The sequence below is a fragment of the Dromiciops gliroides genome, chromosome 3 (genome assembly GCF_019393635.1).
Source record: "Dromiciops gliroides isolate mDroGli1 chromosome 3, mDroGli1.pri, whole genome shotgun sequence".
NCBI lineage: Eukaryota > Metazoa > Chordata > Mammalia > Microbiotheria > Microbiotheriidae > Dromiciops > Dromiciops gliroides.
Window position 1 is genome coordinate 606,027,462 of NC_057863.1, and position 144,179 is coordinate 606,171,640.

A 144,179-nucleotide genomic window follows, 5' to 3' on the forward strand; every position below is an offset into this window, starting at 1 on the left:
TTCCACATCTAGCCTCACTTTCAATCCCTACAACAACAGGCATATTAATCTCCTTTGACAGATGGGGAAACGGAGGCCCAGAGAGGGAAAGTGACTTTTTTTTCTTCACAGGCACATAACTTTCTGAATCTGGGCTTCAGTGACTTAGAAAGTGCCCGTGGGGTGGTGGGGGTGGGGGGAGGGCAGCTAGGTGGCACAATGAATAAAGCACCGGCCCTGGATTCAGGAGTACCTGAGTTCAAATCCAGACTTGACACTTACTAGCTGTGTGACCCTGGGCAAGTCACTTAACCCTCATTACCCTGCCAAAAAAAAAAAAAGTTCCCATGCTAGAAGGAGAGCCCAAAGCTCTCCACGTCCTTCAGTCTCTGTCTCTACCTCGGGTTATCTGTGTGGCTAGTTTAGCAAATGATTTCATTTCAACACTCTGGGTCTCAGAAGCATGCCTGCAAACATCTGTTCCTTCCTACATTGGCATGACGCTTTCTCCATCCCAAGGCACTTCAGGAGCTCAAAAATAGGGGTGGTTATTTGGGGCCCTCCATCAACTCTCTGTAGACCCTTCACTGGGTGCTTTTCCCCCAGAAATAACAACAGAAACAGAATTTTATTGTATGGAGGACAAAGAGGGGAGTAGGAGGGAGAAGTACAGCTAGGAGCCACAGATGAAGCGCTGGACCTGGAGTTCAAATCCAGCCTCAGACACTTTTCAGCTGTGTGACCGTGGGTAAGTCGCCTGACCCTGTTTGCCTCAGTTTCCTGAGCTGGAGAAGGAAATGGCAAACTCTAGTATCTTTGCCAAGAAAACCCCAAATGGGGTCATGAAGAGTCGGACATGACTGGAATGACTGAACAACAAAAGGAGGGAGAAGGAAGAGGAGGAAAAGGAAAGGGGAATATTGGTGGGGAGAGGAGTCCTGCATCTCCATATACCTTCTTGCTTATGAACTCTCCCCACCCCCAGAACAATGAGAGTCATCGACCTGGGCTCTGGTCTTGAGTCTTCCACTAATTCCCAGTCTGTGACCTTGGGCCAGTCACTTATCCACTCAGGGCAGGGATCCCTGATGCCCCACAGCTCTGGTGCTCCCTGGTCCGAGGCCCCTCCCAGCTCTGCTTCCAACTCTGACATTCTCCGTCCTAAGGGCCTAGTCAGCTTTGACATTTTGTGGTTATCCCATTGTGAAGTAGAGGACTAGGGCCAAGGCTCCGGGGCCACATAGCTCTCACACAGGGATAGAACCCAGGACCTCCAGTCTCTAGGCTGAGCATCTTGGACTGCGGCTCTCCCTTGCTCCTTAGCTCTTGCTGGCTCTCCACTGCCAGCTTTTGCCACAAGGAGGTGCCCCCTTTTTGCCTGGGGCGTCCATCACTTCACCTTGAGACCTTTGTCTCAGACATACCAGGGGGTGGGCACTGGCTGCCTCCAAAGTCCTCCATTATGACGTGAGTGCCTTCAGGGCAGGAACTGCTTTTACTTTCCTTTGAAAACAGCGCTTAGCACATGGTAAGCCTCTAATTGGGGGCCGCTAGGTGGCGCCATAGTGCACAGAGCGCTGGGCTTGGAGTCAGGAGACTCATCAGTCAGTGTCTTCAGACATTTACTAGCTGGGTGCACGTGGCCAAGTCACTTCACCCTGTTTGCCTCAGTTTCCTCATCTGTAAAAGGAGCTGGAGAAGGAAATGGCCAACCACACCAGCATCTCTGCCAAGAAAACCCCAAATAGGGTCACGAAGAGTCAGACATGACTGGAGAATGACCGAACAACACATCTAATAAATGCTTGTTGACTGACTGACTCACTTCCAGCTTTAAACCTTGAGACTCATTGGCCATGTGACCATGGACAAGTCATTTCTTAAGGTGCAGGTCTGCCCATCTCATCTCCCTACTCAATATACTTCAGTGGCTCCTTGGTACTCCCCTCTGCCTCCTGGCTTCTGTGGTCTCCTGTAGGTCTCAGCCAGAATCTCACCTCCTACACCTGGAAGCCTTTCCCAGGCTCTCGTAATTCTAGCCTTCTTTCTGCAGTTTATTTCCAATCCATCCAGGCTATAGCTTGTTTGTGCCTAATTATTTGCCTGTCTCCCCAATTAGTTTGTGAGCCCCTTGGGAGCACAGACTGTCTTTTACCTTTCTTTGTCTCCCCAGCTCTCAGCATAGCTTCAGATCCACAGTAGGCATTTAATAAATGTTTATTGACTGACCAACTGACTACTCAGTAAACTCCAGAGGCTCCTTATGGCCCCTAGGATCAAATACAAGCTTGTCTGTTTGGCTTTTAAAGCTCTTCCCCATCTGTCCCCAGCCTGTCTTTCCATCACGATTATACATGTTTTTAAACCATTAAAAATGAAACTGGGGGCAGCTAGGTGGCGCAGTGGATAGAGCACCAGCCCTGGATTCAGGAGGACCTGAGTTCAAATTCGACCTCAGACACTTAACACTCACTAGCTGTGTGACCCTGGGCAAGTCACTTAACCCCAATTGCCTCCCCCCCCTCAAATGAAACTGATTAACATTGGGGATACACTGTACAGGAGCACCTCTGCCTGCACCCTAGTTACAGTCACACTGGTCTCCCAGCAGTTATTTCTCATACACAACCCTCCTCCTTCTCTCATCTCTGGGCTCTTCAGTTGGCTGTGACCTGTACCAGGAACCCTTTCCCTCCTAAACTCTGCTTCTTAAGAGGAGCTCTGGGGGGCAGCTAGGTGGCACAGTGGATAGAGCACCGGCCCTGGAGTCAGGAGGACCTGAGTTCAAATTTGGCCTCAGACACTTGACACTAGTTGTGTGACCCTGGGCAAGTCACTTAACCCTCATTGTCCAACCAAAAAAAAAAGAGGAACTCTGCTCAAATAGTCCCTTCTATGTGAAGTCATTTTTAGAGTCCTCCCTTCTCTCTAAACTTCCCAAGTCTTTATTTTGTATATAACTTGTTTGTTTACACGAGGTCTCCTCTGATGGAATGGAAGCTTCTTCAAGCCACTTGGACTGTCTTATTTTTGTCTTTTCATCTTCAATGTTGGCATACAGGAGGCATTTGATAAATGCTTGTTGATTGATTGATTTAACATCTGTCACTGCCCTGGCAGTTTCCTCATCTGTAAAAAAGGGAATAATAATAATAATACTTATCCTACCCACCTCACAAGTTTGTCGTGAAGAGCTCTAGAAGTGATTATTGTGAGCAGAGCCATAACCAGGGTGGGACATCTGGGATTACATCCTAGAACAGGAACATTTACTGCCCTTTATCAGTATACCTGCTTACCAAAAATAATGAGTTAAGTAGGAAGCTACTTTATCTTTCTTCCTCCCTTCTACAAGTGAGTTCCTCCCTACCCATAGGTTCAAATCCCTACCTTTCCACTGCCATGAGGGATTGTTTTACACTAGAGGCTGTTAGCATAGCTATTTAAAAATTTATGATTGACTATATATGTTTGTTTCTTTGGTTTTTTTTGTGGGGTAATGGGGGTTAAGTGACTTGCCCAGGGTCACACAGCTAATGTCAAGTATCTGAGGCCAGATTTGAACTCAGTCCTCCTGAATCCAGGGCCAGTGCTTTATCCACTGCGCTACCTAGCTGCCTCCTGACTATATATGTTTGTAATGGGTAAAAAAGAAATAATTAAATTTTATTTTGATTTTCAGGTCTGTATTCTCTTCCTTCTACTTCCCTCCTACCCACTGAGAAAGCAAAGGAAAAAAAAAAATAAACTCCCATTATAAACATGTATAGTCAAGCAAAACAAATTCCCACATTGACCATGTCCAAAAAACCCCATATACACACACACACACACACACACACACACACACACACATCAATCTGTACTCTGAGTCTTTTACTTCTCTGTCTGAAGGTAAGCAGCAGGTTTTATCATGTTTAGTTGTTGTTCAGTCGTGTCCAACTCGTCACGACTCCATTTGGGGTGTTCTTGGCAGAGATACTGGAGTCGTTTGCCATTTCCTTTGACAACTCATTTTACAGTTGAGGAAACTGAAGCAAACAGGGTGAAGTGATTTGCTCAGGATCACACAACTATTAAGTGTCTGAGTCAGGATTTGAACTTAGGCAGTTCCTGACTCCAGGCCTAGCACTCTATGCACTATGGCGCCACCTAGCGGCACCATACATCATAGGTCCTCTGGAACTCTGGTTGATCATTGTGTTGATTAGAGTGCCTTTCAAAACACTGTTGCTGTTTTATAAATCACTCTCCTTGTTCTGCTCACTTCACTTTGTATCAGCACCTATACGTCTCTCCAGGTTCCTCTAAAACCATCCCCTTTATTACTTCTTCCAGCACAAGTGTTCCGCCACATTCGTGTTTTAACTTTTCAAACCATTATTCGGTGATGTGCACTCCTTCAATTTCCAGTTCTTTGCCACCATGAAAACTAATGCGATAAATATTTTTGTACACATGTGTGATTTCTCTCTTCCTTTGATCTCTTGGGGGTATAGATATAGTAGCAGTAGCAGTGGGTCAAAGGGTATGCATGATTTAATTGTTTTTTGGGGGTGTAATTCCAAATTGCTTTCCAGAATGGTTGGACCAGTTCACAACCCTACCAACAATGTATTAGTGTACCTGCTTTTCCCATAGCTCCTCCAGCATTTGTCATTGACCTTTTTTGTCAACTTTGCCAATTTCGTGGGGAAGAGGTGGTACCTTAACCTTAGAGTGCTTTTAATTTGCATTTCTCTAATTACTAATGATTTAGAGCATTTAAAAAATATGACTTTTGGTTACTTGGATTTCTTCCTCTGAAAACTACTGATTCATAGTTTGACACCCCTCCCCCCCAAAAGCACAGACATCCTATTTTAAGAAATTTTAAAAGAAAATTAGGGGGCAGCTAGATGGTGCAGTGGATAAAGCATGGGCTCTGGATTCAGGAGGACCTGAGTTCAAATCTTGGCTCACACACATGACACTTACTAGCAGTGTGACCCTGGGCAAGTCACTTAACCCTCATTGCCCTGCAAAACACACACACACACACCAAAAACTAACAGATAGGTAGAGGATAGATAGATAGATAGATAGATAGATAGATAGATAGATAGATAGATAGATAGATAGATAGATAGATAGATAGATAGATAGATGAATGATAAAAAAACTACCGGGGCAGCTAGGTGACGCAGTGGATAGAGCACCGGCCCTGGAATCAGGAGTACCTGAGTTCAAATCCGGCCTCAGACACTTAACACTTACTAGCTGTGTGACCCTGGGCAAGTCACTTAACCCCAATTGCCTCACTAAAAACAAAAAAAACAAAAAAACTACCTAGATATCTTAAAACCGGAGGGCACTGGAAATAGAATTCTCTGGTCTCCTCTTGAAATAACCCCTAAAATGAAAACTCCCAGGAACATTATAGCCAAACTCTAGGGCTTCCAGGTCAAAGAAAAAAAATACTGCAAACAGCCAGAAAGTGTTAAGGGCTAAAATTCTAGCTAAACTGTCTAAAATATCTAATGAATGGTCACCAATAAATTATAAGCTTTAGCAAGAGTTAGACTTTTAAGCATTTATTAAGGAGAATAAGAATTTGATAAAGAGAGAGAGAAAGGCCTAGATTCCTATCTATTAAAGAGAGAGCGCATTTCTAGCTCCCTTCTCCGCTGGAATCCTCAGGAAAGAGCCAGACAGAGCCCCAGTCCCTTCCCTCTTCCTCCCACAAGCAAACATCACTTCCTGACGCCAAAGAAAAGACTCCTGGTCTTGCCCTCAAAGACCTTCACTTCATGGGCGGAACTCTTCTACAGTAAGTCTCCAGCAGGGGGCGTCATTCCGATCGTTACAAAAGAAAGAATTCAAGTGCTGAGGAACCAGTCAAGCTCACACAAGATTTGCCTCCCTTTGCATTCTCAAGATCAAGACATAACTACTGTCAGACCTTGTCTCATTAGGCTCCCTCTATGATTTCCTAATGATAATAGAAACAATAGGGGGTACATACCATCTCCCCATATTTGAATGTAAGCAGTTTATTCCTATTTAGTCCCTAATGATTATTTGGTCATGTTTATCTTATTATGTTTCTCTTAATTCCTGCGTTTGAATTCTAAAGTTTCTATTTAGCTCTGACCTTTTCATCAGGGATGCTTGGAAGTCCTCTATTTCATTAAAAACCCATCTTTTCCCCCTGAAGGATGATCCTCAGTTTTGCTGGGTAAGTTATTTGCTGGGTAAGTACACCTAGATCCCTCAGCTTCTAGAATACTGTATTCCAGGCTCTCTACATCAAACTTTAAAGTTTGAAAAGCACCCTGGAGAGTGTGTACTATTGTTATCCCCATTTTACAGTTAAGATAACTGAGATAGAGAGAGGTTAAGGGATTTGTCCAGGGTCATACAACCAGTGTCTGTGGCAGAATTTTAACTCAAGTCTTCCTGACTTCGAGTCCAATACTCTTTATCGATTGTGCCTTCTTTTTCTCTTCCCCTTTTCACCCAATGGGGAGAGGGAAGGAGAGAGGGAGGAAAAACAAATACTTGCCAAATGAAAGATCATTTTTACAAAAAACACCAACATAGAGCCCCTGCTCCTTTGGGTTCCACACCTCAGGCTTATTTCTAAAGGCATTACTGGTGCAGAGAATTCAAAACCTAAGGACATTCGTCAGGGGAATGAAGCTGTTTGGCCAGCATAGAAAAGGAACTTATTTGTGGAGTCATAGGAGGATGAGCCAGAGAGAGATTCTCTCAACTCAGAAATAAGTTTATTAGAAAGTTTACAGACAGATGAACCCTGAGTAACAAGCCAAGGAACAAATTAAAAAAAAAAAAAAACGAAGACCAAAACAAAGCCCTAACTCTTGCTCTCTCCTTCTGTGAGCCCAACATAGACTCAAAATTCTGTTTGGCTCTAGGGAGTTCTGTCCAGTGGTGAATCTCAAGTCATTCAAAAAGTGCTTTCAGATCCCTGGTACTCCTACTCTGGCAGGTGGCAGGGTGGGGCAGGTGGAGGGAGGGCTTAAGCCTGCATTTTAATTGTTCAGTTGGGATAAAACCAGCCATAAGCCACCTGCCCAGGCTGCTTCTGGCTCCACTGGCCACAGAAAGCAGCTCCATAACCTTTCTTGAAGCTAGGCCCAAGAGGATCCTGGGGAAAGAATCCCTTTATTGCAAGGCCGAGGGACTGAAGTGAAGACAGGCGGCTGGAAGCCCTTAGCCTCTGGAGAGGGAATCCGGAGAAGGTGTCCATGGAGCAGACCCTCAAATCTCAGAAGCACCAAAGACAGACATCCTCCACTCCATCTCCCTCCCCTCCCATCCAGTCTGACAAGTCCAAGGCCCGGAAATGGAGCCTGCCCGAGCCCTTCCCCAGGGACGGAGGGTCCCTTCGTCTTGCTCTGTGGCCCTCCTTTGTCTGTGGTTAATGTTGCTCCTTCCCAACAAACAGATCTTGGAAAACAAAATAACTGATCACCACCCGCACCCCGGCTTTTTGACTTTTTTTAAAAAAAGGAGTTTGTACAGTGATTGATTCCAGTCAGGAAAGTCCCTGCCAAAAATGGTCCGTGCTGTGGGAGCAGGAAGGCACTTGGCAATGCTTCCTCCCCCATCCTCCAGGGGAGCCCATCCAAGCCGGCAGCTTGCCCGGAGCTCCCACCTGGCTGGGTCCCAGTTCCCTGCCCAGGCAGGTTACGTGCGGATTTCCTCAGGGAAATGTGCAGAGTCTACGGTGACGGTGCAGCCCCAAAACCTTCACAGCGTGGTGGAGGGCAGCTTCTTCACCCGCCGCTGGGCCAGGACAGAAGTCTCGATAGGCTTCAGCTGGGGGGTGGGCTTGGAACTGCTCAGTGCCGAGTAGGTGGCTGCCATGGCACCCTGAAAGGGAGAAGACACACCAAGCAATTAATAAGCAACTATCAAGCACCTACTGTATGCCAGGCACTGGGGATGCAGTGATAGAAATGAAACAGTGCCTGCCCTCGAGGGAGTCAGGAAGACCCGAGTTCAAATCTGTGCTCACACACTTACTAACTGTGTGACCCTGGGTCACTTAACCCTGTTTGCCTCAGTATTCTCAATTGTAAAATGGGAATAATAACAGCACCTGGCTCCCAGGGTCGTGGGGACCAAATAAAATACTATTTGTAAAGCACTTGGCATGGAGTGGGTGCTTAATAAATCCTTCCTTCCTTCCTTTTTCATCTAATATTTGCATTCCCATTTCTACCCTTAGATGAGGCACTCCCCAAGGGCAGGGAGCACCGGTCCCCTTCAATGGGGAGCCCCTCAAAGATGGAGGTGGTAACTAATCTTCCACTTCTCCTGTATCCTGCCCACTGTCTGGTGTAGGAGATAGTGTCAGCCTATCCTGCCTCTGACTCAGACTGGGCATGTGACCCTGGGGAAGTCACTTATACTTTCAGTGCCCGAGGCAGTTCTTTCAGACTTCACTCACCTGTATAATTGATATCATATTGCTTGCCTTCTCAAGGGGTGGGGAAGAGAATTTGGAATTCCAAATTTTAAAAAATGAATATTAAAAATTTTAAAATTATAATTGGGAAATAGTTAACAAAATTTAAAAAAATGCACATTCCTAAAAGACTTCAGTTACAGAGAAAATGCCAAATTGTTTTCACTGGGGGATTTCCCCCGGAAGGCTGGAGAGCTGGCCTGCTTGGTGGAAGGTATTTCCATGCTAGGAGCTCCCCATGTTGACAATCACGTGTGAGAACACAGCACTGTTTGCTGCCATGTAGTCCAGGGACACCGTGGGGAAGCATGGGAAAATGGGTGGCAGCAGAAGCTAATTTTCCTGCACTGGTGACATCACAGGTCCAGCTGTGATCCTCACCCACAACACCTGTGCCTGTGTACAGAGCAGGGAGCAGGGGTGATGTGGGTCCTGTTCCTGCCCCTTGACCTCCCAGGTGTCCAGGGTCGGGGGAGGAGGAGATGGGCACAGGAGCACCTGGGAGGGCAGCCTCACCTTCACTAGCTGCACGTCCTGGTGGGTCAGCTGACTCTGGGGAAGCTTGTCCTTCTGCGTGACCCACGGGTGCTGGAGAACCTGCTTGGCAGTCAGGCGCCGGTGGGGGTCCACGTGGAGCATCTTGGACACCAGGTCCTGGAGGGGACAGAGGGAGAAAGAGCTAGTGTGAGCAGGGAACACGCAGGGCCCTCACCCAGGGGTATACCTAGGAATAGCCCCAAGGGAGTCGGGGACAGGGACTAAGGGCTCCTGGGGGCATGACTGGGAATGACTTGGAAACTACCCCCCCTCCATGGGGCAGCTGCTGCCCCACAGCCACAATCTCAGTAAGGTGGCACTAGAAGGAAGAGAGGGGACAGAGATGGGAGTCTGAATTGTCACTGTGATGGCAGAAATACGGTGGCAGGGGCATGCTTTTCTATTCCTGAAAAGACTGCTGCTTGTGGAGACCACCCTCCATCTACTCAGAATGAATCAAGGGCCCTGTTTTGCCTTTCTTTACATCTCCAGGGCCTGGCACCATACCTCGCACCTAGGAGTGCCCAACACTCCCTGTGCCCTCTCTACTCCATGGTGAATTTGGCTTTGGGCCCCACAGCCTTACTTTGGCAGTTTCTGAAATTGTGTCCCAGTTTCCACCGCTGAGAGAGAATTTTCCTCCACCGATTCGGGTCAGGATCTCTTCTGGGGTATCACTGGGCCCATTTGCAAAGGGAGTGCATCTATGGGGAAGAGGGGGGAGTCAATGCAATTCTCATCATATTGTCTCTTGTTTCTGTCCTGAGACCTCTGAGGTCCGGGTAGAAAAGGCCCTTGTACACTGAGAACCGGGCCTGCTGGCAAGATCTGGCTGATGGACTTGGTGCCAAGAGGCCCAAGTGGACCTGAGCTATAGCTCAAGGGGAGGGGGGAAGAAAGGGTGGGGCAGAGCACAAGAATGTCCTGAGAAGGGCGAGGGGAGAGCTTTGGACACCAGCTAGGGGAAGAGTCTTTCCCTAGGTACTGGGGTGGGGAGGGGAAATGGGGGCAGCAGATATGTTCCCCTTGAGAAGGCAAATAGTAAGATATTGATTATACTTGTAAAGTCATGGGCAGATTAGCCTGAAAGAACTGCCTCAGGAATTGAGAGCGTAAGTGACTTACCCAGGGTCACAAGGCCAGTCTGTGTCAGAGGCAGGGGCACAGGGGCAGCTGTCTTAAGAATAATCTCATGAGGGGCAGCTAGGTGGCACAGTGTATAAAGCACTGGCCCTGGATTCAGGAGGACCTGAGTTCAAAGCTGGCCTCAGACACTTGACACTTACTAGCTGTGTGACCCTGGGCAAGTCATTTAACCCTCATTGCGCTGGAAGAAGAAGAAGAAGAAGAAGAAGAAGAAGAAGAAGAAGAAGAAGAAGAAGAAGAAGAAGAAGAAGAAGAAGAAGAAGAAGAAGAAGAAGAAGAAGAAGAAGAAGAAGAAGAAGAAGAAGAAGAAGAAGAAGAAGAAGAAGAATCTCATGAGAGGGAGTGAAGGGACAGGTTTTCGAGGATAGAAGGACCTGTCTTCCCTTCCTTGCAACCATTTTGTATATATTGTGTCCCAGTGTGCATGCGCATGCACGCGTGAGCACACACACACACTGTCCCAAAAGCCTTAGTGTAGTTTTAAGACATTAAAACTTAATATGTATATGTAATATTAATATATATGGTCTTAAACTATTAAAGATTAATATCTAAGCTTTTAAAACTTAAAACCGCACTAAGATGACTTTTGGGGCATCATGTGTGTGTGTGTGTGTGTGTGTGTGTGTGTGTGTGTGTGTGTGTGTGGTGTATACATACAAACATACACGTACACACACAGACACCAATATGTGCCTCCTGTAAGAACATAAGCTCCTTGGGGGCAGGTTTTGTTTTTCCTTTGCCTTTGTATCCTAAGCACTTAGCACAGTGCCTGGCACAGAGCAGGGGCTTCATAAATGATTGATTGATGAAGACTTAGGCTCCCAAAGTACAGGTATAAATGGATTTTTCCTTAGATTGATAAGAAGCATTTTCCTAAAACCATCAGCAAGCATTATTCGTAATGGGAATAAACTAGAAGCCTTCCCGGGAAGATGAGGTGTGAAACAAGGATGCCCACTGTCACCAATATTATTCAATATTGCATTGGAAATCCGAGCAATAGTAATAAGAGAAGAAAAAGAAACAGAAGGAATCAGAATGGGCTGTGAGGTTAATAAAATGATCTCTTTTTGCAGACGATATGATATGCTTGGAAAATCCTAAAGATGCAACTAAAACATTAGATGAAACAATGAATAATTTTAGCAAAGTAGCAGGATTTAAAGTAAACCACATAAATGATCAGCATTCCTACATATCACCAACAAAACCCTTCAAAAAGAGATAGTAAGAGAGACCCCATTTAAAATAGCTGTACACAGTATAAAATAACCTGGAAGCACAAACCCAGGAACTATAGGAACAAAATTATTAAAACAACAATAACAACAACAACAACCTTTTCATACAAATAAAATCAGATCTGAATAATTGGAGAAATAGTAATTTCATGTAATCATGGATAGGCATGACCTACCCTATATATAATAAACATAATAGATATAATAAAAATGACAATATTATTTAAATTAATGTATGTATTCAATGCCATCCCAATGAAATTACCAAAAATTATTGCACTGAGTTAGAAAAAATAATAAAATTAATTTGGAAGAACAAAAGATCAAGAATATCAAAAGAACTAATGAAAAAATATAAAGGAAGGAATTTTAGCACTACCAGATCTTAAACTTTATTATAAGGCAGTAATTATCAAAACAATCTAGTATTGGCTAAGAAATAGAAAGGTAGATCAGTGGAACTGAGTAGATATGTAATATATAGCAGTAAATGACTACAGTAACCTTGTGTTTGACAAGTGTAAAGATTTAAGTTTTGGGAATAAGAAATCATTTCTTGGTAAAACCTGTTGGGAAAAGTGGGCATAGGCCAATATTTTACACAATTTACCTAGATAAGGTCAAAATGGATACATGATCTAGAATTAAAAGGAGATATTACAGGAAAATTACAAGAACAGGGAACATATCTATCAGACTTATGGACAGGTGAACAAAGTGTGAATAAACAACAGATGGAGAGCATTGTTATGTGTAAAATGGATAATTTCAATTACATTAAATTTAAAAGGTTTCATACAAATAAAACCAATGTAGCCCCCATCATAAGGAAAGCAGAAAATTGGGGAAAATTTTTTATAGACAGGTTTTCAGATAAAGGTCTCCTATCTCAAATATATAAAGAACTTTGTCAAATCTATAAGAATACGAGTTATTGGGGCAGCTAGATGGCGCAGTGGATAGAGCACTGGCCTTGGAGTCAGGAGTACCTGAGTTCAAATCTGGCCTCAGACACTTAACACTTAATTAGCTGTGTGACCCTCGGCAAGTCATTTAACTCCAATTGCCTCACTAAAAAAAAAAATACAAGTTATTTCCTAATTGATAAATGATCAAAGGATATGAACAGGCAATTTTCTGATGAAGAAATCAAAACAATTTATGGTCACAAGAAAAAATGCTCTAAACCATTATTGAATAGAGGAATGCAAATTAAAACAACCTTGAGATATCACTTTATACCTATCAGATTGGCTAAAATGGGAGTGACAAATGTTGGAGCTGATATGAAAAAATTGGGACACCAATTCACTGTTGGCAGAACTATGAACTGATCTATTGTGGAGAGCAATCTGGAATTATGCCCAAAGAAGTATTAAACTGTCTATGTACCTTTTGACCCATAAATACCTCTATTAGGCCTGTTTCCCAAGATGATTAGGGAAAAGGAAAATGCTACATTCCCCGCCCCTGCTCTTTCTCTCTCCTCTAAAATATTTATAGCAGCTCTCTTTGTGGTGGCAAAGAACTGGAAAGCAAGAGGATGCTCATCAATTGGGGAATGACTAAACAAGTTGTGATAGATGATTGTAATGGAATATTACCGTGCTGTAAGAAATGATGAGCTGGTTCATTTTAGAAAAACACGGAAAGACTTACATGAAATAATGAAGAGTGAAATGAGCAGAACCAAGAGAACACTGTATATAGTAACAGCAATTTTTTTTTTAGCAATTTTGTTTTAAGAACAATTTTGAAAAACTAAGTCATTTTGATTGTTGTAAATACCCAAATTAGTTACAAAGGACTTATGAATATGTTCTCATCCTCCTGAGAGAGAACTGAAAAATAGAAATATATGTAGAATAATTTTTCATGTATATGCATATTTGTGTTTAATTGTAGCCATCTCTAGGGTTGGGGGCGGGGGAGGGAGGGAGGGAAAATATATAAAAAGGCCACAGCAGAGAATAAAAGAAAATATAGAAGGAAGCATAGAAAGTAGACTAGCTTTGAAAATAACAAGCACTACTTAAATAGTTTTCTCAACAAATGTAAACAGTGTGAAATGTAAATTCATGCTTTTATAGTAAATCCTCTTTTTAGGTTATGCTGTGTTCTTTTTTTGTTTTTATGTATTTAAGTTCAAAATGAATTTTTTTTTGGGGGGGTGAGGCAATTGGGGTTAAGTGACTTGCCCAGGGTCACACAGCTAGCAAGTGTCAAGTGTCTGAGGCTGGATTTGAACTCGTCCTCCTGAATCCAGAGCCGGTGCCTTATCCACTGTGCCACCTAGCTGCCCCCAAAATGAATTTTTTAAAAAAGGCAGGCTATCTATAACTTGGAGGACTGGGCTGAAGCAGCAAATTTTCCCCCGAGGGCTAAGATAAGAGCAGGTCCAGAGTAAGAGGAGTGGATATGAAGGGCAGGCCAAGGTCAGCAATTAGGAAAGAGGAAGCCCAGAATGACAGGCTGAATGCCCAGCAGATCATGCCAGGATTAAGTTAAAAAAAACTTTGCAACTTGTGATGGTCAGAGACTTTTTTTTTTTTTGCATTTTTTTTATTTTATATTTTTTCTTTTTTTTTCACTCTTAGAATAGAATTTTATTTTCCAAAATATATGTAAAAACAAATTTTAACATCAATTTTTAAAAAACAATTGTTCCAACTTATCTTCCTCCTCTATTCCCACCCCCACCCTCTAGAACTCAAGCATTTCAAAATAAATTATACATGAGTAGTCATGGAAAACATTCCCACATTAGCTAGGTTGTGAGAAAAAAAACAGTCAAAAAACTCCCAAAACTTCAGACTGTGGAATTGTCAAAGAGAAAAAACATTTTTTTTTAAAAATGTGTTTCCAGGGGCAGCTAGGTGGTGCAGCGGACAGCACCGGCCCTGGAACCAGGAGCACCTGAGCCCAAATCCGGCCCCACACACCCAACACCCACCAGCCACATGACCCCGGGCAAGCCACCCAACCCCAATTGCCTCACCAAAAAAGAAAAAAAAAAAAGAAAAGAAAAAAAAATGTGTTTCCATCTATTTCAGATACTATCACTTCTTTCTCTGTAGATGGGTTACCATTTTCATAGTCTTTCAGGGTTATATTGGACCATTGCCTTGCTGAAAATAACCACATGCTTCCCAGCAGATCATTTTACACTATTGCTGTTATTTCGTATACAGTGCATTTCACTCTGCTTCAGTTCATGTAGGTCTTTCCAGGTTTTTCTAATAGTATCCTGTTCATCATACCCTAAATAATGTACCTTAAACTTGACAAAGAATTTTCTTCGTATTAGCCCAGCAATGTCATCATAACTATTTCCCTCCATCCTATTCCCTTCCCATGATATTTACTCTATTTTCCATCTTCTTTTAAACTATTCCTACTCAAAAGTATTTTACTTCTGACTGTCCCCTCCCCTACTCTGCACTCCCTTTTTTTTCACCCTTCCTTCCTTATCCTCTTCCCCTCATACTTTCCTGTAAGGTTAAATAGATTACTCCTCCCAACTGGGTGTGAATGTTATTCCCTCCATGAGCCAACTCTGATGAGTTTAAGGTCTTTGAGCTAATTCTATGTTCCAAATTTTCTTCCTCCCTCTCTCCTCAACCCTCCCTATGAAATCAAGCAATTCAATATTTCATACTTGTGCCGTTATGCAGAACGTCTTCACCTTCCTTGAAAGTATTTTGCTTTTTACTACTCTCTCCCAGAATCTGCCCTTCCCTCCTTCCCCTCCGCCCCCTCAGGGCAAAATATATTACTATACCCACTTGAGTATGTATGTTAGTCCTTCTTTGAGTCAATTCTGATGATATTAAGGTTCAATCACTCCCCAATTCCTTCCCCCTCTTCCCCTCCCCTCCATAAGCTTTTTTCTTGTTTCCTTCATATGAACAACCTCTCCCCAGACCATCTCTCCCCTTCCCCCTCCCCCAGTCTATTTCTTCTACACCTCAACCCTATTTTAAGGATGTCATTATGGGTTAGTTAGGTGGCACAGTGGACAATGCACCAGCCCTGGACCCAGGAGGCCCCAAGCCCAAATCCGGCCCCATACATATGACACCCCACAAATAACAAAACATAACTTCCCTTCGTATTCAGTTCAGACCTGTGTCCTCTGTATTATCTTCCCATATAGGAATGTTAACAGTTTGATCTTTTAATATCCCTCATGAAGTCTTTTTCCTGTTTATCTTTTTATGCTTCTCCGGGGTGTTGTATTTGAAGGTCAAATTTTCTATTCAGTTCAGGTCTTTTCATAACAAATGCCTGAAAGTCTTCTTTCTCCTTGAAGTTCCATGTTTGCCTCTGAAAGATGATGCTTAGTTTTGCTGGGTACGTGATTTTTGGCTGTAGTCCCAGTTCCTTTGCCCTCTGGAATATCATATTCCATGCCCTCCGGTCCTTTAATGTAGAAGCTGCTAGATCTTGCTTTATTCTTATTGGAGCTCCACAGTATTTAAATTCCTTTTTTCTAGCTGCTTGCAATATTTTCTCCTTGACCTGGGAGTTCTGGAATTTGGCTATAATATTCCTGGAGGTTTTCCTTTTGGGATCTCTTTCAGGAGGTGATCGGTGGATTCTTTCAATTTCTATTTTAGCTTCTGCTTCTAGAATATCAGGGCAATTTTCCCTCACAATCTCTTGGAGGATGGTGTCTAAACTCTTGTTTTGGTCATGGTTTTCAGGTAGTCCAATGATTTTCAAATTATCTCTCCTAGATTTATTTTCTAGGTCAGCTGTTTTTCCAAGGAGATATTTCACATTGCCCTCTATTTTTTCATTCAATTGGATTTGCTTTACTGTGTCTTGGTTTCTCATAAGCTCACTAGTTTCCATTTGTTCAATCCTAATTCTTAGGCAATTATTTTCATCAGACAGTTTTTTAATCTCCTTTTCCATTTGGCTTTTCAAACTGTTGACTTTTTTCTCATGACTCTCCTGCATTGCTCCCATTTCTCTTTCCATTCCTTCCTCTCTTTCTCTACATCTTCGTTCTATCTCTCCTACTTTCTCTTCAAAGTCCCTTTTGAGAGCTTCCATGGCCTGAGACCAGTTCATATTTTTCTTGGAAGCTTTGGATGTTGGAGCTTTGACCCTATTATTTTCTTCTTCTTCTGAGGATGTATTGTGGTCTACCTTTTCCCCAAAGAAGTTTTCGATGGTCTTCTGCTTTCTCTGCCTACTCATCCTGGCTTACTGTTTTCTTGGCTTTTTACTCCTTAAAGTGTAGTGCTGCTTCCCGGACACACCGTTTGTGCTACAGCGTGGCCCAGGGGGTGATTGGGCTTCTTCTCAGCCTGCCTGGCTTGTGAGTAATCACAGCTGCTTTCTCTTTGACCCGGAAACAGAAGTCTGATTGAACTCTGATTCTCTATGGTCGGAAGCTTGGCGTGCTTTTACCCCTCCCCCACTGGGCCACTACCACTCGATTCAGCCCACTGGTTCAGACCCAGGGCGCTTTGCCCCAACTCCAGTAGATACTGCCTCCACTTCACCCCGGCCTACCTCTGAACCCCCTCACCAGTCCGTGATCGGAGCCTCAGAAGCTGTTGGTGCTGAAGACTCTGACATGTGCTGGAAGCAGTGTCCCTGGCTGGGTCCGGACCGCGCGCTGAGCTGTTCAGCCTGATCAGTAGGTGATCAGAATTGCCCTTTTTTGTGGAGAAACAGTCTCACTCTGTTCTTATGTGCATTAGGCTGTTCTGGGTTTTGATTTTTACCGCATTATTTGGGCGTGAATGGACGGGTTTATCTGGAGCTTGTGGGAGTCACAGCCTCTCCTCCGCCATCTTGGCTCCGCCCCCAGTCAGAGACTTTTAGAGCCAAAAGGGAACTTTGGAGGTATCTGGTCATTTTACAGATGAAGGAAATGAAGCTGGGAGATGGGAGGCGGCTTGCCCAAGTGCTAAGTGCCAGAGCTGAGAGCTGAACCCAGTTCCCCTGATGCCAAATCCAGGGGTCCTCCCTCCTCTCTTGGACCATTTCAATAGTCTAATAGATTATCCCATCTCCATCCTCTGGCCCCTCTAATCCCCCCTACCTGTTGCTGGCCACATAAGGTTTCTTATTTGTGGCCTAGCTATTCTCACAACTTTGTAAAGATAACAGCTAACATTTTAACAAATATATTTTTACATATAAGCGTGTATATGTGTGTGTGTGTCTGTATGTATGACAGCTAGATGGCTCAGTGAACAGAGCACTGAGTCTCAGGAAGACCCGTGTTCAAATCTGGCCTCAGACACTTACTGGCTGTGTGACCCTGGGCAAGTCACCTATTTGCCTTAATCCACTGGAGAAGGCAATGGCAAACCACACCAGTATCTTTGCCAAGAAAACCCCATAGACAGAATGGTCCACAGGGTTACAAAGAGTCAGACACTACTGAACACACAGACATAGACACACATACATACAATGCATTATATATACATACATACTATATCTATACACATACACACACTATATATAGATATGCACACAACAGATATATTCACCTATATATACATACTCTATATACACAGCACATATATACATATTCACACACTATATACATGTGTACACACACATATACTGACAGACAATATGTGCTCTAAGGTTTCTAGAGTATGTTAAGCCAACTATCTGTTTTGTTTTGTTTTGTTTTGTTTGCAAGGCAATGAGGGTTAAGTGACTTGCCCAGGGTCACACAGCTAGTAAGTGTCAAGTGGCTGAGGTCAGATTTGAACTCAGGTCCTCCTGAATCCAGGGCTGTACCACCTAGCCAACTATCTCTTTTGGAAGCTTTCAGATGGGGCTTTTGAGTTCACAAAGAGCTTCCTATCAAACTCACTGGGTTGTTGCAAGGATTTCTATGCCCATTTTAGTGATGAGGAAACTGAAGCCCAGAAAGATGAAGTGACTCGCCCCAGGGTCCCATCAGTTGTAAAAGGCCGAGAGGGAACTTAACCCCTGCCCTTCTGGCTTCTAATATGGGGCGCTGTCCACTGCACCACCTCTCCAGTGATCAAAGAACCTGCCCCTATTCATCATGCACATTTCCCCGGCAGTACATAAACACTCAAAAGGTTTGCGCACCATCTGTGGGGAGCAGGAGGGGAGGAGATTCTAAGACCTCAGCCCCATGGGGGCTCAGTTGGAGGGAATCCAGGAGAGAACCCCTCCCCTGGGTGGGACAGGCCACTTACCCAGCCAGCATGGTATAGAGAAGGACACCCAGACTCCAGATGTCGCAGCCTTCATCATAACCCTGGCGCCTCAGGACCTGGGCGAGAAGGGCGATATTCACAAATGATTACGGTGTGTGAAGCAGTTTATGTGCATTTCATTTGCTTCTCACTCCAGCCCTGGGAGGCAGTGAGAGGAGGCCTGGGACTGGGGAGAAGGATGCCATACCCCATGGCACCATGCTTGCCTCCAGCTGATGTGGGGCTCCAGCCTCCGGGCGTTCAGTGACAACTGCTCCAGGGCATGGTGAGGGAGGAAGGATTCCCTCCTCAGGAGATGCCAGGTAAAAGCAGGTACACCAGCCTGCCTTTTCCTGGGTTCAATTCACAGCATCATAGATTTAGAGCCAGAAAGGACCTGAGTAGCCACAAAGCCCAACCCCATCATTCCACAGATGAGGAACTTGAGCCAAGAGTCAAAATGACTTGCCCAAGGCCACACAGTTAGTCAGTGTCTGAGACAGAACTTGAACCCAGGTCACAGGATCACAGACTTAGAGCTGGAAGGAAACCTTAGAAGCCTTCTAGCCTAGCCCCCTCATTTTACAGATGGGAAAACCGAGTTCAATTCCATGCAGTTGAACAAGCATTCATTAAGTGCTCTGTAAGGTGCCGCTCTATCAGGGCAAACACTGACATAGAAGACTGAGTCCAGCTGACTCACCAGGTTCCCTGAGCTGGCTTAATAAAAATATCTGTATTGGGCAGCTAGGTGGCGCAGTGGATAAAGCACCAGCCCTGGATTCAGGAGGACCTGAGTTCAAATCCGACCTTAGACACTTGACATTTACTAGCTGTGTGACCCTGGGTAAGTCACTAAACCCTCATTGCCCTGCCTCCCCGCCAAATCCATGTGAAAGAAGTAAAGAGAAGGTGCAAAGTCTATATCAAGTCATAGCCATTTGCTAGCCAGAGAACAAGACTTCCAGAGGACACCATGGAAGGGACACGGGAGGGAGTGCTCAAGGGAAGCTCCTTGTGCCTTTAAATTAAACAGATGCTGCTGCTTCTCCCTTGCCACCCACCCTCAAAGTAGATGGGGAGAGGCCAGGCTGGGTCTCAGCCCCAGGCCCCAGGCCCTACCCTCCTTGGGGGTAATGCCAGGGCAGGAGGGCAAGGGGACACGGCTTACCTCTGGGGCTACGAAGTTGGCGGTGTAGCAGGGGGTCATGAGGAGTCCGTTCTCTGCTCGAAGTTGCTTGGCAAAGCCGAAGTCACAGATTCGGATGCTCTCAGGGTTCCCAGACTCGTCCACGTAAAGGATGTTGCTAGGTTTCAGGTCCCTGTGCACTACCTGGGAGACAAACAAGGACCTCAAGGTCAGCCCCTGAGTAAGTGGGGTAGGCAAAAGGGACAAAGGATCCTGGGACCAGCAGGAACCCCCAGGGGTCTGGGAATGGGAAAGTCCAGATGTTGGGATGGCAGCAATCAAGCAATCAACAAGCATTTACTAAGCACCTACTTTGTGCTGGATAGGGAGAATACAATGTAGGTGAGCTAATGAAGAGGTACAGGGAAATCCGTCCTGGGGTCAGAGGCTAAAGGGAACCCCTCAGCACCAGTGGTGTTAAGAGTAGAGTGGGAGTGGAGAGGAGAATGAATCCTGGGCTTTGGAGGGGAGAAGGGGAGAAGACAGACCCAACCTGGCAGAGGGAGAACAGTACCTGGCACTTAGCGGGGTCAGCTGCAGGAGGAGGGGAGGAGGGAAGTGGGAGATGACCCTAGGAGGGTGGTCAGCCACTGGAAGGCAGACCAAGGGGGCAGGGGAAGAGTGCCAGAAGGGCAGCTGCTGGTAGCAAGATAAGGACAAAGGCGCCTCCTTGGTCTTTTTATTTTATTTATTTATTTTAAAAAATTTTTTTATTTTTGCAGGGCAATGAGGGTTAAGTGACTTGCTATAAATATTTTTGTTTACGTGAACCCTTTTCCTCTTTCTTTGATCACTTTGGGGGATAGACCCAATAGCCGTATCACTGAGTCAAAAGGTTTCTTTGATCATCAATAGCTGTATCACTGAGTCAAAAGGTGCATATTTACACAGTTTAATAGCTTTGGGGGCCCATCTTTTTGGTTTTCCCTCCTGTGCCCTTCAGCTTCTCCTTCTACTCTATTACTTAACAGATATTTACTTGACACCTGGTTGGTGTGCTAGGTTCCACAAAGGGGAGACACAGGTGTAAGAAACAGTCTTTGCCCTCAGTGAACTCACAGGTGCATGAATGGGGAAATTGTGTGGTGCAGACAGTGTGTGGGATGGGAGGCCTCAGACACACCCTTTCTTTTCCCTCTCCCTGGCCCTGCCCATGGCTCCCTGGGGCCCTCCAGACCAAAGGGATTTTTGAGGCCTGAGCTAGCTTTAAATTCTTTCAGGTTGTATTCATTTCTATGGCCCTTGTAAAGGAAACTTCCCATTGATTGCCTCCCCTCCCTCCACGCCCCTGCAGGGCCTCCTCTATAATAAACTACAATCCAAGAGCCAGCAGGAGGCATGGCCAGGGCTCAACACTGTTCTTGGCACCTAGGAGGCCCTTAATAAATGTTTATTGACCAACTAACCAGTCGAGCAATGAGCATTTATTAAGCATCTACTGCATGCCAGTCACTATTATAGTCACAAGGGATAATAACAACAATAATAGCTAGCATTTATATGGTGCATTAAGCTTTACAAAGTGCTTTACAAATACCGTATCATTTTTTTCCTAGGAGATAGGTTCTATTCTTCTCATTTTGTGGATGGGGAAACCAAGGTAGACAGAAGTTAAATGACTTATTTAGGGTCACATAGCTTGGATTTGAACCTAGGCCCTCTAATGTATCCACCTAGCTGCCCCCTAAGAGAAAAGTGGAGAAGCAGCCAGGTAGCCCAGTGGATAGAGCACTGGCCCTGGAGTCAGGAAGGCCTGAATTCAAATCCAGCCTCAGACACTTGACACTAGCTGTGCGACCCTGGGCAAGTCACTTAACCCTAATTGCCTCAAAAAAAAAAGAGAGAGAGAGAAAAGTGGAAACAGTCCTTTTCCTCTAGCAGCATACATTCTATCCCATTAAAAGACCAAGGAGGAGACAGCTAGGTGGCCCAGTGGATAAAGCACTGGCCCTGGATTCAGGAGGACCTGAGTTCAAATCCAGTCTCAGACACTTGACACTTAATAGCTGTGTGACCCTGGGCAAGTCACTTAACCCCAATTGCCTCACTAAAAAAAAAAAAAATTATAGCAGCTGTTTTTATGGTAGCAGAGAACTGGAAACTGAGGGGATGCCCATTGATTGGGGGATGGTTCGAATACTGTTGTGCTGGAATGATAATGGGGATGGTTTCAGAAAAACCTGGGAAGACTTGTAGGAACTGATGCAAAGTGAAATGAGCAGAACTATTTATACAGTAACAGCAATGTTGCAAAGATACTCAACTGCAGGGGGCAGCTAGGTGGAGCAGTGGATAAAGCACTGGCCCTGGATTCAGGAGGACCTGAGTTCAAATCTGGCCTCAGACGTTTGACACTTGCTAGCTGTGTGACCCTGGGCAAGTCACTTAATCCCCATTGCCCCACAAAAAAAAAAAAAAAGATACTCAACTGCAGAAGACTTAGTAACTGTGATTAACACAATGACCAACTACAATTCCAAAGAACTCATGATGAAACAGAGCTGATAGTATTAGAGTACAGACTGAAGCATGTTTTCTTCTATTTTTTCTTTTTCTTATTTTCCTTTTTTTTTTTTTTGAGAAAGTGATGTGGCTAAGGCAGAAATTTGTTTTACATGGTTATATGTATTTGTAATGGGTTTTATTTTTCTTACCTTCTCAATGGATGGAGGAGAGAGCGGGGGAGAGAATTTTAAAACTAAAAAATAAAATAGAATTTAAAAAAGTAATCTCAGCAGATCCTTTTCCCTGGCCACTCTCTGGCCAATTGGTTTTCCTAAAACAGATCTGATTATATCATTCTGCTACTCAAATATCTTCAATTGCTTCCTATTGCCTCTAAAATAAAGTACAGAGGAAAGACTTAAGTGGACTGATGCTGAGTGAAGTGAGCAGAACCAGGAGAACTTTGTACATGGTAACAGCAACATAGGGGCAGCTAGGTGGCACAGTTGATAAAGCACCGGCCCTGGATTCAGAAGTACCTGAGTTCAAATCCAGCCTCAGACACTTGACACTTACTAGCTGTGTGACCCTGGGCAAGTCACTTCACCCTCATTGGCCCCCCCCCCCAAAAAAATAGTAGAGAACAGTAACATTGTGTGATGATCAACTGTGATAGACTTAGCTCTTCTCAGCAGTGCAGTGATCCAAGACATTCAGAAAAAGGAATTGTGGTTTCTGAATGCAGATTGAACCATACTATTTCTACTTTTGTTTTTGTTTTTTCTTTTTTCATTCTTTTTTTTTTTTAAGTGAGGCAATTGGGGTCAAGTGACTTGCCCAGAGTCACACAGCTAGTAAGTGTTAAGTGTCTAAGGCCGGATTTGAACTCAGGTACTCCTGACTCCAGGGTGGGTGCTCTATCCACTGTGTCACCTAGCTGCCCCTGTTTTTTCTTTTTTGAGGTTTTTCCCTTTTATTCTGATTCTTCTTTCACAACATGACTAATGCAGAAATATGTTTAATGTGATTGTACATATATAACCTATATCAGATTGCTTTCTGTCTTGGGGAGGGGGGAGGGAAGGAAGGGAGGGAGAAAAATTTGGAACTAAAAATTTTATGAAAACAAATGTTGAAAACTATGTTTACACATAACTGGAAAATAATAAAATACTTTTATAATTAATAAAATAAAATAAAGTACAGAGTTCTTAGCCTGACGTTTAAAGTCCTCCACATTCTGGGTCCCACCCCCTTTTCAGTCTTAGTTTCTGCTACACACTGACTGTCTGACCTTGAGCAGACTCTGGGTCACGGTTTTCCCTTTATAGGGGTCTGAGGTAATGTTGTTTGGTGACTCTTTGATCCAACCCATAGGTCCTTCAAATCTACCCCTGCCCACTCATGCATTTAAGGCAGAAGATCCTACTTCCCCCAGCATCTGGCAGTCTCCAACTGCCCCCTGCATAGAAAGATCAGTCCAGGGGCCTAACACACCACTGGGATCACTTCACACCCCTGCTCACCACCGCCTGCAGAAGTTCATGTTCAAGAAGCAGCTAGGTGGCGCAGTGGATAAAGCACCGGCCCTGGATTCAGGAAGACCTGAGTTCAAATCCAGCCTCAGACACTTCCCAGCTCGGTGACCCTGGGCAAATCACTTTATCCTGTTTGCCTCAGTTTCCTCATCTGTCAAATGAGTTGGAGAAGGAAATGGCAAACCACTTCATTATCTTTGCTAAGAAAACCCCAAATGGGGTCATGAAGAGTCGGACACAAATGAAACGAAACAACAACAAAATGAAGCTACTGACATTTAGGGGCTATGAGCAGGGCCAAGTGGCAGTTACTGGGAATATAAAGAGATGCAAATTATTGCTCCAGACTTCAAGAAACTCAAAGGGGTTAGGAAAACAGGACAGCAGAGCTAACAATGGTATGCCCTCTGGGATCAATGAGAAGTCCAGACTAGAAGCATCCTAAGTACTCAGAGGAAAGAGAGATGATGTGGGTTGGTGTGGTCAAGGAAGGCCTCCTAAAGCAGGGCTTCTTAAACTTTTTCCACTCATGACCCCTTTTTGCCCAAGGAGTTCTAACATGACCCAGGCATACAGAGGCACATAAATAGGTCTATATAACCTTTGTTGCCAAATTTGGGGGGACCCCCACATTTAGTTGCATGATCCTGTTTGGGGTTGCAACCCAAAGTTTGAGAAGCCAGGTCCTAAAGGAGGATGGGAGGGAGCTGGGCCTTGAAGGAGGAAGAGGGTTTTGCTAGGGTAGGGAAGAGGGCATTTCAAGTGGAGGGAATGATGTATATAACAGGCTCCTAAGACGCAGAGCTAGAAAGTACCCCCAGAAAACGTCTAATACAACCTCCTCATTTTACTGAGGAGGAAACGGAGGCCTGGAAAGATTGAGTCACACAGGTGGTGAGTGCCACAGGCAGGAGCTGAGCTCAGGTCTACAGGACTCCACGTACCATATGTACCTCACAGCCTCCCTCCCTGGCCCCTTGGGGAAGACTCACCCCCTGGGAGTGCAGGTACTCCATGGTCCGGCAGATGGTGTGCAGGACAGAGCTTGCCTCACGCTCGGAGAAGAACTTCTGCCGAAGGATCTTGTCCAGGAGCTCTCCGCCCCGCATCAGCTCCGTCACCAGGTATACGTGCTTGCCGTCATCATATACCTGGGGTGGCATAAGAAAATGACATATGTGCGGGTGCCCTCCAGCTGGAGGGCCTAGAAACCCACCCCTGAACCTTCCCAGTGTCACCGGATCACACCAAAGGTCACTGAGGAAACTGAGACCCAGGGATGCTGAGTAACCAAAGGTCACACGGATAAGAAGGGGCAGAGCTGAGATTTGAATGACACAAGCCCATAGAGACGCCAGAGCACAGGGTTAGAGCTGGAAGGGACCTTAGGAACCATCTAGTCCAACCCCCTCTTTTTTTTTTTTTCTTTGCAAAGGAGGAAGCTGAGGCCCAGGGAAGAAGTTAACATGCAGGTTGGGTGACCCTCGCTCTTCTCCTCCTCTTAGTTGGAAGGTAATGTGGTACAAGCACCTGGCCTAGAGTCAGCAGATGCAGGTCCCAATGCCGGTCTCCAAGGCTTTTATTACCTATGTGACTTTGGGCAAATCGTTTAACTCCCCCCAGGCCTCAATTTCCCCTATAAAATGAGTGGATTGGACTACTTGGTCTCTGAGGCTACTTCTGGATCCGAGTTCACATCTGTCATTGTAAAGCCCCGTGCTTTGCAGTGGGGATATGAAGGTGAAAGACAGTATGATTCCTGGACACAAGGACAAATATAAGTGATGTAGCCAACACCCAATTAAGTCTGATTACAAGGTAGAACACGGGAGGAGCCAAGGAGAGACCCAGACAAAGGAAGGGCTTTAGAGGAGCCAAGGAGAGACCCTGACAAAGGGCTTTAGAGGAGCCAAGGAGAGACCCAGACAAAGGGCTTTAGAGGGGCCAAGGAGAGACCCAGACAAAGGGCTTTAGAGGGGCCAAGGAGAGACCCAGACAAAGGGCTTTAGAGGGGCCAAGGAGAGACCCAGACAAAAGGCTTTAGAGGGGCCAAGGAGAGACCCAGACAAAGGGCTTTAGGAAAACTCAAAGGGGGAGTGACTGCTTTCATGGGGGGAGGGAGGAGAGATCAGGGGAAGCTTCATGGAGTAGGAGCCACCAAATGGAGCCTTGAAGGAGGAGCAGGATTTCAGCAGCAACAGATGAGAAAGGAATGTGCTCCTGGCAAGTACCAAAGTGCAGGGGGTAGGGGGGAAAGGGCAGGACAGGATCAGGAAACCAAGAGGTGGCCAGGTGGGCTGGGCTGTAGCAAGTGTGTAGAGGGGTCCTAGGAAACCTGGCTGTAAAGAGAAGGAGTCACACCATGATGGGCCTTAATGTCAGGCTGAACTTTCTTGGGTAGAAAATTGGAAGCAATGAAAATATGATAGAATATTACCGTGCTATAAGAAACAAGGAATGAGGAATTCTGAGAAACTTAGGAAGAGTTCTATGAAATGAGGCAGAACCAAGAAAACAATTTATACAACAATGCAAATAGGGAGAACAAAGAACTGTGTATGATGATGGTGATTGAACCTGGCTCCCAGGAAGAATAGGGGAAATGCACCTCCCTCCCTTTGGTGGGGGACTATACCCGTGGAATACTGCAGATACCATCAGCACAGCCAGTGGGGTTGGCTGGTTTTGCCAATTTTTTTTCCCTTTTATAATCTTGGGGTTGGCCTCATGAGTGGGTTGGAGAGGGGGCAGATTTAGAAACAAATTGATACAAAAATAATAAGGTGCCAATAAAAATGAGAGGGAGTATGGTGTAATGGATAGAGAGCTGGTCACAAAAACAGGAAGATCTGGGTTCAAGATCTGCCTCTGAGGTTTTTCCTTATTACTCTGATTCTTCTCTTATAGCATGACTGATGCAGAAATATGTTTAATGTTGTTATGTATGTGTATGTGTGTATATATATATATATATGTATGTGTATATGTATATATGTGTATGTATACATATGTGTGTGTGTGTGTGTATATATATATATATGACCTATATTAGATTGCCTGCTGTCTGGGGGAGGGGGGGAAGGAGGGGAGGGAGGGAGAAAAATTTGAAATTGGAAATCTTATGTAAACAAATGCTGAAAGCTATCTCTACATGTAATTGGAAAATGATAAAAATACTTTTATTAAAAGCTAAAAAAAAAAAAAAAAAGATCTGCCTCTGAGACCAGCTGGCTTTCTCAGTACTCTATCCCAGGGCTTCTTTAACTTTTTCCACTCACGACCTCTTTTTGCATGAGAAATTTTTCATGCCCTTGGGTATAAAGGTATATAAAATAGATATACATAATCTTTTACTGCTGTCCAATTTTTCACAAGCCCCACATTCAACTACATGATCTCATATAGGGTCATGACCTACAGTTTAAGAAACTTTGCTCTAGGACACTCTCTCCTGATTCTGAGTTAGAGAGAAAGTTATTGACTTGCATTGGGAAAAGGAGGCTCCTTCTCCAGGAATTCCCTTTATGCATGAGATAGCAGTCCAATCCCCATCTCTATCCTATCAATAAAAATCAGATTATGGCATAGCAGAAATTTTAAGGTTAGAAATCCTTAAAAAAAGAAAAAGAAAGAAACGTTAATATGGGCTAAAGTTGCTTTCATAGGCAAGGAATTTTTTCTTATTGTTTAAATTGTTAGAATCCTTTGCAAGCAGTTATCTACAAACATGAGACTCCACTGTATGCAGCCACATTCTAGGTCTTGCAGATCCTGTGCTTGCACGTGGCATAGGAGAGGACTCCAGTGGCTTCCACCTTCACAGTACAATCCCAGTAGTAGGCTTTTCTTTTCTTTCTTTTTTTCTTTTCTTTTCTTTTCTTTTTTTGTGAGGCAATTGGGGTTAAGTGACTTGTCCAGGGTCACACAGCTAGTTAGTGTCAAGTGTCTGAGGTTGGATTTGAACTCAGGTCCTCCTGAATCCAGGGCCGGTTGCTCTATCCACTGCACCACCTAGCTGCCCCCTGGTAGTAGGCTTTTAACAAAGGTTTGTTTCAATCCTGAATCTCTAAATCAGGAGGATTGTTTAAGCATCTGGGTGTTAGAATAGAGAGAGGCTGAGGGCAGAGAAGCCAGGTAGGAGATGATTTTAATAATGCAGGTAAGAGGTGTAGAGGGCCCGAATGAAGATTGTGATGACGGCATGAGGGTGGGAAGGGGCCAATTCAGTCAATAAACACTTATTCAATAAACATTAAGCATCTACCATGGGCCAGGCACTGTGCTAACTACTGAAGATATAAAAAGAGGCAAAAGACAGTCCCTGCCCACAAGGAGCTTACAGTCTAATGGGGGAGACAACAGGCAAATAAATATATATGTAGCACCTGTCTGGATATTAAGAGCAAGGCTGGGCGGGTGAAAGAAAGGAAAGAAGCAAAGCTGACTGAGGCTTTGGGTGGGCCTAGGAAGGGAATTGGGGGGGGGTGTAAGAAGGGGGTTGGGTAGATTTAGATAATAGATGGGTATTGGACATAAGTAAGGAATCACTCCTGATCTGCCCCTGTTCAAAAACAGGCAGTGTGACCCTAGGGGATCAGGGTTCAGGGCTGGTGACCTGGGCTCTTATCTCAGCTCCACCTCCCATCACTGTGACTGTGTCACCTTGAATATATCACAGCCTTTTAGATCTTAGAGCCTCAGTTTCCTCATCTGTATGATGGAGGCCATGACTTAAGAGGAACCCTTAAACCAATCCAGTGTTAGAAGTGGGGTGCTGCTCTGGCTCTGCCCCTGCCCACAGGTACCCCCTCTCCTTTGCTCTGAGGCCTCTTCTCCCAGACTGTCCCTGCTTCCTTTCCCTCCTACTCACATCTTTCAGGGTGATAATATTGGGATGTTGGCCATAGCGCAGAAGGATCTCTATCTCCTCCGAGGGGTCCCTCTTGCTCTTGTCAATGACCTGGAGAAGAAAAAGAGGAGATGCCTCAGACACTTAACACTTACTAGCTGTGTGACCCTGGGCAAGTCACTTAACCCCAATTGCCTCACTAAAAAAAAAAAAGAGGAAATTGGGAGGAGATGAGGATAGAAGCTAGGCCATTAGGAGAGGGATAATGGGGAGGGCCAAGGATACAAGATTCATGTATCCCCTGGGGTGCTTAGCCTACACCCCAGGGCTGGTGCTTTTAATGGAGGAGCTAATCCCAGGGCTAACTACCTACCTCCCCTCTCCTGGCCCCCAGCACTTTGTCCAAGGTTGTAGCCCTACTGGCTATATCCACCCTCAGCTTGGTAGCCTGGCCCAGGGATATCAGGAGCAGGGGGTGGTACAGGATGATCCCCACCTTGACTGCATACTCCATGTTGGTGGCCTTGTGGATACAGCGTTTACACAGGGAATAGGAGCCAACTCCAATGGTGTCCTTCACGATGTAGCCATCACTGAAAACCAAGCTCTTCCCATGAAGTTGCTAAGGGATGGGTGGGGAGGAGATAAGGAGAGAAGTTTCAGAGTGACCCCCTCATTTTTTCCCCCTTTGGTCCCATCCTTCAAGTGGTTCTCTCTCAAAGCCTTGGCAGGAAGGAGGACAGTCTAGAACTGTCAGTAGTGCCACTAAGGAATCACATTCAAGAACATGGAACCATCCCCAGAGAAGAAAGTGCTAAGTCAGGTGTTGGGTGGGAGCATCAGGGTTCTGAGTGTTTAGGGCACGTGCCACGGGGTAGGAGCTGTTGTCAGCATGGCACCTGCTCATCTTGGAGTGAGACTCTGCTCTCAAGGTGAAGGGCCCAGCAGAAAGACCAAGGAACCAGGAATCATGAGACTTGGGCTTCTGCCCTGGTTCTGCTACTCACTACCTGTGTGAGCTCGGGTCCCTCATCTATCAACTAGGGATGATCATCCTTGCCCTGTCTACCTCAGAGAGTATTTGTGAACTTCTGAGATGCCAGATAGGTATGAAACAACTCTGAATAATACAACGCCCTATCCAGATACAATAACAAGTATTATTACTAGATCGATAAAGGAAGAGCACACACCCAGGATGATCTAAAAGTGAAATGGGCTGCCTCTGTAGAGGTAGTGAGTTCTCCACCAGTGGACGTATTTAAGCAAAGACTGGATGATTGCTTGTGGGGTCTCCTGCTCAGAGTTCATTCACTCTGATGTGGTTAGTATAAGGAGTTCCCAGAGAGGAAGCTCCTTCGACCTATACAGATTGGCATCTTCTCTGTGACTTGTCCAAAGGCACACAACCAGCAGAGGCCAGCGGCCAAGGCTGGCTCTCCAGCCATTGTACCTCTCCTGCTTACATACGGGATGACCTTGGCTGCCTCTCGGCTCTCCTCCAGCTCTGAGGTGATCATCAGGCCGGGTCAGATTGCTGCCCTACCACTCCCAGGGCTCACCCAGGGTGGCCCTGATGCCTCTTATGTTCTAGGAATGTCCCTAGCAAAGAGGTGTGGCCTTGTTCTGGCCAACCCCCCCATCCCAACCTCCCCCTACCAAGCCCAGGCAAGCGTCCTGATTCCACCCGGGTCTTCAGAGACTGGATGGAAAGTGTCCACCCAAGGCATCTACCCCCCTAGGCCTACCCTCAGGCCTCATACCTGGACCACTGAGTGCAGTGGGGCTTGGGGGGTCCGGACCTTGCCATCATCTTCCATCAAGCCTGTAGCCACAAAGCTGAAGCCCCGGAAGAGCTGGTGGGCCCCGGCGCTGGGCGGGATCCCCGGAGAGTCTGGAAGAGAAATAAGGGAATATTGAACACCCTGAGCTACAGACTAGGTAGGGGCTGGCTGCTTCTTTCCCTCCCCACCTCAGGACTGAACTCTATAGTTCCCTGGACCCATAGAGAGAATGTAGAACAACAGAAGAGCCAGGGATTAAGCCCTAGCTTTACCATTCATGAGCTGTGTCACCTTAGGCAAATTACTTGAGGTCTCTGAGCCTGTTTCCTTAACCAGAAAATCGAGGTAATTTTGTCACAAGATAATCATGAGGATTAAATGAGAGAATGTGAGGAACATGTTTTGTGCCTTCAAAGTCTCAAGGAATATGAGTAGCAGAGTTTCCTATAGCATGGAACAACCCCAAAGAAATAGCCACAGTGCAGAAATGAGGCTGGGGAATTCTGACTTCAAACACTGATGGTGAAGCATGCCTCCCACCTCTCATTGGAAAGGTGGCAGAATACAGGCGTGGAATGGGGCATACGTGGTCTGACATGGACAAAGTGTTGGCTTATCTTGCTTAACTAGACTGTTACCGGGAAGGGTTCTATGTGGGGAGAGGAGTCACTGGGAAATGACCTTCATGTTTTGTTTTGTTTTTTTATGGGCAAAAAAATGTTTTTAATGTTTTTTTGATTTTTATGTTTTAAAAAATGTTTTAAGATTTTTTGAAAAAGAAAAGAGATGACTAATATGGAAATAAAATTACACACATATAACCTATACCCAATTGCTTACTGTCTCAGGGAGGAAGGAAATTTAGAACTCAAAATTTTTAAAAAATGAATGTTAAAAATGGTCTTGCATTTAGTTGGAAAAAATAAAATACTATTAAAAAGAAAAAGAAATGAGAATATTAATGAAACATTTTTTTTAAACACACAAAAGAAACAAGTCCAGGAGGGGGCACAAATAGAACAATTTAATTACTACCCTGTAAAATTTACTATTTCTTTAAAAAAAACTCTATATAACAGTTCATAATTTCTCATCCATCTTCTTCTTCTTCTTCTTCTTCTTTTTTTTGGTTTGTTTGTTTGTTTTGCCGGGCAATGAGGGTTAAGTGACTTGCCCAGGGACACACAGCTAGTAAGTGACAAGTGTCTGGGGTCGGATTTGAACTCAGGTCTTCCTGAATCCAGGGCTGGTGCTTTAACCATTCTCTTCTTTTTAAAAATGCAATGTTTCTCTAGCTGTGTAACCCTGGACAAGTCACTTAACCATCATTGCCCTGCCCCCCCCCAAAATGCAATGCTTCAATTTGTTGATGGTTAAGTTCACAAAAAAAGGGGAAATTTTCTTTTAAAAGAGAAATGAGTCTGGGCTTTGGAGAAAGTAGGCCGTGAGCTCCTCAGCAAAGGAAGCTACCTTCCCTGTCCCCAGGTCCCTGCCCCGCTGTGACCTGGGAGCTGGGATAGGGTAGACATGCCCAAGCCCATTCACATCCCTCCTCTCCTCCGAAGTATACCCTGCCCAGAAAGTCTCTCCTGAGCAGCCCCTTGCTACAGTAATCACTCCTTCCTTGGGCAGCTCCAAGTAGCCTGTAAGTCATCATCTGCCCAATTCTGGTTTGGATTCATAGAATCAAAGGTGGGGGTGGGGGGGTGGGGGGTGATGAGTTCAGTGAGGTCATGGAATATGAGACAGACGTGTCAGCTGCGTGATTCTGGGTAGGTCACATCTCCCTGGGCCTCAGTTTCTTCATCTGTAAAATGAGTGGAGGGCTGGCCTAGATGAGGGCTTCTTCACCTGGGGTCCATGAACTTGGTATTAAAAAGATATGTTGCGGGGCAGCTAGGTGGCGCAGTGGATAGAGCACCGACCCTGGAGTCAGGAGTACCTGAGTTCAAATCCGACCTCAGACACTTAATACTTACTAGCTATGTGACCCTGGGCAAGTCACTTAACCCCAATTGCCTCACTTAAAAAAAAAAAAAGATATGTTGCTAATTATTTCAACAGAATTGGTTTTCTTTGTAATATTGTGTATTTTACTTTCTGAATTTTAAAGCATGCTTCTGGGGGTGGCTAAGTGGCGCAGTGAATAAAGCACTGGCCCTGGATTCAGGAGTACCTGAGTTTAAATCCGGCCTCAGTCACTTGACACTTACTAGCTGTGTGACCCTGGGCAAGTCACTTAACCCCAATTGCCTCACTTAAAAAAAAAAAAAAAAGATATGTTGCTAATTATTTCAACAGAATTGGTTTTCTTTGTAATATTGTATATTTTACTTTCTGAATTTTAAAGCATGTTTCTGGGGGCAGCTAAGTGGCGCAGTGAATAAAGCACCGGCCCTGGATTCAGGAGTACCTGAGTTCAAATCCGGCTCAGACACTTGACACTTATTAGCTGTGTGACCCTGGGCAAGTCACTTAACCCCCACTGCTCTGCAAAAAACAAAAACCAAACAAATAAAGCATGCTTCTGGGAAGGAGCTTCCTCAGACTGCCCATGGAATCCAGGACTGACAAGAAAGGTTAAGAATTCCAGATCTCTACTTGATCTTGGAGGCCCCTCCCAGATTTAAATCTATAGTCCTGTGACCTTAGAGTCTAGCTAGGAGGGGCCCTCGACCCTTCATTTTACAGATGAGGAAACTGAGTCACAGCTAAATAAGTGTCAGAGAGTTGTAGATTTAGAGCTGAGGAAACTTTAGAGAATATCTGGTCCAACCTCTTCATTTTACAGATGAGGAAACCGAGCCCCTCAGTGACTTGACCAAGGTCACACAGCTAACAAATGGCAGAGGTAGGATTCAAATTCAGGCTATTTGATTCCAGGGACATGTGCCCTCTCCCCTTTCTAGGCCCCACTTTCTTCATCTCTTACAAAAACAGAGTGTCACATCCTACATGGCCTCCTCAAGAGTTCCTCTTGTCCCAGAGGGTCTGGCCTGGCCTGGGGCCCAGAACCTGTGGAGGAGAAGGGACTGGGCACAAGGGCCACCTTCCACATGATGCCTTTCTGACCCCCACAGCTAGTACCCGTCCCTCTCAAATCACCCTGCTCGAGTCTCTCTCAAACATAGTTTGTATCCAGCTCACATCAGTACAGGCTCCATTGTCCTTCAAGAGAGTGTAATCTCCCTGAGGGCAAGGGCTGTCACATGGCTGTCTTTGGGTCACCACATGCTGGGCACATAGTAGGTGCCCAGGAACTACTTACTGACATCACGTTAATTTACCCACCCTTGGGTGTTCGGGAAGTGAACTCTGTGTCAAAGTAGAAGGTGTCATCAGGTTGGGCAACTGCAGGCTTGAAGGGGGGTTTGATCTCACGACGAAACAGTTTCTGCAAACACAGTCCCAGTCTCACAGGTGGCCTGGTCACCCCAGCGCCCCAAACCATGGAAAGGGACAACTGCCCCATCCCCCTGGGAGAAAGGGAAATGACTTGGCCAAGGCAGCTGCTTCAAAGCCTTAGGGAGGTCTGGGGACTTGGGCAATGCCTGCCGCTCCCAATGCCCAATGGGCAGAGGGTTGTGGCTCTTCAGGGCAGCAGAAAGAGGAGCTGGGGTCAAATCCTGCCTCTTGCCTCTGCTAACCTGTGGGACCATGGGCAAGTTACCTTTCCAGGTCTCAGTTTCCTCCTCTATAAAAGGGGGGAGTTAGACTGGATGGCATCTTAGGTCCCTTCCAATTTAAAATCTGTGATCATGCTGTTCAAAGCCCAATGGATACTTCCTGCCACCCCATAACAGGACTGTGACGCTGTGGCTCAGAGGAAGACGGGGATCATCCAGAGGGGTCATAAAGGCTAGCCTCCTGCGGGATCTTGATCCCTAGCCTCTGGGTTGCCAAGGGTCAGAGCTCTCCGGGGCCATCTTCCACCCTGCTTGCCCAGTCCATCTTCACGCTGCCCCAGAGCAGGGCCGGATCTCAGGGGCTACTGAGACCACTCCCCTATCTCCTGATCTAGCTCTTCCCCCAAGCTCCAGAGCCACTATCAGGAGAGGGAGGAAGTCCTAGGCCTAGCTGGGGGTGATGAAGCTAAGTTTTTCCCCAGAGCCTTCCCACCAGGGGCCCCCATACTCTTGGATAAAGAGGGCAGGAAGCAGCCCAAGAGGAAATGGCTTTAAATCCATTGACTGTGGGAGGGCAAGGAGTGGGGGAAGACATCAGGGGAATCCCTCAGAGCTCCCTGGGGACCTTACTGGGAAAACATTTTTCTTCTTCCTTGCCCCCTACTTCCCCCCACTCAAATATTCCTGGGACAGTCCAGGGAAAGTGAAGTCTGGGGTGGAGGGGTGCACCATGGAGGAGAGGGAAAAGAAGTGGGGGCTGGTGGTGAGGGGGCAGGACAACTTACATTCCAGTCAATGGTAGAGTAGAAGATATGCCTCTTAATCTCTTCGGCCCCATCACTGCCAGAGCCTGAAATATTAACAGCGTTACTCTGCATTTTATCTTCTCAATCCAGGGCTGATGTCCTTGCCTGGCCCCCCAGAGGCTACATAAATTCTGGCCAGTCCCCAGGTGTGCTCTCTGAGCACCAGTCTAGCTGAGTGCAGATCGGGTTGGGGCCAGAAGGTTGGCATTCAAGGCCCTGGGCAGTCTGGCTCTGGCCTCTCCTTCCAGGAAGAATTCACAAGACTTCCTATACTCAGCCAAACCGGCCTTCTGAATGTTCTCTGAACACAGCCCTTGATCTCCTGCCTCTGCAACTTTAACTGGCAGTGCCCATGCCTGGAGTGTACTGTCTCCCCATCTCCACCTCTTAGTAGCTGATAAGGCTCAGCTCCTAGGCCACTTCCTCCGGGAAGCCTTTCAAGGTCCCCTTGGTTGTTGGCCCTATCTCCTGCCTCCTTAAATTATCCCATCTATACCTATCTGTTTATTCGTTTTTTGTTTTTTTGTTTTGTTTTGTTTTGGTTTTTTTAGGTGAGGCAATTGGGGTTAAGTGACTTGCCCAGGGTCACACAGCTAGTAAGTGTTAAGTGTCTGAGGCCGGATTTGAACTCAGGTACTCTTGATTCCAGGGCTGGTGCTCTATCCACTGCGCCACCTAGCTGCCCCTGTTTATTTGTTACATACACTTCCCTTTATCCCCTTTATGTGCTCAGAGCTTGTTATACAGCCAGCACTTATGAAATACTTATTGGTGATACCATACGTAAATTAGGAGAGGAAGGAATAGTTTACCTCTCAGATCTTTGAAAAGGAGAACAGTTTATGACCAAACAAGAAAAAGAGAATATTATGAAATGCAACATGGATGATTTTGATGACATTAAATTAAAAAGGTTTTGTACAAATAGAAGCAATGCAGCCAAAATTAGAAGGAAGGCAGAAAGCTGGGAAACAATTTTTATAGCCAGTACTTCTGATAAAGGCTTCATTTCTAAAATATATCAGGAACTAAATTAAATTTATAAGAATCCAAGTCATTCTCCAATTGAGAAATGGTCAAAGGTTATGAACAGGCAGTTTTCTGATGAAGATGTCAAAGCTATCTATTGCCATATGAAAAAATGCTCTCAATCACTATTGATTAGAGATATGCAAATTAAAACAACTTTGAGGTACCACCTGACACCTACCAGATTGGCTAATAAGACAAAAAAGGAAAATAATAAATGTTGGAGAAGCGGTAGAAAAATTGGAACACTAATGCATTGTTGGTGGAGTTGTGAACTGATCCAACCATTCTGGAGAGCAATTTGGAATTATGCCCAAAGTACTATAAAGCTGCACATACCCTTTTACCCAGAAATACCACTATCAGTTCTTTTTCCCAAAGAGATCATAAAAAAGGGAAAAGGACCCACATTTACAAAAAATACTTATTGGATTAAATAAGCTATACAGACAGACAGAACAGCAGATGAAAAGAAATCCTGGAGTTTGAGCCTCTTAATGGGCTTTCCCCCACACACTTTGGCTATCTAGGACCTGTGGAGAGCAGGTAGTATTTATCATCCTGGATTTTATTAAACAGGGAAACAGGACCAGAGAGGTTAAGCAACTAACTTTCAATTGCACAGCCAAGGTAAGTGGCTGAGCTGACCTCTGGCTCACTGCCCAGCGGGTCTTTGCTCTCTGCTCCCATCACCCTGGTAGGGCTATTCTCTGGCCTTGCTGACACAGCTACCCCTGGCCCTAGACAAGGCATGAATTTGGTAGAGTAAAAAATGCACTGGAATTTAGCAACCAAAAGACCTGGGTTTGAGTTCCATCCTAACAAGGTGATCTTGAGTAAGCCATTTCCCTTTTCTGTGGCTTCTACTCACTCAGTCAGCAAACGAGAGGGCCAGACTAGGGAGTGTGACCTCATGGATGGAATGCTGGACTTGGAATCTGGAAAACCTGGGTTCCGATCTTGCCTAAGACACTGGTCAGTTGTATGACTCTGTGCAAGTCAATTAACATGTCTGAGCCTCATTTTTCTAATCTACAAAATGGGACAAAGATAGTACCACTTCCCATCCTAGGGTGGTATCCGCAAACCCTAAAGAACCATATAAAGTGTTATATTCATCTTGTTCTCATCTTTTTGGATGGAGTTCAGATGGAAACAGGCCTGGGACTGATCTTATTGTGATTGTTATTATTTCAAAGGTTCCTGCCAGCTCTGACATGGTCCTAGAACTGGCTGAGCTGCTGCAGGAGCCAGAGGCCTCAGTTTTGTGGGCCATCGAGAGAGTGAGGATGATGTTGTACCACAATCTCCACTGCATGTTGATGGGCATCCAAGAATGGTGACTGCCTTCACGTGACAGCCACTGTCTTCCCCTAACACAAAGGACAATGCCTGCTTTTCAGGCTCAGCTGGGAGCCTGACCTGGCCTGGTCTGCTCAGGACCTATATTCCCACAGCTGCACACCCCGCCTCCCTTCCACTGCCCCCCCCCCCCCCCCGGGATAGGACATTACCCAGCCTGTTGGCAGGATTCCGCTTGAACAGGGCTCGGAGGAGGCTTTGTGCTTCAGTGCTCAGAAACTGGGGCATGCCCAGCTTTGCCCTGAAAAAAAAACCAACACCAGGGCATCGTCAGGGATGGGGCAGGAGGAGCCCCCGGGGCCGGCAGGCATGGGCTTCCTATGCCTTTGTCCCTGCACTGATGAGTCATCTGGGCTGGTACCACCTCACCCTCTGAGTGGCTATCTGCAGATCACCAGGAGGTGTGTGGGGAAGGCCCTGGCACACATGAGGAGGGAGGGAAGGGCTCAGAGGACAGGGAGTCAGGACACAGACATTTTACTCCCAGCCTGCCGTTAACTCATCATGTGACCTGGCTGAAGCTACTTAACCTCTCTTATTTCCTTATCTGTAAAGAAAAGGAGTTGGACTAAGTAACTTGTAAAATTCCCTTCCAGGTCTAACATTCTGTGTTCTAGCATTTCATGTTCTAAGAATCCTCCCACCATTGACAGTCTGTGTTCTAAGGGTCCTCCCAGCTCTGACATCCTGTGTTCTAAGATCCCTCCCAGCTCTGACATCCCATGTTCTAAAGCTGCTCCTAGCCTGGACAATCTCTATCCCTTGGGGGATGCTCACTTGAGAATCAGTGTCATGGTCTCCTTCCGATCTTTCCCCTGGAAGGGCAGGGAGCCCGTTAGCATCTCAAACTGCAGAGAACAAGGGACACATTCAGACTGGGGCCAGACCCTGGGTTTCCACCTTCATATCCACCTACCCTTCCTGGTGAACCCCCCCCCCCCCCCCCGCCCCAGGCCTCTGGACTCAACGTCCAAGGAGGATTCAGGTTTCTGCTTCTCATCACCTCCTGTCCTTCCCTTCTGGGGGGCCACGGAAATAGGTCCGAAGCAGTCCAGGGACCTCCTGTCTGGGCCTGCCAACCCTTGTGCTTACCCCCACACACACTTCTCCCTCCCCTCTGATCTCGGAGGCCAGCTCCCAGTGACCACTAGGTGGCAGCACCAGAGCTGCCCAGTGGGGGCTGACCCAGGACAGAGTTGGTCACAATACAAGGCTTTCTTTGCCTCTAACTTGTTATTTGACCTTGGGAAAGTCATCCCTGCTCCTTGCCCCTCCTTGAGAAAATACATCTTCCTTTCATTTATGATGGGGAGTAGGGGTGAGAGGACTGTGGCTCTGAGTGCAAAACATGGCATAAACTGCTACACTCGGTTGATTTGTTGGTTAGTTTTGCTGAATTGCGTTATTGTTTGCCCTTTCTCTTTCTGCTTAATTTTTGTTAGAAGGGATGGCTCACTGGGCAGGGGAGAAAAGAGGGAGAGATTTAGAAATGGAGGTGGTGTAAAAACCCCCTAAAGAATTCTAAACAAACTAAGGCTAGGCTGCCCAGTGGGCAGGAAGAAAGTTCTGCCTCAGGCACTTACTAATTATGTGACTCTGGGCTAGTCACAACCTCTTTGGGCTTCAGCTTTCTCATCTGTAAAATGGGAATTACTACTACTACTACTACTACTACTACTACTACTACTACTACTACTTCTTACAGCTTACTGTGTGCTGGGTACTATGCTAAGCATTTAATAATGATCCCCTCATTTGGTCCTCACAACAACCCCGGGAGGTAGGTGCTGAGGCAAACAGAGGTAGAGTGACTTGCCCAAGGTCCCACAGCTAGTAAGTGCCTGAAACTACATTGGAACTCAAGTCTTCTCGACTCCATCCAAATAGCACCTGCCTCCCAAGGGTTGTTGTGAGGATCAAATAAGTTAAGGTTTGTTGCAAACCTTAATGTGCTATATAAATATGCTATTATCATTATCATTGAAAAAGTAAAATGAGTTTAGAACTTCCTGACCTTTTTTTCTGTCCCTATACCTCTTGGCTTTCAGTAATCCTTCCTATACCCCCTAGTCAATAGGGAAATGGGGGAAATCAATTCTTGAGTTTATTCTGCACATAAGAAATAAAATGAAGAGATTAACTGGATTCTTGTTTAAACATGCCTAGCAGAACTAGGTTGTTTTATAATTCAAGAAAATCAGATTGAAACATTCCCTCTCCCCTTGGGGCTGGGCACCCCTGGGCCAGGTGATATTTAGGGTGCTGTTAGCAGATGCTCTGTGACCTCTTCCAGCCCCACCGTTCTATTAAAGCCTCCTTGCCAGTAGATGCTCTGTCAGCCCCACCATTCTATTAAGGCCTCCCCTGCCTGGCGCTCTCACCATCAGCACCCCATAGGACCACCAGTCGGCGCTGTGGGTGTGGCCCTGGCGGTTGACGACTTCAGGCGCCATGTACTCCACCGTCCCACAGAAGGAATAGGCTTTCTTCTCATGATCGATGGCCTCCTTGCTCAGGCCAAAATCTGCAGCCAGGAGAGGCAGGAGAGAGGAGTTGGCATCACCGCCCTGAGACTCGATGAAATCCTCCCATCATCCCCGAGAGGCATCCCCAGATGGGGCCAAGACTGGGGCCACTTACCTGTGAGCTTGATGTGCCCTTCTTCATCCAGAAGGATGCTGTAGGGATGGGGGAGAGAACAAGTCAATGCTAGAAGAGGCAGGAACCCTGAATTCTGTCAGCTGTGCCCCCTCCCTCCAGCCACAACTCCTAGGATCACACATCTCTACCTGGAAGAGATCTCAGAGGTCATCAAGTCACTTCAATTTTCTAAATGTTATTTTGGGGACCAGGTAGTGAAGTGGATAGAGCCATCAACCCTAGAGTCAGGAGGACCTGAGTTCAAATCCAGCCTCAGGCATTTACTAGCTGTGTGACCCTAGACAAATTGCTTAACCCCAATTGCCTCCCCACAAAATGTTATTTTTATTGAAAGTTTTTGTTTTTACATTACTTTCATTTTCTCCCCAGGTTTTAAATTCAATTTTATTATATTTCCATCTCCTAAATCTCTCCCTTCTCCCCTCATTGAGAAGGCAGAAAAATAAAACCCATGACAAATACATAGGCATGCAAAACCAATGTCTACATTAGCCATGCCCCTCCTTTTACAGACAAGGAAACTGAGGTCCAGGGAGATGAGTATAGCTCCACAATCCCACAGTAAGCATCAGAAGTAGGACTGAAACTCAGGCCCTCTGCCTCAAGCATCAGTGCTCTTTCTATATCTCAAACGAGGCCTCTCAATCTATTCTGCGCTCCAGACTACTCGGGGCTCCCCCTCCAGGGGGTTCTGCTCAAGCTATTCCCTGGGCCAAATTGCCCTCACCTCCCCCCTTCCTTTCCCTTTCTACCCATCCTTAACAGCCCAACTCAAAGGCCACCTCCTCCAGGAAGCTGCCCTGATCCCTTCAGATGGCACCAAGTCCTTGGACTTCATCAGATGCTTTGCTTGCAGCTTTCTGCCTCATTGATATTTATTCTGACCTGTGATATGGCTTATCACACTAATAAGCTCTTTGAAGGCAGGGGAAGGAAAAAAGGAGAAAAGCATCTTGCTCAGCTCCAGCATGAAGATGAAAATGAAATACAAAGTGCCTTGAGATCCTTGAGCCTCAAAGGGATGAGCAGCACACTCAACCCATCTTCAGAATTCACTCTAGAACCACAGTGGTCCCTCAAGGGATGAGTGGGGGGGAGGGGCATCCGTCACTTCCTCCCTTCAGTCTCCTTTGCCCTGACCTCCTGATGGGAATGCACCAGCCACTAGGCTTCCCTTGGCTTCCTGCCCCCTTCAGTCAGTTTTCCTCCATCCAAAATTATGCTTCTTCCTCAATTCCCAAATTAGTTATCTTCCTCAGAGGGAGCTAGCAAGGTAGAGAATTGAATTCAGGAATAGCCAGGTGGCACAGTGGATGGAGCACTGGGCCTGGAGACCAGAAGACCCAATTTCAAATCTGGCTTCAGATACTTATTTGCTGTGTGACCCTATGCAAGTCACTTCACCCTGTTTGCCTCAGTTTCCCCATCTGTAAAATGAGCTGGAGAAGGAAATGGCAAACCAGTCCAATGTCTTTACCAAGAAAACCCCAAATGGGGACACAAAAAGTCAGACTTTACCGAACAACAAGATTCAGGTTCAAATCTCACTTCTATCTCTTACTGCCTGTTTGATCCTGGGCAAATCATTTCATCTAAGACTCAGTTCCCTCCCTTGTACAACACAGCCTTGGAAATCCTTTCCAATGATCAATCTATACTCCTCTGGGGCTTTTTTGCCCAGTTAACTTAGAAGATACACTAATTCAAACTAAGGTGTCAATGACTGATAATTCTTTAATCATTGTCACCAACAAGTATTTATTAAGTGCCTAAAAGTATTCCATGATATAACCTCCTCGGAGGTACATCTGAACACATTAAGTAATTGTAAAATGCAGACTATCAGGACAAAGGTTAGAGCTAGGATGGATGTTAGAGTTCAGCCCATTTTAATCTTAACAAGGAAAAAATGTAGATCCAGAAAGATTATGATACTTGCTTGAGGTCCCACAGTATATCAGTGACAGAACTAAATAAGAATTCAGGCCCCTGTCCCTGGCTCTTTTTACTTTTCCACACTGACTTTTCCCATATAAGAAAAGGGAAAAAAAATTAAAAATAAATTGGGGAAGGGGCAGCTAGGTGGCGCAGTGGATAGAGCACTGGCCCTGGAGTCAGGAGTACCTGAGTTCAAATCTGGCCTCAGAGGATTGACACTTACTAGCTGTGTGACCCTGGGCAAGTCACTTAACCCCAATTACCTCACACACACACACAAAAAAAAACGGAATCTGGAGAGGGCAATGATTAATTGGTCCAAAGGAATGGCTTGTTAATGGTGGAATTTCAGGCACTGTGCTGGTGACAAGCTGAGGAAGAGGCTCTTTGGGAGCATTCTGGAAGCCCTCAGACCACATTCTGGCTCAGGTACAGGGCTGATCTTCTCACAGGAGGTGCCCTCCCCCATCCTCAGCCATCTCACACATACTTCTCAGGCTTGAGGTCTCGGTAAATGATCCCCAGCTTATGCAGGTGATCCAGGCCCAGAGCCAGCTCAGCCAAGTAAAACTTCACATCTTCTTCTGTGAACATGACCTGGGAATGGACAGGGTCAGTAAGCACCATTACCCACATTGCTCAGCTTCTCTGAGCCCAACCCCACCAACCCCAAGAGCAAGGTCCGGCAGGGTCCAGGGGCAGAAGGAGAGAGAGCCACCCCAACTCTCCCATTTGGAGGGCCATCTCCTTCCTTAGCCTGACTGGGCTCTGGGATGCTATCATTCTTGGGAGAGGCAGCAGTTTCTTCTAAAGTGCTTCTGGATTGCCCAACCCTGCTGGGCCCCAGTAAAGGCCTGACCATTTAGGCCTACAGCTGAGGCTGGCCTGGGGATTTCTTTAATTCCCCCTCTTCTTTCCTCTTCCTGCCCTTTACAAGGCACAGGCTCTCAGCCTGCAGTTCAAAGGCTAAGCCCCTGTTGGCAGAACTGTTAGGAGCCCCGGGGCCACACCGGAAGATGCTCACTCACCTCTTTGGAGAGACGTGTGAAGAGGTCTCCTCCCCGAAGAAAGTCCAGGATGAGATAGAGCTTCCCCTCTGTCTGGAAGGCTGCGGCAGAGGGAATGGGTGTCACTGGCTGCATGCCTGGCCTGAGCTCCTCCCACTGCCCCCTGGGACTGACAGCCCACGAGAACTTGGAGGTGGGCATATGTAGCTCGGAGGAATGGGCAGTGCCCACTGGGTGCTGTGACAATTGAGAAAACCTCCCGGGAAGTCAGTCAGTCAATAAACATTTATTAAGCACCCATTAAGTGCCAGGCACTGTGCTAAGATCTGAGGATACAAAAAGGGGCAAAAGGCAGCCCCTGTCCTGAAAGAGCTTACAGTTTAATGAGGCAGTGGTGGGGTGTGACTGATTTTTTCTTGGGGAAAGGAAGCTGTCTGGTCCCCTGAGGCAGACAGAGATACATGTAGGACAATGTGCCGTTTGCATCCCTGGTTGGGATAGAGATTAAGCTCTCCCATTCCTCCCCAGCCCAGGGCAGTCAAAGGGCTGACTTGGAGGTGACCTTGGGCATGCATATGCACACACACACACAGAGCAGAGTCAATCAACCCAATACCCAAAAATTTGTCCTGGGAGAGACCCTGGTGCACCAGAGGCTGCTGGGATGGCTCTTGGTCTATAGTGGAGGTAGAGAAGGGACTGGGAGGGGGCTGCTCACCGTAGTGGAGCTTTACCACAAATGGGTGGTTGACGTCAGCTAGGATATCTCTCTCCATCTTGGTCCTGACTCGATCCCGAACTTTCAGATGTGGGTAAAAAGAGGCCAAGTCACTCTGTGTTCCCTTCCCAAGGACCAGGAGGCTGAGGCTCAAGGCAGCCTCTCCTCCAGCCTCACACGCAGTCTGCCCCCATCCTTTTCCCTCTGACCCATCCCATCCCTTGTCGCCTTAGCTTTGACTCCACTTCGGCCCTTCTCCCTTCCACCCTCCAACTCGGACGCTGGGAGCAACTGCCTAGACACGGCTCTCAAGCCACTGAAGGGGCTCTCTTCCGGGAGACCTTCCTGGCTAACTCCCTTCAGCACGGTCTTTCTGGGCTCATCCTGCAGTACTAGCCTCTGCCCCACATCCATTCTACTTTCCAGCCAAATGGGACACCTTGCACAACATGCACAACATTCCATCTTCCACCCCCCTCACCTCTGCCTCCTTCAGGGGTCAGCTCAGGCATCACCTCTTCAACCAACCCCTTCCTGATCTTGCCCCACCCCTTCCAGAAATGACTCGGTCTCTATTTTGTATTCAATGGTCTATGTACATGATTCTTCCTCCCAAGGGAACATCAGCACCTTGAGGGCAGGCACCCATTTACTTTTGGTCTTGTATTCCTGGCACCTAGCACAGTGCTTGGCCCATAGGCCGCCCTTTGTACTTGCTTGTTGAATGAATAAATGCATCAGGTTCAGTCTCACTCCTTCCCTCTATCGCTGACTTTTCTATCATGTGGTCCAACACCTGCTGCCTCCGTTTCTTCATTACCCACTTAAGCCCCTGCTGCCCCCACCCCACTGGGACCAAAACAGTCATCTCTAGTGACATCCCAAGTGACAGATCCTACAGCCTCTGCTTGGTCGCAGTCTCCTTGATCTGTCTGAGACCATCAGCCAATCCATTCCCCTTGGAGATCTCGCCCCCCTTGGCTCTGGCCACACTGCCTTTGTCTCTTTCTCTGACCACTCCTCCTGTTTCTTTCTCTGGAAATGTTCTCGTTCTCCTCTTCCTCCTCTTTTCCTTCTTTGTCATCTCCTCTTTTTCTTTTCTTTTTTCCCCTCCTCCTCTTCCTCCTCCTTCTTCTTCCTGTTACCTCCCCATCCCTCAAACTGTCTCCATCCAAAGAACTACAGGAAGACCATATACTGGAAGAGGAGTCAGCCCAGGTCTCTAGCCCCACATTCACTACTGTCTGTAGCATCTCTCTGGTGATACCACCAACACCTCCAGCCCAGTGTATTTCAAACCCAGCTCAGGATCGCTCTACCTAAGCCAATTGCCCTTCCCAATCTTCCTCTCCCTGTCTAGGAAATCACTCCATTTGACCTAGGTTTAAAACCCAGAGCCTTCCTGCAGACCTCCAACATTGCAAGAGCAGGAGGACTTAACCTTTCCTCTGTTGTGGTCTCGGGCAGCCTGGTGAAGTCTAGGGTCCCTTCTCAGCATCAGTCTTACACAATTGAAGGGATACTAAATTTCAGTTAAAGGTTAGTGGAAATACAGATGGCATTTCCCCCCATCCCAGTTCTTGAAATCTACCTATAGACCCCATTGGAGTCCATTAAGAATCCCTGCCCTAGAGTCAGCCCGCCGTCATGTCCTGTACTTCCTTGGAATCTAGGGCCTGCAGCTCCTAAAAGGTGTCTTTTACAAGGCCTCTCAAGGCCATCCTTCTTCCTAGGCCCACGCCACTGGCCTCCATCAGGACCCCATCATGCCTCCCTGAACAGCACGATGGACCTGCACTGCTCTCCCTGATTCTGGAGACTCTTCCCTCAGCTGTTCTTAACAGACCATCAGTGTGATCCTTTAAACACACAGCTGAGAGCAAAATGGAGAGACCATGTCTAAGGTCTCTTCAGTGGTAAGGCTGAACTGCAGGCATGTTCTTGGGTTCTGTGCTGTAAATTTCCTTGCAGCTCATTTACTGCTCTAAGGACCCTCCTGGCTCTGACAGTCTCTGTCCTAGGGCCCTTCCCACCTCAGGCAGCCTAAGTTCTAAGGTCCCTTCCAGCTCTGACATTCTGGGTTCTAACTTCCTTCCCAGCTCTGACATCCCAGGTTCTAAGGTCTCTCCCAGCTCTGACATCCCATGATCTAATGTCTATCCCAATGCTAACTTTCCATGTTCTGACATTCTATGTTCCAAGATCTCTTCTAGTTCTGACATTCTATGTTCAAAGGGTCCTCCTATCTCTGATATTCTGTGTTCTAAGGTTCCTCCCAGCTCTGACATCCTGGGTTCTAATGTTCCTCCCAGCTCTAACCTTCCATGTTCTGAGTCTATGTTCTAAGGTCCCTCCTAGCTTTGTCCCCACTCTAACCTTCCATGTTCTAATATCCTGTGTTCTAAGGTCTCTTCCAGCTCTGACATTCCACCTTCTAACATACGGTAAATCACTCAACAAGTATTTATTAAATACCAAATTGCTTCCAGACTCTATGCTAGATACTAAGGGTACAAAGACAAAAAGTAAGACAGACAGGCCCTGCCTTCAGGGAGCTTGCAGTCATTCTACTAGGAGAACAGAAGGGGAGATACAATATGTTTACAGAAAATAAACACAGGATTTATATAAAATCATTACAAATTTTGGGGCTGCGTGCTACTAATAACCAGGGGAAGTGAGGAAGGGTCCCCTGTAGGAGCTGGCCTGTGAGCCAAGCCTTGAAGGAGACAAGGTTGAGGGGGCTGAGCATTCTGGGAATGAGGACTAGCCTCTGGAAAGGTTCTGAGACGAGAGAGGGCACAATGGGTACTGCAGAGGGCACAGCAAACAGGTCAGTGTGGCCGAAGCATGGGGTTCATGGGAGATGATGTGTAATAAACTTAGAAAGGCTGGGTTATTTGGCCAGGGGACTGACTCGCTCATCAGCTATGTCCTGCAGAGATGTCAGGTCAGCCACTCTGAGGAAGGTGAGACACAGATGGGAAAGACTGGATACAGGGAGACAAATAAGGAGGGTGTTACAATAGTCCAGGTGAGAGGCAGTGAGGAACTGAATCAGGGAGCTTCAGCTGTGACTACAGAGAAGGGGATGGAGACGAGGGGACATTGAAGCAGAATGGATCACTTATCTTAAAAAATCTCTCTTTCAGCTCTATCATTTTGGGATCCCATGTCACCCTTCTAATCCAGAACCTGAGATGGTTGCTTGCTGCCTATTTAATGGAGGGCAGACTTCTGGTCCTGGCATTCAAGGCCCCACCCTATGCTGCTCAGCCTTATCTCCTTCTGCTCACTCACATGGCTGTCTCTGGAGATGGGCCCTATCTCTTCAGACTGAGGACTTCCCAAGGGCGGGCCTCTGTCTCTCCCTTCAGAACCAGCGGGTTCCCAAGGGCAGAAATTAGGCACCTTTGCCCTGGTTACACAGAGCTAGCAGCCAGCCCCCTTACCTTTCAAGGTTGCTTTCTTTAGCACCTTCATGGCATAGAGGTGCCCATTGTCAGGGCGGGTGATCTTCCTCACCAGAAAGACCTGGGCAACGTGGGAGAAGAAAGTGTCAAGGACAGAAAAGGGAGGGGGGAGATGGAAATTGGTGGTCCAGAAGAGAAGGACCACAATGAGGGGGAGACACAGGAGGCAGGAGGTGTTGGTGGGGGGCAGTGGGGAGAGGGGCTGGAAGGACCAAAGTCAGGCCTAGAACAATTTGAGAATTCTATCTTTCTGCCCAAGTAGGAGCCTGGGGCAGCCTTCCTCCCTCCCACCCCCCAACTTCAGCACTCAGACACCACTGCCCAACCACAGCTGACCTGGCGAGAATGCCAGGACCTCCTGATGGCCAGAATACTCACTTTGCCAAAGGAACCCTGGCCCAGGACTTTCAAGAGTTCAAACTGGGAAGGGTCAGCCTTCTCCGAGCCCTCCTTGACGTGGTGCGTAATCGAGATCTCCTTGACGACACCTTCATCCTGCTGACGAGGGAGAGAGAAAACAGTAGTAGCTGCTGAATGGAGCTGGAAAGGGGATGGGTGAATGAGGCAGGGCTGAGGATCTCTGGGATCTCTCACAGACTGAGCTAACACGATCCGTCATCCTAAGCCCATTTCTGCAAGGTCCAATCCTTAGGGAGACCAGGTACCCCCACAGAACCACAGAATGCCACACCTAGGAAAGACCTCAGAAAATAGAATGTCAGGGCTGGAAGGGGCTCTAGAACACAGAATGTCAGAGGCAGGAGGACCATTAGAATACCGAATGTCAGAGATGGGAGACACCTTAGAACACAGGATGTCAGAGCTGGGAGGGCCCTTAGAACCCAGAATGTCAGAGCTGAGAAGGATAACTATTTATGATCATAGAATTATAGATTTAGAGCTAGGAGGGAATGCAGAGACCATCTAGATGAACTCCCTAATTTTATAGATAAGGAAATCGAGGCCCAGAGAAGGGCAGTGACATCTCCAAGGTCACACATGATTTCAGTGGCAGAGCCAATTCTCCTGACTCCTGGGGCAGAGTTCTTTCCATTATAACATGCCCGGGGCTGCTCCCAGGAGTTCAGGTAGGCACTGCCAGGTGGTTGCCTGGCAGAGCACTCCTGTTCACCAATGCTAGCTGCCAGAAGGAGAGGAAGCTAAAGCAGGGACGTAAGCATCTTTTGCTACCTCTTCCCCCCCAAACTTGGGCACCAGCAAAGGTAACAGTTGGGTGCCCTTGTTTCATTGGCACAACAAGCGGAGACTGCTGGCCAACATGGGCATCACCCATCTGCCAAGCCGCCTGGTCCCCTCGTGCATGACCAGTACCAGTCCCCAAAGCTTCAGTGCCCTGGCATCGATTCAACTCCCCAGCTGCAGCTTGGGGAAGGGGGCTCCGAGGCAGGGTGTGAACTCCTCCAAGGGCTCACAGATGAGATCACCCTGCCCAAGCTGCTTTGCTCCTCCCCTCTCCCCGGAAGGGCTTCGAGGGGGTGGGGAGAGGAAGATTCAGGGTAGCTTTTGTTTTGGCCACAATAGGAAGTGAGGCTCCTTGTCTCTGTCCTCCATCCCTCACACCCACTCTGTTTGCCTCTCTGCCCCATGTCTTGGCTGTGCTAATAGCCACTCTCAGCAGGCTTGCTGGCCCAGGAAGCCACCAAACAGGAGCCCAGAGAGCTTTCAAGGGGGTGCCAGCAGCATGAGAATTCCTCCTCAAATGGGGGACACACTGAACACACTCCCAGCACCCATGTGGGAAGGAAGCCCTCAGAGAGCCGTTGGGGGTGAGTGCAAACACCTCAGCGTCCTTGCTTAAATGGGAGACTCACAAGTGAGCCACAGTCAGCCTACCAGGCATGCCCAGCTCCTACCACGCTTCCTTAGAGTTTCTACCCACAGGGCGATTCAATTCCTCCATGAACATAGCCCCTCCCAAGGTCAAAGATCTCCCAGACTCCCCCTCCAGCTCCCTCAAGTTCCCTTAACTACACATACTGTCAGGCTCCTTCCTTTGGCCCTGTCTATCCCCAGGCCACCAGCCCCAGCCCCTCTGCCATCCACACCTGGCACTGGGCGGCTCCACAGGTCCCCGGGACACCAGCTGCAGGCATCGTCCCTGGATGGGACCCAGGCTGAAGCTGGAGATCTGAGGAGCTCAGATGCTCCTACAGACCCTGCTGGGGCTGGATCCAAGCCACAGTGAGAAGCACTGAGGATGGGAAGAGGCCACTTCCCCCTGCGGCCTGCTCCACACACACACACACACACACACACACACACACACACACACACACACACACACACACACAGAGTTTTCCTAAGAACACCTGCTCTAGAAGAGGGATGACGAACCAAGCTCTCAAGAAAGGAAGGACTTCCTCTTGGTGGCTCTTCCCCACCCCAAGCTTCCCTTCCCTGGCCGGTCTCTCCTTCCTGAGCATCTCCCCCTCCCCTCCCCTCCTTCCTCCTGGCTGCTCCCTCACTTGTCCTTCTGCCGAATCCCTCCTATGCCATCACTAACCGTGCCTTGGCTCAGGCTGGGGCCCATGGTGGGCACTGGTGCCCCAGCGGGCCTTGCCCGCTGTTTCCTGGGCAGCCAGAGGCTGAATAAGGCCCGGAAGCGGGGCGGCTTTGGATCCCGTTCCATCCTCCCATCCCACAGGCTCCGCTCCATCCACCTGTTGGGGCCGCCCGCTGCCCGGCACCATGGCAGGTGGTGGGCCTGGCAGGCCGCTGCTCTCAGGGAGGCCCGGCTGGCGGGCGGATGTTCGGGCGGGGGCCGGACTAGTCCAAGCTGATCCCCGCACCAATCACTCATCGCCTGTGGTTTCCCCACTCTGAGCTTGCACCCTTCCTTCACTCAGTCAGCTCAGTCACCCTTCAAAATACAGGAAGCACTGCCTGCCCCATCTCATGCCCCTCCCCGTGGCCCAAAGCTGATGTTGCCTCAAACAGATTGAGGGGAAGCCCCATGCCAACCCCAGGAAAAGGTTAGCCAGGAAAGGCAGGCACAGCTGCCTGAGGGAACCAGCCAAGAACTGGGAGTCGGGATGCCTGGGACTCTGGAACTGTTCTAAATCCATTGGGTTGGAAATCTGAGGAGTTGGGTTCAAATCCCCTCTCTGCAACTTGCAGGTTCTGGCAAGTTCCCTAACCTAGGGCTCTCTGAGTGTCCTCCTCTGTGAACTAAAGGCAGATAGGTAGCTAGTGCTGGAGTCAGCAAGACCTGAGTTCAGATCCTGAATTGGAGATTTACTAGAGATTTACCAGTTAGCCTCAGTTTCCTCTTCTCTAAAATGGGGATAACAGCACATACCTAACCCCCTCCTCCCCAATGATTGTTGTGAGCATCAAATGAGATAATATTCATAAAGGACTTTACAGACCTTAAGTAAAGCACCATGTAAATGGTGACTATTATTCTTAGCTATTATCCTCTCCATAGGGAATGGGAGTCGACCACAAGGAGAAAAAGGGACCTGCCTTGAAATCCTGGCAGAGTCAATCACTACCTGTGTGCCCATGGGTACTTCCCCCTCTCCATTTCTCAGTCTCAGTTTCCTTCTCTGGAGCATGTGAGGGTTGGACCCTATGACCCTGATTGGAAATTGATCAAAACATAAGGAAGGAGTGAAGAGGGAAAGAAGTGAAGCATCTGGCGGGCAGTTCCGAGCCAGTTCTGAGGCAGAGAGCCTCTGATTGGGCATCGGGGTACAAAATGGAACAATCCTCCCTGGAGCTGGGCCGGCCACTCATTCCTTCCCTCAGGAAGAAGGTGAGATCTTCAGTGTGATGTGGGCTCCTCCTCTGTTCTACCTGCGGCCGGGTCTCTGTTGTCTTTCAGGGAGCACACAGCTCCCTTCTGCCGCCTCCAAGGGCCTGGCAATACCTAGCCCAACCGGCTACACAGCCACACCAAGGAGGCAAAATGTGGAGCCCTAGGTGACCCTCGTGTGATTCTATAGATGGGGTGAGTGGGGTACGCCTGGAATTGGAGGAACCCAAGGGGCCTGGGTTCAGATCTCGGCTCTGCTGCTTGCTGCTTGTGTGACCTTGGGACCTCGGTTTCCACATGTGTAAAATGAAGAGACTAGACTCAATGACCTCCCAGTTCAGATATATGATCCTCCAAGCTGCGCAGTGGCACTATTCATTCTCTCACCCTGTTTGGCTTTCCAAACTTAGCTTCCAGGGATTCCAAGACCTAATCCGGGTTCTTTTCTCCTGCCCCCTGCTGACCGTGGGAATGGTTTGCTTGGGGTGGACTCGGATCGGGGGAGGGGGGACCAGGGACACAAGGCAATCTGGGTCTGAGACCAATTATGACCCAGGCCTCTGGGGGCCAACATCGAGGCTGGCGTGGGGGCAGGGAAGCAGGGCTCCAGGTACCAGGAAGACAGAGGTTGGGTTGTGGCCTCTGGGGGAAGTAGGTGAGGGGAAGATGACCACCGATGCTGGGAGCCACATCCTGTCCAGCTCACTACACTGCCTCTCTCCCCTGGGGCAGGCTTAGGGGCTTCCCACCCTGGTAGCCCAGACCTCTTATAGTACTTCCTCCCCTGTCAGGCACAGGGCAAGAAGGACCCTCCCCCCACCCCCACCCCCAGCCCCCAGGTCAGGGCAGGCAGTGGGATTCACAACAAGCAGGGACTTGAGGAAACAACTGCTGCCAATGCCACTTCTACCGTCCCCCCAAGGCCCCACCCCCAGGATGCAGAAAAGGACGAGTGCCCAGTCCCCAGCTCTCCCAGGGGACACAGGGTCAGACTCCCCCTTGAAACACCAGCCACTCCCCTTTGGGGCGCTTACCTTGTGGGCACAGGAGGCTGAGTCTCTCTCTGTCCAGGGGCCATCTGTGGAGGCCTGCATAGTGGAGAAGTGTGTCAGTGCTGGGGGAGCCTGTGGGCCCCACTTCTGCTTTTGCAGCCTCCTCAGCTTGAGGAAGGAAGGAGGAGTGTGTGCAGCACAGGGGCCTGGGTCCCTCCCCACCTCTCACACTTCCCCCTTTGGGAAGGAGAAGGAAAGGGACTAGAGGCCTGGTGCTCGAGCTAGTGGTGTGACTCTGGATAAGTCATTGACCTCTCTTCTTGCAAAGTGAGAAGGTTGGGGAAGGTGATCTTTAAGGTCTAAGATCTGCCAGCCCCAATATTCTACTTCAGGGGCCCTCCTAGCTCTGACATCCTGTTTTCTAAGGGCTCTCCCAACTCTGACATTCTCTGTTCTAAGGGCTCTCCCAGCTCTGACATCCTGTGTTCTTAGGGCCGTCCCAGCTCTGACATCCTGTGTTCTAAGGGCCGTCCCAGCTCTGACATGCTGTGTTCTAAGGGCTGTCCCAGCTCTGACATCCTGTGTTCTAAGGGCTGTCCCAGCTCTGACATCCTGTGTTCTAAGGCCCCTTCCAGCTCTGACATGCTGTGTTCTAAGGGCCGTCCTAGCTCTGACACGCTGTGTTCTAAGGGCCCTTCTAGCTCTGACATGCTATGTTCTAAGGCCCCTTCTAGCTTTGACATTCTATTATTCTATGAATATATTCTGTTCCCCAAAGGCTAAGGTTGGGAAAAGGAGAGAGAAGCTTCCCCAATCTGTCAGGTCCGTGCAACAGGATTAGAAAGAGTAAATGTTCCTACTTCTGGCTGCTTCTCTGCTCCCTAAAAACAGGAACACAGAGTGGACTGACTAGTCCAAGGTCATGCAAAGCTTTTCAGAAGAGCAAACATAGGAATCCAGCTGTTCTACATACTTCCCTAAAGCCTGGGGTACCCTCATCAGGCACTGAGAAAGTCCAGGCTAGAAGCAATGAGAAGCACAGCCCTCTATGATACCCACCCATCATATGGGGCAAGGAGAAAAGGCTGGGTAGGGATGGCCCATCTAGGGCTGGAAGGCTCCAGAGGCTATCTATCTAGGCTAACTACCTCATTTTACAGGTGAGAGGCTTGGCCAATTAAGTCTCTTGTCCAAGGTCCCAAAACTATTAGGTGTCAGAAGTGGGATTTGAACACAGGATTCCTGTCTCTAAATTGCAAACCTCCATCTACCACACTGCTGCCTCCTCCTCAGGAGGATGAGCTAGCCAAACACCAGGTGAGGGTCTGAGCTTGGGACATACAACTGAACCTAGGGGTTCAAGTCACAGCTGCTCTTTCCCTCACAGAAGGGTAGCCCGGGGAAAGAGGCAGCTCTGGACCCAAGCTCATCTGGATGGTAAGACACAATTGGAAAACCCTCCCACATACATCAAAGGTAGAACTCTGGGGCTCAAGTCTTCCAGAGAGGTGGTGTGGTGGCTGCAGGCCTGAGTGGGACTTTTGGCAAGGATCAGTCAATCAATAAGCATTGATTAAGCACCTACTATATACCAGGCACTGTGCTGGCTTGTTGGGGATAAAACAACAAAAATGAACCAGTCTTTACTCACTAAGGAGTAAGAAGCCAGGAGAGAGGCCTCTGCTTGTCAGCCTAACTAGGCCTAAGGGATTCTGAAGGGGAGGAATGAGCTTCCCCACCCCCTCACCCCCATCTAGCTTTGGCCTCTACCAGCCACCAGGGCCATGAAGACAGAGACACCCTTGGGGGCAGCTAGGTGGCGCAGTGGATAGAGCACTGGCCCTGGAGTCAGGAGGACCTGGGTTCAAATCTGGCCTCAGACACTTAACACTTACTAGCTGTGTGACCCTGGGCAAGTCACTTAACCCCAATTGCCTCACTAAAACAAACAAACAAACAAACAAGACAGAGACACCCATGGATGACATAGTAAAAAAAAAATAATACAACCAGTTTGACCTCGGACACATTAGCTGTGATCCTGAGCAAATCTTCCCAGTTACCCCAGTTGCTAATGCCTTCCCTCTGAGGTACATCTTTCATACATCCAAAGTTGTCTGCATGTTGTCTCTTCCATTGGCTCAGAAGCTCCTCGAGGGCAGGAACTGTGTTTTTGTCTTTTCTTGTATCCCTAGTATTTAGCGTGAAGTAGGCACTTAAATGCTTGCTGATGATGAAGTCACTTCAAACCTCTCTGAACTTCAGTTTTGTCTTCCATAAAATGGGAATGACATGGCTTCACACAACCCCTCGGGGTTACTGTGAGGGAGACCCTGTATCAGTGAGCCAGTGAGCATTTATTAGGCACCTATTATGCCTCAAGCACTATGCTAGGGGCAGGGGGTAAAAAGGTGAGCAAAGAGTCCCTGCCCTCAAAGAGCTTACATTCCATCTAGGGGAACAGCATAAGTATGTATGTGTCTGTGTATATGTGTGTATGGGTATTTATATGCATATGTGTCTGTGTGTGCATATGTGTACATGTGTCTGTATGTGTGTGTCTGTGTATATGCGTGTCTGTATATATCCATGTATGCATGTGCATGAGTCTATGTATATATGTGCATGTACGTGTGTGTGCATATATGTATGTCTCTCTATGTTTATGTCAGTGTATGTATATATGTATATAAAACAATATAAGTATATATATATATAAACACAACTTAAGTATATAATGTAATAAGTATATTCAAAATATGCAAAGTAAATACAAGATAATTTTGGGGATGTGGTAACTGGTAGGGGGATAGGCAGGGAGGTTCAGAGGGAACTCTGTTGAGCCTGGAAGTGTGTGGTAAGGTGAGACATTGTTAGAATCAAACCACTGAGTCAAAAGGGACCTGCTCAAGGTCTGGGGAGGAAAGGACCTGGCTAGACATTCATATCTAAGTCAACAACCACCAGCTTTGGGGCTAAATCTTGACAAAGAGATCACATGTCACATGCACTGACAGGCTTCCCTCTCTATCTTAGGGGGAGGAGGGGAGGAGAAAGAGAAAGAGAGAGCGAGCGAGCGAGTGAGCGAGCGAGCGCTGCTGGTCAATAAGGCCAGGCCTAAGGAATTCTGAAGGATGGAGTTGTAACCACACCCTAACCCCCTTCTCCAACTCTAATGGGTTTCAGCAGGAGCTGAGGCAAGACAGAGGGATGCCCACAGGTTCCTCAATCCAACTACTGACCAGAGGGAGGAAGGTGGGAGGCTGGGAGAAGCACTAACCACTCACCCCTGCTGTCAGCAGACCTCCACCCCATCTCCAATGGAGAAATCGTCCCTGGATCCTCCCCAATCCCACCAAACCCATGTGGCCAGAAGAGCCGTGCTAGCTCACACCATCTTCTGCTTGGACCACAGAATCATAGACAGAAGTGGGAAGGATTTTAGAGGCCACTAGGTCGAACCACTAAGTCTAACGAATGAAGAAATTGAGGCTCAGACAGCTGAAGTAACTTGACTAAAGTCACCCAGCCAGTAAGTGTCTGAGGCAGGATTTATACCCTGATTTTCCTGGCTCCAGATTAAGTGCCCTCTTCACTATGTCATGTTGCCCAGAGGATGAACCCTTGAGGCCTTCACAGGACCCAGAACTGAGAGTAGGAAAGAGCAATTCAAGGACTCCTGTCTCTGAAGGCTTCCCATGCAGCCAGGTCACTCCCCAGCTCCAGAATCTCTGGGGCTGCCCTCTTACCCTGGGGGCTAAAAACAGACTCCTGGGCAGCTGGGTGGTACAGTAGATAAAGCACCAGCCCTGGATTCCGGAGGACCTGAGTTCAAATGTGACCTCAGACACTTTACACTTACTAGCTGTGTGACCCTGGGCAAGTCACTTAACCCTCACAGCCCCACAAAAACCCAAAAAAACAACCCCCCCAAAAAACTAAAAAACCCCAAAACAGACTCCTTTATATGGCTTTGAAGGCCCTTCACTGTCTGGCTCCAGCCTCTTTTTCCAGGCTCAAGGCCCATTTCATCCCCCTCACCACCTGAATGCTCCAGCCAAACCTGCCCCCCACCCACACTCCATCATCTCTCATCTCCGAGCCTTTGCACAGGCTGTCCCCCATGCCTAGAGAGTCTTCCCTCTTCATCTTCACTTCACAAGACATAAGTTCCTGGAGAGGAAGGATTGCTTCAATTTTGTTTTTGTATTTCCAGTGCCTAGCACAGTGCTAGCTGAATTGAATTGCATTGAATTATAGGTGGGTAAGACAAATGCAGCCCACCCTTGTCCCAAGCTCCAGGGCCTCAGAGGGCTACAGAATGTCAAGAGTTGGAAGGGGCCTTAGGGGAACCATTCGGTCCAATGATCTCATTTTACAAATAAGGAAACTGAGGTCCAGAGAGATGAAGTGACTTTCTCCAGGGTTCACAGCACAGCCGACGTTTGTGTAAGGCTTTGAGGCTCACAGAGGAGACTCAGAGGCCTTTAAACCACAAAGACCTGGGTTCCAGGCCCATTTCTGAAGTGATGTGACCCTGGACAAGACTCCCAAGCTCTCATTGCACTAAGACTATCTGAGTTATAGACAAGGTGATGACTTGCATTGTGTGTATATGTGTGTGTGTGGGGGGGGTCCTCACAAGGATGGTCTCTATACTAATGAAACTATAGACCCAATCCCTGTGCTGTCCCTATATAAGGTTTACAAAATGCTTTACGACTTATCTCATTTATTCCTCACAATCACTCAGTATGAGAGGTGCTTTTATTAGCTCCAATTTATAGATGGGGAAACTGAGGCTCCGGAAGGTCCAATGGCTTACCCAGCTGGTAAGTGCCTGAGGCAGGATTTGAACCCAGGTCTTCCTGTCTCCAAGTCCAGAGATTTATTCACTACACCACTCATAGTAAGTTAGTGGCAGAATCCGGACTAGAAAATGGGTCCCCTGACTCTTAATTGAGTTTAGAGGAAAGGAGATCTCAATTTGGTGGTGGTCCATTTTTTGCCCCCCTTGCTGCAGCAGGGCATTGGCTCAGCCCCCCTCCTTAGTACAACTACCCTCCTCTGCACTATGCACTAGATGTCAACAGCCAGAAGCAGTGTGTATACAGGAGTCTCCCACCTCTGCCCTCCTTCCCCCTATAATGTCAAGGCCAAAAGGCAAAAGCCTTGCATGGGGAGGTGGCAGGAGAGGACTCCTCAAGGGCACTGGGACTGGATGTGTGCCTGGGGGTGGGGGAAGCCGGTTCTATCGGGCCTTCCCTAGGAAGGGGAGGAGGGCGGAGGAGGGGGGGAACAGCTGCAGCAGCAGACCCCAGATACTGTGCCAGGAGCCAGCACTGGGGGGAGGGGTCCGCCCAGGCCAGCTCCCTGGGCCCCTCAGGCACCTCAGAGGAGACTCCTGCTGTCACATTCTGCTAAGAGTGGGAATAGGAGGGCCCAGGGTTTCACAAACAGGAAGAGAAAGGGTGGGGGCTTAGGGAAGAGGAGGATTCTGAAAATAGACAGCTGCAGCCAGCTTCAAAGAGGGATCAGGCCAGGGGATGGAGGGAACCACGTGTTGGCCCCTGCCGGGGGTCAGATGTCTAAATCCCAGAGGAGAATGGGGCATTCCAGGCCCTTGACCCAGGGGGCCCGGTACCTCCGGCTCACATGCAGCTGCATCCAAGGCAGTCCCACTTTAAGGGAGGGCCAGGGGTGGCCAAAAAAGCCCCTGCTCTGGGGGCAGCTAGGTGGTGCAGTGGATAAAGCACTGGCCCTGGATTCAGGAGGACCTGAATTCAAATCCAGCCTCAGACACCTGACACTTACTAGCTGTGTGACCCTGGGAAAGTCACTTAACCCCCATTACCCCACCAATAAATAAATGAATGAATGAATGAATGAATGAATAAATAAATAAAAGCCCCTGCTCTGACTCCGGAGGTCAGAGGCTGTTGTCAATACTACCCAAGGAGCCTTGGTTTCTGACCCACTTTTCTGCCTGGAAGGCCTTTTCTCCATCTCTGTCACTCAAAATCCCATCCGTCCTCTGAAAAGAGGCTCTGATGCCGCCCTCCCTAACCAGTTCAGTTGCATAGAGTGTTGGTCGAGGACATGGGTGCCCTATACTGTACTTGGTAGTAAAGATGCGAAGACAAAACAGCAGTCCCTGCCCTTGGGAAGATTATACTCTATGGGCAGACTTGGGGGAAAATACATGTATGCAAATATAAAACAATGTAAAGAAGAACAGACCACGAACTGAGTCATAGGGAAGAAAATCTAAGATTTCATTGAAATGCTCCTGAGCTTGGGCAAAAATAAGGATGTTTACTTCCTGTGAGGGCAGCCACTGAGCCTGGAGTCAAGAAGACCTCAATTCAAATCTAGCTTCAGACACCTACTAGCTGTGTGACCCTGGGCAAGTCATTTCATCCTGTTTGCCTCAGTTTCCTCATCTGTAAAATGAGCTGGAGAAGGAAATGGCAAACCCCTTCAATATCTTTGCCAAGAAAACCCCAAATGGGGTCACATAGAGTTGGACACAACTGAAAAATGACTGAACAACAACTTCCTCTGTACTCCACCATTGGAAAGAGGATTGAGGGGCAGCTAGGTGGCGCAGTGGATAAAGCACCAGCCCTGGATTCGGGAGGACCTGAGTTCAAATCCAGCCTCAGTCACTTGACACATTACTAGCTGTGTGACCCTGGGCAAGTCACTTAACCCTCATTGCCTCACAAAAAAAAGAAAAAAGGATTGGATTTGGAATTAGAAGATGAGTTCAAATCCTATCTCTGTCACACTCGTGTGATAATACACAATTCAGGATCCCTTTCCAGTTCTACATCTCTGATCACCCAATTCCAGCTCAGAACCTTACTACTAGTTGTGTGACTGTGGGCAATCAACGAGTGACTCAATCAATATTTAATAAAAAAAATTTGCTATGTGTCAGGCACCAGAAACACAAAACCAAAAGTGAAGCGAAGCCTGTCCACAAGGAGCTGACATTCTAATGAGGAAGACAACATACATTGTCGTGTACAAATGAGGTATATGAAGATCTACTGAGTAATCTGGGGGGCGGGAGGGGAACAATCAGAAACACCTCGGAGAAGGGATTTGAGTTGACTTTCGAGGGAAAGTGGGGATTCTTCTAAGAGGTGACGAAGGAATCCATTCTAGGCATGGAGGAAAGCAGTGGAGAATGAAGTGCTGGGTATGAGGAGACGTGGGCCAACTTGGCTGAACCAGAGTGTTCCTGGAGAGGTTAAATGGAGGAAAGAAGGGTGGGAAGAGAGAATGGAGAAGGGAAGGGAGGAGACAGAAAGAAGTGGGGAAGAGATATAGGAGTGAGGGAGGGGGAAGTAAGTGGCAGGATACAAGGCAATTTTCTTCCCCAGACCTCAGTTTCCTCATCTATAAAATGGGTACAATGGTATACCGCCTTCACCACATTCTTCTCCACCTCATAGGGGCCCTTTCTGATCCTACTTTAACTGGGTAGTGGGTTGCACTTAATCCTTCTTTTTTTGCAGGGCAATGAGGGTTAAGTGACTTGCCCAGGGTCACACATCTAGTAAGTGTCAAGCATCTGAAGCCAAATTTGAACTCAGGTCCTCCTGAATCCAGGGCCGGTACTTTATCCACTGGGCCACTTAGCTGCCCCCATTCCTTCTTTTCTTTACCCACCTATTCCCTCCCCTAGGAGCCTCTAAGCCTAGCAGGTCAGGGGCAGGCTGGCTTCCTACATCTCGGCTGGCACTGGAGAGTAGGTGCTACAGAAGGCTGAATGAGCTTTCTATGTTTCAGATCTGTACCCTCGTCTCACCCCACCCCCTCAAAGAGAGAAGAGGAAGAAAAACCTGGCAGGGAGGAAGCCACATCACAGTGAAATATAGGGGGGCTCTGGGATCAGGGAAGACCCCTGTGGGGGGAGGTGAAGGACAGGGGGCACTATTAGCTGGGCTTCTCCTTCCAAGAATCTCAGCGCCCACACAAGGCCCCCATAAACTATGACTTCCTGAGTCTACTCCTCCCCCACCCCACCCACCTTCCCTAGCAGACAGGTAGGGAGCTCACAGATGTGAGTGGAGCACCCCCTTGTGGGCACAGAACTAAGCAATGGGGGAGCATGGAATCCAACGCCATCCCTTACACCCTGGAATTTTACAGAGGAGGACACTGAGGCCAGAGAAGGTGAAAGGAGTTTCTTAAACTCTCACAGGTTGAGGGAGTAAAGAGGGATTTGAACTCAGTGCTTGGGATTAGATTCTGGCCTCTGAGATCCCTCAGAACAGTTGTGCCAAACTGAAATAGAAATAGAGTATAGGGGCAGCTAGGTGGCGCAGTAGATAAAGCACGGGCCCTGGGTTCAGGAGGACCTGAGTTCAAATCCGACCTCAGACACCTGACACTCACTAGCTGTGTGACCTTGGGCAAGTCACTTAACCCCCATTACCCTGAAAAAAGAAAGAAAGAAATAAGAGTCTAAACTACCTAATGATCTCTGTCAGTCATAGAGTGACTTAGAAACCCACCAACTAACATTATCTATGTCCTACTGGATCTTTATTTATTTTAAGTATTTCCCAATTACATTTTAGTCAAGAGTTTTGCAGGCCATGAATTTGACATCTTTGCCTTTGGTTCTAGATCTGATTCCAAGACTCTAGAGCCTGGGCTTTGTCCACTATACCAGTCAAGTTCTATAGCATTAGAAAAGGGAATGTCAGAGCTGGGAGGGCCTTAGAACACAGGATGTCAGAGCCAGGAGGGATCTTAGAACACAGAGTGTCAGAGCTGAGAGGAGCCTTAGAACATAGAATGTTGGAACTAAAAGGAATACAATGAGAGCAAAATGTTAGAGGTATAAAAGAATTTAGAATACTGTGATGTAGTGGATAGAGAGCTGACCCGGGACTTGGGCAGATCCAAGTCCAAATCCTGCCTCTGACACTAATTGGCTGGGAGTGAGAACCTGGGCAATTCTCTCTTAGGAGGAGGTACAAATCTGCCTTGGTGGGGAGAGTCCCTTACCAGGTGCATCCTTTCCACAGGGAAGTTCCAATAAACATGAATAGATCTGGTCCAATCACCTCATTTTACAGATGAGGAAACTGGGACTTTGGGAGTAAAGAAACTTAAGGTCACACAGCTATCCCATAGGAGAGCTAGGATTTGAACCCGGGACCTCTGACTCCAGAGCTGGGGCCCTTTCTTTCCCTCACATTTGGGAACCCCTTGTTAGCTGAGGAAAATCACATAGGAAATAAATTGAGAACATTCTCAAAATAATAACTCCCCAGGGAAACTATGCTTCTCACTGACAAATTCTTTAGACTGGCATTCGAGGCCCCCTGCCTATAATCTGACCCCAGGAGAACTGTCCAACTATTCCCCTGGGAGGAATAATATACTCTATCCAGAGTGCTCTCTTCACTGCCCTCTCCACTGCACCCCGCCCCCAGAAGCCAGGCTCATTCCAAGCTGGGGCTCACTGTCACAGCAGAACACAGACCATTTGAGCTGGTGGTGGTCTTCCAACCCAGAAAGCTGGAGGCCCAAGGGCTCTCAGAGAACATCTACTCCAATCCTTTCATTTGTAAAATGAGAAGGCCTAGAGAGAAGCAACAGGCCCTGCTTCTGCCCATCAATCAATAGCCCTCCTTGGGCAAGTTACTTCTCTATTCTAGGCCTCGGTTTTCTCACCAACAGATAATCAATCAGCCAGACAAGCATTTACTAAGTGCTAACTGTATAGCAGTGTGACAGTTAGGTGGCACGGTGGATAGTGTCAGTGGATAGGGCCTGGACTAAGGAAGACTTATCTTCCTGAGTTCAAATCTGGCCTCAGATACTTCCTAGCTGTGTGACCCTGGTCAAGTCACTTGACCCTGATTGCCTCAGTCTCTTCATCTGTAAAATGAGCTGGAGAAGGAAATGGCCGACCACTCCAGCGTCTTTGCCCAGAAAACCCCCAAACAGGGTCACAGAGAGTCAGACACACCTGAAATGACTCAGTAACAACGCATCTCAGACCCCGGGTTAAACATTGGGGAAACAAACCAAAACGTAGAACGGAGCTATCAGCATTTTCCCAGCTTTTCTTGCTCAGTGCCTCCCCTTCCCCTCTTCTTATTTCCCTCAGTTTCCGACCTCAGTGCTCTCTCCAAAGGTGCCAGGGGTCTCCCAGCTGCCATTGGGAGGTCCTTTCTCGGGCCTCCTCTCTGCCATCTCCTCCTCCTCCTCTTACATATCCCCTCTTCTCAGGGTTCTGCTTCCTGTCTGAGAGTTCCTTCTCCATCTCCCTATCTCCCTCCTCACTGGGCCATCGCAAGGGTCTCCTGATCTGCCACAAGTCTCTCTCAACTCCAATCCATCCCCCATTGAGCTGCTGAGGTGCTTTTCTAAAGCACGAGCCCTTTCACGTCACTCCCCTACTCAATACACTGGACTGTCTCCATATTACCTATAGAATAAAAAAATAAACTATCCTCTTTGGCATTTACAATCTCTCATTACCGGGCTCCAACCATCCCTCCCAGCATTATTATTCACTAAGTGATTCAGTGGACAGAGTGCAAGGCCTGGAGTCAGGAAGACCTGAGTTCAAATTTGACCTCAGATACTTACTAAGCTGTGTGATCCTGGGCAAGTCTCTTAACCTCTGTTTACCTCAGTTTCCTCATCTGTTAAATGGAGATAATAGGGGGCAGCTAGGCGGCACAGTGGATAGAGCACCAGCCCTGGATTCAGGAGTACCTGAGTTCAAATCCGGCCTCAGACACTTGACACTTACTAGCTGTGTGACCCTGGGCAAGTCACTTAACCCCCATTGCCCCGCAAAAAAAAAAAAAAATGGATATAATAATAGCACCTACTCAGCAGGGTTGTCATGAGGATCAAATGAGATGATAATTGTAATGGGTCCATTGCTGTTGCTCAGTCATTCGGTCTGTCTCTCTGCAACCCCATATGGGGTTTTCTCAGCAAAGATACTGGAATAGTTTGCCATTTCCCTCTCCAGTGGATTAAGGCAAATGGAGTAAGTGACTTGCCCAGGGTCACACAATTAGTGAGTGTCTGAGGCTGAATTCAAACTCAGGTCTTCCTGACTCCGGGCCCAGTGCTCTATCCACTGGGCCACCCAGCAGCCTTCCTGGCCCATAGGAAGCCCCTATATAAATGTTAGCGATGATGATGATGATGATGATGACAAAGACGATGACGATGGCGATGACTACAACTCCCCTTCCTACATGCTGTAGTACAGCCAAACTGTCCTAATTATCTCTCCCGGAAAGCATTCTATCTCCCACCTCCTCCATGTCTTTGCCCTGGCTTTCCCCTACACCTGGAAAGCCTTCCTGCTTCACCCCTGCCTTGCAGAATCCCTAGTTTCCTTCAGGTACCTTTTCTCACTCCCCGCCCCATATTCCTTCCTAGATTACATTGCGTCTGTTTTCTATGCACTTATGTACATACAGCCAGAATGTAAGCTCCGTAAGGTCAGGGACTTTATATTTCCAGTGCTTAGCACAATGCCAGGCACATACCTTTATATGCCTAGTTCCCAGAGAGAAAAAACACATATAAGAAAAATGGCACTGGGGGCAGCTAGGTGGCGCTACAGTGGATAAAGCATCAGCCCTGGATTCAGGAGGACCTGAGTTCAAATCCAGCCTCAGACACTTGACACTAGCTGTGTGACCTTGGGCAAGTCACTTAACCCTCATTTCCCCACCAAAAAATATATAAATAAAACATAAGAAAAATGGCGCTGAAGAAGACGGAGATAGGAAGACAAGACCAAGTTGAGATAGAACAAATATCTGTGCTGGGAACAACAGAGCTGAGGGTATTGGAGCATATGGTTCAAGATGGCAGAAACAATAGGAGGGGGGAGAGAACAACAGAACGACCTGAAAGGGATGCTCAGGAAGACGTCCATAACTGCAGAGTGATGTGGGGACAGCGACAGGAGAACAATTTCTACTATAACAACAACACTGAACAGAGAAACATGCCATGACTAACTGCACACTACCCACCTCCTGACAGAGAGGTGGTGGACTTCAGGGGGGTAATGAGACATACATTTTTCTGATCTGGTCAGTGTGGGAATTTGTTTTGATGGGAATATTTGTTTGTTATGAAGGTTTCTCTCTTTATGGCCAGGGGACCCCCCCTTAGATATATCCACACACCCCTGGGGGAATCCGTGGATCCTATAAGTCAACAAGCAAGCATTTATTAAGCATCAACTATATTACAGGCAGTACACTAAATGCTGGAGACACAAAGAAAGGCAAGAAATAGTCCCTTCTCTTAAGGAGTTCACAGCCTAATGTGAGTGACAACTTGCAAACAGCTATGTACAAACAAGGTATATGCAGGAAAAATTGGGGATGATTTCAGAGGGAAGACCCTAGCACTAAGGATGATTGGCAAAGGCTTCTTGCAGAAGGCAGCTGGGACTTGAACAAAGCCAAAAAGGTGAGGACGAGGAGGGAGAGAATTCCAGGCATGGGGGACAGCCAGTGAAAATATCCTTTTAAGAACCCCTAACATAGAGCTTAAAAGTTTGCATAATGTTTTTATAAACATTATCTCCTTTCTAATAGCCCTTGGACATGAGCACTACCATTACTCCTGACTTAGAGATGAGGAAAATTTAGGTGTGAGGAAAAGAAAATTGCTTTTTGTTCATAGAAGAAAAATCTAATTTTTTAAAAAGACAGCAGGAACTATCAACATACACAACTACTCTCTTATCATAAGCAATCTTCATGAGAAAGACCTACCCGTTTATCAAAGATGTCCTTGGTAAAAAACAGGAGACAGGAACAAGCAGCCTTCACAAATAGCATTCTGTGGTAAGCCACATCTTCACCATCACAACTGACTGAAGAGGGCAGAGAATATCAGATCCACTTTGCCTAGTATTTGCTTGTTATGAAAAAGACATTTGACCTGACATAGTAAATTTAGCCGAGAAGGCTCTCTGCCGTGTTAAGATCGTGTGAGAGTCAGGGGCAGCTAGATGGCGCAGTAAATAGAGCACGGGCCCTGGATTCAGGAGGACCTGAGTTCAAATTCGGCCTCAGACACTTAACACTAGCTGTGTGACCCTGGGCAAGTCACTTAACCCCAACTGCCTCACTAAAAAAAATAAAAATAAAAATAAAAGATCGTGTGAGAGTCTCTGAGAGATATGCCACTGAAGAAATAACTGTTCACTGATTGACAATATCAAGCGAAGCATGAAACAAGGAGATGTATGTTTGCCAAAAGTGCTTGCCACTGTTGCGGAAAATGTTTGGCATACAATGTGAATCGAAGAGGGATTCCCTAGAATTGGTGAGCTCTTGTCTAGGTGTTCCCATCTGTGTGGGACATTTCTACAGAAGCCCTGCAGTGAGATCCACAGCCACCCACTCTGGCAAGAGGGAGGCCCAATATTCTACCCACGGAAACACAAAGTGCATGAAGAATATCTGCTGTTCAGATGATGAGATGTCTCTGGATGGATTGGAAGCCAGGTCTTCCTGATTCCAAGTCCAACAGTCTGAACATTATACTCTCTAGTCTAATCCTGGCCAAAGGGGACAGGAAGGGAGGAACAAGGGATCTGTGGCACCCTCTGCAGGGAATTCCTACATCCAGAAGGTCATCCATCCACTCTGAGATGGGAAGAATGCCCCCCATCCCACCCAGCAATCAGGAAGTCTCCCAGTGAAGTTAAAGATTCTAGAATGTACCTGAGAACTCAGGCAGAAATGTGCAGAGGGGTTGATTGGAGTTGGGTGGGAGAGGAGAGGACAGGATATTTTCAAGGACAAAGATGCCATTCTGATATGAGAAGGCAATAAAAGGATAATAACAACAACAACAATAGCAAGCTAGCATTTATACAGTACTTTAAGACTTATGAGGCTCTTTACAAACAACAATAAGAGCTAATACTTAGCATTTACTATTGCCAAGCATTGCACTAAGCACTCTGCAAATATTATTTCATTTGATCCTCATAACAACACTGGGAGGTGGGTGTTATTATTACCCCTATTTTACTCATGAAGAAACTAAGGCAGACAGAAGTTAAGTGACTTGCCCAGGGTTACACAGCTAGTAAATGTCTGAGGCCATATTTGAACTCAGATCTTCCTGATTCCAGGCCCAGCATTCTATCCACCGAGTTACTAGCTGCCTCAGCAACAGAATGGCCCTGGCAGGCAGAAGAGTCAGCACAGTACAGAGGAGAGAGTTCTGGATTTGATGTCAGAGGACCTGGGTCCAGCTGTCACCTTGGACAAGTCATTTCCTTCCTCTGTGCCTCTGTCAGGTGTTGAACTAGACTTAGACTGCCTCTAAGATCCATTCCAGCTCTAAGTCCCAGCTCAAATGAACATTTACATATTCACAAGGAAAGGAGACTATACAAATATGCCTTTAGCAGGTAGTTATGCCCTCACTTTCAACAACCCAGGGGAAAGGGATGTAGATGGAAGGCCCATTGAGACAGCATCAGCTAGCACTCAAACCCAGGACTTTTGACTTTGAAACCAGACAAGCCTTTCTGGTCTGGGTGGGAGGTAGCTGTTAGTGTTTTCTCTCCCTGCTCAAATAATCAGGCATCTGTGTGTCTGCTATATGCCCCCAAGACACCGGTGACACCTTGAATGCAGGCTACCCCGGAGCCTGTCACATACAACAGTAGGTGCTTAATAAACGCTCACTGGCCTGGCCCCGGGGCGCCCTCCACCCTCTCCAAACACCTTGGGCAGGAGAGACCTGCCAAGAAACAGTTTTGTGGACATTTGTGCCACACCCAGGCCCCGCCTCCCATCTGGGTAACCAGAGAAGCAAAGTCCACCGGAGGCTGTTCACACACAGCTGGGCAGTTCCTTCCTGGGGCCTGGGGTGAAATCCTTGAGCTGGGCTGGAGCAGACAGCTGGGCAAAGGGGCAGGGAGGAGGGCAGGGACAGGTGCTACCTGACATCTTGGACTTCCTGAAAGACGGGTACAGCTCCACCCAAAGTAAAGGTCACATTTCCCTAGTGCTGACCTATTCACAATGCACCTCCTTCCTCACATCCCCAGGAGTATCATCTATTCCCATTCTACAGCTAGGGAAACTGAGGCTCAGAACCAAGGACATGACACCCGTAGTTTATTTTTACATTAGTTAAGCTGTAGGGACTTGTACCCGGGTCTTTCTTCTGACCCTCCTCTCAGACCTTGCCACCACATCTTAGGAGCTTAGGGGAAGAGAACTTCCCCACCCCCTGGGGCACTAAGCTGAGCTGGCTCCTAGGAGACTTCTCCCAGGCTTGGCCCCCATTTGTTCATCTTCCCTCTAGCAAACATCTGACTATCCTGTTCTTGAGGGGAGGGGAGGCCAGCCTGCTCCTAGTGCAGATGCTACAGGGTAGAATGCTGTCTTCAGTCCCCATCTTTCCTCCCTGTAGAAGGCAGCTTGTTCTCCCCAGTTCTTAGAAAAAGAAAGTCTATGACTTGGCTCAACCATTCTGAGCATCAAAGTATCTAGAAATTTGGGCAAGTCACGTCACTGTTTGCCTCCGTTTCCCCATGTGTAAAATGAGCTGGAGAAGGAAATGGCAAAGTACTCCAGTATTTCTGCCAAGAAAAGCCCAAAGGGGGTCAAAGAGAGTCAGACAGGACTGATATAACCACAGCAAGAACAAAAATCATTTCATTCCCCATACCAAAAAGCCTCCCTTGTCTCCACTCTTCTGGATGTGTTCTCTTCCTCAATTAGAATGTAAGCTTATTGAGGGCGGGTACTATCTCTTAAAAATGTTTGTAAATTTAAATTTTAAAAAAAGATTCCCTCTAGTCCAACCCCCTCATCTTACACAGTCCAGAGTCCCACAGGTAATAAGTACAAGGGGCTGAATCCGAACCCAGAGCCTCTCCCTCCAGAGTCAAGGCTCTTTTCATTGATCCAAGGCCAGTTTCCTCATCTGTAAAATGGGGGCAATACTAACAAAGATCTGACACCTCCCTCTGTGACAACCAAGAACTGGAACCAAAGTGGATGCCCATTGATGGGAGGAACGGGGACAAATGACTGGGACATGCACGTGGTGAGGTGTGAATGTGTTGTTCAAAACAGACACACATGAGGAATCCCGAGAAACCTGGGAAGATCTCTATCCACAGTGACTGCAGCCGTGGAAACAAAATGATCCCTAAAAGGAAGCTAAACTCTGAGGAAGCAAACAACCAATGTGGGTCCCAGAGCCCAAATTAGGACACATTTCTCCCTCTTCTCCCCCTCCTCCACAGCAGGGAGGCAGGGGCCTGCCAGGAGGCAGTGTTGTATACACAGCCAGGATGAGAGACTATGGAACGGGTGGGGGGTGGGTTAAGGGGCATCAGGCCTCACAGATATCCTATGGTGGCTTCTCCTCCTCTGTCTAGGACATCCTGCCAGGGTGGTGAAGCATTCGGTGCTCTGCTACTTACCCCACCTGCCCTGGGGCCCAGACCCCATCTCCCTCACTCTGGCCCAGCACTTCCTGTCCCCTACCTGCCCTAGGGCCCAGACCCCATCTCCCTCACCCTGGCCCAGCACCTCCTGTTCCTCACTTGCCAGCCAGCCAGTAGTAGGCAGTTCACTGGCTACCAAGGTTGCCCCACCCCCATCCAAGGCTGGACCCCTGTAGGAGGGATGCTGCCCCACGGGGGCAGAGCTATTGCTTCCTTTGTCTGCCTCTCCCGTTTCCGCTCCACTCTGGTCCTCCCCAGCTGCCCCCTACTCCCTTTCCAGGTCTCAGTGATTACTGTGACCTCTGTGGAGAGAGCTGGGCCCACTGATGACGGGGGATGGGGCGGGTGGGGGTCACCATTCCCATTCCAGAGCAATGTCACATCTCACACAGTGGTTACCACTCTCCCCTTTCCCAGGGAACTCTCCTTATCACACCCCTCCCCACCCTGTTATCACAGCAGGGGAACTTGGGCCAGTCTCTGGGTCCCAAAGGTCTCCTTTATGATGCAGCCTGTGGGGACAGAAGGAGGGGCAAGGGAAGCACAGAGAGGGTCACCTCAGGCTGCCAGATGCCAGCGGGGAGGGCTCTGGGAGCTCAGAGGAATGATGGAGGCAGAAGACCTGGGTTCAAGTCAAATCATTTCCCTTCCTCCAGGCCTCAGCTCCCTAGCTGTTTAATGAGTACAATCAGTTATCCCTATGGCCCCATGGGGAAGGATCCCGGGCCCCACTAGAAAGCCGGTGATCTTCAAGAAGCATAGAAGAACAAGAACCTTGAACTGGCGGGGCGGAGGGAAGAGAGGAGAGGAGTTGTCAGAACACCTGGTCTCTAATAGCGGCTCTGCCCTGACAGATGAGACACAGGACCTTAAATAGGTCACTTCCTCTCGGCTTCTGGATCTGTAAGATGAAGGGCTTGCCCAGACGGGACCGTGTGATCTTCCCAGACCTCACATTCTGTTCTCAGGTTGTTTCCAACGCTGACATTCTGCAGCGTCCCAACACACCTTCCAGCTCTAACGTTTTATGTTCTAATGCCCCACCCACCTCTCATAACTATGCAGCTAGGGGGCACAGTGGATGCCATGCTATACCAGGACTCAGGAAGAGCTGAATTCAAATCCAGCTTCAGAAATTCACTAGCTGTGTGACCCTGGCCAAATCACTTAATCTGTTTGCCTTTAGTTTCCCTCACACTGTAAAATGGGAATAATGATATCACCTAAGTCCTAGGGTTGTGGTCAAACGAGATAATATTTGTAAAGCACTTAGTTCCTGGCACTTAATTAATAAATCCTTCCTTCCTTGTTTGTTTCCTTCCTTCTCTCTTTCCTTGTTTTCTTCCTTCCATTCCTTCCTTCCTTGTTTCATCCCTCCTTTCCTTCCTTCTCTCCTTCCTCCCTTCCTTCTCTCTCTTCCTTCCTTTTTCCTTCCTTCCTTTCCTCCCCCCCCCCGCCTTCCTTCCTTTTCTAGGCAAGATCGTACTTTGGGGGTGTACCTGAGGCATGCGCCCAGCCTCAGATTCTGCCTGGGAGGCTTGAGTCACACCCCACCTCTCCCTAGAGTCTAAAGTCTTCCCTCCCCCACACCCCACCATTCCAGAAGCAGCCCCCTTGATTCTCACCTTGGAGGGAAGTCTTCCAGGGTCTTCTCCGGGAATCTGCCCATTCTAGAAAAAAGAGACGGAGGAGGACCTGTCAGATCTGACTGCGATGTACAACTTAATGAGAAGGGGATGGCGAGACAGAACAGGGGGAAGCTTGGGAGATAATCTGTCTCTTCTGAAACCTCCAAGTGGCCCCCTGGGACCCTGAACACAGACGAGAATATGCACCTTGGTTGGGTGGGTGGGGAATCCTAATCTTTTGATCTAACCTGATGCTTTCATTTTACAAACATGGAAACTGAGGCTCCCTGAAGGGATGAGACTTTCCTCAAGGTCATGGCAGAGGCCATGGCTGACCAGGAGAAGAGGGAGAGTTTGGGGAGTAGAGGCTTCTGGTATCCTCTTCAGAGTTGGCCCATGTGGGAAGAATGAGGCAGGCCTGGCTCATGGATCCACCAAGATATTGCTGCATGGTCCAGATCAGATTGAGAGTCAGGAGACCCTGTGTCAGATATCAGCATCAACATGTCCTAGGTGATCACAGGCAAGTGTCCTCAGTCTCATCATCTATATAATGGGAATAGTACTTACACTGCCCACCTCCAGTGACTGCTGTCAGGAAGGAAGGTACTTTCCATGCCTTACAGAACCACACAAACAATAATGAGAGCTGTTATCCTCCCTAGAAACCCTGCCTGAGAAGTCGGTTATGTGGGGTCTCTTCCAGCTCTGACGATCTCTGTTCTGAGGCTCCTCCTAGTTCCAACATTCCATGTTCTCAGGGCCCTTTCAGAGTCAACACTGTACCCGTAAATCTCTTCCCAGTTCCAATATTCTATGTTCTAAGGGCTCTTCTAGCTGTAGCATTCCACATTCTAAGGCCTTTCCTAGATCTGACATCCTCTGTGGTAAGGTCCCTCCCAGTTCTGAGCTGTGAGGGAAATGTGACTCAGTCACTTCAGGCCCTTGGGCCCCAGGATTCAGGCATCTGTTCTCCCATTTCTAGAAGGCCTCCAGCTCCTGCACCTCAGGCTATCACTGACAGTGAGCCAAAGATAGGGAACTTATCCTGGGTAAAATGCCCAGCCCAGCCTGGCCCAAAGGATACTGATTCATTCATTTCTCCTTTTTTTTCCCCCCAGACCCATGGAATCTGGGCTTCTCCGGAGGAATAGCCAGGGAGTCCTTAATACCCTCCAAGACTCAAAGAGCAGTCCCCAAACTTAGTCTCAGGGTCAGCTAAGTGGGCATAGTGGATAGAGCACTGGGCTTGGAATCGAGAAGACTCATCTTCCTGAGTTCGAATTTGGCCTCAGACACTTTTTAGCTGGGTGCCCCGGGCAAGTCACTTCACCCTGGTTGCCTCAGTTTCCTCATTTGTAAAATGAGCTGGAGAAGAAAATCGCAAATGGCTCCAGTATCTTTGCCAAGAAAAGCCCAAATGGAATCATGGAGAGTCAGACATGACTGAACAACAAACTTAGTCTTACCCACTATGTGACCTGGGTTAGCTGATTGTGCCAACTTTGGGCCTAAGTTCCCTGCCTTAGAAAGCTAAGGAAGACTATAAGGAACAGGAGTTTCTTTGAGGCAGAGACCAGGGTTCATGGTACTTCAGTTGGCCTTGCCTGTAACTCAGGCCTCCCCCGCCCCTTCTCTCCCCACCCCCCAATCCCAGGCAGCAGCCGGCAGAGCCATGCCCTGTTACATAACCCTTCCCTTCCTCTTCTCCCCTGGGACATCCCTCCTTCCAAGCCTTTTAATTCCCTCTAATCCTCCCCAGAACAGAGTTTAACTGTCTATCTACCCCCCCCAGCCCCCCCAACCCGAATCCCTGGCTTGGTCCAAGTCCTCACACCCGATGCTGAGGCCCAGTGGAGAGCTTGTCCATGCTCCCTCTCCGGGCTTGGTCTCTCCTTCTGGAACACTGCACTGCAAGAGGGACAGGGTGACATGATAACGCTAACAATAACATGATAATAACGGCGCTTTAAGGTTTTCCAACTGCGAACAAGTCTGATCTCATATGATCCACAAAACCACCCTGGGAGGGAGGTGCTATGATTATCCCCATTTTACAGATGAGAACCCCAAAGGGGACAGAGGTTAAGGTGATTGGTCTCCCAGGGATGTTGGGGAAGGATGGGAGGGGCACAAGAAAGAAGCCTACTTGGATAACCAAAAACCATCCCCCTGAAATAAACCAAACTGAAACTAGCAAAGCTTTTGAACTAACCTCCTTACTCCATCTGTGTCCAATTCAAGCAGACCTTTGCCTGCCTGCCTGCCTGCCTGCCTGCCTCCCTCCCAACAAAGGCCCAGGATGTCTCCCTTACCACCTCCTATACATTATGCCTCCAACAACATCCTGCCGGCTCTCATGCCTTCTGGAGCAGGGACCTTCGGTCTCTGACTTTTTCTAGTGAAGTAAATCATGTCTCCTCTGAGTCAAGGAAACGCCGTGGTACAAGTGGAATCAGACCCACTTGGGTCCCAATCCTGCCTCTGAAATTTATTACCTGCATGACTTTGGGCAAGTCACCAAACCTCTGTAGGCCTCAGTTTCCTCATCTGTAAAATGACAGGGTTTCCCCCTCAATTCTGAACTGGTGACCCTCTCGGCTTCCTCCCAGAAGCAAGGTTGGCACAAAGGGAGCCCCCAGAACAAAAGGGCAGGGAAAGGGGTCTGGTGAGGATGTATAGACTGGGGAATGGAGTCCCGCAGTCCACCAGAGTAGGCCCAGTAAGTCCTAACCTCCTCAGATAGTGGGTTCTGATGGGTATCTCAGACCCACCCCTTCCTTCCCCCACCAAAGCAAAATAACTTTGGTTTGGGGGGGGGGAGGGGCAAAGGTTTAACTTCCCGTGAAACTGAGGAGCAGATGGAGGAAGAAAACACTGGCCACCACAGAGACAGGAAGCGGCTGAGGGCACCAGGTTCAGATGCCAGCCTTGGCATCGGGTAGCCCTGCTCTCTGCTGGTCACCCTGGGGCTGCGTGCCAGGGCTGATCATATACCTCCCCCTTGGCTGAGGCCTAGGCACGGGAAGGGGGAAAGAAGGTGTGTGGCCAGGGGCTGTGGCCTAGTTCAGAACACCCCCTTCTTGGGGACTCCCCTGGCATTTAAAGCCCTCCACACTGTGCTTCCCACCTACCTGTCCAGGTTTACTGCATATTACTCGTCCTCATGGGGCTACAGTCTGGCCAAACTGGCCTGCTTTGTCATTTGCCTTATGTTTTGTGTTTGCCTTATTTATATGTTTCCATCTCCCACCTCTGGGTGTTTGTATAGGCCGTTGCACATGCCTAGAGTGCTCTCTCCTCAGCTGACTCAACTGCCACTTCTTCAACATGGGCCACCAGATCCCTTTGTCCCAGAAATTACTTTGTATCTATCTCATTCATCTGTATACATGTGGTTTCTCCCGAGGGGAATATAAGTTCTTTGAAGACAAGGACTGTTTCTTTGTATCCCTGGCCACATGGGAGGTGCTGAGAATTGGAGATTTAGTGCTGGAAGGGACCCGACCTTAGAGGTCATCAGCTCTAAACTCCTTATTTGACAGATGAAGAAAGTGAGGCTCAGAGAGAAGTAAGTCGATTAAGGTCACTCAGCTAGTGGGTGGCAAAGTTGGGCTTCCAACTGTGACGGATAAAACTAAATGTGTGTGGTCACCTAATATTCTCACATAACTCAGGTTCCAGCCTTTCCCTTAATTCCTCGCTATACTGATCCCAAGGTCCACAGGGCCCTGCCCGACTAGGGCTTGGCTGTCCCCCTGCGCCATGAACACACAGCAACGACTCACATTTCTCAGAAACCTTGAGGTTTACAAAGCACTTTCTTCACCAAAGTCCTATGAAAATAATCAAGCCAGGGGCAGCTAGATGGCGTAATGGTTAAAGCGTTGGCCCTGGATTCAGGAGTACCTGAGTTCAAATCCAGCCTCAGACACTTAACACTTACTAGCTGTGTGACCCTGGGCAAGTCGCTTAACCCCCATTGCCTCACTTAAAAAAAAAAAAACAAAAAAAAGAAAATAATCAAGCCCATTTTGCAGAGGAGGAAAATGAGGCCCGGAGAGACATAACTTGCCCAAGATCACATAACAAGTTAGCAGCACAGCTGCAACCAGCCCGAGCCTCCTGCCAAGAAGCCGTACCTTCTAACAGCCATGGCTCTGCCCATCTTAGGCAGGAAGGGGTGGGATAAAAGGAGAGGGATAAAAGGAGAGGGGGTTCTGCTGGGCTCCAGGAGGAGCCCCTCCCCCCCACTGCCCAGGCTGAGCCTCGGTGGTAGTGCCACCTATACCTGGAGGTCAGGCTGACTATCGGTTACATGTCACCGGGGCTGAAAGCAGACACGGTGTTCCGGGGAGAACAGCAGGGCCCCTGTTCTCTTGTGAGAACAGCCCAACCCTCCGGGACCGGCTTCAGCCATCCGCCCGGCCCCACAGCTCCTGTTACCCAAACAATAACATGCAGTCTGTCGTCTGGCACCTTCTAGGGAGGCAGTGGGCTGGGGCGCCAGGATCTGGGGGAGGAGGGGGGCCAGGATGGGTGCCTTTGTCCCAAGGCCAGTCCCATATGGGGGTGGGGGCCCAAATAGGATGTCCATCCCTGTAGCTCCTGAGAGGAGGTGAGGAGAAGTGGGGTCCTGGCCTTGGGCAATGAGGCCCCAAGTCCTCTCAAAAGAAACACAAGTCGAGTGACTGGTTTGAGATTCCCTAGTGCATCTAAGATAAAGTGAGAGGCAAAACCTGAGTCATAAAACTGCTGTAACAAAACTGGCAGGGCCCAACCCCTTCCCTTGGTTTTACACAAGGGGAAACTGAGGCCCCCAAAATGACTTGGGTGTGGGATCGTAGACTGAGAGCTGGAAGAGGCGCCAGAGGTCACCTAGTCCAACGCCTTCATTTTATAGATGAGGAATCAGGATTTGAATCAAGGTCCGGTGTGATGTCCATTGCCTTAAGAGGAAGGTCATCTAGCTATTGGTAGAGATGGCATTAGAACCCAGATCTCCTAACTACTGTAGGGTTATTTTCTACCTCCCCACGCCAATTCCTCATGAGTCCTCCACTCTGCTTTTTCCCTACCCCCACTAAATGTGTGGGGATGGAGGGAGAGGGTCCTTGCATCCAAAGAGAGCACCAATTCTGCTATTCTTTTGCTCACTGGCCCAACCCCATCACATACCTCTCCTTTCAGACCAAGCTATCCCTAAGCCAGGACCCTAACCTGGGGTCACTAGCAAGAGCCTGATCTCTGAACAAGATTCCTTAAAGGAGTTGGGGTAGGGGATGGGGGCGGAAAGCTTGGGCCCTGTGCCAGGGCCCTGTGCTGAGCCCCTGAGCCCTTGGCCCATCCAGTGAAATCTCAGGGCCAGACCCTCTGCCATCTCCCCTTTTTGGTCTCTCTTTGGCCCTCCCCTTTTCTGGCAAGTGAATGCAAAGGGCTGCTCTCTGGCCAGAACCCCAGGACTCCTGGATCCCTTAGGAGAAGTCCAAAGATCAGTCAAAGGCAGGAGCCTCCCCATCTCCCTTGGCCTGGCCTGCCCCACCTTGGCACCTCTGCTCCTCGGGACCAGGCTCCCTCTCCCCAGCAGTGAGGGAAAAGGAGCAGAAACAAGGCCAGCCCCAGCTCTTCACCTCTCCTCGGGTGAGTGAGTGAGTGAGTGAGTGAGTGAGCGAGCGAGGGAGCCGGTGAGTCAGCGGGACAGGGATGCTGGGCCTGTAAAACTTCATGGCAAGAATCCCAGGGCAATTTACTTCAAATTGCTCCTTCAGGGCTGTTACCTAATCCCCCACAGGGCCCACCCCCCAATCTCAAGCCACCCCCTTTAAAGGCCCAGCAGTGGTCAGGTACACTGGGGGCTGAGGGGCCCCTCTGGATGACCCAAGGAGTATGCCCCCTTCACCCCCTCCCTCAGGCCTAGACCTCATAGAACTAGGGATCCCGCCTGCTAAGGTGCCCACTGGAGCACATGCAGGGATGGGCAGGTGATCTGGGCCCTGGGGCCCTGCGTGCCAGGGCAGCAGCTAGGAGGATATCTCCTCCTGCTCTGATGGGAATTAGGGGCCCAGGGCCTGGCTCACCCAGCTTCCCCAGAGCATCAAGCTTGGTGGAGATCCAGTTCTTACCCTGAGCCCAGCTAGGCAACAGCACTTGGGGACCAAAGGTTCGATGCCCAAGCCCTCTCAAAGTCAGGCTAACATCTAGCAAAAGGATTGGGACAGGTGTGGCTAGGTGGCGCAGTGGATAAAGCACTGGCCCCGGATTCAGGAGTACCTGAGTTCAAATCCGGCCTCAGACACTTTACACTTACTAGCTGTGTGACCCTGGGCAAGTCGCTTAACCCCCATTGCCCCACAAAAAACAAACAAACAAAAGGATTGGGACAGAAGCTGCTTCTTAAATTGGGAAGGGGGAAAGAGGAGATACCCCATGAGAGACAGTGAGAAGAAGTACGAGCCAATACTGTGCCCTCAGGTAGGGGTGGTGGTGGTGGTGGTGGTGGTGACAAGGCTACACTCCCTTCCCGTTCTAGCCCAATGATCAGAGGTTTTACTAGCTCTGGACAGTCTACCCCCAGCCTTAGAGAAGCATAGATCTTGTCCAAATTGAGCTCTCAAAAATCACCCCAGGGACCTCATCTCCCCTACTTGGGAAGGTGTTGTAAGTTGTAGGTAAAACTCAGAAACAGGGTGTCCTTCTCTCTGGTCTCTGAATCCGGCCCCAACAGGAGGGTCATAGGAACCATTGGCCGGAAACAGGCACTGGCGTCGTCCCGGCGACACCCCCTGATAATGGCAGAGATCAGCCACCTCCCCGGAATGCGGCAGCCAGCCTCAGCCGGCCACGGTGAGAATGGAGAGACCTAGTTTGGGAACAGGCTAAAGCCAGAAGGGGAAAACTACTGGGATAGACGGTTCCATAGCCCATGCCAGCACTCTGGCATCCGGGCATTCCTACTCCTACCTGGTGGTGGTGGTGGGGGGTGTTCAGCCGAGCTCCTGCCTGAGCGACCCCTCCCCACCTACCTCCCTACTCAAGGTGTGTATGGGGGGATGGGGCAGCTGGTCTCCAGGATTCCCCCCTCCCGAGACGTGGGGGGGGGCACAGTTCTCTCACAGCCCTCCCCACCCCAACACACACAGAAGACTCATCTGGAAACAAAACTCCAGCTCCGGGTTCCCCCTTCTCGTCTCCTCTCTCACCTGGCCCCAGGGAGCCGCCCAGACACACTCTCCCCTGGATGCTCTGTCTGGGGGAGCTACATTGGATGGAGGGGCGTGTCTTAAGGACAGATTTTCCCTCTAGCCCTGGGTTTCTCTGGGGCGAGGGCAGCCCGGGCTGGCGGGTGAGGTGGGGAGGGAAGAGCGATGGGGTTTGACTGGGGCGGGGGAGGGGGGGGAGGAGGTCAGGGGGAGATCCAGCTGTTCCTCCCCCTGCCGCCAGCTGCAGCGCCGTCTTTGTCTCCCCCGGGCTGGGGGCTCCCATCGTAGCGGGCCCAGCCCAGGCCGGATCTTGGGAGGTCCCGCCCGCCGCAGCCCTGGGACCCGAGAGTCCCGGACACCCAGCCCCGCTTACCTCGGAATCCAGTGGAAGCAGCTCGGTGAGCGACCAGGGCTCCGCGAGCTGAGCTAGCGGCATCGTGCCGGCGGCCCCTTGAGCTGGCGCGGCTCAGGCTCTGGCTCCCGTGCCCCGCGCCCCGCGCCCAGTACCCCACGCACCGCTCCTGCACTTCTTACTCCCTCCGTCCGCGCTGCCCCCGGGGGGCGGGGCCCCGCCACCGCCGCCGCCGCCGCCGCCGCCGGACCCGCCGCTCCATTGGCTACCTGCGGCGGCCGGGAGGGAGGGCCCCGCCCCCTCCCTCCCACCCCTCCGCCCCTCCCCCTCCCTCCCACCCGGGCTCCGCATTCCCAGAGTAATCTTCCCCTCCCACCCCTGCCCCCCCACCCCCGGGCACATTCCCAGTCCCTCTGGGCTCCGGCCCCAGCTCTCTCGGGGGTCCCCGAGATGCACCCCATCCCAGCCCTATTAACCCTTTCACTGCCCTGCCTCTGGGGCCATTCTCTCCTCTCCCCCACCCAGCACATCTGCTCCAGATGTTGACGCTTTTCTCCAAGGGACGCCCATCAAGAGGCGCTCTGGCAAAGGGTGGGGTGGGGAGACCCAGATGAGAGTCTGAGACTGGGATCTTGGGTGTCATCCTTCCCTTCACTCCATCCTATCCCTGAAGCGGTTCCTTTCCTCCCAGAGGTGTCCACAAGTTGTCTTGCTCAGAGAGGTCAGTGGCCTCTATGGAGGAGGAGCAGGAGGGACTCAGGATTCACCCCTGCCCTCAACCCTCCCTACTTCCCATTAAGTTCTAGTCTGGTATATTACCTCTCCTGGGGAACAACCCCCACCCCAATAAATTAGCAAGACCTGCATCTTTCCTCAAGACTGGATGAGGTGGAGTGTAGGAGAGAGGTGGTCCCTTATTCCAAGTCTTAAAACATTCACCATTCAAACACAGCTGGTTAGAACTGGATGGGATCGAGGGGCAGCTAGGTGGTGCAGTGGATAGAGCACTGGCCCTGGATTCAGGAGGACCTGAATTCAAATTTGATCTCAGACACAAGACACTTACTAGCTGTGTGACCCTGGGCAAGTCACTTAACCCCAATTGTCTCACCCAGAAAGAAAGAAAGAAAGAAAGAAAGAAAGAAAGAAAGAAAGAAAGAAAGAAAGAAAGAAAGAAAGAAAGAAAGAAAGAAAGGAAGGAAGGAAGGAAGGAAGGAAGGAAGGAAGGAAGGAAGGAAGGAAGGAAGGAAGGAAGGAAGGAAGGAAGGAAGGAAGGAAGGAAGGAAGGACGGACTGGATGGGGTCTTAGAACAAAAAATGTCCAAGCTGTAAGGGACCTTAGAACATGGTATGTTCCAGCAGGAAAGAACCTTAGCACATAGAAAAGCACAGCAGAAAGGGTCTTTAGCCCAAAGACAGGCTGAACTGGAAGGGACCTTAATTGAAAGTTCAAGTGGAAAGGGGACTGGATTTGGGGTCAAAGGCCTAAGTTCAAATTGCAGCTCTACTTTGGACAAGTCATTTGCCCTCTCTAGAGTTCATTTCCTCGTCTATAAAATAAAGGGGATTGAACAAGATCCCCTCTGAGGCCCCTTCTAGCTCTAATGCTTCTCCCCTTCTGAGCACTGAGCATGGAATGTGAGAACAGGAAGGGCCCCCTAGAAGCTAGAACCCTAGCACCTACATAGAAGGTCAGAAAGGACAATACTAGCACCAAGTCATCATCTTGCCCTGTGTATTGCACATAGAATGCCAATTACAAATGTCTAGCTGAATTCAAGGAACCTTAAAAGCTGGAATATCAGAGCCAGAAGAGACCCTTGCAGCAAGCTAAGCCAATCCTCTCCTCTTACGTATGAGGAAACCGAAGCCCGGAGAACTGAAACAATTTGGTCAAGGAGAGAGGTGGCACTGGAATATGGATCTCCAGATGCCCTGTCCAATGCCCATCACATAACACTCAGCTCCAAAAGCCAGAGTGAAAAGCTAGATCTTAGTCATCTTCCCAGGAGCCTCCTCCCCTCCCCAGAACCAGTGTGTTGTCTTCTTACAGTGATTGCCTAAGATGCATCTTTTTTTTAAGCTACAGGAAGCTGTGATTTCTCTTTGTGACTTAAAACATGAGGTTGAGAAGGGGAGAGTGAGAGTACTGGTCTTAGCCTGGCAACAAATTGACAGCATTTCCAGTTCTGACATTCTATGTTCTAGGTATCCTTCCAGATCTAACACTCTCTCTTCTAAAGCCCCTCCCAGCTCTGATATTCTAGGTTCTAAAGTCCCTTCCAGCTTTGACATTTTATGCTCTAATATTCTATGTTCTAAGGATCCTTTTTAGTCCTGATATTCTATGTTCTAAGGTCTCTCCCTGCACTGACATTCTATGTTCTCTTGTTTATATTGAAAGTTCCCTTTGAACTTGGATAGTCTAGTCTGAGATCCATTCTAGGACTGACATTCTATTCTAAGGACCCCTTTAACTCTAGAATCATTAGGGCATTTTGAATAGAGTGCTTGACTTCAGCTATAATTATCATGTTCTATGATTGATTCCAGACTTATTACTCTACATTCTAAGGTTCCTTCCAGCTCTGATGGTCTGTGTTCTAGGATCTCTTCCAGCTCTGATATTCTGTGTTCTAAAGTTCCTTCTAGCTCTGATGGTCTATGTTCTTAGGATCTCTTCCAGCTCTGATATTGTGTTCTAAGGTTCCTTCTAGCTCTGATGGTCTATATTCTAGGGTCCCTTCCAGCTCTGATGGTCTGTGTTCTAGGATCTCTTCCAGCTCTGATAGTCTGTGTTCTAAAGTTCCTTCTAGCTCTGATGGTCTATGTTCTTAGGATCTCTTCCAGCTCTGATATTGTGTTCTAAGGTTCCTTCTAGCTCTGATGGTCTATATTCTAGGGTCCCTTCCAGCTCTGATATTCTGTGTTCTAAAGTCCCTTCTAGCTCTGATAGTCTGTTTTAAAGTCCCTCTCAGGGCTGAAGTTCTAGAATTCTCCTTTTCATCCTCCTCCTCCTTTTCTTCTCTTCCTCCTCCTCCTTCCTGATCATTAGAGGAAGGGAGAAGAGGGACTTTCAAATCCTTTCAGTCAGTTCCCTCTGCAATATCTCTGGGCTAGCTGTGCTAGCCAAGCATCTGGGAATCATGATTGCTTCTGCCTATGGCATGCCAAGCCACTTTGGGAAGTCCCTGATTAGATTTTTCTTGTCCTGACTCTAAATGAAGGGCCATGTCACTGGAGGTAAGGAAAAGAGGAAGGATGGATCTTCTTTGTAGCACTATACTGGCTTTCTTCTAAATTGGTATTGAAGCAGTCACTTATCCCCTAGACAGGGCCAGACATATGTAATCCTAGTGTCAAAGCATTTCCCCTGATAGAAGAACGTGGGTACTTTTTCCAGGGTTTTCCAAATGCAATTTCTTTGACTTGTGCCCCCTTCAGAGAAACACTAAAATGTCAGTATCTGGTTCATTTTGATTTCCCCCAAAAGGCCCTCAATTCATCTGCAAGCACTCAAGCTAACAGAACATCAAACACCAGAAAGATTTTATTTTCACATCAGAAATACAGAAAGAGCTATAATACCTGCACTCATAAATAAACAAGAAAATGTTCTCATCCCTCCCAAGTGGAAAGACTTTGAGGATGCTAGGGAATCTCCCCTCTCACCTACCCCAGAGAATTGGGATAGATCTGGAATGCTCCCGAAGTGCATGTATTTCTTGACTGTGCTACTCTTTCTCTCTACTCTGGTTCCCTGCCATGCTGCTTTCATCAAGGGTCTGTCTCTCCAGGCTTTGAGTGATACAGTATCATACAAGACTCACTCTCCCTGTGTGACTCCGTGAGCATCTCAGGGTTTCGGTCTCAGGCTGGTTCCTCAAGGCACATGGCTGCCTGTAGGGAACCCCTAGATGTGTAGGCTTCTCTACAGGTCTCCATGCTACCCCGGTGTCTCTATCTCCCCTCCACAGGGTCCATGCATTCCCTCTTATAGCTGAAACCAGGTCCTGGGAATCCCCTATGAATGAACTGAAAAGGGGGAGAGACTTACCTGCAGGTCTATATGTTCTCCTCAAGCCAAGAGAAGGAACACTGGATTTGCAATCAGAGGACATAAGTTCAAGTTATGACTAGGCAACCTCACTCATCCTCTCTGAGACTATTCTAAAATGAGGCGGTTGTATTAAATGGCCTTGAAAGTCTTTTAGCCCTAAATCAATGGGCCTGTGAATGATGCCCATTTTGGGGGGGGGGAGTCTCTGAGACACAAGGACATCAGGAGGAGGAGGAGCCAACAAGGAAAAAAGAACAAATCATTGACGGAAGAAGCTGATGGATGGGATGATGGATGAAGCAATCCTTTGGATATAAAGTGCCAATGAAGAGATGAAGAGGCAGGGGAGCATGAGCAGACTCCCATCCTGCAAAAGGGGTGAAGAAGCTGCCATCTTTTTCTTCCTTCATCTGTCCCAAAGGCTACCAGAATCCTGTGGTGTAGTGGACAGAGTCCTAGGCCTAAAATCCACGTGAGTTCAAAATACCAGCTTTGCTATACACAAAGTACTATTGCCCTACTCCCTTTGCCCTCTATCTCAATTATCTCATATATATGCTGCTGTATAGAGGCAGCATGGTATAATAGATAGAGAGCTGGCCTCAGAGTCAGGAGGACCTGGGTTCAAATCCTGCCTCTGACACATATTGCCTGTGTGATCTTGGGCAAGTTGGTCAATAATCATTTTTTAAGTACCTACTATGTGCCAGAGACTGTGTTAAGTACCAGGGATGCAAAGAAAGGCAAAAGACATGTTGTCTTGTACAATCTAATGAAGAAGACAACAAGCAAACAAAAATGAACAAACAAGGTATATACAGGCTAGATAAATAATTAACAGAAAGAAGGAACTAGAATTAAGGTTTGGGAGGGGCAGCTAGGTGGTACAGTAGATAAAGCACTGGACCTGGATTCAGGAGGACCTGAGTTCAAATCCGACCTTAGACACTTGACAGTTACTAGTTGTGTGACCCTGGGCAAATCACTTAACCCTCATTGCCCCACAAAAATAAAAACAAACAAACAAATAAATAAATAAAAGAAGGTTTGGGAAAGGCTTCCTGTCAAAAACTGAGATTTTAGTTGAGACTTAAAGAAAAACAGTGAAGTCAATAGGCAAAGTTGAGGAGGGAGAATATTCCAGGTATGGGGACCATACAGAAAAAATGCCCAGATACAAGACATGGAACAGCAGAGACCAGTGTCACAGGATTGAAAAGTACGCAACATGGGGCAAATAAGTGGTACAATGGGTAGAGCACCAGTCCTGGAGTCAGGAGGACCTGAGTTCAAATTCAACCTCAAATACTAGCTGTGTGACCCTGGGCAAGTCACATAACCCTGACTGCCTTCAAAAAAGAAAAGAAAAAATACATGACCAGAAGTAAGGTGTTAGAAAACTGGAAAGGAGGGGGTGTGTGTGGTAGGGGAGGGTTAGTTATGAAGGGCTCTAAACACCTCTGAGCAGAGGATTTATATTTGATCTTGGAGGTGATCTTCGGAGTTCATTGAGGGGTTTCAGGGGGGATATGTGACAAGGTCAGAACTTAGCTTTTGGAAAATCGCCCCAGTTGCTGAATGGAAAATGGATTGGAGGGGCAGCTAGGTGGCGCAGTGGATAGAGCACCGGCCCTGGAGTCAGGAGTACCTGAGTTCAAATCCGGCCTCAGACACTTAACACTTACTAGCTGTGTGACACTGGGCAAGTCACTTAACCCCAATTGCCTCACTAAAAAAAAAAAAAGAAAATGGATTGGAGTGGGAGGGCAGGCAGACTCACCAGCGGCTATTGCAACAGTCTAGGTGTGAGGTGATGAGGGTCTGGCCCAGGGGATGGCAGGATCAGAGGCGGGAAACTGTCCATTGCTTTGAAGGTGCCAACCTCCCCGGGTAGAAGGAGTTCTTGGAGTATTGTGAAGGATGTCTCAAGCCTCCCCCGAGTCCAGTCCATCTTCCAGGCTGCTGCCAACATGACTGGCAAGCTCCTCGGTTTAGCTTTTAAAGCTCTTCATGACCTGGCCACAACCTATTTTTCCAACCTTAATGAACATGCCCCCCCAACCCCCCAGTACTCTGCAACCCAGCCAGACTGGCCTTTGCTCTGCTTCTCTTCCAGGACTCCCCATCTCCAGGCACCTAGCCTTGGCGCGGGCTGTCCTCCGTGCCTGGAAACTGCTCTCCCCAACTCTGCCTCCAAGATTTGCTCTCCCTTCCTTCAAGATGCAGCTCAGACCTTCCGCCTAAAGACTGTCCTAATCCCTCTAACTTCTTCTTTTATTTTTTTAGTGAGGCCATTGGGGTTAAGTGACTTGCCCAGGGTCACACAGCTAGTAAGTGTGAAGTGTCTGAGGCTGGATTTGAACTCAGGTCCTCCTGAATCCAGGGCCGGTGCTTTATCTACTCCACCACCCAGCTGCTCCCATGTGGGGTCTTCTTTTTAATTTTTTTTTTAGTGAGGCCATTGGGGTTAAGTGACTTGCCCAGGGTCACACAGCTAGTAAGTGTGAAGTCTCTGAGGCCGGATTTGAACTCAGGTCCTCCTGACTCCAGGGCCAGTGCTCTATACACTGCGCCACCTAGCTGCCCCAATCCCTCTAACTTCTAAGGCCTACGCTCCCCAACCACCTTGTATTCAACTAGTTTGTGTTTACAGTTATCCTCTCCATATCTTGCCGTTCTCCATTGAGGTTTCCATAGATGGAGGGTCAACATAAGGAATTAAATGGGAATTACGGGGGTGGGGGTGGGGGTTGTGGAAGCTGCATATGAAACTCAAAGGCCAGCAGATGACACAGAGCCCATGACCAAATACTTAACCCAAAGTTTTACAATACAGTACTGTAAACACTCCATAAAAGAAAAAGAAAAATTCAGACTTCTCTGGTACGAAGGTAAGGTCAAACATTTTACGCGGATTTTCCAGATCTCAGGGTTACCAGGCTGCTAACCTGCCGTGATGTGGAAGGGATAACTGTATTTTCTTCTCATTTATTGTGTATGCATACAAACACACATTTTATGTCTTCAGTTGTCTCCCTTGTTTGACTGTAAGATCACTGTGAGTAGGAATTATTTCATTCATTGTATTTGTTCAACTGGGGCAGCTAGGTGGTACAGTGGATAGAGTACTGGCCCTGGGGTCAGGAAGACCTGAGTTCAAATGTGGCCTCAGACACTTACTATCTGGGTGACCCTGGGCAAGTCACTTCACCCTGTTTGCCTCAGTTTCCTCATCTGTAAAATGAGCTGGAGGAGGAAACGGCAAACTGTTACAGAAACTCTGCCAAGAAAACCCCAAATGGGGCCATAACTGAAATGACTGAACAACAAAATTTGTGGGGTTTTGGGGGGGAGGCAGGGCAATGAGGGTTAAGTGACTTGCCCAGGGTCACACAGCTAGTAGCTAGTCAAGTATCTAAGGCTGGATTTGAACTCAGGTCCTTCTGACTCCAGAGCCAGTGCTTTATCCACTGTGCCCTACCCCCAACAAAACTTGTTCAAATACACCCAAGTTGTATACATTCAAGTTACTCTTGAATTCTTTTATTCTCATCTTAATGTCACTTGTGCCTTGGCAAACCCCAGGCCCATGACACCTCCCCTCAATGTGTGCTCTCAGAACTCAGCACAGTGCTTATTACACAGGTGTTTAATAATTGTATATTGATTGATTATTTGTATCTAAAACACCTAGCACAGTGCCTGGCACATAGTAGGTGCTTAAATGCTTTCTGATTGATTGGATGTATGTGTTGTCTCCCCCAGTAGAGTGTAAGCTCCTTGAGGTCAGGAACTATCTGAAGTAATTTGTATCCACAGCCCTTATCGAAGTGACTAGCACACAGTAGGTGCTTAACAGATTGGGAAATCCAATTCACTCTCCTCCTCTGTGAAATGAAGGGGATTGGAGAAGGGGATTCTGACGCATCTTCCTTGTGAACTAACCGATCCAAGCATTCTGGAGAGCAATTTGGAACCATGCCCAAAGGGCTATAAAACTGTGCGTACCCTTTGATCCGACAATACCACTACTGCTAGGTCTGTATCCCAAAGAGATTATAAAAAAGGGAAAAGGACCTACATGTACAAAAATATTTATAGCAGCCTTTTTTGTGGTGGCAAAGAATTGGAAATTGAGGGGATGCCCATCAATTGGAAAGAATGGCTGACCAAACTGTGGTGTATGAATGTCACGGAATACTATTATGCTAAATCAGCTTCCAACCCTAAACCTCAGTTCACAGGCTAAGGACTGGTCCTTTACCCCAAGGATACTATAAGCCTAGGAAGTAAGAAGATGGAGATGACAGCAAGAAACGTAGGGGAGGAGTGGTGGCTGAACAAACAGGACCAAGAATTCCAGCTACACGGCAGGGTCTGAATGACATGTGGGCTGGCCTCAAAATGGCACCCCTTGCCTCTAAGGTTTGTGCTTCTCAGTTCATCAAGGCAGGGAGAGAAGAGGGCCCACTTCTAGCCCTTCCCTTGACCTCCATCACTCAACACCTGAGACTCCCCCTTTGAAATATACCCCATTGGACTGGATCGCCCCATCTAGATCCTAGTGGCAGTCACCTGCTGGCCCCTAGGACATTCTCCTTTATTTCGAGCAGCTCAGCACCTGACATGCAGTCTTCCTCACCACCTCAAGCTGGGACTTTAATAGACAAGTTACTGTCCCCTCGAATTCTCTCTCAGAACTCATCAATCTCAGTGGCTCTGGCAGCTTTCACTTTGGCTCCACCTCAGCCTCACACCCTAGAGCAGGAACCCAAAGTCCGTGAACTTGTTTTGTCTTGACTATGTTGACAGCCATATTTCAATGTCATTGATTTACTTTATAATCCCATAGATTCTATTTGGTGTGTTTAGAAACATGACTCAGAGAAGGGGTCCGTAACCTTCACAAGACTGCTGCCAGAGGGGTCAAGAACCCCTGACCTAGAGGCTACTGGTGGGATAGTGGATAGAAGGTAGAGTTGGAATTGGCAGGACCTGAGTTCAAATTCTGACTCAAAACACTTGCCCATGTGTGATATCAGGCAACTCACTTAACCTCTTTCTTCCAGACAATTATAGGGGGACAATTATAGCATCTATTTTCTTGATCCCTAAGCCAAGGAGAGACGAAACAGAGACCCCAAGCCTTAGAACACTGTCCCTAATGAGCATTAATGCAAACATTTTAAATAAACTATTAACAAGTAGGATACAACAACATATTAGAGAGATTATACACTGTGACCAAATTGGGTTTATGCCAGGATTGAAGGGTTAGTTCAACATAAGAAAGACTATAAATACAATGAACCATGTTAATAATATTAGTAATAACAAAATAATAGCATCCCTTTGACAGGGTTGTCATGGGACCAAATGAGAATATCATAGGCAGCTAGGGGGCGCAGTAGGTACAATGCAGGGCTTGGAGTTAGGAAGGCTTGAGTTCAAATTCTAACTCAACCACTTACTAGCTGTATGAGCCTGGGCAAGTCACTTAATGCCTGTTTGCCTCAGTTTCCTCACCTATAAAACAGGGATAAGAAGAGCTCTTACCCCGTAGGAGTATTGGTTTTTTTGTTTTGTTTTGTTTTGTTTTGTTTTGTTTTGTTTTGTTTTGTTTTGTTTTAGTGGGGCAATGAGGGTTAAGTGACTTGCCCAGGGTCACACAGCTAGTGTCAAGTATCTGAGGCAAGATTTGAACTCAGGTCCTCCCGAATCCAGGGCTGGTGCTTTATCCACTGTGTCACCTAGCTGTCCCCTTCAATTGACTTCTTCTTCTTTTTTTTTTGCGGGGCAATGGGGGTTAAGTGACTTGCCCAGGGTCCCACAGCTAGTAAATGTTAAGTGTCTGAGGCCGGATTTGAACTCAGGTACTCCTGAATCCAGGGCCGGTGCTTTATCCACTGTGCCACCTAGCCGCCCCCCCCCCCCCACCATAGGAGTACTGTGAGGATCAAATAGTATTTGTAAAACACTTTGCAAACCTTAAAGTGCTATATAAATGTCATGTAATACTATTATTACCCTTGGTGTCACCCCAAGCACTTGATCAGGAACTCTCAAATTCCTCTGATCACAATCCCATATCCTTCCATTTTCCCCTAGGCCTCATTCTTTCTAAATCTATTCTTTTCATTCAATGAGATGCCCAGTCACTCTATCCCTCCCTGTTTCCCCAGTCCATTGCCCCTGCTCCAGCTTCACATTCTCTAAGACATAAATAACATCAGTGCATGGGGTTTTTTTGGTTTTTGTTTTTTTTTGCTGTTGTTCAGTCATTTCAGTCATGGCTGACTCTTCATGACCCCATTTGGGTGGTTTTTTTTGACAAAGACACCGAAGTTGTTTGCCATTTCCTTCTCTAGATCATTTTACAGATAAGGAAACTGAGGCAAACAGGGTAAAGTGACTTGCCCAGGCTCACACAGTAGTCTGAGACTGGATTTGAACTCAGGAAGATGAGTCTTCCTGACTACAGGCCCAGCACTTAGTTCTATTATAATGCATTTTGAAAACTCAAATTTGTTCCAATGTGACTGATATATTAGGGATCATTTTGAGCAGGATTCCAATTTTGAGTTTGCTTTTGCTTGATTTTTCTCTCCAGAAACATTGAAAATGCAGAAAATGGTACCATTTCCCAGTAACTCACAGTCTGCAATTTATGTTACCTCACCTCAATTGGGCTCTCACGTCTAGAAAGCAAACCTCTTTTTCTTTCCTAACAAACTATTATTCTCTTTGTTCTAAGCTTCCTCTTCTCTCCTAAAACCTATTCCAGCACTTTTCTCCCCATCCTCTCAGCAGAGGACTGTGTCTCCTACTTTACTGAGAAAATAGAGGCCACCTGTTATTAGTTTGGCCCTTAAAATCCCTGTACATCATACCTCCTTTTCTCCTGCAAACCCATTCCTCCTCTAAACTTGTCTATTTCTATTAAGGAGATCTTGGCACAGTGAATATAGTGCTGGGCCTGGAGTCAGGAATTCAAATCCAGCCTCAGACCCTTACTGGCTGTGTGACCCTAGGCAAATCACTTAACCTCTGTCTGCATCAGTTTCCTCATCTGTAAAGAGGGGATAATAATAGTACCTACCGGCCAGTGTTGGTGTGAGAATAAGTGAACTAATATTTGTAAAGTGCACTGCAAACCTTAGAGTTCAATGTAAACTGTAGCTATTATTATTATTAGTCACTCAGGTTTGAAACTTTGAAGTCATCCTTGATCCTTGCTTCTCTCATGCTCCCTCTCCCATTAGTCGAAAAGTCTTGTTAATTCTTCCTTCCCAACAGCTCCCTGTGCCCTTCTCCCCACTCACAGCCACCCTGCAGTACAGGAACTTATCAGCACCTCTTGCTTGGGCTCTTCAATAACCTTCCTGATTGGACTCTAGACTCTTGTCTCCTTATGGTCTATACAGTTGCTGAAATAATCTTTCTGAAACAAAGTCCTGACCGCATTCCTCCTTCCCTCAAGAATCTTCCCTCTGGGATAAAATACAACCTTTTTAGCCTGGCATTCAAAGCCCCTTGGAATTGGGCTCCAACCTCCCTCTCTAGGCTTATTTCACATTATTCCCCATCTCTGGCTCACTGAGCCTGGGAGCCTACCCCCTGCTCCCACCAGTTGTTGGTAGTTCCATTTTAATGTGTTTTGAAAACTCAAACTCGTTCCAACCCAACTGATATCTTCCTTCCTTCCTTCCTTCCTTCCTTCCTTCCTTCCTTCCTTCCTTCCTTCCTTCCTTCCTTCCTTCCTTCCTTCCTTTCTTTCTTTCTTTCTTTCTTTCTTTCTTTCTTTCTTTCTTGCAGGGCAATGAGGGTTAAGTGACTTGCCCAGGGTCACACAGCTAGTAAGTGTCTTGTGTCTGAGATCAAATTTGAATTCAGGTCCTCCTGAATCCAGGACCAGTGCTTTATCCACTGCGCCACCTAGCTGCCCCCAACTGATATCTTAAGGAACGTTTTGAGCAGAACTCCATTTCTTCTTGCAGAAACATTGAGAATGTGGAAAATGGTATCCCTTCACAAGTAAATCACATACACACAAAAGAAGTTGATAGGTTGATTCTTTGGGGGCAGCTAGGTGGTGCAGTGGATAAAGCACTGGCCCTGAATTCAGGAAGACCTGAGTTCAAATTTGACCTCAGACACTTGACACTTACTAGCTGTGTGACCCTGAGCAAGTCACTTAACCCTCATTACCCCACCAAAAAAAAAAAAAGTTGATAGGTTGACAAGTAAATCACAAGCTGCAACCCTTCCCATGACCACTTGCACAAGTAGGCTTGGGGTCTTTGTTAGGATAGGATGCCCTCTAGATTGTGTATCTTTTGGTGTGGTTGGAGACATGAGCATTGAAAGGCTGGTCTGCACCCACCCTACCCCACTTGCTCATGAAGCCCATGGATGCTGAAGGATGTGGCCACTGTTGATGGTAGGATTGATGCATTTCTTAATCATTTAACGTGTATAAACCTCTGCTACCCTTTTTATTAGATTTTTATAGTTTTCTAATGTATCGCTAATGAAGGTTCTGCATGTTATGCCCTTAATCCCATCTTCCCCATAAGGCCTGTGGTTTTTATTGTGCAATTTTGCATAACTTGGTGATTTGGGGTAAACACATACGTTGTATTACAGCAGAACCATCTGTACCCTCTTTCTCCTCAAATTATAATGTATATATTTATGGTATAATGACTGGAATTCTGGACTTGGAGTCAGGAAGACCTAGGTTCAAATCCTGCCTCCTATGCTTACTAGCTGCATGATCCTGGGAAAGTCATTTAACCGCTGTCTGCCCCAGTTTCCTCAACTGTAAAATGAGGGGGCTGAATTCAATGATTGTTCTCCAAGGTCCTTTCCTGCTTCAAATCTATGACCTATGACTCTGACCTATGGAATGGAAGCTCTTTAAGAACAAGGATAGGGGGCAGCTAGGTGGAGCAGTGGATAGAGCACTGGCCCTGGAGTCAGGAGGACCTGAGTTCAAATCCGACCTCAGACACTTAACATTTACCTAGCTGTGTGACCCTGGGCAAGTCACTTAGCCCTAATTACCTCACCAAAAAAAAAAAAAAAAAGAGCAAGGATAGCATTTTGTTTTGTCTTTGAAGATCCAGTGCCCAGCACAGGGCCTTGAATACAGCAGAAGCTTAATCAATACTTATTGGATTAGAAGAGATTCAATTCCTGACATTCCATGGCTAGAGCTTTATTTCTTTGGATCTGCATGTGTGCATATTTGTGGGAGAAGAATAGCTCACACTTCTATTAACAGGAGACTGAGGTGGGAATACCTGTAGAAGAAATTGTTGTTGTTCAGTCATGTCTGACTTTGTGACCCCATTTGGGGTTTTCTTGGCAGAGATACCAGAGTGGCTTGCCAATTCTTTCTCCAGCTCATTTTACAGTTGAGAAAATTGAGGCAAACAAGGTCAAGTGACTTGCCCAGGGTCACCTAGCTAGTAAGTATCTGAGGTAGGATTTGAATTCAGGTCTTCCTGACTCCACCACACCACCAGAGTAAGACCCCAGGCCTCAGGAAGGGCCACTGGCTCTTCAGGAACAACAGGAGGTTGTAAGGAGCCATTTGAGCCAAACTCAGGGTCCTTCCCTGAGCTCTGGGTTCTGAACCTCTCCTAGAAAAAAAGAGGCCAAGGTTGAGGAGTCTGCACTGTTTCTGTGTTGAATGGCCTTGGGCAGATCACTTGACTTTTGTGTGAGCCTCTGTCCCCTCATCTGTTGAGTGGGGATAGATAGGGATAGGGCTGTGTTGAGGATCAAATGAGAAAGTCATGGTCAGGCATCCAGGAGGGGTTATTACCTTGGGACAGTGGGCAGGACCTCCTTCCCCTGCTGCCCCTGTAACACATACCACATGGCCCCCTGAGGAGACTCTGGTAGACCTGTGTTGACCAAGGCTCCAGGTGAATTTCCTACAGGACTGTATTCTCCTCAAGAGGCTACCTTTCCAACCCCAAGCCCAGGCACAGAGGCCCCGCACACAACAGGGCCCTTATAAAGGTCTGTCAAGATTAATTGAAATTGTTTCCTCTGCCATCTCAGAACCAGCCTTGTCTTGAGGGTGGGTTCATTGGCCCAGTTCCCAGAGTGGGAGGGAATGGTCTGAAAAACTGGGATGAGGTTGTTGGGTTGTTGTTGTTGTTGTTGTTTTTGTGGGGAGGGGATACAGTGCTGAAATGCTCAAGGGAAAACATTTTAAAATGTTCCCAGCCTAAAAAAAAAAGAAAAAAAAAAGAAGAAACAATTGGGCAACTAGGTGGTGCAGTGGATAAAGCATCGGCCCTGGATTCAGGAGGACCTGAGTTCAAGACCAGCCTCAGACACTTGACACTTACTAGCTGTGTGACCCTGGGCAAGTCACTAAGCCCTCTTTGCCCTGCAAAAATAAAAATAAAAAAGAAGAATAAAAAAAGAAGAAGAATAAATGTTCCCAGCCCAGGGCAGGGAGGGGCGGGGGCAGTGTTCAGCAAATGGATGCAGGTTTAAGGGACTGAGAGTCTGGTGATTAAATGGGGTTTTGGTGAGGAGGGTAGAAATAATGAGGGTTCCCTGAGGGGATGGATGGACCAAGGACTTAATGAAGGGGCTCATACAGGGACTGGAATTCTGTGAAAGGAATGAGAACTCCATGAGGGATGAGAGTCTCACAATTCAGTTTCAGAGATACTGCAAGAAGGGTTTAGGTTTGACCTAAGAAAGGCCCGTGGGAGACTGGGAGACTGACCTTTCTTCTTAATAATGAGCATGGAAATGCTAGACCATTTGGTGAGAGTTACTTTAGTTAAGGTAGATAGTATATCTGTAAATCCATTTAACCAGGCATGCGAAAATGCCAATGTGTCCCAAGGCACTAAATGAAGGAGTAAAGTATTTATCATTAGCCCCTCCACTTTGTGAAGTCACCGCTGTTTCCTCACATTCCATTCTGGGTCAAAAATATCCTTGGAGGCAGAGGCCTGGACAGGATGACCTTGAGAGGCCCTTTCTGCTGACCTCCTCTGGGAGTCCCTAAATAGGGCCTCTTTCCATATACACTTCCTGAGCATTGACTCAGACCCTGCAGGGGAGACCATGAGCTATAAGCTACAGTTGTCATGCAGCTTACTGTGCACTTGGAGAGGCAGGAGACCAATACATAAATAGCAAATGACATGAGATATTACCAGGTTGTATGTGATTAAAGCAAAGGTCTCCCAAGTCGTGCATGTACTCTGTTGGGTGGCAGGAAAGTCTATTGAAGTGAGGGAATCGACTATTAGAATATTTATATTCTTTTTTATCTTTAAAAGAGAGAAATCAGGGTAGCTAGGTGGTGTAGTGGATAAAGCACCAGCCCTAGATTCAGGAGGGCCTGAGTTCAAATCCAGAATCAGATACTTACTTGATACTTACTAGCTGTGTGACTCTGGGCAAGTCACTTAGCCCTCATTACCCTGCAAAAAAAAAAAAAATTTAAATAGAGAGAAATCAAACGTTTCTAATACTTAATCTATGGATTGACACTGGCCCCTCTCTCTTCTGTATGTTAGAAAGTCACATGTTGAATGTCCCAAGGGAACAGAAGGAGCCCCACAAAGTGGAGGGGCTGATTAGCAAGACCTTCGTTCATTCATTCAGTGTCTTGGGACGTATTGCCATTCCTGTGTGCCCAGTTAAATAGCTTTATATATTATGCCTTCTAGTTTTAACTAAAATAACTCTCACCAAATGGGCAAGCCATTTGACTATAGTAACAGAGTGAGGGAAGCAGGCTGTAACTGCCTTGTCTACTAATTTCAGGGAGAGGAGTGATAAGTATGAAATACTGTATATAAGAAGGCTTCCTGGAAGAGGGGTTGTTTATGGTGGGTCATATATCCTTTCAACATACCTAGTGTCATAGATCTAGAAGGAACTTCTGAAGCTATCTGCTCATTGTACAGATGTGGAAACTGAGGCCCAGGGAGGTAAGAAACATATCCTAGGTCATGCAGGTGGTATGCATCAGAGATAGGATTTGAACCCAGCTCTTCTGACTCCAGGGCTAATGTTCTTCCCGTTATTTCACATGAGATACTTGGATAGGTGCAGAGAAGAAGAAAAGGCATTCTAAGTGGAGTCTTTTGCCATTATCTTGGATCATTGTATTGCTAAGAGGAACTAAGTCCATCACAGGTGATCATCACACAATGTTGCTGTTACTTCGTTGAATGTTCTCCTGGTTCTACTCCTCTCACTCATCATCAGTTCATATGAGTCTTTCCAGGCTTCTCTGAACTCCTCCTGCTCATCGTTTCTTACAGCACAATAGTATTCCATTACATTCATATACCACAACTTGTTCAGCCATTCCCCGATTGATGGGCATTCCCTCACTTTCCAATTCTTTGCCACCACAAAGAGAGCAGCTACAAATATTTTTGTACATGTGGGTCCTTTTCCCTTTTCTATGGTCTCTTTGGGATACAGACCTAGTAGTGGTATTACTGGGTCAAAGGGTATGTATGCACAGTCCCAAAGCCCTTTGGATATAGTTCCAAATTGCTGTCCAGAATGGTTGGATCACAAACTATCTCTTGACTAATAAATCCAATAGCTTCTTCTCAGGCTACATCCCACTTGACCTCTCTGCAGCTTCTGCTAGGGCCAACCCCACCGTGCTCTACCCTGCCCCCCACACCTCCTGGGGGAAGACTATATTCAGCTGGAGAACTAGGGCAGCAGAGAACGAGCCCCTCGTCAGCCTAGCAAGTGGACATACCCCCAAGGAAGGATTTAGTTTGAGTAGTCACATTGCACATCTTCTATCTATTTAGGGACCTCTACATGGCCTGGACTCTCCCTAGGTTATTACAGCCACCCTCCAGCCCTGGACTAATGGCTTATATCCTCTCCCTGAAAGAGATTTCAGACAAGGGGGCTGCCAGGACCTGGGTTTGGGGTTAGGCTCACTCTCCTGGGTCCCCCAGGTGACTCCACTATTATTAACAGATATCCCCTAGAGCCAAATCCCAGTGACTTCACCCTGTGCTCTATGTGTGATCAGCCCATGAGGAATCACCTGAACTGGGGTGGGGTGGAGGAGGGGTGGGGAAGTGATGCCCTAGAATTACAGAGAGTAGAAAGGGGCACTTAGGATGATCAAGAGCTCCAAGTTTGGGTCCTGGCTCTTTGCTGCAGGGCTGTAGTCAGGGTCTACCTTCTACGTTCTAACTTCTTATTAGAATCCATGACCCTAGGAGCAGCTAGGTGGCGCAGTGGATAAAGCACTGTTCCTGGATTCAGGAGGACCTGAGTTCAAATCCAGCCTCAGACACTTGACACTTACTAGCTGTGTGACCCTGGGCAAGTTACTTAACCCCAATTGCCTCAACAACAACAAAAAGAAAAAGGAAAAAAAAAAGAAAAAGAAAAGTAGACCAACAAAGGAATAGCCAAACAAATTGTGGCACAAGAGTACAACGAATCATAAACTGTGTTATAAGACATGATGAATGCCAACAATACAGAGAATTGTGGTAGACAGGGCCAAGAAAGCAATGGACAACAGTGCTCACAACAATGGAAAAGGAAAGAACAAAAAAAAGGGAAACTGAGCAATGGGTAATTTTTTGTTTGTTTGTTTTGTGAGGCAATGAGAGTTAAGTGACTTGCCCAGGGTCACACAACTAGTAAGTAACAAGTGTCTAAGGCCGGATTTGAACTCAGGTCCTCCTGAATCCAGGGCCAGTGCTTTTTCCACTGTGCCACCTCTCTGCCCCACAATGGGTAATTTTAAGGACCAATCTTGGCCCCAGAGAAAACATAAGAGAATTCAAATACCTCTGCTTCCTTGCAGAGGTTGGGTACTGGCATATACTGTCAGACTTGATTTATATATTGGTTGGTTTTACTTTTTTTTATTCTTTGTTGATGCCTCTGTGAAGGCAGTGTGGTATAATAGAAAGATTGTGGCTTCTGGAGTCAGAGGAACTGGGTTCAAATCCTGCCTCTGACCCCAAACAAAAGTCATATAACCACCTTCAGCCTCAGTTTTTCCATATGTAAAATGGGTGTGTGTTGGACTAGATGTTTTCTGAGGTAGTTGGGGGTGGTGGTTTATAAATGAAGGTGATATAAAAACAAAAGACATCAACACTTTTTTTTTTCAGTTGTCGGGGTGATGGTTTCAAGGTTCAGATTTAGCACACACACAACCTTGTTGTGGCTTTAGTCCTTCAACTTTGGGGGCCACACTGGTGATGTTATTTCTTTTCAGGAAGCATGACGCTGAGGGAGTCCTCCCTCTCTAGAAGGCTGGAGCCTAAACTCTCAAACTGCTGTGAACCGATCCAACCATTCTGGAGAACAATTTAGAACCCTGCCCAAAAGGCTAAACTGTGCATACCCTTTGACCCAGCAATACCACTACTACTTCTATATCCCAAAGATATCATAAAAAAAGGGAAAAGGACCCACATGTACAAAAATATTTATAGCTGCTCTTTATGTGGTGGCGAAGAATTAGAAATCAGAGGGATGACCATCAATTGGGGGATGGCTAAACAAGTTGTGGTATATGAATGTAATGGAATACTATTGTGATATAAGAAATGACGAGCAGGCAGGACTCAGAAAAACCTGAAGACTTAAGTGGACTGATGCTGAGTGAAGTGAGAAGAACCGAGAGAATATTATACACAGTATCAACAACATTGTGTGATGATCAGCTGTGATAGACTTAGCTCTTCTCAGCAAAACAATGAGTTAAGACAATGCCAAAAGACATAGTGGAAAATGTACTCTACATGCAGAAAAGAACTGTGGAGTCTGAATGCAGAAAGAAGCATACTATTTTCACTTTTGTTGTTGTTTTTTTGTTGTTGTTGTTGTTTATTTTTTCTTGTGGTTTTTTCCCCCTTTTGTTCTGATTCTTCTCTTACAACATGACTAATGTGGAAATATTTCTAAAAAGAAAAAAAACCCTCTCAAACTTAGGAACTCTTAAATGTGGGGTCACACACACAGTAGCTCCCAAGAGAGTAGCCTTCTTTTCTAGGGCCAAGCGGGCAGACACATACCCCTTCCTGCTGTGTGCAGGATTCCTCTGTAGGAAATTTTTCACTGCCCTGGCTACTGCTGTATTTTGAGCCAGAAGATGTGGCTCTCAGTACCTCTTGGGCCAAGGTGAGCATGTGCATCTCGGGCACAGCTTGCTTTTAGAGATCATGGCAGGAGCAGCTTCACAGGAGGTGTCTTCTCAGCAAGGTGTTGCTGGGCATTTATTTGCACATTGCATGGACAAGTATCTTGCAGAGGCCTCCAAAGGAAGACCAGCCCCCCGAAATCTCATCAAATTAATAAGAGGAGCTCCTCAAATTGATCTGAGTCCTCTGATTAGACCCCCTCACTTTATACCCTAAGAGCCCTCCCAGCTCTGACATCTTGTGTTCTGAGGCTCTTCCCAGCTCTGACATTCTGGGTTCTAAGATCCCTCCCACTTCTGACATCCTGTGTTCTAAGGGCCCTCCCTGCCCTGACATTCTGTGGACTTTTATTCCAATTCTCTAAGTTGTTCCTTAACAAGAGGGCAGGGGGAGATGGAAGAGGAAGAGATAAATCCCCCAAATCCCCCTCAAAAATTTTTCAGGAGCTGTGATGTATAAAGAAAAATTGAATTAAATTCTTGGGTCTCAAGGAGTTAACCAGTAGGTCTCTGGTTTAGATTGCAATCTATCCCCCTCCCCCCCCCCCCTCCCTCGGCAATTTCCCTTCTTAATCAAGGCCCTGGACAGTTAAGGATGAAAGCCAGCTGGGTTGGGTCCCTTCTTCCCCCTCCCCCATCAGCCCCTCCTTTGTCCTGGGCAGGGCCCAGCAGGGAACAGGCACCAGTGTCTCCAGGGTTACCAACCTCAGCCAGGGCTTCCTAGTTGATAACAAGGTTGCAAAGGCAGGTGAGGTGGGAGCTGGGGGGGTGGGCGAGGACATGGGGTATGTGGTTTCCCTGTTGCAGCAGCTACAGAGAAGTTTGCCCAGGTTTATCCGCCACGGTCCGGCATAGAGAGATAACCTAACCCAGCCGTGCCCCTCATTTTAGCAGAAGGAAAGAGGGAGGGAGGGGCAGGGCCCAGGGTTAGAGGGTGGGCATGGTAGCCTCTTGGGCCAGCTGCTCTTTTTCTTCCGGCTTATTTCTCCTCTCCTTCCTATGCCCCATGGGGAGGAGGGAAAGGAGAGAGTGCAGAGCCAGTGCCCGATGGCTCTTTATCCTGGGCAGGCCTGGGCAGTCCCTGGAATGTGCCGGTGGAGGTGGGGCAAGGGGAGAAGAGAGGGAGGCAGTCAGTCCCCAGCCTGTGGGGTATGACATATAGGGCCCCCCATCAGTCGGTTGCTGTGGAAACCATCACCCTCTCCCCCCTTCCAATCTACCCCGAGATCAGTACCCTTGGTTTCCTGGCTGTTTCCAGGAACCCCTGGGGTGTGTGAGGAACGGGAGGGGGAGGGAGGTGCAGATCCCATAATCTGTAGGGCCTTCTTCCCCCTCTTCTGACTTCTTGCCCCTTTTGGCCCCTCTGCCTGACTGAACTGTGCCCCTTGGCCTGGGATGCCTTCCCACCCAGGTCCCTGTGCCCACCCCAGGCCCCATGGGGGTGGGTGAGGGACGGTCCGGAAGGGACAACAGTATTTATTTACGGCCTCGTGAGGAGAGGGGTGGGGGAGGGGTGGGTAATCACTGGATTTGGAGTCGAGAGACTTGGCTCTGAATCCTGACCCTGGCAGGTAACTAGCTGAGTGACCTTGGGACTATACCTGGGCTTCAGTTTATGCCTCTGTAAAATGAGGGTGCAGGGTCAGATGTTCTTCCTGCTTGAAACTGTGACCTGTCATTTTCCTGCCGGTCTCAGAGCCTCCCCTAACCCTGATCTGTCCCTTGCCCCTCACCAGCACTGATGGGCTCCCACCCCCTACCCCAAGGCAGACCCAGAGTTAGTGGCTAGGTCCCACCCCACACACACCCCCTTCCATTGCCCTGCTCAGGACCCATCAGATTTCTTCCAGGAATTTTTCCTGCCGAAATCAGTTTACTCCCAGGCCTGGGGCCAGTCTCTCCTCCCACCCCCCTTCTGGCCCTAAGGGGCTGTGTCCCCCAGAGCCTTGAAGAAGTCACCCAGACTTGAAGATGGGGATGGTGGGGTAGAGAAAAGCCCAAGGGAGATGTGGGAAAGATAACCAGATCTCCCCGGAGCCCCAAGGATGAATAAGATCAAGAGTGAGGGGATCTTTTCCCTGAGAAATAGCATAGTGCAGCCCAACAGGGGCAGGCTTGTGGGACACAGGACTTGGGTTCAAATCTCACCTAATAATAACATTTATATAGTTCCTACAATGTGCCAGGGACTATGCTAAGCATTTTATAAATATTATCTCATTTGAGCCTTAAAATAACCCTGGGAGATACCTACCTGTGCCTGATGGAGTCTGAATGTTGATTAATTTTCTAGAAGGAATCCTTTTGGGGGAGATTCTAGCCATAAGGCAAACTGAAAGCTGAGATAAAGGCTTTGACCCCAGAATTCAGCTCTGGGGGTACTGTGGCAGAGGGTGTGAAAAAAGAACAGCTTTCCTCTTAGGGGTTAGACTCCCCGAAGGCACCAGAAGCACCCTTAGGGGAGAAGCATCTTGGCCCCTGGGCCAGCAGGTGTATTAAAAGCCTTATAGGAGTTATCAGGCACACACATACCTCTCCAGTTCCTGTAAGAAGGGCCATGCCTGGCTTCGGGAACTAAGAATGAGGTTGGCAGAGAGCATCAGAGTGAGGAAAGTTGGGTCCCCTACCCAGAGCTAGTATTTGGGGGGCTCCTATTCCATCCCATCTTCCAAAAGGCCAGTGGGCCAGAGTCTAAAGAAGCAGCTAGGTGATGTAGTCTATACAACGCCAAGCCTGAAGTCTTGAGTTCAAATTTGACACTAGAAATTGACTAACTGTTTGACTCTGTGCAAGTCATTTAATCTCTGCCTGTCTCAGTTTTCTCATCTGTAAAAGGGGATAAAAGTAGCCACTACCTTCCAGAGTTGTTATGAGGATAAAAGGGGATAAAATGCTTGGTAAACCTTAAAGTAAGTAAATAAAGAAATGCTACTTGTTGTTATTATTATTATTACCTTAATGCCCTTGAGCCAACAAGCAGGTGGGGAGGAAATGCAAGAGCCAATCACAGGGGAAGATGACCCAATTTCAAATTTGCCCTCAGACACTTCTTAGCTGTGTGACCCTGGGTAAGTCACTTATCCCTGTTTGCCTCAGTTCCTCATCTGTAAAATGACCCTGAGAAGGAAATGGCAAATCATTCCAAAATCTTTGCCAAGAAAACCTCAAATGGGGTCACAGAGAGTGAGCATTACTGAAATGACTCAACAAAAAATTACTTCAAATTTACTGATAAAGTTGTAATATTTTTTTTCATTGGTGGTTGGTTTTATCACGAGGTTCACCTATGCTCATCAGTTGTTTAAGAATACACACATGTCGGGGGCAGCTAGGTGGCTCAGTGGATAGAGCATCGGCCCTGGAGTCAGGAATACCTGAGTTCAAATCTGGCCTCAGACACTTAACACTTACTAGCTGTGTGACCCTGGGCAAGTCACTTAACCCCCATTGCCCCCAAAAAACCAAACAAACAAACAAAAAAGAATGCACATATGTTGCCTGTGATAGTTATACCCTGCAAGTACCTATCTTATTAGTGACAAATAAAAACAGTTCAATCACAAAATGGAGACTTTAACAAATGGAATTTGTTATGCTAAGTCGATTTGTTGTTCAGTCCTGTTGGACTCTGTGACCCCATTTGGGGTTTTCTTGGCAAAGAGACTACTCTATCATTTTACAGATGAGGAAACTGAGGAAAACAGGGTCAAGTGACTTGCCTAGGGTCACCCAGCTAGTAAGTGTCTGAGACCAAATTTGAACTCAGGTCTTCCTGACTCCAGGCCCCTCACTCTGCTGTACCACCTAGCTGCGTTCTGCTAAGTTGATAAACTCTCTTATTAAGGTAATAGAATTTCTTCTTTTTTTTTTCTTTTAGTTTTCAACATTTGTTTTTATAAGATTTCTAGTTTCCTAGAATTTATTCTTTTTTTTTTAACTGAGAATGACCTGTTTCTTATAAACAAATTAGCTTAGCACACACAACAGGATCCGTCTTTAGGTAGATAGACCAAATACCTGTACACATTTCAGTAAAATGGTGGTCACTGATGGTCAAAGTAATCCCATAATCATCGAGATCCGTAGATATAATTTAGTTCAACTTGATGAAGCCGATGTCTTTTGCATACTGACGGAAGCAGTGGCAGCACATATTCAGGCCGTGCCAGTTTGAACACACGCAGCATGACCAAGACCCTCGGCCGAATTTTCGAGGGTGGCCCATGGCACTGCTAGCAAAGACAAGAGAAGAAAGTCCTAGAATTTATTCTTGATACAAAACTGACAATTCTTATTGAAGTACTAAAACTTAATTCCACCATAGACAGTGCCTCAAACATCCTCTAAACAGGGCCTTGCACACAGTATGCACTGAATTCATGTTTGTTGAATTGAATTGATGACTTCAGACTTCAGCATCCTTGATGGTCAGGAAGCCTCTGCCTTAGAGACCTACAGTGACAGGAAGCTCACTCTTTTTTTTTTTTTTTGGTGAGGCAATTGGGGTTAAGTGACTCGCCCAGGGTCACACAGCTAGTAAGTGTTAAGTGACTGAGGCCGGATTTGAACTCAGGTCCTCCTGACTCCAGGGCCGGTGCTCTATCCACTGCGCCACCTAACTGCCCCTAGGAAGCTCACTCTTTCCAGAGGTGTTCCATCATCGTCACCTCCTCTAATCACTACCTCCTCTCTGTCCCCTGGCCTTTGCCTCTTTTGTAGTTGGCTCCCAATACATCCCTCTCTTCTGGTCTTTGAGAAGAGGCTGGCAGTTCCCACCCCAGTCTTCCCAGGGTTGGGGAGAGGGCAGTCCTGAGGTCACGACTCTGGCCTTCAGAATGACCGGTGGTCATCTGTGTAAATGCCCTTGGGGAGATTGGGCTGAGAATCAGAAGGCCCCGGGGTGCAGCCCTGGCTCTCTCACCAATTTGATATGCGGCTTGGGGCAATTCAATTCCCTCTCTGGGTGTGTTTCTGTCTCAGTAAAATGAGGGGGTTGGAAGAAATGGGTTCTTAGGTGCTTTCTGGCTCAGACATTTAATGTATCCATGTTTGAGTTCTGAAGAAAAGGCCTAGGGGAGCAGGGGAAGTTACATAAGAACAGGGGTGGGGCTCTGAGCCCCAGGTGTGCAGTCAGGACTCAACTGGCAAGGTAGTGGGCGGGGCTTCTGGCCAGTCTGAGCCCCTGGGGTGAGTCACGTGGTGGGGGAAGGGCAGAGAGGACTCCACGCCCTGGGAGAAGGCTGGCTAGGGCACCCACTGGGGGAGGGGACAGAGCCCCCAGGGAAAAGAATCTTGGCTCATTGAATGTCAGAGCCCTAGGGTCCTTAGTGGAATGTTAAGAATTGGAAAAGACTGGAATATGTGAAATATCCAAGCTGGGAAGAACCTTAGAGATCATTTTACATATGGGGAAACTGAGATCCAGAGAGGGGTAACGTCTGGTCTAGAGCCACTAAGTGAGTTAGTGATAGAAGTGTAACTGGACCCCATAAACTTCCAGCCCATGAGCAATGGGAAGGGCTGAAGTTAGACCAGAGAGAGCCAGGAAGACATTAGAGATGGCCCTGCTTGGGAAGGGGTGGGGCTGGGTGTTGGTGGGTATACTCAACCCTGTCCTGGTTTTAGTACCTGAAATGACATGGGCACCCAGGTTCTGGCTGTATTACCATCCTTCACCTCCTTCCTCTTCGAGGAGGGTAGTGTGGCTTTGGGCCCCCACCTCGTGGCCAAAAGTAGAACAGCACCTTGGGTCGGCGGCTGTGGAGAGCCCCGTAGGAGAGAGATCCATCAGTTGTTTGTTTGTTTGTTTGTTTGTTTTTTGGTGAGGCAATTGGGGTTAAGTGACTTGCCCAGGGTCACACAGCTAGAAAGTGTTAAGTGTCTGAGGCCAGATTTGAACTCAGGTAGTCCTGACTCCAGGGCCGGTGCTCTATCCACTGCGCCACCTAGCTGCCCCTGATCCATCAGTTGTTAAGTAAGAAACTCAAGTGGGTAGAGGCAGTCATGGCATAAAGAACACTAGGCTTGGAACCAGAAAGACCTGGGTTCAAATCCCTCCTCAGATACTTACTAGCTCTGTGACCTTGGGAAATTCCATCCCCTTCCCTGAGCCTCAGTTTGCTCCTCTATGAAATGAGAGAGTTGGGTTCACCAGGTTCAAATGTACATCCATATAACCAGTCCTATGAGTCAGGGCAAAAAGGATCGAGAGGTAGAGATAGAATCATCCCATGAATTCTGAGGTCCTTTCCAATTCATACTGTAGGATTCTTTGAACTCATAGGGAATAGAAGAGCTATAAGAGTTCAGATGGTCAGAGCATTCACTGTGGACTGGCTGGGTGGGAGGTAGGTAGGGGAGATGAGGGAAAGCCTCTTGGAGGAGGTGGGATCTGAATTGGGCCTTGGAAGATGACAGAACAGTGATGTTGGCAGCTAAATGTAGAGTGTCAGACCTGGAGACCTATAGTCCTGCTGCATTTCCTTTTAGATCTGTCCAAGTCCTGGCTTAGACTCTCAGTAGCTACATGGCCCTGGGCAAGTCACTTAAACTTTTTCTGCCTCAGTTTCCTCATCTTATCCAGGACCATTTTCTACCTAACTCCATTGACCAAGATGAGAAAAGTAATAATATCATGCAACTTGGTGATATCCTTATGAATGAGGAATCAATATAGCATTGACCTCCCATGAGATGGAAAGCCTTCACAGTATAAAGACCATTTGGAAGAAATTAAAGCCTTTGTAAGAAACAATGAGCAGGAGGAGTTCAGAGAAACCTGGAGGGTCTTGCATGGGCTGATGATGAGTGAGATGAGCAGAACCAGAAGAACATTGTACACAGTATCATCAACATTGAGTGTTGATCTACTGTGATGGACTATATTCTTCTCACCAATGCAATGGTATAGAAGAGTTCCAGGGAACTCAAGATAGAAGAGGATCTCCAAATCCAGGAAAAAAAAAAAAAAAAGAACTGTGGAGTATAGATGCTGAATGAACCATACTATTTCTTTTGTTTTTGGTGCTGTTGTTTTTTCTATTTTGAGGTTTTTCATCATTGCTCTGATTTTTCTCTTATAACATGACTAATGCAGAAATATTATTAATGTTATTATGTATGTATGTGTATATATATATATACACACACATATATATTATATATATATATATATATATATAACCTATATCAGATTACCTGCTGTCTAGGGTAGGGGGGAAGGAAGGGAGGGGGAAGGGAGGGGAGGGAGGGAGGGAGGGAGAAAAATCTGAAATTGGAAAGCTTGTATAAACAAAAGTTGAGAACTATCTTTACATGTAACAGGAAAAAAAATAAAATACTTTATTAATTTTTAAAAAAAAGAAAAGAAATTAAAGCCTTGTGGCTTTAGGCACAGAATGAAATGTATCCCCACCCTGTCTGCCACTGCTTTTCGGTGACTCTAGAGAAAGTGAACTAGTATCCCAGTATTTCTATTCCATTACAAAAAGTAATAATTTTACAGTAATCATTTTCAATAGTTTGCAAAACATTCAGAATAGCAACTTGTCCCAGGACCATTTCTATTTATCTTCATTGACCAAGATGGGAAAGAGATGCTAATAACAATAATAATATCATTTAATATAATCATGCAACTTGGTAATATCCAAGCAACCGCCAAGTGCTGTCAGTTCTACATCTTCCTTTCATCCATCCATCCATCCCTTTCTCTCTAGTCAATCCACAGCCTCCCAAGTTGGAAAGACTTCATTACCTGAACTATTGCAATGGCTCCTAACTGGTGTCCCGGCATCCAGCCTCTCCTCTCTCTGAGCCATTTTCATTAATATTTCCAAAGAACAAGTCTGACCACATCACTGCCTTGCTCAAGAAACTTTAGTGGCTCCCTATTGCCTCTAAGAAGAAATGCCAACTCCTGTGTTTTGCATTAAAAACCCTTGACAAGTTGATTCCCACTTTCCTTTCCAAGCTGATTATACATTATCCCCCCTTGTACCCTACCCTCTAGCCAAACTGGCCTGCTTGTTGCTCCTGGGGCCAGATAGTTCATCTTCTGCCCTGACTTCTGTGCCTGAGCTGTTCTCCTTCCTCTCCTCTGCCTCTTGGAACCCCTTCAGGCTGCACTCAAGTGCCATCTGCTTTGAGACATCTTTCCGAATTCCCCCAAGGGTGGCAGCCAGTCCCCAGCAACTTTGTATTGATTCTATTGACACCCTGGATTTATTTCCCTGTGAATACATGTGTATGTATGCATACATGTGTATATATGTGTATGTGCATTAGTATATATGTGTGCACATATATGTATACATGTGTATATATACAGACATACACATACTCCTTGAAGGCAGGGACTGTCTCAGCTTGGTATTTCTATCCCCAGCTATGTGGCCTGGCACACATGCCCCAGCTACTTAATAAATGCTTATTGATTGATGAAACATCGGATTAAGAAGAAGCATGGCATATGGATAACCATCATCCCAGCCTCGAATTAATAGCTAAGAATAGCTATTTAGCTGGCACCTAATATGTGCCAGGCACTGTGCCAAGTGGTTTTTAATAAATGTTATCTCATTTAACCCTCACTACAACCCTGGGAGGTCAGAGCTATTATTAGCTCCATTTTTCCAGTTGAGGAAACTGAGGAGAATAGATGTTAAGTGACTTGCCCAGGGTCACACAGCCAGTCAGTGTCTGAAGTTACATTTGAACTTGGGTCTTCCTGACACCAGGTCCAGTGCTCTATCCACTGTGCTACCCAGCTATTAGAGATATACCTTTATGGTCTCCCCCTCAGTAAAAGTAATAATAATAGAGAGGGCACATGGTGGGAGGGATAGGAGAGACAGACAGCCTATGAATTGGGAAGACAAAGGTTCAGAGACTGTCTTTGATCACTTTTTGGTTTCCTGACCATGGACAGGTCATTTAATCTCTACATGCCCCCAGGACACTCTCTGAGCCTGAAAGTTACAGAAGAATTGCTCCCTGCTTTGGTGGAGGAAGTTTTCACACTGGGAGTGCCCATATTGATGGAATCAAAAGTTTAGGCCCCAAACAGAAACAAAACCATGACTACTAAGCCAGTCTACAGCTACACACACACTCAACCACACTTCCCCAATCTTCATCAGTCTTCCCTTGTCCCCCCCCACAAAACTCACTCATGTCTCTGACCTTTTGACCTCTTTCTTATTTGGGGCAGTGGAAAACACTAAGGCCAGCATTTTAACTAGGTCCCCCAACGTGGATGTGCTCTGCTAGACCTGTTCTCATGTATTATTTGACCTCAAGACTTGGGGTGATGATATTTTGAGGACAAAGAGAGGAGACTTGCCTAGCTTTGCTGAAGCTCCCAGTGGCCCTGGCAGCCCCTCCCCCTCCCCAGGACAGCCCAGAGGCTGCTCTCCAGCAGATGAAGGCCAGATGAAGCTGGGAAGGGCAGCAGCAGCCCAGGAGGAGCCCTCCCCTTTCTTGGCCTCCGAGGAGTTAACCCTTTCGATGCTGCAATGCCACAGCAGCGCCCCGCTGCTATGCTTGGTGAGGGCCTCAAAGGGTCCCCCATACCCGACTGATCACAGCCATGCTTCACTTCCCCCGCCCCCGGCCCATCTTCTCACCCACTTCCCAACGGCCGGCTGGCTCTCTGTCCAGTGCCGGAAGCGTGATTAAATCAATGCCGCCTGGACTACCAGAAAGGCATGGCAGTGTGATAAGCCCGCTGGCTCCAAAGGAAAACGCTAATGTGGAGTAGAATGTTAAACTCCACAAGGGCAGATATTATCTGTGCTCTTGCATTTGTACTCCCAGTTGCCCACCATGGTGTTTGGAACACAATAAGCATTTAATAAATGCGTTTTCATTCATCCCCTCCTCCTTCCCTCCCTCCTTTTCTCTCTCCCTTCCTCCCTCCTTCTCTTCCTCTCTTCCTTCTTCCCTCCTTTCTTCCTTTCCTCCATTTTTCTCCTTTCTTTCTTCCCTCCCTCCTTCCCTTTCTTCCCTCCTCCTTTTTCTCCCTCCCTCCTTCCCAGCCTTCCTTTTCCCCTCTTCCTCCCTTCCTCCTTCTCTCCCTCCCTCCCTTCCTTCTTCCCTCCCTTCCTCTCCCTCCTTCCTTTCCCCTCCTTCTTTCCCTCCCTCATTCCCTTCCTTCCTTTCTTCCTCCCTTCCTCCCTCTCTCCCTCCCTTCCTTCTTTCCTCCCTTCCTCTCCCTCCTTCCTTCCATCTTCTTCTCTCCCTCCCTTCCCTTCTTTCCTCTCTTCCTCCCTCCTTTATTCCCTTTTTCCTTCCTTCCTTCCTTCCTTCTCTTCCCCTCCTCTCCCTCCAATCATTCTTTTTCTTCTGGAAGCAAGAAGAGAAATCTCTCTTGAGGTTTGTCCAGAAGACTGCAGGGGACCTACTGGCAAAAGCTCATGCTAGAAACCAAACCAGAAACAGAAATTGAGATAGAATATGGGACGGACATCCCAGGCTCCAAGAGCAGCCAAGTGGGGACCAGTGTAGGGAGACGAGTCTGGCAGAGGTAGCTGGACAGGCAGCTTCTGGAAACCTCAATGACAAGAAGGCTAGGAAACAATCACTTCCAGGCATTCCTCCTGTCTTCTTCCCCATTTATACTCTTGCAGTCCAGGACCTGGGGCTGGGCCCACACCAGGCCTGATCCCCCTACCTCTTTTCCACAATCTGAATATACAAGAGGAGGCTCTGGGTTATAGCTGGACCGAGTCCTCCTGAAGGGGCACTGACATTTTTCCCCTTGCAAGTCCAGAATGTTAAACAAACTATATTAATATGGAGGGTAGAGATGGAACTATGAAATGTCCCATATTTGAGGTAGGGGCTCTTGAGCTATAGATATTCATATTTTAGCTGTATTAGTCTAATTCCCATTAAACTGTGAACTCTCTGAGAGCATGAACTGTCTTTCTTTGTATCCCCAGAACAGGCTAGCACAGTGCCTGCCATATAGTAGGCACTTAATAAATGTTTGTTGACTGACAATATTTTGCCTCAGCCCCCAGGCTAGAATCCAGAACACCGTCAGCCCAGTCTGCAGTTTGGCACAATGGGGGCCTTGTGTAAGCATATCAGAGAGGATCCTCTGAGTATGAGTCACAGGGACTTTGATGAGACCACTGATATGGTAGTTTGGTCATGGTGCCACCTGGTGGATAAATGACATATTATACTCCCCCTCTAATTCATTAAGCAATTAATTATTAAGCAGTTAAGATCTTTCTGTAGGTTTACAATACATGTACTGGTGTGGGCTGCTTATAATACTGAAGTGCCTCAAGTATTACATGGGACACCCACCAAGGGCTCTCACAGCCTACTCATAATACATATTTCAAATCATGCACCGTGGCATGGTGTGGTAGGGAATATACTGCATTCAGAGTCAGAGGACCTGAGTTCAAATCCCAGTTCTGCAACTTACCATCTGTATGACCTTGGACAAATCACTCTACCTAGAGAGATGGAACATGTATTAAGCACTTACTATCTGCCAGGCGCTAGGATGAACCTTAGTGGCACTAATAGAAACAAATAAGATAGTCCCCATATTGAGTATATATGTCTTCCCTCTTCACCTTTTTTGGCTGCTTTCCCCATTAGACTGTGAGCTCCTCGAAGACAAGGGTTGTCTCTTGCCTTTCTTTCTTTTTTTTCTTCCTTGCCTTTCTTTGTATCCCCAGCCCTTAGCACATAAATACTTAATGACTGACTGAAGAGGTGGGTGAGTCCAGAGTGTGAGTCCAGTGTGGAGTGAAGTGAGTATGGCTGGAGAGAAGGTGGTCCAGGTTAGTGACTCCCCAATCAGGAGAGTGGGCCTCAGGGAAGAGGTATCTCTTGGATGGGAAAGCTGTTGGTGAGGAGGTGAAGAAATTACACGTCTCTGAGGAAACTGGGGTAAGATCTCAGTTTCCTTATCTGTGAAATGTAGACATTGGACTAGATGACCCCTAAAGCCCCTTCTAACTCTAACTCTACGACGCTATCATCAGTGTGTGTCCTCCCTCCACCAGAGTACATTATGATGCAGACACATCTTTATATCTGGAATGATTGTTGTTCATGCTCCTCAAGAAATCCTTCATAAATCTACTCCAAGATCTATATTTTAGCCCTCTTAAAAATTTGTAAATACTAGGATAATACTTAAGATGTTCATTCATCTGTTATTCCTCACTCTAACTATATCAACTTGTATCAATAAGTTATAATAATGTTATTTATTTGTAAACACTTAGCCAAGGCCCTTAAGCTCTTGGCTTATATGTATTGGGTCCATATATGTATTGGGTCCATTATTGGAAACATCCTTCCAAAATCATAACATTTTGACTTGTTTTGCTTTAACACAGCATCCTCTCTGGAAATATTTACAATATAGCTCAAATATAGCTGGTGTTTCTCAGAGGTAAGTATAAAATTATCCTCAGTTATCATACAAGCATTCAAGGTAATAATGTATACCAGGTATAGGACAGTTTTTATTTCACACCTCATAAGGAATGCAGAAAACGTAGCAATCACCACAAACCATAGTGCAGGGATTCTTAATATTTTATGTGTTGCATACCTCTTTGGCAAGGTGAAGTCCATGGATCTCTTCTCAGATACTGTTTTTAAATGCATAAAATAAAATGCATAGGTTTTCAAAGAAAACCAATTGTTTCAAAATAGTTATTTTTTTTCTCATTCAAGTTCACAAGGCCTTCTAAAATCTATCCATGGATCTCAGGTTAAGAAGTCTACCATCGATTACCCCATTCAATAAGATCCCAGTGGTTCCTTCTAAGGATTAAATATAAAACTTTCTGTGGGTATCGAAAGGCCTATCCAACCTGGCTCTCACTTGCTTCTCCGGTCTTATATATTGTATTGCCTTCATGGATTCTATGATCCAGAAAACTGGCCTTCTTGCTCTTGCTCACATATGATATTTTATCTCCTACCTCTTTGCTTTTTTACATCCCTCATGCCTGAAATGCTCTCCCTCCTTAATTCCACCTCTTGGAACCCCATCTTCCTTCAAGGCTCAACTCAAGTGCCAATTCAAGAGGCCTTTCCTGATTCTTCCAACTATTAATACCCTGCTCCCAATCACTTGTTATTTATTTTGTCTATATCCTGTTTTTACAAAATGGGGTTGTAGATAGAGCTCTGGATAAGATGTTGGCTGAAGAATCCAGGAGCTCCCAACCTCTTATGCAATTTCTGCTTTTCCTTCGCCATCTTGGCTCCACCTCTTAAGCAATTTCTGTGGTAAAGGAAATAAAAAGCAGTCTCATGCCTGATACCCATGTTGTACAATGACTATCTTTGGGGTATTTGAGGAACCTATTACCCCAATTTTGGTAAACTTTTGACATGATCCATATTTAGCTTTGGTTTTAAAGATTTCACTGGAATGCTACACTGCAGTGAAGGCAGAACCAAAGAGAGAACCTGAAACTTCTAGGAACAGGCCCACAGGATTAGACCCAGTCCATATGAGTACAGAATCTCTTGGGAGGCCCCTTGGCCACAGGGTAATACAAAAATTAGAATAAAAGAATATTATAGGGGCAGCTAGGTGGCGCAGTGAATAGAGCACCAGCCCTGGAGTCAGGAGTACCTGGGTTCAAATCCGGCCTCAGACAACACTTACTAGCTGTGTGACCCTGGGCAAGTCACTTAACCCCAATTGCCTCACTAAAAAAAAAAAAAAAAAAAAAAAAGAATATTATAATGATAAGGGGAACAAAAAGAACACATTATAGCAAAAGGAGATCACAGAAAAACTGACAAAGAGACCAATAAAGTAGGAGAAAATAAGCAAGAAAAAAAGGAAAGGGGTCAATAAAATGGGTAAGGTGAGGTGAGAAGATTCCTGGAAAAAAAAAAAAGTAAGACTTTTACAATAAATGTTATGTGAGTAATTGTAAGAACCTCCAGAGATGTTCAGAGGAGCAATAAAATAATTAAGAGAAGAATTAAAGATGCACATTAGAGCCTTCTAATGAGGGTCCTCTGAGAAATTAGTAAGGCAAACAAAAGTAGAGAATTTAGAGTAAACAATGAAAAATCTTCAAAATGTTGGGTTCTCTGAAAAGTGAAAATAACAAATTTGGATATAAAAAAAGAAAAGGCAGAAGACAAATTAATTAAACAACAAAATACCCCCAACAGGAGTGGAAGAATTTCATGATATTGCTACAAACCAGGGAAACTGAACTTGAAGAGAGAAGATGAAGAAATAATCCTTAAACACCATACTTTCAGAATCATTCAAGAGCATTGCTCATAAATACTGGAATAATAAGGTAAAGTCACAATTGGTAGAATCCATATAGCACTGATGGACAAAACCTAAGTTTAGTTAATCAAGAAACCTCATGATTAGACTACAAAATTTCAACATTGAACAATAATTTTTATAAACATGTAGGAGAAAAGTTTTCACCTACCAAGGATAATTTGGCAGAAACATGTTAAGACTATTCTTTGGTTTTAAGAAATAAAAGAGAAGATTGGAAATGATATTTTGAAAAGAAAAGAAAGTCAGTGTGCACCACAACCCCCACCCCCTGCAAAACCATAGCCTTTCAGATTAAAAATCATAAATGAAAAAATATGGGGTAACAGGAGTTGGGCTCAGCCATGGAGGGAGATCTCTCTAAAGATGTCATAGTGCTTTCCTCTTGATGTGTGGTGGGGTGCAACAGAAGTTTCATAATGGGTTTCAATATGGGGCAATGGGCATTGCAAGGAAGCCTCCTATCCTGGGCAGGAGAATTGCTTCTTTGAAATGTTTCCCACCCTACAGGAGATATTGTCAGAATCTATGGTCCTTAGAGTGAATAGGACAGTTCTCTTTGGAGGGGGTTGGGGTGAGAAGGACATAGATTCAGAGAGATGAAACACTGATCTCAGAATAGGCAGAGGGTGAAACACACACATGAGTCTTTGTGATCTCATTTGAAGTTTTCTTGGCAAAGATATTGGAGTGGTTTGCCATTTCCTTTTCCAGCTCATTTTACAAATGAAGAAACTGAGGCAAATAAAGTTAAATGACTTGCTCAGGATCACACAGCTAATAAGTGTCTGAGGTCAGATTTGAACTCATGTCTTCCTGACTCCAGGCCTGGCACTCCATCTACTGTGCCACCCAGCTGCCCAGAAATCCTTCTACCATAACACATTGCCTTCTTCATGAATTTATTGTGATAGGGGTGAGTATGCCTAATCAATTTGAAACCATACAGCGTGGACCTTTGTTAGAAGGTCATACATTCTTTTTTTTGTTTTGTTTTGTTTTGTTTTGTTTTGATGAGGCACTTGGGGTTAAGTGACTTGCCCAAGATCACACAGCTGGTAAGTGTCAAGAGTCTGAGGCCGGATTTGAACTCAGGTACTCCTGACTCCAGGGCCAATGCTCTATCCACTGCACCACCTAGCTGCACTGGAAGGCCGTACATTCTATGGAGCATATGGATATACCTTTGCTGAGAGATATGATCCCTAGACTCTTGGCAGGAGGATGCAAGGAACTCCCAATTTGTCCCCAGTGACTGGGGCTCCTATTAACTTGTTGACTGAAGTTCAAGAAGATAGATTCTTATTAAAGGAACCTCTCCTCTCCGTAGGATATTTTTTTGTTTTTTTGTTTGTTTGTTTTTTGGTGAGGCAATTGGGGTTAAGTGACTTGCCCAGGGTCACACAGCTAGTAAGTGTTAAGTGTCTGAGGCCGGATTTGAACTCAGGTACTCCTGAATCCAGGGCCGCTGCTCTATCCATTGTGCCACCTAGCTGCCCCTATAGGATATTTTTTAATAGAAATGGCTGCATCCTCACCCCCCCCTCTTTTTTTTTTTAACATTTCTTATTCACAAATATCCTCTCCCTTGTATTTCCAAGAAGAAAAGAGTATTTCTCTCCCTCCCACCCCCCACCTCCCAGCAGCAAAGCAACTTACAGCAGAAGCACATAGCAATAGGAGACATCCTATTGCCCAGGCAAGCCTGGTACTGGACTTCCTAGATTTTCCAATTCTTGCTTGTTACTTCAGCCTTTGTGTTTCCTTTTCTGAGCACACCTGAAACTAGGAATTCTGAGAAATGGTTATTTCCATACTTGGCAGTCACTTCACCAAAGAGCCCAAGTCCAAGAGTTGCTGAGGTCCTGGATTGGTCACCAGCCAGCCATGGGGAGATTTCCAAAATGGCATTCTTTTTAGAGGAGGAGAGGAGCACCAACAGGTGCTGTCACTGGAGGACTGAAGCCATGTCTTGGCTGAATATATCTGGACCATGTCAACCCTCCAGGTTAGCTGCTGTGAGTTTTGTACACAATGAAGTTCTCAGGCAAAATATTAGTTCTGCAGTCCAACTAAGGGTTTTTGCAATTCCGTAGAAGAATGAATGTAATAGTATAGTTGAATGTTTGCCTTTTCTTGTATTTGTTCCCATGCACCTATTTTCATCTTCCATATCTTCTGTGGTAGAGGAAATAAAAAGCTATCTAATGTCTGATACTTATCTTGGACACTTAGTACCTTTGTGGGAGGGGACCTCGTTAATGTCCATTTATGGAGACCTTAGACAGGCTGTACCTATTAAGCTTTGTTTTAGAGATTTTCCTGGAGAAATTCAGAAGGAACAATGATAAGCCAGAAAGAAACTGAACCTCTTTATGCGTTAGGCCCCCAAGGTTGAATCCAGATCTGCTTGAGTACAAAGTTCTTTTGGGGGCCTCAGGGCCATGTATGACATGGAAGAAACACACTTAGACCATGTATGTAAATAACCTTTTGAGTTAAAATGAGGGATTGGAACAAAATTTGTTATGTCTCAGTTGATTGCAAAAAAGGTAGGAGGGGCAGCTAGGTGGTGCAGTGGATAGAGCACCGGCCCTGGATTCAGGAGTACCTGAGTTCAAATCTGACTTCAGACACTTAACACTTTCTAGCTGTGTGACCCTGGGCAAGTCACTTAACCCCAATTGCCTCACCAAAAAAACAAAAAACAAAAAACAAAAAAAAAGGTAGGAGTTACAGATATTTCAGATAAAGCAACAATACAGATTGTTAATGTCAAGAAACATAAATAAGGAAATTAAAGACACTATAGAACTTGATTAAAATATACTTAAAAATAAATAAAATAATTATCAAACATATATTTAGGGGGCAGCTAGGTGGTGCAGTGGATAAAGCACTAACCCTGGATACAGGAGGACCTGAGTTGAAATCCAACTTCAGACACTTGACACTTACTAGCTGTGTGACCCTGGGCAAGTCACTTAACCCTCATTGCCCTAAAAAATAACAACAAACAACTATATATTTACGCACCAAATGGCATAGTGCATAAATGCCTAAAGAAAGTGGTAGCCAAATTGCTGAGAGTAAAACAATAATTTACTGTTTCTGGATGCTGAGCTGGATAATTCTAACAAAAATAAATAAGAAAGAAAATAAAGAGTTGACTGGAGTATTGGAAAAACTAGAATCTAAATTTGTTTGACAATTTCTGAGTGAGAATGTTGAAGAATATACATATTACTTAAAAACTGATCATGTTCTCGGATATAAAGGAATACCAGAAATAATAAAAAATAGTCTTTACCTATCAAAACACAATAAAAATGGTAGCCAATAAAGAAAACATAGGCAAAAGATACTGGTTTAAAAGGAAACTCCTAAATAATGAATAAGTCAAAGAATAACTCATATAAAGAATAAATAATTGTTTAAAGAAAATGATGTAAAATAAATAAATAAAAATAAAATTAAAAAGGGGGGCAGCTAGGTGGCGCAGTGGATAAATCACTGGCCCTGGATTCAGGAGGACCTGAGTTCAAATCCAACCTCAGACACTTGACACTTACTAGCTGTGTGACCCTGGGCAAGTCACTTAACCCTCATTGCCCCACCCCCCAAAAAAAATAAAGAAAAATTTTTTAAAAATAAAGAAAATTCTGTCAACAAGGTTACATATAAAATGAACTGTAGCTAAGTATTCCTCAGGGGAAAATGTACATATCTTGAGGCAGCTAGGTGGCACAGTGGATAGAGCACTGGCCCTGGATTCAGGAGTACCTGAGTTCAAATCTGGCCTCAGACGCTTGACACATACTAGCTGTGTGACCCTGGGCAAGTCACTTAACCCCCATTGTCCTACCCCCAAAAAAAATTTTTCTAAAAAAAAGAAAATGTACATATCTTAAATTAAATCTTTTTTTCTTTTTTTTTTTTTGAGGCAATTAGGGTTAAGTGACTTGTCCAGGGTCACACAGCTAGTAAGTGTCAAGTGTCTGAGGCCGGATTTGAACTCAGGTACTCCTGACTCCAGGGCCGGTGCTCTATGCACTGTTCCACCTAGCTGCTCCTCTTAAATTAAATCTTAACAAAATAGTAAAAGAGAGGATTAATGAACTGAACAAGCAATAAAAAATACTAGAAAATGATAAAATAAAGAACCCCAAAACAAATAAAAAAGAAACTGAAAATCAAGAGAGAAATAAGTAAAATTGAACATAGAAAATGTTGAACTGACAAAACAAAGAGCTAGTTGTTGCTGGTTTTTTTTTTCAACAATAACAGAATTGCTTTTTTTTCTCTTGTTTTTTATTCTCTGTTACAAAGGATGGCTTGCTGGATTAGGGTAGGGAATATTCAGAAATGAAGGTGATAGAAAAAACACAAATCCATCAATGACATTTTTCAAAGACTAACAGTCATAGTAATTAATTATCATTAATTAATTAGTTGATTTGATTTTTTTTAAGAGAAAAATACAAGTTCTAAAATAAAAATGGGGGCAGCTAGATGGCACAGTGGATAGAGCACCGGCCCTGGAGTCAGGAGTACTTGAGTTCAAATCCGGCCTCAGACACTTAACACTTACTAGCTGTGTGACCCTGGGCAAGTCACTTAACCCCAACTGCCTCACTAAAAAAAAATAAATAAATAAAAAATGAATCAAACACTCAAGTGGATCTGTGATCTCATCAGTTCAGGAGTTCCCTCCAATGATGAAGATTGAAACACATTCATGCCTGTTCTTCTTGAGCGAGTCTTGTCCTCATTCTCTGACAAGCTCATCAAGGGAATGCACAGTTTGAACTTGGGCAGACATGAGTTAAAATCTGACTCCAGACTCTAACTGGCTGTGTAACCCTAGGCAAGTCACTTAGCCTATGTTTGCCTGTTCCCTCAACTGTAAAGTGGAGCTAATAACAGCACCCACCTTCCAGGGTTGTTGTGAAGATCAAATGAGATAATATTTATGAGGTGCCTGGCACAGAGTAGCTCCTATGTAAATGCTTATTTCCTTCTCTTCCTTTCCTTTCCCCCACAATGAAGTTTCAGAGTAGAACTTCTGTAGAGGATTAATATGCTGTATTATTATATGATCCAGCCCACTGCAGCAGTTTTGAGGACTTTGAGGTTTCTGTAGATAGGGGAGTCTGGCCAAATGATGTTTTTATTTAGTAAATTTTGAATGCGCACAGGGAGACTTAAGATATCTGTGGCATGAGGAGGTGGGGCATGGGAAGAGGGTTTCAGGACAAAGGATATTTCCAGATCATAGTTGCTGGCAAGATAAAGGATACAAGTTCTCCAGAGGGGACAGGATAGAACTGTGATTCACCCGGAAGATACAACACGGGTCCTGGATGAAATCATCTTCACGTCATGGAAGGAGGAAGAAAGAGGTCAATGATCTTTGGCAGGAACCTTCCTGATGATGCATCAAGGATATACCAAGGCCTTTTAACTTACACAATTTAGTACAGGTGTACACTCGGGTCCCAACTCATGTAACAGAGCAATTCCATAATGCGGCACAGGGGAAAATTGGCAAGTCGATCAGGATCTCTTTCAGGTGTCTGTTTGTGTTCTCACCTGTGATGTCACAGATTCCAATTAGAGAGATTACTTGGGACATGGAGGTTTCTGAAATGAAAGTTTCTAGCTATTGAGGTTCAAAAAAAGGGGCAAGGTCAGAGTGCCAGCAAGACCTGGAGGGTGTACCTAGAGGGGAGAGAGTCTGTTGCAAGAAACATGAGGCCCAAAAAACCAGAGAGGTTTTCCAGACCATTGTATTATATAATGGTGAGGACCAATTATTATTAAAAATTGTACACTCAGATACCCAATGGATCTGTGAGCTCATTGAAGTGGGGTAAGTTATTCTTGATTCTACACCTTCATATTTTTCTCCTGGAATAGCATATTCCAAGTTCTCCTCTACTTTAGAAGACAACTGCTAGGTCTTGTGTGATATTTACTATACCTCCTTTGTGCTTTTTTTCTGGCTGCTTGAAGTACTTTTTCTTTGCCCCAAAATTTCTAGATTTGGCCTGTGATGTTCTTGGTAGATTTAATTTTGGAATTTCTTTTAGGAGGTGACCAATAGATTCTTTCTACTTTCACTTTGCCCTCTGGACAGGTTTCTTGAAAGATTGCATCTATGCTTTTTTTTTTTTTTTTTTTTTTTTTTTAGTGAGGCAATTGGGGTTAAGTGACTTGCCCAGGGTCACACAGCTAGTGTTAAGTGTCTGAGGCCGGATTTGAACTCAGGTACTCCTGACTCCATGGCCGGTGCTGTATCCACTGCGCCACCTAGCTGCCCCACATCTATGCTTTTTTAAAATTGAAGATTTTGGGTAATCCAAGGATCATTATATATCCTTGCCCTATTTTCTAGGTCTTTGTTCTTGGTAGGAGATAACTGACATTTTCTCCTATTTTTCCAGTTCTTCCATTTTGTTCTAAGTATTTCCTATTGTCTCATGGTATCATTGATCTCTGTCTGGTCCAATCTAGTTTTTTTAAGTAAAAGACAAATATTTTATGTTTTAAGAGAAATCAGAGAGTTCCAACCTAATTTTCTAGGATCCTGTACCTCTAAGTCCTAAGTTGTTTACTTTTCTTCCAATTTCTTCCAATTCATTTCCCATTCTTTTCCTTAGAGACTTCATTTAATGTGGCATGAGGAGGTGGAGCATGAGAAGAGAATTTCAGGTCAAAGGATATTTCCAGATCATAGTTGCTGGCAATATAAAGAATACAACAAGGGGAGGCAGCTAGGTGGTGCAGTGGATAGAGCACCAGCCCTGGAGTCAGGAGTACTTGAGTTCAAATCTGGCCTCAGACACTACCTAACTGTATGACCCTGGGCAAGTCACTTAACCCTCATTGCCCCGCAAAAAAAAAAAAAAGAATACAACAAGTTCTCCAGAGGGGAGAGGAAAGAACTGTGATTCACTTGGGAGATACAACATGGGTCCTGGCTAAAATCATCTTCAGGTCATGGAAGGAGGAAGAAAGAGGTCAATGACCATTTGGCAAGAACCTTCCTGATGATGCATTAAGGATATCCCAAGGTCTTTTCACTTACACAATTTATACTTGCGTTCCTGACTCATGTAACAGAGCAATTCCATATGAGGTACGGGGAGATGTAATCATTTAAAAATTCCTGTTATATTTCTTTGAGGAATTCTAGTAAGGATTATGGCAAATTCATGTTTTCATCTGAGGCTTTGCTTATAGATGATATGGAACTATTCTCTTGTTCTGGGTTTGTGTCAAGTATTTTTAGCTCCACAATATTTATATCTGTGCTTTCTTCTGTTTACTCATTTACTTATATCCTAAATTGGGATTTCGTGTACAGAACAAACTCTGAACACTTCCAAAAAGGAATGCTGAGTCTTTGTTTGTTCCTGATTTGTCTCCACCCCCCATCTTCATGAGCTTTCACTGACTATCTCCCATGCCTTTCAAAATTCCGGACTTCTTTCAAAACTTAGCTCAAGTACCATTTCCTCCAGGAGGTCTTTCATGGTCTCTCTAGCTTCTCCAGTCTTTATCTCTGAGGTTACCTCCCATCAATTCTATGTGTACCTTGCATATGATTATCTGTACTCATATTACCTCCTTCATTAGAATATTAGCTTCTTGAGGGCAGAGACAGTGTTTTCACCTTTCTTTGTATCCCTGGTATTTGGCATAGAGCCGGGCACATATTGTATACATCTTGATGCCTTGGTGAAGCAGTCTAATTCTACACTGTCTTCTCTCAAGTACCTTATCCAATCAAAAATCTTTCCTGGGGGTCAGCTAGGTGGCGCAGTGGATAGAGCACTGGCCCTGGAGTCAGGAGTACCTGAGTTCAAATCTGACCTCAGACACTTAACACTTACTAGCTGTGTGATCCTGGGCAAATCACTTAACCCCAATTGCCTCACAAAAAAAAATCTTTCCTGGCCAAATCCAGTTTTGGATTACTCCAATTATCCACTTCCTTCATTTCCATTCATGCACTGCTCAATAAAACTGGAGAAAATTATGAAATTGACTTGAGTGGAAACCAATGGATGTTGCATGACTTCAGCTGGGCCCTCACTGCAACAAGGCAATCCTTTTCTGCTTCCCTAATAGACTGTCAGACTCATCACAGTAGTTTTTTCAAACCTTTTCATTCCTCTTCAAACCTCCCATAACTTCTCTTCCACCTACCTTCTCAGTTCTTCCTTGTTCCTTTTTCTCACTTCATTCCTATAATTGACACTACTATCTTCTCCTTCACTCCTGTATCACACGAAGAGACAGCCTTTCTCCTTTCCAAGGCAAACCCCTCTACTTGCAGAAACAACCCCATTCCATCCCATCTCCTCCGACAGCTCACCTTCTAACACTATCGCTTATCTTCAATCTCTCCCTTTCTGCTGGTTCCTTCCCTACTAACAATTAGTCAATCAATAAACATTTATTAAGTGCCTGCTGTATGCCAGGCACTGTTTTAAACAGTGGGGATACAAAAGGAGGCAAAAAACACTTTTTGCTCTCAAAGAGCTTACAATCTAATGGGAAAGAGACAACATTCAAATGAATAGATACAAACAAATTATGATGAAATAATTATAAAGTTATAGTGGAAATAATCAACAGAGGAAGGACCAGTCTACCTACCCTTCCTCTCAAACATTTCTCTGTTGACAACTTTGACTCTTATACATCCTCCCTGGTTCTATTTTTTTGGCGGGGGGGGGGGGGGCAATGAGGGTTAAGTGACTTACCCAGGGTCACACAGCTATTAAGTGTCAAGTGTCTGAAGCCAGATTTGAATTCAGGTCCTCCTGAATCCAGGGCTGGTGCATTATACCCTGTGCCATCTAGCTGCCCCCCAGTTCTATTTTGCAGCCTAATCACCTTCACCATGGATCTCTCCCTAGCCTTCCATATATGATGTCCATCTCAGTTCTTTGGACATGATTGTCTTCCATATCTCACGGCTATACAACACCACTGGTGGAATACTGGTATTTGTTTCTGGGAGGAGCTTGTGGTCATTAAAAGAGCTCCATAATTTCTTTTTTTTTTTTTTTTTGGTGAGGCAATTGGGGTTAAGTGACTTGCCCAGGGTCACACAGCTAGTAAGTGTTGTGTCTGAGGCCGGATTTGAACTCAGGTACTCCTGACTCCAGGGCCGGTGCTCTATCCACTGCGCCATCTAGCTGCCCCAGCTCCATAATTTCTTGAAGTTGATCCATTCAATTCACCTCCTTTCGTTGATTCTGGGTCTGACTCATTTTTTATTTCTACTGCTTATCACACATATATACACTCATGGGCAAATTGGCAATTTATGTTTGTCCATCCAACTACATGTCATAATCTGGGCAATGGGTACTCTTCATCCACTTGGTTTTTATTATTATTTTTTTTGTGGGGCAATGAGGGTTAAGTGACTTGCCCAGGGTCACACAGCTAGTAAGTGTCAAGTGTCTGAGGCTGGATTTGAACTCAAGTCCTCCTGGATCCAAGGCCAGTGTTTTATCTACTGTGCCACCTAGCTGCCCCCCACTTGGTTTTTTACCTTGGGGATGATAAACTCACATTCTTCGGAATGGTAATACAATGTCATCTACAAAATCCTTTAGGGGACCTCATCATCCATCAGCAATACCTCTCCATCTTTGACTTTGCATTAGATCTCCTTTGTCACACTGGAAAATATCTTCGCTAAGCATATATCTCACTGTTTTATGCCTCCCTGATGTTTGTGATCAAAAGGTCCTTTAATCAGGTTATTTTCTTTAAAAATATGTCAAAGGGAAAAAAAGAATAAGGGTTTTTCTGCTGTTATATCTTTTAGGAAATCTTAAGTGATTACAGTGTGTGCATGGGAGATGCCTTGTTGAAAGAAAAGTGTAGCATGAACTGTTCTTGATACAATCAGACTGGCTCTTAGTGAGCAACACTTCCTGCTTTAAATGTTCATAAACTATCCTTTCGACAATATGTTTCAAAATTTTACGAGTAATTGAAGTCAAACTCCCTCATTGTTCTATTCACATTTTAAAGACCCCATCTTCTTCCCTCTTTTGAGAATTGGAACAACAGTCTTCTGGACCCTCTCCTGTTCTCCACTATATATATATATATATATATATATATATATATATATATATATATATATATTTGTTTTTTAATAATAAACTTTTATTAAAAGTTTTGAGTTTCAAATTTTATCCTTCCTTCCCTCCTTCCCCTCCCCCTCCCTGAGGCAGTAAGCAACCAGATATGGGTTATACATGTGTAATTATGTACAACATTACCATATTAGTAATTTTGTATAAGAAAACTTGGATAAAAGAAAAAATGAAAGAAAGTGAAAAATGGCATGCTTCAATCTGTGTTCGGTCAATATCAGTTCTTTCTTTGGAGGTAGATAGTATGCTTTATTATTAGTCCTTTGGGATTGTCTTGGATCATTGTATTACTGAGAATAGTTAAGTCATTCACAGTTCTTCATCAAACAATATTGTTGTCACTATGCACAATGTTTTCCTGGTTCTGCTCACTTCACTGTAGATCAGTTCATACAGAACCTTTTGAGGTCTTTCTGAAATCATCCTGCTTGTCATTTCTTATAGCTCAATAATATTCCATCACCATCATATACCACAGCTTGTTTAGCCATTCCCCAATCGATTTTGATTTCCAATTCTTAGCCACCACAAAAAGAGCTGCTGCAAATGTTTTTGTACAAATAGGTATTTTTCTCTTTTGGGGGATATCTTTGGAATATAAACCTAGCAGTGGTATTGCTGGATCAAAGGGTATTCACAGTTCTATAGCCCTTTGGGCATAGTTTCAAATTACTCTCCAGAATGGTTGGATCTTTTCACAACTTCACCAATAGTGGATTAGTGTCCCACTCCACTGTCTTTCAAAGATCACAGACTGGGCCCCAGCAATCTCATCTTCCATTGCTTTCATTGCCTTGGGATATGATTCATCCAGGCCTGGTTTCTTGAATTCCTACCACTTCCTTGCTTATCTTGAGTCCCAACTCCCCATTAACCATTCTTATTTCATCCTCCCCAGTCTAATAACCATCCTCCTTGGCAGAGAAATTAGAATCAAATTAGAATTGAGTAGGTCTGCTTTCTCTCCATTGTCTAAGTGATGCAGTGGATAGAGCACAGGGCCTGGAGTCACAAAGACTCATCTTCCTGAGTTCAAATCTAGCCTCAGACACTTACTAGCTTTGTGACCCTGGGCAAGTCATTTACCCTGGTTGCCTCAGTTTCCTCATCTAGAGAAGGAAATGGCAAATGGCTCCAGTATCTTTGCCAAGAAAACACCAAATGGGGTCATGAAGAGTTGGACACAACTGAAATAACTAAAAAACAAGAACAACAAATCAACCCACCCACTATTCCTTCTTTTGCTTTCTTTCTTGTCCTTAGTTCAAAACCAGCCTCAGTCTATTCTGGTTTTTAATGTTCTAGACATTATTTTTACACAATTTTCTTCTCTTTTGATTCATTCTCCTTGGCTTTATTGATTTATCACAGTCTTCCTGTCTTTTCCCTTATGAGCTGACTTGCTCAGCTACCTTTGATTGGTAATTAGTAGTTGCCCACCAACTACAATCCAGGTGAGTTGACCTGACAATGTCCACTGTGATGAGTTATCCAGCAGCATACCCTTATCGGTCACTTCCCATCTCTTCCTACCTTTCCCACCCTCTTCCACTGATCAGATCCTCCCCTCTTTCTGCTAGTGCTTTGTTGGGTTCAACTCTAGGCACCTTAGCTTGAAAGTCAAGGCATGGGGGCAGCTAGGTGGCACAATGGATAAAGCAATGGCCCTGGATTCAGGAGGACCTGAGTTCAAATCAGACACTTGACACTTACTAGCTGTGTGACCTTGGGCAAGTCACTTAACCCTCATTGCCCCTTCCCCTCAAAAGTCAAGGTGCTCCAGGTCTAGTGTCAATCTGCTTTTCCACCATTTCTCCCAGTGCTCCCCTTTGCACATCCTGGATTTGAGAAGAGTGTTGTTTGAGGACTAGCAAAGAGGCCAGCCACTGGATCTCAGAGTATGCAGGCATGTAGTGAGTATATAAGAAGACTGAGAAGGTCAGAGAGGGCTTTGAATGCTGGCGGAGGTGATGGGGAGCCATGAGACTTTATTCACTATGGAGGTGGTGGTCTGTGCTTTAGGAAGATCACTTTGACAACTGAGTGTGGGCTGGGGTGTGCAGAGGCTTGAAGCAGTAGGACCCCCCCTGTCCCCCAGCAGCTATTGCAATGGTCCAGGTGTGAGCTGATGAGTGAGGAGAGAAGGGGGGACAGATGGGAGAGATATCGTGAAGGTAAAAATCAACATGGGGAAGGATTGAGGCAGGGTAAGGAGTCAAGGGTGACACTTGGGTCATCAACCTGGATGGGGACTACCAAGATGGTGGAATGTTCTGTCCTTATACATTGTAAGCAAGGCGGTGCCTGGCATAGGGGCAGTGTGTCTCCAGGGAATGTGCTGTCAGGAGAACGAATTGTTAAGTTTTCAGTGTGAGCATTCACACCTCGAAAATCAACAAATGACAAATCAAGGGCTTGGTTTATTGATTATCTAGACATAAGAAGGTGATGGAAAAAAAATGTTCATAACACAAATTGACCTTAAAAGTGTGTTCTGCATAATCTCTTCCCCACCCCCTGCCAAAGCTGATTGTTAAATACATAACAGCTCACCACTGGGCCTCTCCTCCTTAAACTGTCATTTGCTCTTGGTCTAGAGAGTGAAGGAGGGTGGAGCTCATTGTCCTCTCTTACCACTGATCTCTCAGTCCCCAATCCTCCCCAGAGCAGTTGGGCCTGGTTATTGAAATTTCCTTGGGCTATTTGCCCAAACCTCTGGGTTCTCAGTGCTAGCACCTGTGTGCTGGGGAGAATGTTCGTAGTATCTTCTTGGTAGCGATAGAGCTGGTGGTGATAGTGAAAGTTCAGTCTAACACAATAGGAATTCTTACTAAACTGGGTAATTAAGTGTTTATTGAACTGGTGGCCCGACTCCCTCAAGGGACCCTACACAACTGGAAGGAGGAAAGAAAGAGGTATATATTCATTTTCACAAGCTGTTGTGTTAGGTTTCTAAAGCTAAGGAAAATCTGTGTATGGGCCTTGCATGTGTGTTTTCTCACCAATTATTTCTCTTTGGGGATAGAGCAGAATTAGTGATTAGTGATTAGTGATTAGATTTAGTGATTAGATTTCAGGGACTTGGTCTTCTGGCCCCAGAGTGGGGTCTATGGCTGGCCTGTGAGGGGGACTGGCTTTCAGAATTTTCTTTTGCCTAACCCCTCCCTTTCTTCTTCTCTCTCTTCTCCCTTCCTTTTCCTCTCCCCATATCTTTCTAATTTTCTTTTCCTCCTCTTTCCCCCATTCTTATCCCTTTCCCCATTCTTCTTCCTCCTCTCATCTCTCCCTTGCTTTCCTTCTTCTTTTCTCCTATCATCTCCTTCCTCTCCCTCTTATTTTCTCCTTCCCCTCTTCTTGTTTTTCCCCTCCCATTTCATTCTCCCTATCTTCTTCCTTCTCCTTCTGCCTTTATATCCCTTCTACCATCTTTTCCCCCTTCCTTTTTTCCTCTCCTCCCCCTTTACCTTCCCTCCCACTCTTCCCCTCTTCCTTGTACCCATTCCTCTTCATTTCTCCTCTCTCTTCCTCTTCCTTCTCCTTTCCACATTTCCTCAGCACCACCCCAATTGAAATGAAGAATGCTTGATTAATATTTTGTTCTTCTTGACTTCCCTGAGGGAAGGAAGCCAGCCTGCCTAGCAGGTTTGATATTTTCAGCTTTCACAGGAGGGGAATTCTTGGATTGAGCAAGAATTGAGATAAATATTTTGTTCTGGAGAGCTAGAGAATCAGTGGGACAGAAGAGCTCTAGCTAGGCAAGATTATCCTAGCAAGTATAGATAATGAGCTCGTCAGGTTCAGAGCATTTAAGAAACCTGGACAAAAATCTCATTGTAAGGCGATCTAACTATGAGATTCATTGATAGTGTATGTAACACATGCTGGGTTGACGAGTCAAGTTCCCAGATCGTAGCTAACACATTTCGTCAAGACTAGGGGTACCTCTGTGGGGTTGGGAATATCTAATGCTATTGCCTCAAGGCCCCCATTCATGTTGTTCTCTGTTATATTTTTAGTTGAAATCATGTTGTCAGCCAGACTTAAATAGCTTTTAGAAAGAGGTATTTACTAAGGTATGCATTAAGAACAGTTGGCACAAAAGATCCCCAAAGTCTGTGACAAATACACACAGAATCCAGGAGAAAGTGGGCTCAAGCTTAGAGGGTTCACATAGCAAATGGGGTAACTCACGTTATCTATTTTCTGGAAGTGTTTTTTCACTTTTTTGAAGTTCTCAAGAGATTCCTCTTAAGCATGGATGTATAGATGAATAGATGGATAGACAGATGAATGGGTGGATGGATGGGGGGGGATGTGGATGGATGGGTAGATGGATGAATAGATGGGTACAGATGAGTAGATAGATGGATGAGTTGAGGGATAGATGGGTAAATGGATAGATGGATGGATGGATGGACAAATGGATGAATAGATAGGTGGACTGATATATAGATGGAAGGGTGAATGCATGGAATAAGCATTTATTAAGTGCCAGCTATGCTCCCATTTCTGGGATGACTTCCAGTTCTCAAATAGTTTGATGATATATACATAACTCCTAGGGTATGGTGAAGTTTCCTTAGTCTATTGAAAACACTCTTTTAGAACATGACTCCAGGACCAAGTTCTTTTTGCAACTAGTCTAAGGTTTATTGTAAGGTGGTTGGCTCTCTGTGGCTGGCGAGGCTGGTTATATCACCCTCAGGGTTCCTGTGTACCCTGAAGGGTTTATGGAATGTCATTTTCTCAACTGCCATTGGCTTGACACATCAGCTATATTCTCCCCATTATAGGGCTTGTAACTATCTCACCCTTCCATTTAACTACTTAACATTTATAGCACTTACAAATTTCAAAGATATAGTCAGAACAAATGTACAAAGGTCTACCCCTAATACTTCCAAGGCATGTTCCTCCCTATACCACCTTGAACTCTGGGTGAATGGGCTTAAAACTTGGCTCGATCCCACCAAGTCCACAGCCAGATCTGCACAACTGGCAGATGAATCCTTCTGCTGGGCTGGAGTCCCAAAGGTCACTTCCAAAGATTGCTCCTTGATCCTCCAGGCATCAGTGCTGGCCTGGCTGCAATGCCCAGCCTGGATCCAAACTCTCAGATTCCAGTAGATTGATCTCTTGATCAAGATTGTAAACTCCACCTCCTGAAATTTGAAGGGAAAAGAATGAACCAAAAGACCAAGGTCCCAAGCTCATTGGGGTGGTGAGTCATTTAACCTCAGAGGGGAAGAACACTACCATCCCTCCACCTTACAACATGACCTCTCAATGGATGCTATCATACCACTGGAGTGCAGCAGAAGACAATGAGGTGAAGAGGGACAGCAAGAGCCGACTAGGACCTTTCAAAGAGTTTCCCACTCATCCCTGGGTTAACCTACCAGAACCAGGTACAGAATGTCTGTGCATGCTCCTTAGTCTCTCCAAAAATGTTCCTTTACACTCTCTCATGACTCTCTGGGATGCAGACTCCCAGGTATCCATGGTACCAGCTCCTTCCCCCAAGTACATTGTGATTGATTGAAACATTTTCACCTTGTTAAGGTATCAGGGCATCTTATCACTCACTTAAAGTGGGGTAGAGCGGCTGGATTGAGTAAATGAACCAAACCCACCTTTACATATGTAGCCTGATTTAGTGGACATCCTCATAGAGAAAAACACACAGGACGCTCTGTGTGCCTCAGCTTCACTGTCATCTCTGGGCCCCGCTTACATTGTCTCTCCCACTACAATGTAAGCAAGCTCTATGAGGTCAGGGACTGTGGCCTGACTTGTAGTTGGGCCTTAACAAATGTTTATTTGGTTCTTGATTGGTCAGGGGAAATTACATCTCGTGTGTGTGTGTGTGTGTGTGTGTGTGTGTGTGTGTGTGTGTGTGTGTGTGTGTGTGTGTGAGAGAGAGAGAGAGCTACATCCTGGGCAACCAGTGTCAAACATTTCTCTTTGGGCCTCCCTTCATCTAGTCCCTTGCAGGGCTAATGAAAGCATTGCAATATAGAATGGGTTTATTTAAAAGTATGTAAAGGAGAGGAAAGAGAACTTGCTTCTTAATCAAAGTAGCCAGGGAATACTTATAACCTGGCACCAACTGGTTAAGTCCCTGGCTCATGCAAAACTATTGCCTTGGGAACAGCTAGGTGATGCAGTAGATAAGGCATTGGCCCTGGATTCAGGAGAACCTGAGTTCAAATGCAGCCTCAGACACTTTACATGTTCTAGCTGTGTGACCCTGGGCAAGTCACTTAACCCTCATTGCCCCGCAAAACCAAAACAAACCAAACCAAAACAACAGCAACAACAACAACAACAACACACACACACACACACACACACACACACACACACACACAAACAAACCCTATTGCCTTTCCTGGGGCTGGGTTGATGTCAGCAGCCTTCTCCTTGGCTCTGAGGTCAGCATCCCTTGATCCAGGAACTGCTACCTTTTCCAGAATGGTCCCAGCTTGGCCTAGAACTCACCCAACAGCCAATGCTGCCTCTGTTGTCAGCTCCTATTCCTCATGTCAACACAAGCCAGATGGCCCTTGCCTTGCTCATATGAGGTTGTCCTTCCCCAGAAAATACTTCTAAGAGCTTTTCATGTACTTGTACCCCCCGGGCCCACTCCCATCCTGGTCTGTAAAGCCAAGAGGGGCCGGGCTGGGCTCATTCTTTTCTCAGGACCTTTCAGCTACTTTTAGAGTGAATGTTCTTGGTGCCTTCCTGCTACATTCTCCATCCCCATTACCCCCATCTCCGTTAAAGAATTGTATATCACACCTGCTACACAAGCACAGATTGTAAATATATATTCAGAACTAGAAGAAACTGCAGAGGACTAGAAGTCTAAACTTCTTTACTGATGAGGAAACTGAGGCCTACAGAGGATAAGTGATTTGTCAAAGGCCACTAACGTATTGGCAGTAGGATTTGAAGAAAGGCCACATGACTCCAGACACTTTTTCACCATACCATATTGTCTCCCAAGTATGTAACTCATATCACAAAATAGAAATCTATGCTCCAACAGTCACATGGAAGTGTTCCGTACAATCTGTTCCCCATCATTTCCTGAGGGTAGCTCAGGCTGTTTGCCATTGAGTACAGCATCCACTCTTATCACTGCCAACAGTGTATTCACTGACCGGAGGATTTGGGAGCTTCTGCAATGACCCACTGACATTTCTTCATGCTTGGTATTCCTATACTTGACAAAGGAGCAGACTCTGGGTCTGCTGATGCCCCAGGCTGATTGGTACCATTTCTGTGCCCATCTCTGTAGGGTCCCCACCTCTGTTCTGGAACCTCTATAGCCTATTACTGGGCAGGAATAGAAAAGGCCTCTGGATTGAATTCTTCTCCCTTGCCTAGGCTGAGGTCCCCCTTAGGCAGGGACAGTGCCAGCCTCCAACCTCCCCTTCTGTTAGATTTGGGCCTAGCTCCTCCCTTCCCGTCTGCCATGGGTGGACAGGTCTTCCCTGGGGGCCAATTCCCTAATTGTGCTCCTGTCTTTCTCCTTGGGTGGCCAACAGGGAGCTCCAGCATATATCACCTTTGGAGACCATGACTACTGTCTGGACTCCTTTACAGCCCAGCACTTATTATGTACCCATGCCTGTGCTAAGCTCTGGGGATATACAATGAAAGGCAAAAGATGTCCTCCCACCATTGGAATTGGGGGGATCTTTCATCAGTCCATGGTCTCTAGTTTCCCTAAGACAACAAGATCTCGAAGCACAATTCTACCTCCTGGATAGAGTTCTTGATGATGAATTTCTAGCATTATACTGTCGTGTGTTCTTCTCTATACTCTCCTGAGCCACGGCCACAAGGAAGCAATAGACCTCCCTCAATAGTTCTCTCGGCAAAGAGAGGTACTGGTTGTGATAGTTTCCCTATCCTTAGAGAATAACAACATCTAATCAATTGTTGTTTGCTGACTGCGGACTATAGTGATTTGCCATTTCCTTCTCTGGTGCATCTATCTACACTTTACAGGTGAAGAACTGAAGCAAATTGGGGTTAAGTAACTTGCCCAAGGTCACACAGCTAGGAAGTGTCTGAGGTTGGATTTGAATTCAGATCTTCCTGACTCCAGGCCCAGCTTTCTATCCCTTGCACCACCCTTGAAAAGCACAGATTAATCGATGGTGGCTTTTGCCCAAACCTCAGTGCAAATAGCACAAAGTCTCTAGCTCTGTTCCCAGTGACATGCCAGGCATGTGGGCCAGGCCAACCCTCCTTGGTCCTCAGTGTTCCCACCATGCTCAACAGGATGCCAGTAAAATACTTTGTGTGGGAGGGTCTCCTTGCAAGGGCTATGGCATCCCCTCTCTCCTCCCTTCAGTAGAAAGTGAGAGACATGGGGCAGCTAGGTGGCACAGTTAATAGAGCACCGGCCCTGGAGTCAGGAGTACCTGAGTTCAAATCTGGCCACAGACACTTAACACTTACTAGCTGTGTGACCCTGGGCAAGTCACTTAACCCCAATTGCCTCACTAAAAAAAAAAAGAAAGAAAGAAAGTGAGGGACTATGGGCATGGAATACTGCATATGTTACCCTTAGCCTTCTTGTCTCTGCACTCTGCTAGAGTGCAAGTACTGTCCTTGTGGTGAGGGAGCTGATCCACAGCATGTGGGCCTCCCCCACCAAGAATTCGATTTTGAAAATGAGCTCCCCAAGGAGGTGTCTGACCTGGTAGGGGTCTAGTACTGTGCTATAGTTAACATTCTTACAAAACTGATGCTATTCCTATTTTTACAAGTGTCTGCAAGGCACCTAGATGGTACAGCTAGGTATACACCCATATACAAACACATATATACACACGTATACATACACACTCATATTTAGATCCATTCTCTAGGTAAGCTTCTTTAATTCTGTTGTTTGGTCCTGTCCAACTCTTCGTGACTCCATTTGCATTTTGAGGGGTTATTTGACAGAGATAGTGGAGTGATTTGCCAATTCATTTCCTTCTCCAGTTTGTTTTACAGATGAAGAAACTGAGGCAAATAGCAGTTTAAAGAGACTTGCCCAGGGCCCACACAGCTAAGTGTCTGAGGCTGGACTTGAACTGAGATCTTCTTGACCCCAGGCCTCACTGAACCACTCAGCTGGCCCCATGTAATTCTTTAATCCTAGCACTCTACACATCACCACTTTCCCTCCATTGAGGTTTTGATATATTGAGGGTCAGCATAAGGAATTAAATGGAATTTGGGGGGAGTTTTGCAAAAGCTATAGATGATGTGTAAAGACCAGCATATGAGGAAAGAGCCTATGACCAAATACTTACCTGAAATCTTTATAATAAGGTACTGTAAACACCCCATAAAAGAAAAAGAAAAAAATCAGACTTTTTCTTTGTACGAAGGGGAAGGTAAAATTTTCCGTGGGTTTTCAAGCTCTCAGGGTGCTGTGCACTAATCGGATATGAAAGGAATAGCTAATTCTAGCACTTTCTTTTGAACACTTGCTTCTTGTGTTTTCTATCTTGGGCCAGGAGAACCTGTCTCACACCAAACCCAATGTTTTCTATTGCGCATAGGCATACCAAATTCTCTGGAGGGCTTCCCCAAGCCACAGATTACCTTTTTGTACTTTGTATAGGATTGGTTATCATAGAATACATTATAAAGTTTAGAATACGATAATTAATCCTGGGCAGAGTTCCAATTTCTGCCACTCTCTCAACAACAGAATGACCTTAGGGGAGCACAAGTTTCATTCCCTAAGGGTCACAGCCTCTCTCGGCCAGTTTCAGGCTTGTAGACCTTGTCCTGGAGGCTGAGCTTGTGGCTAATTGGGCTGAACTGGGCATGGAGTTGGTTCAGAGCTCAATAATATAGTTCCTACAATCTACTCTCTGAAGAGAGTCTTAGAATCTCAGCTGTGTTTTCTCCAGGATATATCAAGATTCCTTTGTATCTCCCATTGCTTTTAGCCTCTCAGTTTCAGAGGTAAGGCTTTCTGTGGGTCAGGGCCATTAGTATTCATTCTTGTTCTCATGGCTGGTAAGTCATACCAGTTTATAATTGATTGGAGTTGATACCCATCTCCAGTTGGTGGCATCTTACCACCTGTGAGGTAGAATCAAGCTCTGAACACCTAGTTTCTAATCTTGGATGATGTCCCAGCTAGTAAATGCTTTTCCTCTCCATTCCACTGGAAACCAAGTATGCCAACTTGTGGATGGTACACAGGACCTCAGTGTCAGGGAGTTCCCTGCTGACAAGTACAAATAATGGTAGTCCTTCTCTTGGTTACTACATTGCCCTCAACCATCCAGGCTTCCATTGTTCATGACACAAAGGGCTTGACTGAACTGGCCAAATCCAACACTCACTGGCATATTCAGGGGGCAGCCAAACAAGCCAGTGCCTAAAGGCCTGAACGTATTTCCTGCCTGAGAAATCTTCAAAAGGTACCCACGGGTGGGCTGGGTGTCAGGCCAGAATGCCTTTTGGCTTTGAGTTCCAGGAACAGTGACTAAATCCCAGAAAATATCTACAGCCCTGGGGAATTCCTTAGACATGGCCTTGGTGACAAGAGCTTCGATTCACTTCGTGCCAAGACGCTGGGTGACCTGGGTAGAACTTGGGCATGTCCAGTGAGCACCTTAAACCAGAGACTTGTGGCTCATTAAATGCCTTGAGTGGCTCATGTTCTTCCAAGACCTTCTCAAGTAAGATGAGACCATCTGGATAAACCAGTGTTTCCAAGTAGTCCAGGTTCCTAATCACCTTTACCATGAGCTAGTGAAAAGGAGATGGAGTAGAAAGCTCTCAGGGCATCTAATTGGTAAAATTACACTGGATCAATTAAAGTTAATAATAAAGTTCTGGAGGTTTTTTTTTTGGGGGGGGGCAATGGGGGTTAAGGGATTTGCCCAAAGTCACACAGCTAGTAAGTGTCAAGTGTCTGAGGCTGGATTTGAACTCAGGTACTCCCAAATCCAGGGCCGGTGCTTTACCTACTACACCACCTAGCTGCCCCAAAGCTAATAATAAAGTACAGGAGAAATAGCTGGCCATGTAACTCATGTATGTAGCACTTTTAAGATTTGCAAAGCCCTTTACAATACCTCCTTTAGGTGGGTGCTATTTTTAACACCATTTTTCAGGTAAAGAAACTGAGACAGGTTAAATGACTTGCCCAGAGTCACATAGCTACTAAGTGTCTGGGACCATATTTGAACAAGGGTCTTACTGACTCTAGGCCCAGAGCTCTATCCATTGTAACATCTAGCTGCCCAAAAAATGAGCACTCACTGACTTTGAATCCTGTCCTTGACATTAACTACCTTTGTGACTTTGGATGTCATTTAACTTTCTTGGTCCTCAGTTTCCTCAACTGTAAAATTAGGGATTGGACTCAATGCTCTTTGGGGTTCCTTCTAGCTCTAGGTTGAGGATCCTTCTTGAGCCATGGGGTGGATCCCACTTGTTAAAATCCATGTGAACTGTAGGCCAAACCCAGCCATTCTTCATTCTTCCATTATCCTTTTTTATTTCTTCCTGTCCCTTTGAGAGAGCATAAGCTTAACATCTCTCTTCCCAAACCCCTTTCTCCAACCTTGGTTGGCTACCTTTTTAAATGGGCTTTTAATGGTCTTTTTTGTTTTCATAGTTTAAATTTACCTCTGTATCCTTCCCCGTGCCTGTTTTCCAAGAACTATACCTCATAACAAGGATTTAAAAAAAAATAAGAGAAAAAATCCAGCTAAACTTATCAACACATCAAAAAAATCTGATTTCTATATGCTGTTCTTGGGCCCCAACTTCTGTAAAGGAGTAAGGTCGCGGTAGGGAGGAGAGGAGGTGTTATCTTTCTCATCTCCCTTCTTTGGGGTCAAATGAGTTCTTGATTGTTCTGTAACATCATTTGGATTGTTTTGTGGTAGTTGTGCTTCCCATTTACATTGTTGTAGTCAACGTAGAAATTGTTTTCCTGACTACTTACTTCACTTTGCATCTGTTCATTTGTCATTTCATGCCTTTCTATATATTTATCATATTCCTCATTTCCTATTGACAGTAATATTGCATTCATGTCCCACATTTTGTTTATCCATCCCCCAATTGATGGGCACCTGCTTTTTTCTCCATTTACTACCACAAAAAGTGGTGCTATAAATACTTTGGTGTCTATGGAGCATTTACTTTTTGTCTATGATCTTCTCTCCTTGTTTCTTAAAAGTTTGTTTACTCTTTTGTGATTAAAGGTTTAAATCTTGTTCAGTCGTGTCCAAATCTTCATGAATTAATTTGGGGGTTTCTTGGCAAAGATACTGGAATGGTTTGCCATTTCCTTCTCTAGTTCATTTTTACAGATGAGGAAACTGAGGTAAACAGGGTTAAGTGACTTACTCAGGATCACTCAGCTACTAAGTATCTGAGGTCATATTTGAACTCAGGTCTCCCTGAATCCAAGCTCAGCACTCTATCCATCTAGCCACCTAGCTGCCCCAGATTAAAGGTTTACTTTGTCTTAAGCCAGTAAATGCGATAAAGCTATTAGCATTGCATTATTAAGCTTTGTATGCTACTGTTTGAATGTAGCGGTGAAAGGGGTGGTTGGAGGTGTCTAGGTAATGGAGAAAGGTAGATCTAAAGCCAGAGTATTTTGCCAGTGTGAGATCTCTGATGGGTTTAGAGCTAGAAAAGAGTGATTCGTCTTCATAACTTCCCAGGCAGAAGGAATACTTTGGAGTTTCTTAGGCAATTGAGTCAGCAGCAGCAGGGGCTGGGCCAGCTATTGGCTGTGCTGGCTCTGGGGTGAGCATCTGTTCATTTTCACAGGCCGGGTTTGAAATGAATGCCATTTCAAGGAGGAGAGGGGCCAAGGCTGCAATAGAAAGAAAGTTATGCCCCAGGGGAGTTGAAGCTGGGCCCACCAAAAAGGCAGGGAAGAGCAAATGCTTGGCTCCTACCTGCCAGATAGCAACCACCACTGCTACAAGCTGGAGTCCGGCTGGGGATTTAAAAAATGTTTTTCTCTCTTCTTTGATTTTGGATATTTGATTCCTTCCTTCCTGTTTCTTTTAAGAAGGCCTTTCTGATATTACTGTTTCAGAAGCATTGGAGATACCCTTACCACAAAAAGATTTCTGAAAATGTGTTCTTATTTCATTTTTCCCTGGATGTGTTTGAGCTTTTTTTTTTTTGGGGGGGTGGGAAATGAGGGTTAAGTGACTTGCCCAAAGTCACACAGCTAGTAAGTGTCAGTGTCTGAGGCTGAATTGAACTCAGGTACTCCTGAATCAGGGCCGGTGCTTATCACTGTGCCACCTAGCTGCCCCCAATGTGTTTGAGCATTAAGCTGAATGTAGGTCACCTTTTTGGGGGGAGAGAGGAGAAATAATTGTATTTTTTGTTTTATATTTTGATAAATGATTTTAAAAAACACATTTTTGTTTCCTTCTCACTCAAGTTTTTACTGAATGATTTTTGAAATCCTATTCTATTTTTTATTTTTGCTTGTTATGGTTTTCTTCCTGTCTTGCATTTTTTTTCTAGCCCCCCCCCCCCCCCCCCCCCCCCCCTCCCCCCCCACCCACCCTTCACAGATATTTCCGTCAATCTCACTCAATCTGCTGTACTGCTCTGACCAAATATCAATGTGAAAGTCAATATATTATTCAATGATGCTAATAATGCAATAAACACGGTGTGTAAAACTCTGCCCTGCCTGTGACTGGCTTGATGCTATGGTTTACTTAGATATCAATTGCTGATATGTGACTATGGTCTTGTTTCACTTTTATTGGCGCCTCTCTTTTCCTGGTTCAGTTGATTCACTGTATTGGTGCAGGTAATGAGTGCTTCCACATCTAATGTGTGTTTAACATTTAGAGCTGGGCAGCTAGGTGGCGCAGTGGGTAGAGCACCGGCCCTGGATTCAGGAGTACCTGAGTTCAAATCTAGGCTCAGACACTTGACAGTTACTAGCTATGTGACCCTGGGCAAGTCACTTAACCCTCATTGCCCAGCCAAAAACAAACAAAAAACCCATTTAGAGCTGCCTCCAAAATATGATATGAATGCCATGACATGTGATATGTATTACTGGGTTATGGGGTATAAACCCTATAGGGGCTTCCTGGTATTTGATGTGGACCTTGAGTTTAAACATAGTGATATTATGGTCTTGAAAGACACTGTTAAGGGATTGGAGAAATATAAGAACAGGTTTTTTTTTTACTGTAGAGACAGACAACTAGAGATATATTCTGTCACTAAAAAATCCTTAGTTAAATCACAAAGGGAACCAAGACCTGGTAATTGTCTTGCAAACCCACCTGAATGAGGAGATATCTAGTCATGAAATTTGTGGTCTTGCTGAGTCAGCAGACAAGCCAGAAATTAAAAACCTCATAAGGGAATGAGACTGAGCTAACCGGTGAGTGAGGCTAGAGCTAGATTCTGGGAGCTAGCCAGAGAAGCACCACCACCGAGGTGGGCAGAAACCCTTTTTCAGGAAGGGAGCCTCTCTTGTGGGAAGAGCAGACTGTCTGAATCAACAAAGAAGCAATGACTAGGGCCAAAGCTACAGCTAGATATATCACGGATATACCTTAAGCCTGAGTTAGGAATCTTCTGTGGAAAAGCACCTTGTCTTCACATGGAACAAGTAGAGGAAGTTTGGATCAGCAAGGTGACGGCTGCTATGGAAATTGCAGACTTCGGGGTTTTAAAAGATGAGTAGGTTAATGAGAATGCCCCAGAGAGCTGGGTTTGGGATTTGCACAGAACTTGAAGGATATTCAGCCTATAATCATGTGGAAAACCTGCTTGCAAAAACCAAAGGGACGATTTAGCTTTGGTGGGACTCTATGGCAACATTAGATTGCTGCGTTAAGGACTTCTTTTCAGTACAAAGAGTAACAGCCCTCTGACTTTCTAGTTCATGTGAATACTTGACTAAGAGACTAGTATAGAGATGAGTAGTAAAGCCTGAGGAAGTAGATGAATTTGGACTAGAACAAGAACCTGATGACTTGATACACAATGAAGAAATAAAATGGTGAATTCTGGTTAAGATGGCTATGGGGATGGTCTCAGAAGAGCCAGCTGTCATACATGTCATACTCCAGCAAAGCCCTAAAAAGGGCACAAGAATGAATAATCATCAAGAAATTCAAGGATATAAAGAAAATTTAAGGAATCAACTATCAGAAACAACTGACCTGGAAAATGGGTCCAGGGAAGATCGTTAAGAATCACTGAACCTCCTTAAAAACCTGGAAACCATATTTCAAGAAATAATTAGATGAAAAGTGTCCAACTCTTTTGGAGCCAGAGGACAAAGTGAAGATAGAAAGAATCAATTTACTTCCTGAAAGAAATGCCAAAACAAAAAAAAATGTCTTAACCTAAATCCAGAGATTCCAGGTCAAAGGCCAAAGTAAAACTATTGCAAGCAGCCAGAAGTAACAGTTCAAGTATCGAGGAGCCCAGTCATGTTCATACAGGACTTGGCAACTAGTATTATCAGGGAGAGAAATTCTGGGATATAGTACTTCAAAAAGCAAAAAATAAACCACTTACAACCAAGAATAAATTACCCTGAAAAAAATAAGCATATTCCTAAAGAGGGAAAATGGATCTTAAATGGAATAGAGGACTTCCAAGCATTTTTGCTCAAAAGATCAGAGCTGAGTAGAAATTCTGAAATGCAAATACAAGTGTAAAGAGAAACCTAGAAAGACAACATCACTCTGATATCTGGAAGGAGCTACATGATGATTAAGTATTTATATTTTAATTAGGGGAGAAGAAACATTTTGACTAGACAAGAGGAGATTGGAAATAAAGACACAGAGTTTGGTGTAGGAATACATTAACTCATAGAGAAATAGGAGGGGACAAGGAGAGAAAGTGGGGTTAAGAGAGAGTGTAGAGCCAGAGAGGAACAGACACAAGTAAAGTAACTTCAATTTTGGAGAGGAAATTAAAAGGAAAGAAAAAGGGCAAGAACCAGTCATCAGGTTCTGGATGAAAGTAAGAAAAGAAGGGGAGTAGATTAGAAGCAGATTACTTCAATTATAGATCACTAGTTTGATCACACTCCTCTTTCCTCACATTTTTCATCTTTATAGGAAGGGTGAGAGGAGGGAGAAGGAAGAAAATATATAATGGGATGTATAATGATGGAGGAAATACACAATCACCAATTATAAGTATGACCTTGAGAAAGATAAACTCATCCATAAAATGTAGGAGCATAGCAGAAGGGATAAGAAAGCAGACTCCACCAATGTTGTTTACAAGAAACATACTGAAACAAAAAAGATTCACAGAGAGTTAAAATGGAGGCTGGAGTACAATTTATTCAGGCAAATAAAAAAAGTAGGAGCAACAAGCATGATCCTAGACAAGGCCAACCAAAAAAAGCTTGTCAGACTAGAGAAATGTAACAAAAATATAAAGAAGAAAGATAGAATTCTGCCATAGAGTTTTAGCATAGTTAGATATGATAGATTTTGAGAGAGGCAGAGTCAAGAGGGCAGAGTGAGAAGAAGCATTTTGCCTAGCTCACCCAGCACACTTCCTCCACAACAATCTAGACAATGAACCAGACCAAATTTTGATTGGGAAAGGCATGAAAAAGTCACAGTGAGTCATTTTTTCCAGCCCAGGACAGCTTATGGTTTCTACCTAGACAGAGATGTCTATGGACAATGGGGACAGGGAAATGGCAGGAGCATAGGTGATGGCAGTGGCAGGAAGCATTCCAGACCTAGAGAAAGACAGGATCAAGACAAGATCATTAAGCAGGAAATACTAGGGCAAGACCAAGAAATCCTTGGGGATCCTTGAACTATGTTGGGTGCAGGAATGCCATGCCACTTGGCATCTCTGTTGTCCATTGATCAGTTCTGGGTCATGAATTCAGGGCAGAGAGGAGGACTGGCTGGGGAATGTGGACTTGTCCTAGCTGTGTCCTGATTAGCTGTGTCCTAGCAGTGTGACTGAACCTAAGAGCAGCAGGGACTCAGCTCAAAACCTTCAGCTCAGCCCCTAAACCTGCAGGAGAATTAACAGGGCAGGGAGTCCCAAGCCAAAGGAGAGCTGGCACTTTGGTTGCTCTGAACCTGCAGAAACCTCCTAGTAGGCTAAAGTGACTGAGTCTGGCAGTACTTTACTGAAACTTAAACCTACACATGACCAAACAGATCCAAAACTAGGTTAGGAACTTGCAAAGCTCAGACTAATGAAGACCTTTGCTTGAATCACTTCAATTTGGGAAAACCAAAAACTGTGAAAGCAACAGAAGGATGTAAAAGGATATAAGTTCAAGCTAGTCAACCTCTCCAAAAGAGCACAGAGCCCAACACTAACATAAAATCCAAAGTCAAGAAGAAGGCTGAATGGAAGAAGAGCAAAAAAAAAGATAACCTGACCATAAAAAGCTTCTATGGTGACAGGGAAGCTCAAGATAAAAACACAGAAGAGAATGACTTGAAAACATATATAAGCAAAGCCTCAAAAAAAAAGTGTAGGTTGAAACACAAGATCATGAATTCCTAGAATAATTAAAGTAAGGGTTTTAAAAGATTTTTAAAAACCAAATGAGACTTATGAAAGAAAGATATGAAGAGAGAATTAACAGCTTAGTAAAATTGTCACACAACCTTACTGAAAATTAAAATTGGCAAAAGGGAAGCTAATGACTCTGAGATTTCAAAAAATAAAAAAAATGGTCTGAAAAATAGAATAAAATGTAAAATATCTCATAAGATAAATACTGTCCTTGAAAAAAAAGATTGGCAGAAATAATTTTAGAATCACTGGAGTACCTGAATGCCATGAACAAAAACAAACCAAAAAAAGGCCCAGATATAATATTTCAATTTTTTAAAAACTGCACAAACATCTCAGAACCAGAGAGCAAAGTAGAAATTGAAAGAATTGACTAGTTTTCCTTCTGAAACAATCGCCAAAATGAAAACTCTCAGGAATATTATAACCAAATTCCCAAGCTCCCTGATCAAGGAAACAAAAAAAAGTACCTTGGAGCCACAATCAGGATCACAGAAGATTTGGCAGCTACCATTAAAAAAGAAACAAAGAACTTGGATTATAATATTCCAGAAGGCAAAAGATCCAGACTTATAAGCATGGATAACATACCCAGTAAAACTGATCATAATCCTACAGGGAAAAAAAGTGGATCTTTAATGAAATAGAGGACTTACAAGCATCACTGATGAAAAGATCAGATCTGAGTAGAAAATTTATTATACAAGCATAGGACTAGAGAAGCATAAAAAGGTAAACATAAGGGATCAATAATAAAGAAATAAGCAAATTTTAAGTGTTTATATTTTATACAGGGAGATGATACATGTAACCTTTCAGAATTTTATCAACAGGGATCATAGAGGGAATCTAAAAAGACAGAGGGCCTCAGTAAGATTCTATTGTGTTAGGCTGATCTTAAAGGAGTAGAAGGATGGGAAAGAAGAATGTATGGGGAATGGTGGGGGGGGGAGCGGTAAAGAGAGGAATAATGGGGAAAGTATCTCACATAAGTGGAGAGCACAAGGAAGAGTTTATAAAATGGAGGGGGAAAATGGAAGAGGGAGTAGGAGACATGAACCTCACTCTCATCTGAACTAGTTAAAGGAGGGAAGAATACAACATACACACACAGTTGATACAGAAATTCATATTACCCAATAGGGAAGAAGGAGGGAAAATGGGAAGGAATAAGAGGGAGGAAAGGGAGGTAAACAGATCAGAAGTAAAATAAGGTCATAAGTTAGGTAAAATAAGTAAAGTTGAAGTAAAATATATTCTCAAAGAGACAAGAAAAAAAGAGAAGGAAAAGTAGAATAGGATGGAAGGAAATACACAGTTAACAAGCATGATTGTAGGTGTGAATGAGATGAACCCACTCCTAAAACAAAAAAAATCCAACAATATATTGTTTACAAGAAACACACTTAAAACAGAAAGATACACACAGAGTTAAAATTAGGGACTGAAGCAGAATCTATTATGTTTCAATTGAAGTATAAAAGGCAAGTTAGCAATCACAATCTCAAACAAAGCAAAAGCAAAAATTATTGTTTTCAATTCATTTCAGTCATGTCCAACTCTTAGTGACCCCATTTGGGGTTTTCTTGGCAGAGATACTGGATTGGTTTGCCATTTCCATCTCCAGCTCATTTTACAGATGAGGAGACTAAGGCAAATAGGGTTTAAGTGACTTGCCCTGGGTCACACAGCTAGTATCTGAGGCCAGATTGAATTCAGGTTTTCCTGACTCCAGGCTCAGCACTCTATACACTGCACCACCTTGCTGCCCTAAAAACAAAAGCAGACCTAATTTTAAAAAAATAACAAAAAACCCCCTATATTTTTGTTAAAAAGGGACCACAAGAGAATTAATAGTGATGCTACATATGTATGCATCAAATGTCATAGCATCCAAATTCTTTTTTTGGGGGGGTGGGGGTTGGTGGGTGAGGCAATTGAGATTAAGTGACTTGCCCAAGGTCACACAGCTAGTTAAGTGTCAAGTGTCTGAGATCAAATTTGAACTCAGGTCCTCCTGAATCCAGGACCAGTGCTCTATCCACTGCACCACCTAGCTGCCCCCCATAGCATCCAAATTCTTAAAGGAAAAGTTAAATGAGTTATAAGAGGAAATGGTAAAACTGTACTAGTGGGATAACTCAATTTACCCTTTTCAGATCTAGATAAATCCAACCACAAAATAAATAAGAAAGAAGTTAAGGAGATGATCAGAATTTTAGAAAATCTAAAAATGATTGATAGACATCTGGAGAAAGTTGAATGGGAATAGAAAAGAGTATACCTTTTTCTCAGTTGTACATGGCACCTTCACAAAAACTGACCTTATACTAGGGTATAAAAATATTACAAACAAATGCAAAAAAACCTGGAAATATTAAATAAACCACTTTCAGACCACAATGCAATAAAAAAGGGCCTTGGAAACATAGATTAAAAATTAACTGGAAACTAAATAAGCTAATCCTAAAGAATGAGTAATAAAGCACATATTAAAGAACATATCATTAAAAAATCAACAGTTTCATTAAAGATAGTAACAATGAAACATCATACCAGAATTTGTGGGATGCAACAAAAACAGTACTTAGAGGAAATTTTATATCTCTAAATGCTTACATCAACAAAAGAGAAAAAAGCCACACAGATCAGCATATTAGCATACAACTAAAAAAAGTTAGAACAACAATACATTTAGAATCCCCACTTTTACACCAAAATAGAAACCCTTGATATTGAAGGAGAAATAAATAAATTGAAAGTAAAAAGAAAAGAATGATGTTAGACTAATAAATAAACTAGGAGATTGTTTTATGGGGAAAAGACAAAAAAATAGACAAACCATTGGATAATTTGATTTAAAAAAAAAGAAATAAAACCAAATTAACAGTATTAAAAATGAAAAGGGTAGGGGGGCAGCTAGGTGGCGCAGTGGTTAAAGCACCAGCCCTGGATTCAGGAGTACCTAAGTTCAAATCCAGCCTCAGACACTTGACACTTAATAGCTGTGTGACCCTGGGCAAGTCACTTAACCCCCATTGCTCCTCCCCACAAAAAACAACAACAACAACAAAAAACAAAAACAAAAACAAAAAATGAAAAGGGTGGAAGATGGTGGACGAAAGGCAGTGAGCTCCCGAACTCATGACATGATCGCTCCAAAAAACATACAAATAAGGTCATAGGAAAATGCCTGGAGCAGCAAAACTCACAGAAGAATGTGCTGAAATCATCTTCTAACCAAGAACAGCTTGGAAGGTCAGAAGGAGGGAGCTGCGGTGCTGATACAGAAGTCGGGCCCAACCCCACAGTCACCCTGACACAGATCCAGTCCCAGGAAGTCCTCACCAGAGAAGCAGACCCCCAGAGCCTCTGAATCAGCTGAAGCACCAGTGTTGTCTGGAACTAAGCTCACAGTCTGGTGAGTGGGCTGAGCCCTGGGCAGGGGAGAAACTACAGGGGTCTATGCTGGTGCTAAGGCAGAACTTGGATTTTACACCCCTACTGAGAACCAGATGGTAGGCTTGAGTAGAAGTGGCCCAGGTGGGGGAGGGGCACAGGCTCGTTGGAGCTAACAACCACAACACACAAAGCTGGTTGATTGGTAAGTTGGTCTGGGGTCATCTAGGACCAGGAAACAGGCCAGGTGAGGGAAGAACCTGATTCTCCTTAAATCATACCACCTGGGATGTCTTAAGCTTGGGATACTGCAGCCTGGAAACAGTGCCTCACTTTAAGGAGCTAAAAGTCTAGTAAAAGAAAGGCAAGATGAGCAGACAGAGAAAGGTGAAGACCATAGAAAGTTTCTTCAGTAACAAGGAAGACCAAGGGGCACCCTCAGAGGAAGATGTCAACATCAGGGCCCCTATATCTAAAGCTTCCAAGAATAATATGAATTGGTCTCAGGCCATAGAGGTGCTCAAAAAGGACTTTGAAGATAAAATTAGAGAGGTAGAGGAAAAAATGGAAAGAGAAATGAGGGTGATGCAGGAAAGACATGAGAAAAAAGTCAACAGTTTGAAAAGTCAAATGGAAAAGGAGGTACAAAAGCTCTCTGATGAACATAATTGCCTAAGAACGAGGATTGAACAAATGGAAGCCAGTGACTTTATGAGAAACCAAGACACAATAAAGCAAATCCAAATGAATAAAAAAATAGAGGGCAATGTGAAATATCTTCTGGGAAAAACTGCTGACATGGAAAATAGGTCCAGGAGAGATAATTTGAAAATTATTGGTCTACCTGAAAACCATGATCAAGGAAAGAGCTTAGACACCATCTTCCAAGATATTCTCAGGGAAAATTGCCCTGAAATTCTAGAAGAAGCTGCTAAAATAGAAATTGAAAAAATCCACCAATCACCTTCAGAAAGAGATCCCAAAAAGGAAACTCCTAGGAATATTATAGCCAAATTCCAGAGCTCTCAGGTCAAGGAGAAAATATTGCAAGCTGCCAAAAAGAAAGAATTCAAGTACTGTGGAGCCCCAGTCAGGATAGCACAAGATCTGGCAGTTTCTACATTAAAGGACCGGAGGGCATGGAATATGATATTCCAAAGGGCAAAGGAAATGGGATTACAACCAAGAATCACTTACCCAGCAAAACTCAGCATTATCTTTCAATGGAAAAAATGGGACTTTAATGAAAAAGAAGACTTTCAGATATTTGTGATGAAAAGACCTGAACTGAATGGCAAATTTGACTTTCAAATACAAGACCCTAGAGAACCATAAAAAAAAATTGGAGCTGGGGGACATACCTGGGGTCATACAGTGGGTGACTGTCTTGTGTCTGAGGCCAGGATTTGGCTGGGATCCCCCTGGGTCCAGGGGTGATGATTTGTCCACTGTGTCAATTAGCTAGATGATAACATCTTTAGAGTTAAATTGAGGGGTGAAGGGAATTCATTGGTGGAGGGGGAAGGGCAAAAGTGAAATCCTACATGAAAGTAACAGGAAAAGGTTTATGGAGTGGGGGAAGAGATGGGAGAGGAGCAGGGCAGTAAATTAATTTTATACTCATCAGAAAAGGCTCAAAGATCTTAAACTCATCAGAGCTGCCCCAAGGAGGGACTAACCAAGGAGGGACACACCCAACTGGGTGGAGTAATCTATTTAATCTGGGCAGTAAATGAGCCTAACACTCATTAAAATTGGCTCAAAGACCTCAATCTCATTAGAATTGGCTCAAGGAGGGACTAATGTACACACTCAATTGGGTGGAGTAATCTCTATAACCCTGCAGGAAAATAGGAGGGGAAGGAGATAAAGAGAGAGGGGTAAAAGAAGGAAGGGCAGGGTGGGGGAGGGGACAGACAGAAGCAAATCCCTTTTGAAGAAAGATAGGATGAAAGAAGATGGATAATAGAATAAATATCATGGG

General features: G+C 45.9%; 1 protein-coding gene across 8 annotated transcripts; it reads right to left on the reverse strand.

Annotated features, from left to right (window-relative positions):
* Positions 1-6,729: 6,729 nt before the first annotated feature.
* Positions 6,730-77,663, reverse strand: RPS6KA1 (ribosomal protein S6 kinase A1). 8 transcript variants are annotated; one of them, XM_043997036.1, is made up of 23 exons: positions 77,496-77,663; positions 69,921-69,965; positions 51,831-51,884; positions 47,397-47,513; positions 46,998-47,079; positions 43,546-43,626; positions 42,849-42,928; positions 42,311-42,417; positions 39,862-39,899; positions 39,603-39,745; positions 37,999-38,069; positions 37,374-37,462; positions 34,810-34,874; positions 33,690-33,792; positions 30,378-30,508; positions 29,111-29,236; positions 28,636-28,725; positions 24,758-24,916; positions 19,765-19,926; positions 18,594-18,670; positions 9,579-9,696; positions 8,972-9,109; positions 6,730-7,857 (listed from the first exon to the last, which is right to left on the reverse strand). In XM_043997036.1, exons 1-23 carry the CDS (start codon positions 77,556-77,558, stop codon positions 7,735-7,737), a joined length of 2,262 nt encoding a protein of 753 aa, XP_043852971.1. In that variant the 5' UTR covers positions 77,559-77,663; the 3' UTR covers positions 6,730-7,734. The 8 variants fall into 8 exon arrangements, with proteins under 8 accessions (XP_043852971.1, XP_043852970.1, XP_043852975.1 ...); XM_043997035.1 differs by having other exon boundaries at positions 47,397-47,516; XM_043997040.1 differs by lacking the exon at positions 51,831-51,884.
* Between the last annotated feature and the right edge of the window lie 66,516 nt (positions 77,664-144,179).

Excerpts from the sequence above, each read along its gene's own strand:
- RPS6KA1 (XM_043997035.1), bottom strand. The coding sequence starts at position 77,558 with ATGCCGCTAGCTCAGCTCGCGGAGCCCTGGTCGCTCACCGAGCTGCTT. Across the intron at positions 51,885-69,920 it reads CTGGAAGACTTCCCTCCAAG|GCCTCCACAGATGGCCCCTG; the intron begins GTGAGAATCAAG and ends TCCACTATGCAG. Across the intron at positions 42,418-42,848 it reads TCACACGTCTCTCCAAAGAG|GTCATGTTCACAGAAGAAGA; the intron begins GTGAGTGAGCAT and ends GTCCATTCCCAG.